This window comes from Molothrus aeneus, chromosome 9, assembly GCF_037042795.1.
Source record: "Molothrus aeneus isolate 106 chromosome 9, BPBGC_Maene_1.0, whole genome shotgun sequence".
NCBI lineage: Eukaryota > Metazoa > Chordata > Aves > Passeriformes > Icteridae > Molothrus > Molothrus aeneus.
In genome coordinates, this window is record NC_089654.1 from 12,421,171 (window position 1) to 12,565,349 (window position 144,179).

General features: G+C 38.9%; 1 protein-coding gene across 1 annotated transcript; it reads right to left on the reverse strand.

Annotated features, from left to right (window-relative positions):
* Positions 1-28,590: 28,590 nt before the first annotated feature.
* ADGRL4 (adhesion G protein-coupled receptor L4) lies at positions 28,591-101,253 on the reverse strand. The gene is made up of 16 exons (XM_066555570.1): positions 100,855-101,253; positions 99,272-99,421; positions 64,187-64,339; positions 58,054-58,209; positions 57,467-57,537; positions 55,594-55,767; positions 55,321-55,504; positions 52,955-53,071; positions 51,669-51,862; positions 50,235-50,402; positions 48,526-48,729; positions 47,308-47,528; positions 47,147-47,213; positions 32,452-32,543; positions 30,736-30,904; positions 28,591-30,304 (listed from the first exon to the last, which is right to left on the reverse strand). The coding sequence occupies exons 1-16, from the start codon at positions 100,874-100,876 to the stop codon at positions 30,242-30,244; spliced, it is 2,205 nt and encodes a 734-aa protein (XP_066411667.1). The 5' UTR covers positions 100,877-101,253; the 3' UTR covers positions 28,591-30,241.
* Positions 101,254-144,179: the final 42,926 nt, after the last annotated feature.

Here is a 144,179-nt window from a genome sequence, read left to right on the forward strand (position 1 = left end):
CATTTCAAAAGATTTTTAAAAGGAAGCTTCACACCTATTTCATATTTAACATTCCCTCCTTGAATTTTTTGCTCAAAACATTCAGCATTTGTAAGAGTGGCACAGCCTCCAAGATAATGTTTGATACTCTCTCCGGAGACATCGTCTAATGAATGAGAATGTGTTCAAGGTTGGGCTAAATTGCCATATGCTTATTCTAGTACATTCACAAAGGCATTTTTTTTCCATTAGATTGCTTTAAAAGGAGTTTTGTTTTACTTTTTTTTTGACTGTTTTTCCAGTTTGATGCTGGCACACCACCACTGGAGTGATAACTGTGGGAATTGGATACAAAGTTTAAAAATTAAAACCCGCAGAAAAGCTATTTATATGTTGTCTAGCTTCTGATGTATGCATGGTTTGAAAGATACTGTTGGTCTAGATTAATAGAATAGCTGTAGAATTTTATTTTGATAATTTTTCTTTTTGCTAATATACGCTGCTAAGACAAAGACACATTTTGGTGCATTTTGTGAAGTAGTTGTTGGGACTGTTCCTAAGGCCAAGTGTGCATTGCCTGTCATTTCCAGATAAAAGAATGAAAGTACAAAGAGGAGTGGGGAATCTGACTCTGACATCCTCAATCTGAAAACAGATTGTTTTGATACGACTTAGTTTTACTAAGAAGCTCAAAGGTGTTTATTTGTATTCAAATATGGAAAACACATTCTGAAGCCTGACAGTCCACGACCGTGGCTACCATCATTGGCTCATCAGCCAGCATACAGATTCGGTGCCTTCAGGGTTTCCCCTCCCGTTTCAGGATATACTATTTCCCAAGTCATTCAGCAGGGTTAAATGTTAGACAGCTTGCATCTGAGGTTTGAGTCACATCATGTTTGAGGACTGGTGTTTGCTGTGTAATTCCATTGCACTAGAAGATAACTAATAAGTTTATCTTAACCCTTAGGCTTCATGGTCATGGGGTGATTGGCTCCTGTGGGGTTGGTGCTGACAGGAAAGCAGGTAGCCCTGAAGTTTAGCCATGTCAGTAGTCCAGCTCAGTCACTTTGGGGATGAAATGGTGATGGCACAGACAGGACACAGAGCTCTGTGCCCTGCACTGCCCTGGTCAGCAGGCTGAGGTGCTGCTTGGGACTGCATGCCTGGCTCAAAGTGTCACGGCTGGTACCTCACCCGAAGGGAAGGATACTCGTGTCAGGTTTATTGTGGTGAGCTATGACTGGGAAAAGTGTGAGCACTGCTGCAGGGAGATGAGGAGAGCCCACACCACCCTGTGTGCCTCAGGATGAAAGCAGGATGAGGGAGAAACATCCGGTTAAGCCAACTCAGCATCACAACCCTTTTTCAGAGGGCACTGTGAACACACAAAACAGCTGCTGCCACTTCAGAAAACAACCCATGACCCTCTGCTGCACTGCATGAGGATGCCTTTCTATCTCTGGAAGAACAATGCCCAAGTCAGTGGTGGAAGAATTTTAAAAAGAAGGAAATTCTCAAGGCTTTATTTTTCTTTACAACAGTCCAAGTGTATTACACTGCAAAACTTCAGATTCGCCTAAGAAAGGAATTTGGCTTATTTTTTAATTTATTTTCAAAGTGTGGGGTGGTAAAAATATATAATGATTTCTCAAAATTGTTACTTATTGTGGTCCCACCCAAAATGTGCAAAATTTTTTAAGAATGAAGGAGAAAGCACTGATTTTTTTCTTAGAAATCAATATTCTAAGGTATAATGATGATTTTTTTTTTGTTGTTTCATGGACCTTCATCTTAGTAACATATTCCTTTATATCACAGTACCACTGCAAGAACAGGATGGGTCTGGATCATCCCTTTCTAGTGCCAGAGTAATAGACAGGTTCATGGTGTCAGGAGGAAGCTCACCATTAATTTGCTCTCAGTACAGAATATGTGAGGTGAGTGATACCTTAGTTTCACAGCACTGGGTCACTGTGACATTGGGTCATGGGTCAGATAAGATAAGCTGTGTATTATTCCTAAAGAAGGAGCAGATAATACCCAGCCAGTTCAAACAACAGGCATTGACTTTACCCTCACAAAATAGGTAAAAAAGGCAACATCACCCAGCAGTATTTAATGAATGACTATGACTTCCAAACTATAAAAGGTCTAATCATATACAAATAAGAACACATTTTGTTTTTAAGTTAGTATGAAAGTTTGTTCAGTAATAAATTGAGCACCATGTCTCACCAGTTTAAAGGAAAATTGCTACAAGGTTATTCCCACAACAGTATGTATTAATCATCATAATATTTTCTGAATAAGACAGATAAATGGAGCACTGATATTCATACCTGCTTATCAAGGACTTCAGCACTGGGGTTCAGCATTGCCCATAAAAATCAGAGAGCAAACTAACTCTTGAACACACTTGTGGCTAAGACCATGAAGATTTAATTTAATCCCCGTAGTATAAAGAATTAAGGCTGAACACATTTGTATATCCGGGAGAGGTTGGATCTGGATGCAGATCCAGGCCCACTGTCTTGCACACTTACACAACTGCATTTTCTCCCACCTTGCAGAAAATCTCTTTAGCATTTGACTGGGACCAATTCTAATACTTATGATAAAGACTGTCTTTTCCTGCAAGAAGAGCATATATCACTAAAATTCTGTTCTCCAGTGTGGTATGTGCAGCCTTGATGTGTAACTGCTCAAATTCTATTGTCAAGACTTTTAAATATAAATATAGGAAAAAGTTAAAGGCAGGCCCCTGCTCTCTACTCTCTGTACCCTGCACTGAAGTTAATGGTATCTGTTCATGGAGTCTAACTGGAGCTATATCTAGGTTATGCTGACACTAATTTGCTCTTTGAGAATTCACTGTAACTTCAGTGCAAACACTCAAGGAATAAAACAGTTCTCAGTATGAATAGAGTTTGAAAATCTGCTCTAGCATGAAAATCATACTTCTCAGAACAGTAAAAATGCTATATGAGAACTCTATTTCAGAAGCCGGCCATTTTTTAAAATATTCAATTAAAAAAAAAACCCCAAAAACCTAAATTAATTTAATTTTGCTCACCTTTGGAGAAAACACTAGTAAGATTGTTATTTTCTTGGTTTTCAAAGGCAAATAACTGGAAAAGAAATTTCTAAATTTAATTTTTAATGAATGCCTCCACTGATCAACAAATAATGTCAATCTTGAAACTTAAATTGGACATAATCATCCATTTTTTAATTCTTCAGAGAAGGCAATGGAATGAAGACAGCCAGATTCCATGGATATTTTCTGCAGTTTCATCTTGTTGGCTTTCCTTTCCCCTCTGAAAATTTATTTGTAATTCATTCACTGGCTGAATATCTTCTGGAATAAACTGATGTAGCTCCAATTAAATGGAATTGGGTCACTTTACTCCAGCTGTGTATTTAGTATTTTACAGTTTTTAACATAGGAAGGTGTTGGTTGATGCTAACTTAGTTGCCTGTTAGAAAATCTCTAGAAAAACAAGTTCCCTTGAACTGATTATTAGTAAACCCTCTAATTGAGGACTTCTACTACAAACCACAAAGAACCATAAGTACAAACTAGTAAATTATTCAAGCACTCCTATTCATTTTCCCAGACTTTCTGGACACTGTGACACAAGTAAATGAAAATTTGTATTCCTCTTGATTTAAAGATTGATTTAAGATCTTTCCTACAGCAAATAAAACTACTTAAATTCATATATCTGTGAGTTTTCTGAAGTGAATGTTAACTTTACCACTCCATTCTTTACTTGTGCACTTCTAGATATATGCAGCATATACCACAACCAGGTGTAATAAATATGTGCATTTAAGCATATATATATTTTAACTCCTAATTAACTGTACAAACATTTTATACCACTTGTGTTCTTGGTCCAACTATCACAGGCTGTGATCACTTCAATGCAGGTGCCAGTGGCTGCCACACCCCACAGAGTCACAGCAGAAGAGCCTATTAACACAGCCAAGACTCTTAAAACAAGATTTTCACATTTATAAAGCTCAACTATCTTTCTTAGTGTAATTATTATTTATAGGCATTAAAGATTTTTTTCAAATCTGCCTATGTTTAGCCTCTCCAGACAGCTTCTGGGCTTTCTGTAGCAGCAGAGTGCTTGAGCAGATCATGGCAGTGCCACTGTTGAACTTGGACTTCAATGATGCTATCATTTTAGGTAGAAGTGGTGATACTAAATAATTCAGTGTCTTTCTGGAAGGTAGCAGCCCTGTAACCTTTCAGCTCTCCTCACCAACCAATCTACAAAGAAATGTTGCTAGGAAAAACTATGGAGGAATGTGGGAACAGCTCATCTTCCAGGCATAAAAGTAACTGCTGGTATCAGCAAAGGAAAATTAAAATATGAGACATACAACTGTAAAAGAAAATATGCTCTACATGAAAGCACATCAGCAGTTCCATCTGTAAGTTTCTACTCACTCAACATGTTGGAAAAAGTATAGAAAAAGATAAAAGTGCATGTACAAAGACTTAGGCAATGTCTGAAGAGAGGGTAACAAATGTTCTCTCTTAATGAAGCATGGAAAAGAAACCAATCTCACAGTAAGTTTGAAAAGCCAGGCCAGTCACCTGGGAAACAAGAAAAAGAGGCAAACCAAGAAAATAGGCTATCAGCCTGAGCCTCACGAAGCATTCACAAAATATAAGTACCATAGACTTGTAAGTTGGTGGTTAATGGGCTCTAAAATTATAGAACTGCCTATAGTGCACATGGAACCACAGGTATGTGAGCCAGCCTTGTGACTGAAGATTACTGGGGCAGCAGGTTCAAAGCACATTGAAATGAAGACCATTACAGGAGTTTCTAGATACCTTTCTCTGCCTCCAAGGAGCAGTTTAGCAATGAGTTTGAAACAGCCTTTCCATCTTGAAGTTACAACAAGTAAGATTTCATTGCCATTTAATGGGTAGAATTCCTCATGCAGGAACAGTTAGACCTGTGGACAGTTCTTTAAAATGGACCTGGACTGTGATGAACCTCCAGCTATAAACAATAAGGTGCAAGGACCACAACTGAAGGCAAGAGGAGGATTGTGAACCAAGGAGTGTGATTCCTCAGAAACAGTAGGAAGAATATCCCTGAATCAGGCTTGGGGCTGCCTGCCACAAAAGGTGGCAGAAGGTGTGAGGAGAAGATTTGTGACAGCTGTATGGAAGAGTAGGTTCAGAGAAGCAGCCAGGTTTTTCATGAGGGTATTCCCTTACCCTAAGAGTTCAGGGGAGTCTATTTTGCTAAAAAGCAAGAGACACAAGATGCTGACAACAGCTTCAGATTGATCTGGAGAGCGGGAAGGGATGATGGACTTCTCAGGGAAAGAGTTGTTCGATTTCTCATCAGAGCACTTTGCCCTCACTGCCACTCATTTCGCTCTAGAGCCTTGTAAGATCTTTAACCCAAAACAGGTGGTTTTGTCCTACTAATGAGACTTAATTGGAAACCCATTGTTTTTACAGGGAGACTCTTAGGTCTTCTCAATAGGCAGATCGAAATAACATGAGGGAAAAAGGGATTTAAACTGAAAGACACGAGTGACATTTTGTCCATGTTATTACCTCAGTATTAAGTAGTTTATTTTTGTCTCTCTGTCTTGGGGAAAAATGGTTTGGATTTGCCTTTGAATATGAAAGGCGATAGAGAGGTTTTAAACAGTTTAGATAAATAAATGGCAAAAAATTACTCTGGAAACAAATGAGAATAATTTGAAGCTACACAATAAAAAAGATAGAGATATATAGAAAATTCTACTTTTCTATTTTGAAGTCCATTTAATATAGTTCAGATTAGAAGGCTGGAAAAAGGTTTCTACTCCAGTCTCTTATCTGAAGCCAGGAGCAAGTGTACAATGCAGAAAAAAAGGAACCAAGAAAACTTTTTATTTTTCTCTTTGATGCCTTCACAGATCCTTCAGAATTGAAGAGAGCTTCAGATACTTTATTTTTTTAGTCTCGAAGAACTTCTGGAATAACTCTGAATTTTATGTATTCTGTTTTTTTCCTGTTAGCTTTTCTTTTTTATCTAGAAAATTTATTTTAACATCTCCCACCATCTTTAGCTTGTCTCTTGCTTTGTCGCATTGTAGACACAGTGACTGTCTCAATGTCAAATGAGGGCAACAATATTCCTCAGATGGCTATTTACTCTCTGAAAAAGCCCATGCTGCAGTTCTCTAAACCTTTCATTAATATACATTACTTTATAGGGGTTTCAGTCGTCCTTTGGGTGCTGCTGCCTCCTCCTGTGGTACTCTGACTATTCCACTGTGACAGAGATTTGGACACTGGCCTTGCTCTTCCCCCCTCCCTCATTTGGGACCTCACACAAGTTATGGGAAGCTCTGTCTTCCCAGGCTGCTCACAAAACTGGTCTTGTGTTCACCACAGGCATCGCTAACAAATGAATAAGCAAAAAAAACCCAACCAAAGAACTCCAGAAAGACCAAAGCAGAGTTGCCTCCTGTGAGTGTGTGCTGTGTTGATCACCAGGGATGTAAATAGTTGCCACAGAGATGCCAAAAGGCAAAAAACCCCCAACCTCACCTCAGCCTTATAGCACAAGGGATAAATGGAAAGTGAGTAATAACAAATATATGAGAAGAGAGTGCAAAGACCTTATTTATATGCTAGTGGTAATTCATGTGCTGTGGTGGGAGGAAGGTGCTCTAAGCAGGGGTGTGAGGAGAGAGAGAGTAGAATGCTGACTTATGAGCTCCACTCCTACAAATAGATTACTGCTGGACTGTAAAGTACCAGAGACAGCACTGCTTGAGGTGTATCTGCTTGAAGGAGGTTAACAGGAATGCCATCTCTCCTCACATTTCTGTTTCTCCTTCTATTTCATCAGGTAAGATCTCTCTAGCAACAATTTATCATAATCTCATTAGCAATCTCTGACAACTGGGTTCTCTCCAGCTTTGTTTTCTCTCTTATGAGTTCTTATGATCAAGAAATACACAGTTTTCTCTTCCCTGATTTCCTTCAGTTTTTTTTTTTTTTTAATGAAAGCCTGCAGTATGTCATGAACGATTGCTGCCAGGAGCACATTGCACAGTGTCTATGTGATGATTATGTGAGTGGTTCACAGTCTTTCACGTTCCATAGTATAGAAGTGAGCCTTTGGGGCAACTCAAAAAGTTTTAAAACACTTGATTTCATTCAGGGAAGAATCAAAGAGTTTCACTAGAAGAAATTGTCTTTACACATATAAAAATTGAAGGTTTCTAAAGGGATCTTTTGGTTAGATGACAGAAAACCTGCATTTTGTAATACCGCAGGGGTTCTTTTAATAAGTCACTGAAAAGTTCCATTTGACAAGTCAAACCTTGAATTTTTTTTTCATACTTATTATAGCCAAGGAGGTGCTAACCTAATACAATGGGCAAAGGAGTGTCATCACAATACAATAGACCAGACAGAGTTAGTACAATGCTGGGCAATAAGGGATCTCACTATAATGAGTTGGAGAAGCAGTGTCTGCAGCATAAGAAGCATGCTTCAGAAAAGAGAAAAAAATGTGTTTGGTTTGTTACTGGTGATTTTATAGCTGCAATTGTAACCCAATGCAATGACCTCTAGATGCTTAAGAGTCTTTAAAAAGCAGAATGATCATTTCAAAGGTTCACAGGCCAAAAGAAACCATTATGGTACCTAACTGGGGACCTCAGTAACAGAGGCTTGTAGATTTCTGCACAATGTTGTCTCTATCTGACTTGATAATTCAGAGTTACATCAGTGGTGGTAGGCTGAGGCTCAGTTTGGCCCTCTTTATTGCTCTCATTGATGCACTGTGAGAGCTACAGAAGTATTAGAGGATGAGATGAGAGTGTTTCCTCTTGACTTCCATTTAATTTAAAAAAACTTTGCATAAATTAAGTCAGAACTCTCTTATTTTCCTGTACTTTTCTGGTATCGGTTTCCAAAATCTTTATTATATTTTTGTCCCTTAAATCACTTCATTCCATTTATACTCACTTCCCAGCTCATGTTCAAATTTCAAGGTGCACTAGCTCTGGCATCAGGACAATCCTACAGCAAGTATGAAGGGTCTTTGGCTAGAAAAACATTCCCACTCACCACATCTTTCTAAAGCACAACATGGGCAAAGGATGCTCAGAACAAATCCATACAATATGCTATATGTAAATCTCCACAGGTTTTCAGCAAACTACACTCTGCAAATTTATGTGACCTACTTTTTCAGATTGCTTGGTGCATAATAGCATCCTTGCTGTCAATCACATGGCAACTGCAAGTATAATATATGCCCTTGATGTGGAAAGAAGAGAATGAGGCATAACTTGAATAAAACTCGGGCAAGATGTAGAATAAAATGACGTAAGTATGAGTTCAAATTTACAGCACAACAATACAAATGCTTGGTGGGAGAAAAAGTGCTGCTCATTCTCTGGAGAGCAGAATGAAATATATGGGGTAGAATGGAGTAATTGTACTATACAGAGACACAGTTTGGATCACTTGGATATGCATGTGACAGACATCTGAAAGTCCAAGCAGCACCTTTCCTGATTACCCAGAAGCTCCAATGCAAAGCTTCATAAAAAAGAGTGACATTACAGAATCACAGAATAAGCTGAGTTGGAAGTATGCCCAGGAGTGTTGTCCAAAAGCTCCTTGTACTCTGTCAGGCTGGTGCTGGGACCACTTCCCTGGGGAGCTTGCTCCAGTGCCCAACCACCCTCCGGGTGAGGAACCTTTCCCTGATATCCAGTCTAAACTTTTCTGATGCAGATTTGAAGAGGGAGAACTCCAACAATATGTTGGAGTTACTTGGTGCAGTACAGTTTAAGGAGGAGTGCATTTCTGGACCTAGTTTTTTAAACATTTTTTAATAGTTTAGTACTAATGAAAAATGGCATTCTTATTTAGCACAGAAAAGCTGAAGTGGTGTATAAGCTTTAATTCAAACATGGCAAAACACAGCTATCTGCAAACATCACTAGAACATTTTTGACTTCAGTAAGACCCAATTTACAGCTACTAAGAAAAAGAAACTATGAAATATTTCTGAGTTCCAATTGCTAAATGGCCTTCAGGAGTCAGAAAACTTGGTTTTGTGGTTCAGGCAGTAGATAAAGCCTGAGGAGAACTGGTTTCAATTTATGGATCCGTGTTGGTCTTGGAGCAAATCACACTTAATACAAAATGTGGATAGTATGTCATGCCTGTTGCACTATAAACGTTTTAAGGCAGGGAAAATCTCTCACTAGGTGAAGACTCTGCATCTACCTCAAAGAAATATCTATCTTGACTAAGAGGATGAGGTATTCCTATATTAGAAATACTGATCAATAACAAAAACAACTATTGCTGTCTTTTCCCAACCTACCCTGGTTGCTGAAGCTTATCTCAGATGTGAGATTGGGTACACAGATTTTCTTCTGCACTTAGCTTTGTTGGGGGCAGACAGCTCCTGCCTGCTGATAAAGATCAAGAAGTCTGGCAAAGAAGAAAATGAACAAGAATTGTGAGGGAAAACAGAAATAAGGAGGACCTGATGGAGGAAAATATACTGGTGGAGATATTCTGGTCTGCAGATGGTGAAGGACTTATCCCAAGTGCTTTCCACTTCACCATCTGGCACTAGCTAGAACAGAACATTCTCAGAGAATTTGAAAAGGTTGCTTTCACCTAAAAAATAACCCAAATATAGGGCTAATGATTAAGGGGGAAAAAATGGTTATGTAGCCAAGTATCCAGAGTTCAGAAAGTGGGGGGAAAGCATAAGCAAGCACGGATGAGAGCTCTAAACCTAATTTTTTTTTTTTTCCCTAGCCAACATTCAGGGCAAGAACTAACCCTTGCTCTGAATTCTCTTCACCTTGTTCCTGTGTTTGATGTTTCATGCAGTCCTCACCATCCTACTTCTCTCATCCTTTCCTTTCAAAAATCCCTGCATCTGCAATATCACTGTGACTTGCTTCTAGGCCATAACCTGGCATGTGGGATGAGGGTTAATGGTTTCAGTAGATATATATGCTTTTTGTTCTCAAGGGAGATGGCATAGGTTAGAAAATGAACTGCCCCTTTTCTATCAGTGCTATATTCTCGCTTCTCTAAGGGACATTTGGGGTATAATGTGGTGGGAAGACATGTTACAGATGGATAAAATGTGGTGAGAAGTTGGTTTTATCTGCCTCCAATTAGACATGGAGACAGAAAGGACAGCAGTTTCTGGACATTAGGAGGAAAGTTTGTTTGGCAGGGTTTTTGAAACTCGGTCACATATTTTTTGTTTAACAGCTTACAAGATAGTGTATTATAAGACTGAGTGAGTGTTTATGACCTGTGTTAGAAAAGGACTATGGGATGTAAGTTGCTGGTGAATGGTTTCAGCTTGTCTGAAAGGCTGGCAAGGATGAAGGAGGCACTGTTTAGGGCCCTGAACCCTGGAGAAATGGAAGCTGACCACCCCACATCTGCTCCAAGGCTCCTCCTGGGCTGGGGAGGAACAGCAGTTGCTACCATTCCATGGGGGGATTTCAGCACACAGTGATTACTTTGGTGTTTTTGGAGGAGGATAGCAAGTTTATACTAAAGTGTAGGTATAAACATCCTTCAGTTTATACCTACACTTGCATTTATTGCTAAGGGAATCTAATTTCCCATTAAGTGCCTCTGAACTCAAATAGCTCCAAATTGGGCCTTTGTTTTTGTGAAAGTATGTAAGGAAAGACCTATACTACCAAAGACAGCTCTGCTTCTTATTCTTTAAAGGCTTTGCCAAATGTTCTTATTTAATAACAGTTATCTTTATGTAGTAGCTGTATCTTTTCATAAGCTAATAGTTGTAAAGCACTGTCTACTTTGCTTAATGATACTACTTTCCCAATATAAAACAGGTCTAATGGGTGTCAAATGTGAAAGCATTATTCCTGCAATTTATCACTTAAGCCTTCTTTCACTCTTTTGGGGTGAATTGTTGTATTTTTAAAAGGAAATTGATTGCCTTGAGTGAATTCTTTTGTTCTTCTACATTAACAATTCATGAATGAAGCCAATAGCTGCAACACAATCTTCTGTTCCTTGTCCCACCAATAACCTCAGCTGTATCCTGGAGGGTAAACTCACACTGCATCAATCAGCTGTCCCATGCTCTGCAGCACAGCCATGTGAACTGTGCCTTACTCTATGTTCTCGTTTGCTCCATTGACTTTTGGCAGTAGGGAACTCCACAAAAATGAATTAACTGCTACAAAGTTTTCTGGTGTGCTGTACTTTACATGATTGGAAAGTTGCCTTACTAGGAAGAATACAGACATTTACTCTGAATTTCAGAACCAACTGCCAATGGTCAAATGATCCTGTGCACCTTTCTTCTCTGCCCTGCTCTTTTCACTATCATTGTTAAGAATTGGGCCAGTCCAGTTAAAAAGATTCTGGGAGATTAGAGAAGTTTCTGTTAGGGAACATTTTGGACTACTTTTTTTTTTTTTTTTTTTTTTTTAAATAACCCAATGACAGAAAAATAATCCCAAACCAGCCCTATAAAAATGAGCTGGGAAAGGCAAAGAGGGTAGCAGTTTAAGAATACATTAAGATTGCACCTGCAAATGAGTTCATTCAGTTTTTTCCATGAGCAAACCCTGTGCTTCTATTCCCAAATGAGAAATAAACACCCAGGCTGGTCAGGCAGACATCCAAATGCCCAGACTCAGTGTAGCTGTGTGCCCACAAAACTCATATGGAGAAAATGGAAGCTGTGAATGTGGACTTCTGCCTAACTTGCAAAGCTGGAGCTCTTGTGCAGGAAAACTCATCAAAGTCTGCTGTCCTGGCTGGCCTTCAGTAGCTAATAAAGTTTCTCTCCTGTGTGTCCCTTTTCTTACTGCTGCTGACTCCTCCCTTGAAAGACACCTGCTCTTAAGCACATTTTCCTCCTTTACCTCCTCCTTATTTTGGCTCCGAGTCTCCACATAAGCATGGGTATGCATGTGCCTTTTGCTGTTTTAGCTCCTCTCCAGCCACATTTGCTGTCTCTATGCAGCAACCTGTACCCACCCACAGCTCTGCACACCCCAGGTTGGACAAGAGCAGGTTTCACCCAGGAGTAACACCTTGGGCTCCCTGGACACACTTAGTCCCATCTCAGTTTTATCATGGTACTTGGTACCAAAAAACCACTGCTGGTTTACAAAAACCCAACCAACCAACCAACCAACCAACCAACCAACCAACCAACCAACCAACCAACCAACCAAAACTATATTGACGAAAGCCATATTTTGTGACCAAAACCCAATGAAACCTAGCAAACAGTTACTTTATTTCCTCAGGAAAACAATAAATTAAGATGCAAATAAGTAGATCCCCCTTTGTAATTGAAACTATATTTAAGAGAAGCTCCTCTGGCCTAGTTACTTCAGCATTTGACATCAGTGAGATAGAGGAGATACAAAAGATTATTTGTTTGCAGATTGCAAGATAACAAGCAAGTACATCTGAAAATGTAAACCTAAGATAACTCTTCTTACAGATGATCCTGGGAGCAGATGAACAGATACAAGAAAGAAAAAAAAAAAGAGGCTGAGAAAGGAATGACAGACCTACTGTAGGTAATATGAATAAAGATTTAAGAAAAGACCAGTGAAAATAATTAATTTTTCTGATTCACCACTTAAATTTCTTGGAAGTCCCCAAGAAATCTGATGTCAACCTGAACCTAATTTTTTTTCCTATAATTATCCACATTTGAAACAAATATTGCCTGGGATTAAATAAAAATGTTTATTTTAGCTGATTTTTTTTAAACTTTGATTTGATGTCTTCTCAGAGAATTTAGAAAATAAAATAAGTACTTGAAAATAAAGGGATTGACTCATAGAGATCACTGCTAAAATAGAAGGAAGAGAAGAACAAGTAATGATGGCACCTTTCACAAAATGGAGCAGAAACAAAATCTGGGTTGTGGAAAACCCAGGCTTAGATTTCACCTCCACCAAAGCTGCAGTGCAGACAGGAACCCACCTTTCCTCTCCTATGCTCATGCCATTCATTCAGACAAACATTCAATAAGAGTTTGTTTGTGTGTTCATTATTCAACATGATATAGAATTATACCTATAGACCCAAGTTCCAGTCGTGGTCCCATGCACACGAGGAAGAATTAATGAGGTGACCTCACAGAGTGGAGAGAGAACATCAGCATCCTGAACATAAGCTGTGGCAAGACACACAAAGGCTAAAGTTTTCTTGTTGTCCAAAGCAATCTTTGGAAAATGGGATCAGAAATTCCAAGTCCTGGTACAGTGATTTTTCTGAAAAGTGTTCCACAAGACACACTATAAAGACTGTCTCTAATGTCCCTCCACCCCTGTGCTCCCTGAACTGGTTGGGCTGAGACTCCAGGAGAGCTCTGACCAGATAACCTTGGTCAACAAAATATTTTACAAAGACAAGGGCAAGGTAAACTTCCCTGGACTAGTCTGCAGTGTCATAAATGTTTGCAGAATTGACTGTTCCCTCCAGAGGCAGCCCCATGCTTCACTGTCCTTGCTGCATACAAATGAAGTCACTGCACAGCACAACCAAGTGCATATGCTATGGTGTGACCTTCTGTTTGGTGACATCCATCAGTGAATTGCTCTGTGCTAGTGGCTGTCTGAAAATCAGCTGGTACATGAATTTCTCCTCTGATTTCACTAAAACCCAATCAATAAGGGCACATGGCTTTAGTGTCCTCATATACCTGCTCTGTGAATAAAGTAAATGAAATATTTGCACAGACTTTTGTGATTCTTTTTAAAGGGCCTGACCAGAAATTGGAAGATGTCAGGAGCTCTGAGGAGGGGACTGCAGACAAGCAGCATTGTATGCACAGGAACTGCAAAGTCCTCTCTTCTAGGTGGAGGAAAAAGAAAATCAAACCAAACATCAATGAACACTTATGCTAAATTAATCTTTCAGGATTTTTTATAAGTTTGTATTGCTAACTCTGATGCTGGGCCCTTGTGAGCAAGTAATCCTGATGCAGCTAAAGAAGCATTATAGATAACTGCTCAAATGCAAGCACATATCCCAGCTATATCTATATTTGCATAGAAATTTGTAAAATAAAGTTCTCTTGGCATGATAATTGTAAGGACATTATGGGGGAATTTTGTTTTTCTGGTAAAAAAAACCTCCAAACATTAACCAACCCAATTATTTTGTAATTATGGAAAGATTAGGTAGGAAGTAGAAACAATGGCTCACCTTGTATTCTATTAAGAAAACTGGGGCAAAACAAACAAAAGTGCAAACAGCAGTTTCAGAACAAAAGGAGATTCCTCTGTTCTGAGTGTGCCACTAAGCACAACATGCCCCAGCTATTGAAAAATATCCATGACTAATTGGAAATCTTCTGAAACAAATTGCAGCTAAGGCTCATACAGAGCTATCCCACTTGGACCAAAAAGGACTCAATGCCCCTGGTGGCAACACTGAGAAAATATAAATACTTGTTATTTTCTGAAGTTCATTCTTAGGTATTGTCTTTTGGTTGCAGACAGTACGTGTGGCTCTGTGAGTGAGAACAGCAGAGCCAGCATGAGACAAGGGGGTTATTATTCCTAAATGTTATGTTATTGTTCTTAAAACATTCTTCTGCTAAGAAACAGTGCAGCAAGATAAAAACAATGGTATTATACTCAGGAGAAAAAAAAACAATGGCTTTGGAAAAAAACCAACTCTGGGAAATGGAGAGGAGGTTTTGCAAAAGAGCTCTTGTTTTGCTTTTCAAGGCTTTAGATGGGACTGAGCACACATAATGGCTAAGAGCAGAGACCAGAGCATTTAAATGAGCTTTTCAGAAGTTTACTTAATAGATACATGTTTTACATCAGGGACAGATGATAGCAACTTTTCTTGCTCTGGGTTTTTGATTCTGATAAAGGCGTGGAAAAGAGATAAACATATCTGCTCATGTTTATTACTGTTCTAGTGAGAGAAAGAAATTTGATTAAAACTGTCATTTACTTTACAGCTACAGAAGTTATATGCTAGTCTTTGGTGTTCAATAAGTGTTTGTTATGTCATCTCAAGCATTTAAACTGGTTGGTGCCCTGTCTTAAAATCCTTCACCTTCTTGCCAGTCCTCTTAGTTTTTGTTCTTATTCCCTAACCCCTTTTCCAGCTGTCCACAATTATAAAAGTAAATGATTTCAATATGATGCAAAAGAGTAAACAAACCCTTACCCTGCAATTGTTCTAGGCACTGTGAAAGAACAAATAATCATTTTCACAGGTAGACAGGAGACAGGTCAAAGTGATCTGCTGAAAGTTTGCCTTCAAGAAAGGGCAGCAATGCAAAGCTTCTTTCCTTTTCTTCTGTCTTTGTTTTCTTTCCTTCTCCTCACTCTCCTAAATTTCAGGGTGACCCAACAGCATTCATAGATAAATATAGTGACTTTGTTCACAGCAAACTACAAGGCAGACACAGCAGAAATACGTGATCTTTTCTGCATTTTTAAAGTAGTAGTATGAGATCCCTTTGCTTTTGCATAATGATATAGAGCCATTGCCATTTTCTCAATCTATTACAATAAAATAGACTCTGAACATTCACTACTTAGAGATATGGTAATGAGAAACTTTCTTTCAAGAGGAAAAGTTTGGACACAGGAACGGGAAAGGTACAGCTCAGAAACTTTTAATTTCTACTTGTCACTGCAGGAAGAAGAATTCCCATCCAGTTAAAACAAGCCGGGTTTGAAATAATAATTTGGAGCCCTGAATTATGGACCTTCAAAAAATCATGCAAATTCTGCAAAATATTTCTAGAGACATCTATATATATATATATTGCACATCTATCTTTATGTGAGTAATACATTTTAAAACTCTTTTTAAGGACCTCCTGTGTCTTTTTCTGAAAATCCATTCATGTTCTCAAGCTTTGGCTATCCCCCAGGCTATGGAGCTTAGATTTTTCTCCCCCTAATGGCAGCTAGCACCAATTATCACTTTCCAGCAGCTACCCTGGCAGGATGTGGGCAGCCTTATCCTGATCTGGGGACAAAGGGCAGCTGGGACACCTGCCCTGGCACTGTGGCCTGCTGTGGCTCAGGGGACTGCAGCTGGAGCTGGGGAGGAGGCAGATCCTGGCCACGGTGTGCTGGCAGCAGGGTGGGGGCTGGAGGTGCTGGTGGCCCTGTGAGCAGGGCTGCCCCTGTGGAGGTGACAGGGTGCAGTGGTGGCCCAGGGCTGGTGACAGACCTGGGCTGCTCCTGCCTGTGCAGGGACACGGGCTCCAGGAGGCACCACCAGCCCACACTGGAGGCCTTTGTATCCTGGTAGCTCTCCACTACACATTTGCTTGTGTTATTACTTCTCATGCTGGCAGGCTTAAACCACCAAGGGTAATCCTGGGACAAGCTACAATTACAACTTCTTTCTGTTGTGGAGACATGACCTTTGACTGTTTGATTGCAGCTGGCTTTGGCTCAGGGCCTGCAGCCAAAGCTGTGTCGCTAGCATAACATGCAACACTCTCTGCAGAGCCCCTGAGTGTAAGCCATCACTTCTCTGATCTAAAATACACATAATTGCAATGAGCTGTGAGATCCTCCAGCATTTCACAGCATATATAAGAGATTTATTAACAAAGATTTTCTGGTTCCAGATAGAGAATTATGCAGAAAGCCAAATTTTTAGCTTTCATGAAAAAATGAAGCCCAGAGTGTGAAGATGGGGTGAATTCTGGGGGATGTATGTGTCCCCATGGAAAAAGGGACACACCTTTTCCATGTGCCACTTGGTAGTTCTATGAGAACAGATCTTCAAAGGAGACAGAAAAATGTGACAAAATTGTTGCAGCTTTACAGTGTTTAGGTTAAAATACAACTACTAAAATAATTTGGGTCATGCCATTTACATACAGTGATGGTAAATTCTTATTAGTAATCCATATACACAACAGAATTATACTCATGAAAGAACTGTGGTTAAGACTAGTTCAGCAGTCAGACTGCTGCAAAGGTTATGTGACCATCCCAGCTTTAGGCACAAGACAGGGCTGTCTGGAGCAGGGGGACTCTGCCTGCAGCTCCTCTATGCTGTGCAGGCTGGCACCAGCCTACTCTGACTCTGACAGCAAAGCAGGCCTGTGAGAGAAGCACTGCAGCTACCAGTGCACTGAACTTCACTGAAGCTTCCAGCATCAAAAAACAAGCCTAAAAAACTCCCTCAAAAGCAACTGCCCCGTCAACCTCTACATAATCCAGTTTATCTGTCACACATGCTTTGTAAAAACATCAGCCTATTAAATTCAACAGAGTCGACTTCAAACTTGCTAAAAAGAGAACAGGACACCATGGATATATTTTGGTCAGGCACAGTACAATATTTATGGCCTTTCTTCCCCACTACAGTTATGCTACAGACACATTTTATGTGAGTAGACCTTGTTAGACAAACAGGCGTTTCCAAAGCATTACAAATGCAACGAACTATAATGAGTACACACATAACAAGAGGATATTCTGCTGTGCTGCTGGCCTTGATTGGGCAGCTTGTTTAAACATCAGGTTAAATCCTTTTTAAAGTGAAGTGCCTTGTAGAGGTTTTGCAGCAGTGCTCTTAATGACTGCAAAAAAAAAAAAAAAAGAAGAAAAAAACAGAAAAAGAAAAAAATAGAAAAAACCAGAAAAAATAGAAAAAAAAGAAGAAATAAAAAGAAAAAAAGAAGAAAAAATAGGAAAAAAAAGAAAAAAAGGAAAAAAGAAAAAGAAGAAAAAAGTAAAAAAAAGAAAAAAAGAAAAAAAAAGTCAGAATAAGGTCAGGTCGCATTTTCTTTCAGCTAACTACTCCAACAAACCTATCCCTAATTTTTTCCACACACATGAATTCTGCATGGAATTGGAAGGAATATGCATTTTCTTCTTCCTCCCCAGCCAAGCATCGTCCCGATGCTACCCCACCTCCCTTGCTCCGGCCCTAAGCCTCTCGCCCCTCGTTCTCGGGCTGTGTTTTGTGCCGGGCGGTGCCGGCGGTTCCAGCTGTGCGGTTCCAGCTGTGCGGTCCCGGCAGGTGGCACTCGGGCTCCGCGCCTCGGGGCTGCGGCCGCTCTCGGCTGCGCGGCACCGGCCGGAGCGGAGCGGCGCTTTCTGGCCTCAAATCGCGACAGCAGCGTCTGTCGGGAGTGTGGCCCGGCTTGCCGGGGACACGATTTCCCGCGGATGAGGCGGCCGTGTCGCGGGGAGGTCGCTCCGCGCTGCGGGACAGCCCGCGGCGGGCGCGCCCTTGGTGCGGGGAGCGGCGGCTCGCGGCTGAGCATCGCTGCAAACCATCGTGGCAGGAGAATTTAAAGCACAGTTATTATCCCCAAGGGAAATGCCTGCATCGAGAGGGGAATGTATGTATGCATACTGTAACTCCTACTAGTGTTAATGGGAATTATGCGTGTAAATCCCCGAATTCCAGCGCACAAAGATGAGAGTGTCCCTGTAAGGGTATGAATTTATGTATTTGAATTAAATCTGGCTGTTGGGAAACTCATAATGCTGTGGCTCTTATTATAAATTTATATTTAGTAGGACTAAATTTCACCTGAAACAACAGAGCCTGAAGTGTTATTTGTTCCAGCACATTATTTTGTTAGATGTGATAATCAGCTCACAGCAGGACTGTGAGAGGCTACTCAGCTTGTTGACAATTCTGGGTCCCATCCAGCTTCAAGCAGCTTCTGAAGCAGCTCTGAAGGCTCCAGAGGGGGATCCCAAACCTGGCTCTTCAGTGAGACATGGCCTGGGCATTCCTGACTAGCCACAATCCCTTCCCAGGACATCCTTTTCCCTGGTGCAGTTACCTGTTCTGCTTTGTGTGCACTCCCACCCCAAAGCAAAGACTACAGGTGAGACTCAGCAGAGCTGCTGCTGTTTCCAGCCCCCTGTATTTTGCCAGGTGGATGAGATTTTTTTCTTATGAGCTAAGTGCCTAAAAAAGCAGTCTGAGGTGGAGGAAGAGCTTCAAATCAGTTCTTCTTGATTTACTGGGCTACTTTGTAGATTATTTCAGAAATTATGTGACCTAAGGGTATGACTTCCATTGGCATTACCTTTGAATTAGGAAGGTGCCTTTCACAGGAGCTTTTGTCCCACATTTATCATCTCAGCCTCAGATCTCTTTTAATCCCAAGGCATCCCTTCTCTCAAGGCTGCACGTTTTCTGTCTGGTCTGAAAGGAAGGAAATCCTGTTCTGACCCTCATGTGTCAGCAGCTGGATTTGATGAGTAGCCATGGTGCTGCAGGAGGGATGCCATGGAGTTGGGGGAGTTCCTAATAGGGAAACATGCCTAAAGAAGCCATGTCCTTCAGCCTGCCCTGTCTTACCTTCATCACCTTATTATATGGGCCAGCACCTACAGGGAGGAAAACAGAGAAACACACAGGACAGCTGTGGAGGGCCTGAGACAGCAGTGCATGTGTGGCAGGGAGGGTCCCCTTTCCAGGGCTGTGCAGCTTGTCTGCCTCAGGGATGCAACAGTGCTGGGTGCCAGCATGAGCTCCAGGGCCACTGCATACAGGGATGGCCACAACCATGGTGCAAAACAGCTGCCAAACTGCCCCTCACCCCCTCCCATGTGGTCATATTTTCTCCTCCTGCCTGTCTCTTTTTTGTTCAGTGCTCACACACTTCATTCCTCTCAGCTACCCCATGCGAGAGCAGCCGTGTGTGACCTCTAATCCTGTGCAGTCTCAAGCTTAGGCTGCAGCAGACCAGCACTTAATGCCACCCTAGATTTAAATACCAATCATAGAGGCAAGGAATTGCTTTATTGTGAATGAATCCTTAATCTATCAAGTTATTTGGAACAGCACAGTTAATTATTTTTAAACCTTCCTCTTCTACCTTAAGCCTGGGTGTGTCTCCAACAAATTCACTTTCAAATCTTGTAATGGAATAGAGGCATTGCCAGTCCTCATTAGAAACACCGCAAAAGCCTCAACAGCAGTGCTGTGCTCCTTGTAATTGTTTGTTTTACTGATAGATCAAGCAGCCTGTTGAAAATGGTTGACTGCAACTGACAGCCTCTTCTAATAAGATAAAGAAGATGTACATTTTATTGATTATAAAACAAATTGGGTTTTTGCCTCTTTAAATTTTTTATTGGATAAAATTGGAGAACTTCGGCCTTTGAAAGTGCAGCTTGCCATGGCATTACAATGAATTATAATCCTAACCTATTCCTGCTTCCTCAAAGGCCTGACCCGTTTGCCTGCCTTGCAAGCATGTTGTAAAACGCCCCACATTTACGTACATATTTTCAGGAGCTTTCTATTCAAGAACTGCGGCAGACTGGAGAAAGAGAAAGAAGCTGAATGGGCAAGAGTTCTCAAGATCCTGGAATTTTAAGACTCTTGCAATATTTTGTCACAAGCTGAGAGCTCAAGGCAGACATTTTTGGATAAGGTCCTTAGTTTTTCATTACATAGGAGTGGAAATTTTTAATCCTTTCTGGCTCTGAAGATCTATGTTCCTGAACATCCTGGGGATGGAGCCCCTATTGCTGAAGTAAATCTAACATTTTCTAGAACAATTTTTAGCTTCAGATATTACCAAAGCTTAAAGGTAAATCAAGACTTTTAAAGACCAACTCCCAATATCGGGGCCCCCAAATCTGCTCTCAGCACTTTCTTGCAACCCCAGATGTCTCCCTGCCTGAATCCAGGCTGTGCAGGCACCTTCAGCTCTGCCTGTGCATTTGCTCAGAGAGGAGCAGGTAGGTGGGGATGTGTTACTTATTGGCACCCAAGTCCCCTGCCTGGCACAGTTTGAGGGGGGAGGCCAGTGAACACCTGTGACCATCAGCACAGAGTGCCTCAAAAACATCATAGTGTCAACTTCACTCTACTAGCAGAAAGAGAAAGGGAGGGAGAAGAATTGCTTGTGCCTTCCCTGACACATCTTCGTGGGTAAGAAGGCTGGAGCACCTGGCTGTCAGTAAAGCTGCACAGCTGAGACAGCAGCAAGAAGCAGCCCTGACTCCTGGTCTCCAGTCTCAGGGCTGTTTTTGTTCTGTCGCTCTTCCTGCTCTTTTCCTGCTCACCCGTAGCAGTGATAAATGAGGAGGTGGGGATGGGGTGGGGGAAGTTTGGGAAGAAGCTGTCAGAGCACAGGCTTCCACCTACTGTCTCAGGCACTTCCAAAGGGAGAGACATTTGGGCATCTCTTGGGCCCATGGTTTCTTGCTTCAGCAGCTGAGATTTGTCAGGAAAGCACACCCCTACTGTGCTGAGTAGCAGCTCATGGGCAGGTTTCTGGCAAACACTCCCAAAAAGTCAGAGATTTAGATTTGAATCCTTACAGGAGCTGGAGAACATGCTACCTGGACCCACTGCTCTGGGTTAGGAGGCACTTCAGGATAAGTGGATCAGTGTCACCATTGCAGTGTGCTATGAATCAAGAGTGCAAAAAACAACCCTTGCTCTGTTATTATGCAACTGGATGTAGGTTACCTCTCTCAGAAATGCTGAATCTAACACACAATGATAGCAATTGCATTCCTCATCACATCTTTTTCAAAGGATTGAGTATTCCTGTGCTCCTCTTTTTCTAAACTAGTTCATATGTATGAGAAAAAAATACAACATGTCAGGTACCATGCCACCCTAAAAAACACACTCTGGACTGAGCATTTTGACCATATGACCCTTTCCATGTTCTCAGCCTCAACCTCTTTCAGTAAGGAGGAAACAGACAGACAGACAGAGACACACACAGGGTCCACAGCAAGCGACAAGGGAAAAGTAAACTCAGTTTCCATTTGCTTTATGGTGGGCAACTTTGTGGTGCTGCCCACAAAGTGATGAGGCACCTCAAACCCCTGCAACCAGCATGGCACCAGTGGTCTGCAACCAGCATGGCACTTTCACCTCTGCTGGAGCTCTGCCTCTGTGTAAGGACCAGCTCCTAGGTCTGCACACCTGCTCTGCCAGCCTGGAAGCTGGATCTGAACCGCAGCTCTTCCAGCTGGCAGTGCATCCACAAATGGTGACCTACTGATTACACCCACACTTTGGCGCTTTTTTTTTTTTTTTAATTATTATCTGAAGTGACTCCATCATAGATTTCAGTGGGGTGCTTGGGCTTAGGAGACTGGTTTGAAAATTTTGACCCAAGTGTTACTTGACCCAGATGTTACTTCCAGGTAACATCCATTCACTCACAAGGAGGATCAGTTAAAAGCAGCTTGCAGTGCAGCAGTTTGTGCTACTTCTGTCCTACAGGGATGAAAAGTACTTTGGTTTCCTGTTTGTTGATCGGGTGCTTTCTCCAGTGCTCAAGTCAGTCAAAGGAAGAAAAAAAAAATTAACAGAGCTTTATAAAAATATTACATTCTTTCCCGGAGTGGAGGCAAAACAAACAGAAGTTTAAAGTAAACAATCTCTACCAGCAGATCTTTTCCCCTTTTATTGCATGAATTACAATGCCCTTCAGCCAGCAGAAGGCAGAGAAAGTTCTGCCAGGAAAAAGACTTATTTGAAAAAGTTTACTTTAAACTTTTGTTTTCTTTGCTGCACACACACACACACACACATAAAAAAAAAAAGAAGAAAAGAAAAGAGAACCTTTCTTTTTCCACTTTAGTGCTAGGTAGAAAGAAAATGGATTTCTCTTTATCGACTGGCATGTGATTGGCAGAAGTAAAGGCAAGTTTCCTCATGGTCATGCCTCTGTGCTCAACCATGACCTGGAAGAACACTGTGAGAGATAAAGCAGGACTGTCCTGTTCAACAAGGAGATGCAGAGCAGTGGAAAAAACAAAATATGAGTGTCTCTGATCAATCCACTGATATAAACAAGCACAAAGCTACCAAAGCCAAACAGCACAATTTTATTCTAATGTAACTGCTCAATGAATCTTTTTCTTCTAAATCTCTGTCCCTTTTGTAATGAGGACAAAAACTACAGTCTGTTTTCATTCCCACTATTGTAAATCTGGAGTAACTGGGAAAAAGATAAAAAAGCTCTTTGTTGGCTAGGACAAAAATTCTGACTAAAAAGTAAAGTGGTCTCAAAACAAAAACCATCACCTTTTGTGAAAAACGTTCCCATTTCTGATCGGTTCTAATATTTTCATTTGAAACAGACTTCTTGACCAGAAGTTAATAAAACTGTGTTGTGAAATACTCAGAGCATTTTATAAAATGTACAAAAAAAAATAGGTGGTTTTGTGAAGACTTTATAATAGACAGAATAAGAAAAAGAGACTAAGATAAAAGGAGATTTCTAGCAATATATAAGCAGAGGGGGATAAAGCTGAATAGCAGTTGGATTAGTGCAGCATGAGTTTGTTTTTAAAGTACATCCCTTTTCTGCACTTCCACCCTCTCCTGTTTGCCCCACAACCCTGACCTTGTTCCTCCCCATTTCAAAAGAGCCGTCCCTTCTTATTTCCCTTCTGACCTGCATTCCTCCCTGCTGGCTGTAATGTGGCGATAAAGGCACCAGTAAACCCCGCCAGCTTGCCTAAGATCAGAAGATATGGAGGGTGATGTTAGCAAATTAACTGATTGGTATAAAACAAAGGGGGGAAAAAAAGTCGTCAGGAAGCTGAGAACTTTTGAACCCATTTAAACAAATACGTGGCAGAGGAGCAGGCTTGTCTGTTACAGGAATAGCGTCTGCAAGAGCCAAGCCAGAGCTCAGAAACCACAATCAGATGCAGCTCAGAGAGCAGCCCCTGGTAGGGGAACAAAGGTGTTTAAGAAAGGGGAGTTGCTGAAGGCGGGACACAATGGGATGCTCCTTTCTGTCCTTGCAGACCTGTGCTCCAGCCCCTCCACTCTGCAGCACCTGCAGAGACAGCCAAGCCTCTTTGTGCACTCCCCTTGTGACTGTATGTTCAAGGGCCTGGGCTGGCAAAGAAGGCATGCTGAGCTAAAAAGAATTGCAGTTAAGGCTTTGAGACACACAGAGGCTCATTTATTTAGTACTTTGGGCTTTCCTGCTTCTCCACCAGCACTAAGAGGGTTAATACCTTCCTCCTGGGCTGGCCTCTAGAGATTCTGCTCTCTGTGGCTCCAGTTGGCTTTCAGAGGTTCTTGAGAGGATAGCTCTCAACTATCTCTTTTGTAGCAGAATTTATTCATTTGTCTTCCCCCCCCCCCCCCCCCCCTTTAAAAATGTTACATATTAGGGTTAGGAGGCATTCATGCCTCTGTTTTTCTACTCACCAAGTATAACTGTTTCTACCTTTGTTTCCCTGTTGCAGCACTGCTATCCCTTGCTCACTCCAAAGCCAAATGTTGCACTCCAGCCTTCTCCACTTTACTGGGGGCTGGAAGATCTCAACTCAACTCTCAGCTGTACTGGGAACTGCAGGTCAGCTGTGGGAGCTGGGTGCACACAGAGGGAGGGTCTCTGGGTAGGTGTGTGCTCAGCAGTACCTGCCAGGGAAGGGTGGACACCTGGTCCTGCCCCATCCACTGAGAGAGGGAGTAAATGCAGTACTGCTTCTGAGAGCGAGGAATCAAACCCCAGAGTCTTTAGGAGTTGTATTATAGGTATTAAGTGTCAATCATAATGAAGACAAAGCAGAGCTGAGCATCAGAAGGGAGATTATCCTTCAGTAGGACATGCACTGTAATTTCAGTGAGGATATACTTTACTTTTTTCTGCTTCAATGCGACCCACCTGCCAGAGAGGACTACAAGCTGCCTCTCCCTTAGCTGGCATCTGCACTAAATGGGTTATAGCTGCTACTCACTTCATTTAGGGCCTAACCCCTTGACGACAGAAACCATGACTTGTGCACAGGATTTTGATGAGTCCTAGCTGGGTATTTGCAATTGGTACTTCTGCAGATCTCTTACACAGCATGGAGCATATTTTCAGCTTAAGAAGTGTGACCTGATCTTTTATCTTGAGCAAAAATGAGCTCATACTAACATGGTTAAGGTGGGCTTCTTGGAAATGGAGGGAAAAACCCCACGTATGTTAAGTGACAGGGACGAAATCAAAAATGGCTGAGGACTGGTAATCAAAACAACTTGAAGTTCACAAAATAAAAAAAAAGAAAAGGTTCATAAACATAATGGAATGAAAAACAGCTAAATTAATTCCACTACTGATAATGAGCAGGAAGCCCAGTGCTTGGGATCATGAGTTTATGCAAATCTGTTATTACTGCAAATTGGCATCCTAAGACCCTGATCATACAACACTTGCACATATGCTTAACTTTATGCACATGAGCAGCCTCATTAACGCCAAAGACTTAGTCGTGCATAAAACTGAGCAAATACATGAGTGTTTGTAAGATTGGGATTTAAACACAAGGGAGAGAAAACAAATTTACTGTATCATCAACAATTATTTCTGAAACCCAGCAGAAGCCAAGGTGATGCCAAGAAGTCTGCATAGTGCAGAAACATTCAAAGAGAGAGAGGAATGGGATTTTGAAGATTGTTGCCTTTAACTCAATCCATTAGACCAAATAATGGTGGGCCAGACACAGGAGGAAAACATCCCTGCCGAGATTAAAATATAACTTATTTTAACAAAGTAAACTGGATTGTCTCTTAGAAACATAGATTTCAAACTTAGTTATTATAAAGAAGAACAGTTTATAATCAACTTGGATTTGACTAAGTTAGCACTGTCTCACAAAAGTCTTACAAAATTAATATAAATGGTGTTAGGTTTATGTGGATACAGAGCTGACTGCAGCGTTTATATAAATAGTTACAATAAATACAAAGGCTTACATTGCAGGGAGGTGCCTATTGCACTGCAGTGAAGGCTGATGGTCAGTCTTGGAGCTAGTTTTAATTAGAATAATCAGCAATGGTTTGGGAAACAGAGGAGCTTCCCCTATGTTTGATGAAAATACACTTTTTCCTTGGAAATCCAGAGGAGAAAATACAACAAAATATGAGCACTTACCAGCAATGCAAGAAAAAACCCAAGGACCTGCAAAACAACAGCTGTAGAAGTAAAGCTTCTGCCAAATTTAAAGGCATAGTTCTGGAAAAGGAATTCTGGGAAAAATGCAACTCTGCATCAGGAAGATTTAAAAAAAGGCCTCTACAAAACATAATTGTTATTATAAATAGAATCAGTAATAATTTACATTTCAGGATAATTTCAGTGTGCTTTTTAAGCATTTTTTTGTTCCACTTGGAAAAACAAAAGTACATTCTCAAAAGTCAGTTTTACTGTTACTTTTTGGTGTGTATGGAATTTTTTTCATACTTTCTGTTCTTCTGAGCCAGTAGGACTGGACTGCTGCTGTCAATATTGCAGTGCAGCAGTAAAGTTGGTGGAATTGCTGTATCTCATATTAGTCACATCTTGCAGCGTGTTTTGAAGCCGCAGTTCCAGGGCCTCCCGGTTCCATGCCTGGCCATGGACCTGACTCCTGGCAAAGTCTGGATGTGTCAAGGGCTCTTGGTTCTCCATAAGGCTGGTTCAGGAGCGTTGTCATGGAGATGCAGAGCCTGAAGGCAGCAGTCCTGTCCTTCTGTGACTGCAGCTCCGTGGACAGGCTGCCCACAGCGCCGGCCGGCCGCGGGGGCTGAGCTGGCAGGGAGCCAGGCAACTCGTGAAAATGCTTTAGCACATTCGCACTTGACAGTTTGGTTGTTTTTAAGTGGACTGTCAGTGCATTGCTGATCAGTTGTTTTCAAGTCTGCATCCATCTTAAAGGCTTAATTTTATATAAAAATTGCATGGAGGATGACTTTAGTGAGGTGGCACAGTCCCTTCCACAGTCTCAGAGCACTCAGCACTGGATGTATGAGAACCAAGGGAAAAGAGTAGCACAGGCTGCAGGAAGCTGTTGGCCAGTGGCCCTCCTCCCACCACCTCTTTTTCCAGAGGAAAGAGAATTTTAACTTCATGGGTTTTGACTTTTTTTTCTAATCTATACAGATTTCAAAGAAGGAGGTAGAGCTTCTCCTGGGGTTAACTGGCACATGGCAAGAGCGTGATTATGAACAGGCCTTTAAGGAACTATGATGAAAAAGATATAAAAAGTGAAATTATTGATGAGAAAAGTGACACTGGAAGTGTAGCAGCTGGAGGAGTCAGCCCTGAAAATATTTGTTTTGCTTCACATAATCATGTGCAGCATTGCTTTATCTGTGTGGTCAACAAGGGGCCCAAGTCCTGGCTTCAGAGCATCCCCATATTCTGAGCTGAAGGTCTGTGACAGCTGGGGAGTGGAGAAAAGTCTGAAATAAATTTGCACTGTATTTATCTTGTTTTGAATGACTACCTGCTTCATTGCAATTGGTAAAGAGCACAGAAGTTCTGTTTATTAGCACAGCTCCAGCAGACTGAATCTCCCAATGGCTATGGTGATAATATTGCAGTTTCTTTGAAACACTATTCTAATTCTTTGAGGGAATATTTATTTCAGAATAGATGAGTCTTTACCTTATTTATTGTGTTCTGAAGCACACCTTGAAATGCAACACTGAACACAGATTTCTGTTTGGTTTAAGGGAAAAAATTTCTTCATCAAGCATTTACTTTCAGAGTGAAACCTTAGCATTTTATTTTTTATATATCTGGTCAATCACTGATTTGTTTTTACTTTTTTATTTTTCCTGTTCGTCCCACTGGACATATCACAGGCCTCTAAAAAGTGTGTAATCTTATAAAGTGTTAAACAGAATTCTTAGTTTTCAAACCAGTCAGCTAGTTGATCTGATAAATAGATTACATGAATTTACTTCTGGAAAAACAGTTTGCTTAGCACTTGAGTGCCAGTTTGCATAACAAAATTGTAACTAATGCCTGATTATTATTTTTTCTGATTTGATACCATAGACTAATAGAACAATCCAGGCTGAAAGGGATCTCAGAGGGTCATCTCACCCACCCCCCTGCTCAGAGCAGGGTCAGGTTGGGATCAGGTTGCTGGAACTTTATGCAGTCTTAAAAACCTCCAAAGATTTTAACACAATTGTATGAACTCTATGGGCAATCCTTTCCAACACTTGACTGTCCTCATGGTGAAAAGAATTTTCCTCATATCTTGTTGAAACCTCTCTTTTTTCAGTTTATGTCCAATATCAGCCCTCCTCTCTCTGCTGGATTGGGGTTCATGTAACTAAGGGCTGTGACAAATAAACCTTTTAATTGTCAGTACATCTGCATGTGCTAGGAAGGACAACTGCAATATCCTTCAGGGTCTGAGGCAGGGAATCTAAAAAAATGTATTTGCTCTTTATGTGCTGTATTAAAAGATGAAAACTCATCCTTGTATGTAAGGAAAACAGAGTTTCAATGAAGATCTGACCGAGAGACAGGAGAGCAGTTTTCCTATAAAAGCTGTTCTTTCATTACAAAGACTATTGTAAGCTAAACATTTATGATATATTTTCTTTCCAAGGAACTTTTTCAATCTCCCTGAGCATACTGAAGTCATTATATAGTTACTAGAGATGCTTTGTACAGATCAGCTTACTACAGGTTACAGTTCTGCAGGAGATTAAAAATGATGGGCTGGTAGATATCCTTCTAAAAATACTCTTTTAAGTAATATGTATCTGCATTTCCCAACCTTAGAAGAACATAGACAACAGCAAAGGAAGTACAGCAAATAATTGAGGGCAAATGATATGTAACAATGTGAACTTTTACCACTGTATTTATTTAAATGAATGGAAATGTCAAAATGTGAAAGCAAAGCACTCCAGTTTATTCACATATTTTACATTCAAAGGACCAGGAGATTTCTTTAGGTTTTTTTTTGAAAAATAGACTACTCTTTTTTCAAAAACTTGACACAGGCATGGAACATACCTAATGAAGCCTATCACTGCAGTGCATAAAATGAAAACCTTGTGCATAAGGAAAAAAGATAAAAACCAAAGTTGACCACTAATAAAAAAAAGATTTCCTTTAATATAAATAAAATTCAGACTAGTGCTTTATTTTAACAGACAACACAACAGTGGGATTTATTAACAACTACATATTTACAGTGCCTCACTGGCAAAAATACTGGGCTTCATCTGAGATCCTAGGACACTTCCTGAGAAGGCAATGTGGACAGGAAATTGCTCAGCACTTCCCATAATTTGGGTGCTAAAAGGGTGAAATTAAAGCATATTTTTCAAATAAGTCAGATGCCATGGTGGAAGAACGGTTGATGCATTGTGTTTATGCTCTGATCTGCCAAACTTGCGCCTTGGTACTCCCTTTGATTTTAGTGGTTCTATTCATACTCTTAAGGTTAAGTGCAGGATTGATTCAAACCCGGGAGCCTCAGAGGAAGACAACTGCTTGACTCAAAGATGCTGTGAGAAAACTGCTGTAGTTGGAATTTTACATGGTACAGAGCCACATTACCTTGAATTCAAATCCGTCTTCTTCTGCATGGGTGATTTCTACCACTTTAATTTGATCCTACAAAGTCTGGGTTCCAACCATCTATGAAGTGACAAACCTGTGAAAGCATCTTCTTCCCACAGCCTCCAAAATCATAGTGCCAGTTAAGCAGATCTCAGTCTTTTTGGCAATTAAATAAAACGAGAACCAGACCTTTTTCAAAGTATTCACAAAATAATCTTTCAGTTATAAAATGACTGTCCCACCATTCTTGTATCAGATCTGACCTCAGCTCTTTAGATCTAAACAGTTCTTTAGAAGTTATAAAAATAAAGGATTGATTAATATACAAATATATATTTCAGAGTGATAAGAGAATAATATTAAACAAATTCCTTTTTTAATCTACTTTAAATTAAAAGAAATGTTTTCAAAAGTCTAGGCTGAAACAGATCTTTATCTATTGACTCTTTAATGGAACCCATTCCCCACAGATGGTCACATACAACTTAATCTATGAAGTTTTTTACTACAAAAGAATGGTGAATATGTTTCCACTAGCAAAGCACTTCATAAAATCTGCTGTGCCAGTTGGTTTTTGGTATCTTGCTTTCAAGAATTGCAGATATTTTTTAATATTAGAAACAAAACCTCAGTCATGAGGTCTTGAGATTCTTTAGAAATTTCTTTCCCTTTTCTTTATTAATATTTGTTTTGTAATGATCCAGTTTGTTTTGTATACTGTTAGTATACAGAATAATATAGATGTTCTGCACGAATGCACATGTATGTACAAAACCAGCAATTCAGTTAAGAGATATGCCTGCTCACTGGGTCATTTCAAACTTTCAAAATACCATATTTTGCAGTAATATCCATAACACCATGTAAGTTTCTTCTTTCTTCTGCTGAGATGCTTTTGGGTGTTTTCCTTCCCTTTATCTCAAACAGCCGAAACAGCAAGGAACATTTTTGAACAATCTATAATACTCCTCCTGAATCTGAAATAAAAATATTGAATTCAATTATGAAATAGATTTATTAATAGGTCTATATGTCTTTGAACTCATTTTGTACTGCTCTTGCCACTAGATATTTTAAGGTGGGACTGACATTTACTTTTGGACAGACCACTGAAGAAAGTATCATCTCAGGCTAGTGTGGGTGTATCTTGCTGCTAATTGAAAATACTGGAAGTTTTATTGCACACATTATTATTTCATCAGGTTAATGACACTGTAACCAGTTTTACAGTTAAAATCCCCATTTCCCCATGTTTCATACTTCAGTTTTAAAACTGGACAAAATGTGTGAGAACATAAAAACTGGGCAGAGGTTCTGCCTCCACTGAAGACAGAAGCTCAGCTTCAGGGAGGTGGACAGTGCAGGGACATGGGACTGAGTCACTTCCCACAAGGAGTACAATACTTACCTTCCTAGACAGCACACAAAGAAATATGAAGATGAACATCCCCTGGAATGCATTGAAGATTGTAAAGAGATAGGCAGTAACCACAGACCCTTGGACCACATGGAGGACCCCAAAAATCCAGGTAGCCCCAAGGAGGAACAGGAGAGCAAGGGCACCACGGGCACAGGATCTGGACAGGAAGAAAACATTGTGAACAACACACAGGCACATGCTACTGTCCTTTCCCTCCACTTTGGGTGGGGAGTGCTGCCTTGGAAATTCTTTCACAGCTGCCAAGGCGTGAGAAGTGCAAGTGCAGGGGCTGCTCTTCAGGGTGTGCTGTAGCACTGTAGCATGAACAAAGTCACACAATCACTTCGGAAGAGCAGAGGAGTAAAACTAGAGGGCCTCAAAACACTGGCTTCTTTAATCTTCAGCTATGTTTTCTCTGGTGTACTGCAGCACCATATGATTTGATTTAAATCTACTGTTAGTGTAATTCCCCAAGGAAAAACATATGTCTGTTATGAAGCATTCCCCCACTTTTCCTCCTCCCCCCTATCTTCCTCAAAAAAATAACCCAGAAAAATGTTCAGTATGCTCTTAGGTCAGTGCATGTGCATGACATCAAAGGATTCCCAGGCTGCCTCTCAGGTTCACTGCAGAGGACGGTGCCAGTTATAAAACCAGGCTCTTTTAAAAATTCTGTCTCTTGAAAAAAAAAAAGGAAATTGTTTTTAGAACACAAGTATTCTCAAATAGTTCCTGGGTCAGCATATTGATGCCTTAAAATTGTAGGAACTGATTGGCTACAATTTTTTTCCAAGATGCTGTAGAGCCCTGCTCACAGACTTGCACAAATTACAGCATGTTGTCTTGGAAATGAAACCACTGATTACTTTCTTATTCATTCTCAGCTCAGTCATTGCAGGACTTCCTTTGAACAGCAGAAATTTTTAGCACTGTTCCCCTGAAAATTAATAAGTTTCAACTTCATTAGAAACAGGTCACCACATGAAGCTATGAAAGGTGAGGAATAAGAGAAAGTAATCAATAAAACAATTGCTAAATCTTAACTATAAATCTAGTGCAATGCATTGAAACTGCAGGAGTGTTCCTAAGCAACACAAACAATAAGTTGTTTTCAATGTTCCCTGTAGTACACTTCAGCTTTTCCTGCACAAACGGTTTTCAAGGTCCCTATAAATCAGTTTTAAAGAGAGTGAGTTGACGGAAAAATCATAGCAGCATGCAAAGTAATGAATCTGCTCCATCCCCCCAGTGCCACAGAAGCATAATGTCCTACTGCAGACTTTTCCCAAGTAATGTGAATGGCTCCAATCTCTTATCACTTGCTACTTCAAGGCAAATATTTTGGTCCCATTTCAGACATAGATTTGAATTCTGCTTTGGCTTGCATAGAAGCTGTGGAAAATACTTAAGAAAAAAGGACAATTACATTAACTTTGCCATCAGCCTTTACCCTCTGGTTGATATGGGCCACTTGTTTTCTTTGTGCATCTTTCACACACACCCTATCAAACAAGGTATGACTCAGTGGGAATAATGACTGCAAAACTGATGCCCAAATATATATAAGGGTAATAACAGAAAAAAAAATTCTTTTTCTACAAATCTCAGGATATTAAACTGTTACTTTTGAATACTCATTATCATCTCTGTCTGTATTTAAACCTACAGAAACAAGGTAGAATTTGTACTGAATGGCAAACTTACCTTATATTTTCATAACAGCTGACTTCTGGCTTTAACATTGCAGTGTGTCGAAATACTTTATAAATAATCACTCCAAAAGCCAACAAATTAACCTGGGGGGAGCGAAGAACAAAACTTTTCGTTCAAACCAGGATACCTTTAAATGCCAATAACTGTTAAATGTTTAAATGAAACAAGTCAGATAAAATTTCTGTGTATCTGAAATCCACAGAATCCCATGCCAGGAGGGGAAAAAACCCACCCAGTTCTGATTCACTTCTATTAAAAAAATATTAGCCCTGAAATAAATATTGATCAAACAGGGATGTAACCCTACCTTATCTCAACAGTATCATTACCAACAGTCTGCAAATGTTTATTGATTCTATTGGTAAATCTCTTCGATTTCCTGCTGAGATTATTTTTCCTGAGTGGAGATGAAGGAAAGGAAAGGAAAGGAAAGGAAAGGAAAGGAAAGGAAAGGAAAGGAAAGGAAAGGAAAGGAAAGGAAAGGAAAGGAAAGGAAAGGAAAGGAAAGGAAAGGAAAGGAAAGGAAAGGAAAGGAAAGGAATTTAAAAAAAGGAAAGAGAAATTTAGAAACTCCTAAAAAACCCTCTCCCCTATGGGTTTTCTATTGTTCTGTATCGTACTGATCTCAAAATGTGTGTCTTTTGTTGCTAAATAACATTAATAACATCATACATTTTGAGGTCTTTGGGGTGTGGAAACTTTCAAGTGAGAGAAAAGTCTTAGAGGCTTACACAAATAATTTTAAACATCTAGCTTTTACTGAAAGGCATCTTGCTGTGTATCTTTTATGGTTTTTTTCATAGATGAATAGTTTTGGTATTTTTTCCTTAATTTTTTACAATGGCATCGCTTGATTTGAGTTTGAAACAAAGAAAAACAACTAAAATAAGCAATTTTGCAAATGATGCTCAGTTGTGATTCTGATGCTTTCTTGCCTCGGCTAGGTTTCACTGATCTTTCAGTTAAATTTATACTGCATTCCTTTAAAAAGGTGGAAGGTTGCCTTCTTAATTTGCAGCATTTAACATCAGAATATATTAAAAATATTAGTAAATAAACCAGATTTTAGCTGTGTTTTATTCAGGTACTATTTGTAAGTCTTTGGTTGCAATCCCTTGGTCAGTTCCTGTGGGCTTCCAGCTGTAGAATGAATAGAATTAATGCCTTCCCTAAGCTGTTTCTCCAGAAAGACTGTATGGTTTTTCCCTGCTTCTTATTCTTTAAAAGAAAAAAACAAACCAAACCAAAAACCCAACCCTCCCCAAAAAAAGTCTCTGGAATAAAAACAAAAAGCTGTTGGAGCACAGCTCCACTTGAAAAGGAATCACTTTCATTTGTTAACACTCATAAGGTATGTCTTTAGAACATTTTTCTTGTGTCAAGGCAGGAGTATCTAATATTAAAGCAGTCTCTGCTTTAATTAGCTGCATGCTCATAGTTTAATGCAGCATAATATATTTACAATTTCATAAGACAGGAGATAGAGCTGATGAGCAGTTTTGGGAATTAATCCTTCATTGAATACCTTGTACTAGTGCTGATCATGAGAGATATTCTGAAGCTCCTTATATTTAAAATTGTAATCTATGATATCTCCTAAACCAGCAATTTTTCAAAGTTAATTATGAGTCAGTCAGCAGTTGTGGATAATTATATGCAGACTTACTTTTTATTTTATATTTGTTGGTGAATAATATATCAAATAACTTCATGCATACACTGTAATCTGCATAACTCACCTAATGTACTTATTAATTTGAAAAAAGTAGCGGGAAATGTGATCAAAGTACCAGAAGTATGGAGAACACACTGCAACTTCTTTAGAAACTGCCAGAAATAGTTTCTGTGAGAAGCTCCATGGGCCAACCCCCCTTTCTCACAAAAGCAGATGCAGAAGTGGCAAGGTTTTGCTGAGCAAGGATGGGGTGGGCAGCAGGCTCCATTTCTCCTTGTCCCAGTGGGGCTCCTTTGCACAAATACTATTTGCACTGTCCGTTTCACAGGATAATAGGATTTGGCCTCCTGCATTAAAGTAATACCCATTAACTGTGATCTTTTCATTCACCAACCCATTGGAATGGGAATAATCTGTTTGTATCAGGGGAACAGGAGAGGTTAACACCAGCTTCTTGGAGTCAGCTGCCAGAACACAATTATTGTACAATATGTCTCAGGTAGCCTCACAGGAGGTAGTGTTACAGGATAATGAGGGTGAACTTAACTTCTGAAACACTTGGTCGTTTCCAAGATTTATTAAAGTCTTAAGTCAGTCTTTGCCCCATTTTTAAGCACTCCATTAATAAAAAATTTCTATAGCAAAGTGAAAGCACATAGACTGGCTGTATACAATGCTTCAACCTAAGTTAGAAACCTCTGGAACTGCATTTTGTCCTTTGAGGGGGGATGCAATGGATAACAGCAAAGTTGTAGCAACTACTCTGTGACACAGAAATGAAGCAAAACAAGAGGGAGAACAATAGCATGAACTCATGGGTAAATCCAGGAGGAAAAAAACTAGCTAATGTAAACAATGTGTCAAGTGTGGCCTTTGGAGAAAACTGGTAATCCAATAGATATCCCAAAAGGTATCCTAAACTTAATGCATCCTGCTTCAATCTGATACTCTGCATGTTCTTTTCTATGAACATACCAATGGCCTCTATTTCTGGGAAATGTAAAGTAAAAAGTTCATATTGGATGGCAGGACTGAGTATGAACACTAATAAGTTGAACTCATTAGGACTAAAGGGGAAATAGAACTGATATCCCCAAAGAGCCTTATGTGCTCCAACAAATGGAATGAGAAGTCAAATACCTTAAAATGCCTAGCCAAAGGTACAAGCACTTAAGACATTTGAATTTGTATCCAAAACTGAGTTTCAAACAAGCAGAAATTGAAGTAATAGGCTGCAGAAGTAATCTAAAATACAGATGTACACAAGAAGTCCTGTGTACACCTCAGATTTTCTGTCTGAGAGAGAGGGGCTTCTGGATGAGAGACACTAAAACATCTAAAAAGTTTCGATTGCTCCTTACAGCCAAATATTGTTTTATACTTACTTTGGTTGTAATCATGTGTTTTCATTTTAGTAATTAAACCGCAGTGTTAAGATCTTGTTGACTAAAGCTTCACTGGCACTATAATTAAGACTGCCTTGAGGTGACAGGCAAGGTGAATGAGAAGGAAGTGGCAAACATAAGGCATGCTGTCCCCGGAGAGGGAGAGGCTGGAGCGGAGCAGGATGTGCAGGCAGCTGTGACACCGAGCTCAGGACAGGCTCTGCACAGGGCCAGCCTGGGGACAGGTTCCCTGAATAATGAGCACAGTTAGTCTGCAGCTCGGGGCAGAGCCGGGGCGTGAGGGGCTGTGGCACGGCCGCAGCTTTATCGAGTGAATAACGATGTTACAGCGTGACACGGCTCTGCTGCCTTTGTTTGCAGCGCTATTACATGGCTGAGCAGGCACAGAAACTGCTGTGTCCTGAGAGGGGCTGCTCGGCCAGTCTGATAGACTAGAGGGGAATTGCATTGATTCCAAGCCCTGAACGGAATAATTTTTTTGTATTTTATTTATTTAACAAACCACCCCAGACTGCTATTGGGCAAACAGTGCACTCAGTCCTTATCATTTTACAAAGAAAACCTCTGACTTTCTCCCTACCAGGGCAATTCTCTGAAGTGCTGAGCATCCTCAGCTCTGCCTCCTCTGCAATTCAGTGAGAATCATGATTCACTCATCATTGCTCAGGTGCACTACAGGACTAATTTTAATAATTAATCTATTCCTTTTTTTTTTTTTTAAGTGGTTAATCAAAGTCAAGGACTGATACAGAAAAAGCCTCCACTCACAGCATCTTCAGGGAATCAAGTCTCCCTAAAGATATTTGTAAAAGTATTTTTAGCATTCTTAAATTCTAGAAATGTTGTGGTATATTTATGAACAAATGAAAAACTTAAAATATATTTGTGAGAAATAGACAATGAACAAGAGCTATTATTAGGATGTCCATGAAATCAGGATTCTGTAGATATAGGCAACTACATTTATATAGCTGTATAACCCTGGATAATCTCTAAGGAGATACAAACCCAGGAGCTGGGTTGTATTGTACACCTGAGATGGAGTTTAAAGGAAGGATGGTAAGTGTTATATCTCTCTCTGGGACATCACATATGAAAAGAGTCAGAAGGATTTAGGGTTTTGGAGTGAATTCTGGCCCCATTAAGCTAATATGCAGAATGCCAGTTAAATAGTAAAACTCCTATTGCCACCAGCATTGTCAAGGCTTTCTCACTGCACACCACAGAGAATGGCAGCCCCAAGACATTCACAGGCAACAGTGGACACTGCTGCAGGTTTTAGCACTTAGTGTGTCATGGATGCACACTGTGGTAAAGAGCAGGACAGTGATATTTTCCTGCTGCTGTTTTGGGATCTCCATGTTACAGTTCCCATGTTCAGAACTGTGATGTTGCTGGGTTAGGTCCAGCAGGCACACAAGGGAGAGTTCAGAGCAATCTGGAGTGGTACAACTCCTAGAATCAGATCTGACCCACAGCACTGATCTGGATAATGTCCTCTTGCAGGAGAGAAAAAGCAATTTAGAATTCAAAGAAATTTACTGGTGCTCTCCTAATCCTCTGGTCAACAACAGGGAGGCCTTGCCAAAGGAATTAGCCCAGGGAGCTCTGTTCAATCAATCATATGTATTTTAGAATAGGATGGGAAAAGCAGTGTATGGAGCTAACCTACCTCCACCTACATCTAGGATATCCCTGAAAGTCTGCTTGCAGATTAGCATCCCTCCCTCTGTCTCCTTGCTACCTGAGCAGGTGCTTCTGCAAGGAAGGAAAGCTGGGCATGGACAGAGCAAGATGCTGCTGCTCTGGCTGCCACTCCTATCAGGTCTGGGACTGCCCCAGCAGAGAGAACTGAGGAACAATCTCATCTATTGTCTAAGCAAATTACCGACTTCTCTGTGGATAGCTAGTATTTTAGAAACTAAATAATAATAGAAGAACGAGCATGTAGGTCCTAAAATCCTAAATGTTCCAGGCTGCTGGAGTTCTGCTAATAGCACATTGCCTAGCAACAGCTACATTTAAAATAGGTCCTTAATTCCACTCTGAAATGTAGCTATTTTACATATTGGAAGAGTATTGTTGTGTTCTGTCCTCAAGTAAATATGATGTTAGTGCATCACACTGCGTGAGACTCTCCCTGTGTAGATACAGAATGGTATTTATTGTTAGTTGAACACTGAATAGGATGAGCTACACAAAATTTAATAAAACTTGCAAATAAAAATATTTGCACTCATGTTGAAGAGCTGTAATTTCTTTCATAATTAATTACAATTAAATTGTAAGAAACTGAGTGAAGTGATCTATCATCATTTTGCCCCATCAAGGTAGCTGAAAGCTGTCAAATTTGACAACTAAGACATCTTTTTTCCTTCTTCCCCCCCCTTCCTTTTTTAAAGGAAGACAAAGAGCACTTGAAAGCTCAGAGGGGAATGGTCTGTCTTTCATGGCAGTAGCTCAGTTAGCACCTGGACTTGTGGAGAAATTAAATGGATCAGGACAGGGCATTCAAAAAAATTTCATCCAATACTTTTTTTCTTGAAAAATGTCAGTTCATTAGCACTAAAAGACATTTACTGTTTCAGACTGTGTTTTCACCAGGAAACGCTTCCTGACTAGGACAGCTTTTCTGAATAAAACCAGAAAGGACACTCCTGAACAATGAAAATCCCTGTGGACAGCATATTTATACAGGATGTTGGAGACATGGGGCACAATTTTCTGTTTTACTTAATATTCAGACTTGGCTATGACCCTTGGTTTCTTCAGCTCTGTATAGTTATTCACTGCTACTGGTACTGCTGGATCTATTCCATGCCATATAAATAATTAAATATTCACTGGAGCAGAAAGACCTGGATTTCCCTCACCCCCCAGTTCCTCGTCCAGGATTGTCTAAAGGCAGTTTTGTTTTTTAAACACTGCTGCAATTTTTTTATATGAGGCTGAGGGTTTGAGAGTATTTCCAATGCACATTATTTATAGAATGAAAAAGGAATTAGTAATTTCATGTATGATATCTTTGTGTAAAAAGATACACCCCAGCCTTTCAAAAGTTATTAAAACATTTCAAATACCAGCCTTTAAAGGCTCTCTAGTGTTACAAAGAAGAGAAGGTATAAGAAAGAAGCAGCTAATTCTAAAGACTCAGACATACTAGTTCTGATTCAGTCTGAGCACTTTACATTCAAACTTCAAAAATGAAACCCCCAAATCATTCCCTTTTCCTTTCTTAGTCTCTGTCTCAATAATTGATGAAACCATCTATATGCTGATGTCAGATCTCACAAAAAAAGAATGAGAAAATTTCTCCTGCTGCTCTCTTAGGCATATACTTGAATTTTTTACATATATCATATTGAATTTGGCTCTTTCAAAAAATGTCTGAAGTTCAGAGCAGCTGTATCTGTATCAGTCTGTACAATGACCCTCATTACGAGTGTTTGAATTAATGAGCTTGTGATGGTCTGGGTTCTGCCAGGGAGAGCAATCCATTTCTGCCTCTCTGGCTGGATGGCTGATGGCTGGGCGAAAGCGGCGGCGTTCAGTGGGTCATCGTTACTGCAGCCCGGGAGAACGGAATTAAGTTATTAACAATACAACCGTTTAAGCTTCAAAATGAAAATGTATGCTGTATTAATTGCATAAAATTGGACACAAGCTGGCAGTCAAACAGTCAGGGTTTGTCTCCTGACTGATTTATCTCATTACCATGTCCCCAGTGAATATATCTTCTTGAAAGCTTTAAGTATACAACAGCAGTCTTATCTGGGAGTAGGAAATGGAACAAAAACATTAATGAACCTCCTTTAGGCTGTATTTTTGGGAAATATTTTCAATTATTCAGGGGTAGAATTTTATGCTTCTAAGATTTTAATGATTTCACTTGTTTTAAAAGTTAAAACATAGCCAAATGAGTTTATTACAAATCCTGACTTGGGGAAAAAAAAAGTTCACATAGGATTGCTTTTTATTTATGAATACTTCAAAGTTTTCTTTTACATACTTCAAGCTATAGATTTAGACTCAATTAGCTGTTTCCTTTATATTTTTAGAACACTTAAAAGAAGACATAAATAAATAAATAAATGGCGTTTCCATGCTTTTCATCAGGGTAAACAGCTTTGCAGACTTGTGGATTCAATGTTATTTCTTATTGGATTGCAAAACCAAACACATTATTTACTGTCAGCTCTGCAGCCAAGGGCAGGAGGGATGGAACAACAGAGTTGTACCTGACCTCAGCCATAAATGTTACTCCAGTTAGATCCAGTGGTAGGACTGGGGTCTATTTGCTCACAGTGTAAATAATCCCTAGGTTTACTCTTCTTTTCCAAGAAGCTTTTGAGAAGGTGCATTGTCTTCTGAGTTGGGAGTGACACAAGCCAGGCTGTTTAATGAACTGATTCAAGGTGCATCAAAAAACTCAGACTACACATTGCTCCTATCCCTATGGTTTCCTTGCATACACAGAAACCTTTCCTAGGCTGCATCTGGAGCCTCGTGCAGGAACCCTGCAGGAGTTTTACACAGCAAAGAGGAGTGAAATAGTTGTATATAATCTTTTAGTACAACTAACTTCAGTGACTGGATGAGCTACCAGGAAGGAGAAAGCATCAGGAGCATGACTGAGATGTGAAGTCTGAGAACAAGCTGTATTTTCAGTTTTGGAGGTGTGAATATTTGTCAGAAAGCTATCCATACCTTCCACAATTTGCCAAATCCTCTTGAGGATTTGGCCTTTTGCTCTTTCAGAACTATCTGTGATTCTGTTGTGGATATGGTCCCAAAATCCCATGGTGGGATTTATTCAAAACCACAAAAACTTATTTTAGTGTCCAAGTGAGATTTCCAAGCACAGTGCTCCTATGCAATTACTGTTGTGAATTAAATTCAGCTCTCTAAATGCCTGTCAGGGTTGAATCAAAGGGGCAGTAGGATAGTGGAAGAAAATCTGATTCAAGTGAGATGTCATGTGGATGAAGTCATTATGTAATTGCTAAGAAAGTCCAAAAGACATCATCAGTCTATGGTAACCATCTAAAGCAAACCAATGGTGTCCTTTCAGTGAACAATTTAGGGTAAGCATATATGTTTATAGTAATTGTGCTTAGAACAAGGCATATAACAGAACCACCAAGAAGATATGAAAGAACTAAAAAACCCTAAAATACAAAACAACAAAACCAAGCTATTTCAGTCAGTTGTGTGGCTTTCCTGAAAAAAAACCAAAAAACCACAAAAGCTGATTATACATGGATCCATTAAAATAGTGGTCACAGTATGTCTTTCTAGAACTGAAGGAGGATGTGTGCGACATTAATCTGCTCTGAGCTGTGGAACATCTCAGGAAATCTGCAGCCAGCTGGCACATGCAGGTGCTCTTCCCCTTTCCCTTGACATCCACCTGTGCTCCCTCCCCTGCTGTGTCTGCTTGGCTCACTCTGGGTGACAGGGGACACGCTTGAGTTTTGAGTCTAGTGTCCTTCCAGGGACTGCAAGGGAGAACTTCATATACTTCTTTCTTATAGAACTACTAAGTTGATTTTTTTAAAAAACAAACACTTTTGTTTGGAGCATCCTTCATGGACCCTTCAGCCTTATGTAATGAATTTGTTACTATGCAATAACATAGGATCAAGTAATTTTTCTAATTACATTACTCTAAAATGACTAATGGACATACCCTCTTTTTTCTAAGTATTTCCAGGGACCATAGAATTGGGGCTTTAATGGCAGAGAGAAGGAAGATAAAACCTTGATTCATGAGAAAGCTCTGGTCTTGCTGAGAAATTGCATCCATTGGGTTTGGCAATATGAATGCTGTTGATCCTGTCCACTGAACAGGGCAAGTATTTTCTGACTCAGTTGTTATTTAGCACAGCAGGTATTGTTGCTGAACAGCACTGTGGTTTAAACTAATCTGTTTCAAGCAAAGTTGCAGACTCGGTCTTTAATGCCACTATATAATTAATTCTCTCCACTTTATCCACAATGGCATAAGAAATGCCATGGAGACACCTTTAACTGAAGCCACTGAGAGGCTAATGAAAAGGGGACTATTACTCTTTAAGAAGAATAATAAAGGCATTGCTAGTCCCAGTAGGAATTTATTTCCACTAAAAAGGCAGGCTGAGAAATAACAGTAGATATAAAAAAATGTTTTAAACAGCTATTTTCTGAAAAAACACACAGTTACCGGTGGAGTATATCTTTCACATCTATCTAAGAAACATAACTAAGCATTTATCACAAAAAAACCCATTGCATTTTTCAGAGCATAAATATTCACTGAAAAATATGAGATGGTGCTATGTTTTGTTGTGGAAGTCAGAGGTCAAGCAACATTTTTGATAATAATTCTTAGAATATCAAGAAATGTCAGGAATACTTATTGTGCAATGTTTCACTAAAGAACAGGGATAATAAAGTGAGGACACCCAAAGAGAGAGCGGACTTGACATCACTGTGATGTGACTCACCTCAGAGGGGCTGCTTTTTGCTTTTCTTTTCTTTTTTTTTTTAATGGTAACAATGGTCTGTCAGACCATGTTCTTTATTGAAGCTTGGGAAAATGTAATATCTCAGATTCTTTGAATATTTATTTTTTAGAAAAAATATGTTCAGTTTGAATAGTCTAGATTAAGTACATGAAATTTGTGAGTATATGGGAAAACAGCACAGTAATGGATTTGCCAGGAATTCTTCTGCATTGATTGCAGCAGTATTACTAATCCTGAATCAACCTAAGTGTACAGAACTGAATAAGTATTAGAGCTGTCCTTTAAGATTTGATAAATGCACTAATCCATTAATTTTACCTTTTTTTGTTGAATAAATTATTTGAAAAATAATGGTAAAATTCATCAAATAAATTATCTGATGAATGTATTTTTTAAGTAATCGACTAGCTCTAATGAATATGCAGGCAGTTCCTTAATGAAAAGCATTACTCTACTGCTAGCCTGCTTTCATCACTCATATGTCACTTTTTTGCATTTTGCAACTGCAATCTGTATATTTTATTCATTTACCCATTCATTTATATAGGAAAGGTTCAAACCAGTATGGTTAATCAATCACTGAAGTTCTTAGAATACTTTTGCTTTACAGTTGATTATTCACTATATTTATTAAAAAAGAGCTTGGATTTTCTGGGGACACCACTCCCAAGAATTATTCTTGGCTTGTACGTTCTAAGTCAAGTGCGCAAGAATGCTCTGAAAATTGCAGGGTTCATGTATAAGCCATTTTTATAGTTGTAAACACTACAATTACCAATTGTTTCAAGAACCTGGAACTTGAAGCCAAGCCAGACCCTTCAAAGTCCCTAAAAACACTCATTAGAGGGGTAAAACAAGGAATAGTGTGCAGGAGCTACCTCCTCACTGCACAGCTCTGGGATGTTTGGATAAAAGCCACAGAGAGGATTATTTGGATGATGTTCAATTTTGGAAATGTTCCAACTTCAAAGAGCAAGTCTGTATTTTTTATTACAGAGGTGATCTCAACAAATGATAGTGATAGATTTATACTGTCAAATGGCAAATTGTACCTATTAATGTTACAACACGTCACACTTCTGAGTCCTGGTTCCTCACAGAGGTGTGCCAATTTATTGTGACAGTGACAGTAGGTACAACAGTCAAGTCTGCATGACTCTGTCGATACTGTAAAGGCACAAATCATGTTTTCATGGGTGACTTTGAACTTGCTGCACAAAGCTCAGATGAACATATTTGATGGGAGAACATTGTGGGAGACAGGTATATTAGAAGGGTTGGCTAGAGCTGCACTTGGAATAGCAGCGATTCTTTTCCAAATTTTCCTTTTAATGTCTCATAGACTTTCATAACTGCAGTGTTAATAGCCCTTGGCCAACCCTTCCAGACATCATTTCTACTCCCAAATGGATAACTAATATATAACTGAACCTCAAAATAGGTACAAGTAGAAGAACTTATGCTGTGTCTATAGAGTTTAAAAGATGGAGATTCCAAAACCACCAGGGGTACAGAATAAAGCCCTTACACAGGTCTACTCCCACTCAAAAAGCTATGATGCCAGAGGTGGGGAAAGCCACCTTGAAATGCTCCAAAATGGGAAGGAGTTTGTTGCTGACAGAAATTACATGCTAATCAAAACTGCAGCCACGTCACCCTGGCGACAAATACTCATTTCCATTCTACACACTTATTACAGGGAGATTATTACTCTAAGAGTGTATTACAATAGAAAAGAAAGTCTTCTAGGGCTTCTTTTTATTCTCTGTTTTTTTTTTCCTCCCCCATTTTCATATCTTTTATCTCTGGGGTTTATATTTGTCTTTGCCTCAATCAGTCTTTGGCTGCCATGTGTGTGAATGTTTGTCCCTTAAAGCTTGAGATAAACTCACGTTCCTATTAAAAAGTTTAAATACTTGTTATAAATAATTTCTCCATACTTGTATGCTTTGATCTAATCTACTGCATAGTTTTAGTTAAAATGGTTGTGGTTCTAAAGATTACAAATATTAGGAGGAAGGAATAAATTGTAGAAATTATCTTCAGTTTGCAGCTTGTTTTCTAACGGTTTAAAATGCTCTTTCTTTGCTAAGTCCATCTAAAGAGTTTCTGACCCACTTCTTTTCATGTACAGTCACCAATCTAATAATAATAATAATTTTGAGATGGGATCAATAAGGCCATTACTTTGCACTTAGTACTTCTAATAGACCTTAGTATTAATAAGCAAACACCTTCAGAAGTAGTGTTTCTGCTTAGGCAATCAGAGAAGAACTTAATTTGTACTCCTGATAAACACTTGAGCTCCCTATGCTTCATTTTTACTACAGATTTACAGCCCAAGGACATGTCTGAAACAAGGTGCCCTGAGACAGCTAACCATTGGTACAGGAGGGGTTCTGTTCATCATTTACATGCTGTCTCAGAAGCGTATTACACTATAATCCAAACCACAAATCTCCTGGGTCCCACTCTCAGAAAGGAAAACCACCATTTGGGTACATGGGCATTTGTCCTGACAATGATTTTAATGGTTTTGTGCAATAATTTTGTGGTGAATAGCCCTCCAGAGAATTGGTATCCATGGTCTCCTAACTGTCTTGGAAAATCTGCAAATTCAATGCTATTAGTAGATGAAGTTTAGGATTAAAGGTAAACTTGAAGCTGCTAGATTTTTCAGCTTTGAATATGATGATTGTAGTGCCCTATCTGGTTATTCTAGAAAAAAAATGATATTTTCTTGTCAGACTTCTTAATTAATATTTTTTTTATTCTTTCTCTTTAGTTAGCTGTGGGCAGAATGGAAATACTGGGAAAAGATTGGCTCCTGCAATTAAAAGGACTGCCTGAGTGGCACTACTTTGGAAAGAGTAATCTTTGTCATGTTGAAGCCCATGCAGTGTACTCAACAGGAAGGCTGGACAATGGAAACAGAATTGCTACCAAAAATGTGCTTTCCACAGAGAAGACATCTGACACCAACTTCTTCTTCCAGTGTCAATGCCTATTTTCATAGGGTTTTCCATATTTTCATTTACTACCTGGATAGAGCATGAGCGAAATACCTAGGTACCTACACCCTTAGAAAATATCCCTCTTGAAGTTCAGGCTTCATTTTGCTGTCAAAATAAGCTGTCAAAACCCTCAAAAAACCCCTGGAGCTGCTGAAGCACCTTGCTGAAAGCAGATTGCCTTTCCCCCCATGATCTAGGAGCACATTGTTATGAAGAGACGCTAAATGAAAGTATGCAAATGCTGTGAAACAAATTAGCACAAAATACTTCTATAACACACAAAAAGTATCTGAACAACCACAGGGCTCTTTGCTGTTCTGCTACAGGTCTTAGGCAAAGGAGTGAGAGAAAAAGCAACTATCTGGCTGCTCTCCTCATCCATAGGAGGCCTGCACTGGCACACAGGCCTGGATCAGCTTCTAACACCTCCCTTTTTCCTTTTAATTTGCAGGGACTGCTGGAAGATCTGGAGCGCTCAAAGAATGTCTACAGGCCTCAGAGTCCAGCTTGCAGGATTTGCTTCTGCAGCCAGCCAGATTTACAGCAAAGCCACTGCAGACCTGCTCTGCCTCTGTGCTGTGTACCTGAGATCCCCACTGGGCACAGCTCAGCTGGAGCTGAAAACAAGGTTACAGATGCCTGCTCTTGGGGCATTTTGTATGTTTTGATAATGCGATTTTCGTGTGCTAACCCTACAGAGATACATCACTGTGCATAAATCTTTTCTTGAAGGCAGATGAGGAACAGCAATGAGAGGAATAACAGCAAAACCCCAGCCCTTCTGCCTCCATGGAAGAAAAGATAAGGTTCAAAGAGGAAATAGGAAATTGTAAACATAAATCTAAGAATTGTAAGAATTTCCTAGTAAAGGATGATGTCTTGCCCTGATTTTATTCATCTTATTAACCTGCTGGATACCAGGGCTATCTGACCCAGAAGCCCTGACCCAAGGGAGGTCAGGGTGCTTTGCCTCTCAAAATCTGATGTACTCACCAGAAGGGTGAGATGGGGAGGCATAGCCTTGCAGCTATATTGGCAGGTTGTTTCCAGCTGTATCCAATATGCAGTGGAAATTTGGTGTGAAATTTGACCAGAATTATACCTGATACTTTATTGAGCTTTGAAACGGATAATGCCTTGAAATAAAACTGTTTCACTGGCAAGTTATACGCGTTAGGATCTTCCACTTCTTTTTTTTAACAAATCCTCACATTATACCAAATAGCTTAAAAAGGAACACAGCTGTAACTGACTTGACCGTAGGTGCTGTGAGGCCTCGCTATTGCACCTTCTCCTTCTGTTAGCTCAGCTATCACTGTCAACACAGTCATACAGAATAAAGCCCCATTACAGCCAGAATGGTTCCTTAAACTTTATAGCACTTAGGAATGCTCCTGAGACACCAAAAACATCTCGATTCAGAATTGAACATGTAATACCTGCCAAATTTGCGGGTTTGAAACCACTTCCAATAGGAATTAAAAAGACCCTCTTCACAGCTGAAATAGGGCTATCAATACTTGACTTGTCTGCCCATGTGAAATAGCAGGTTCTTTTCTCTGACGTCGCAATTTAGTTTAAAATGGCTTTGATGATGACAGGGTACATGCGAATGATAAAACCACAAAGATGACAGTCTAATCTTACAAAGATGACCGATCACTGATAAGAGATTAAGTCACACAACGTTTGAAAAACCAGATTATCTGTCTGCCAGGATGGTGTCTGTGTAACACCTCCTGCTGAGCCATGCTGAGATGCCAGTGACACACAAAGATGCTTCTCTGTAAAAACCAGAAATGCTTCACAGAATTTCACAAACCATTGGGATAAAAGAATGAGAGTAAGAAAAAACTCCTCTGATATTATATTGAACTTTTTTTGTCAAACATTCATTTTTCAGACTAGTAAAGTATTTAGATGTACAGCATATAAATAATTTAGAGGTACTATAAAAAGGTCTAAATTAGTCAATTCTGCCCTATAATTAGCACTCACAGCTATGCTGGCAGTGGGTGGGTGATTATTAAACACCTTTTATTGTTGGCTTTATGTACTACAATAAAAAATTAAAATTATACTTACAAGAATTATTAGACATGCTGGTCCTATAAAACTCCATATAAAGTTATTCTTAGTGCTGAGCCAACATCTGAAAATTAAACAGCAGAAAATGCCTTGAAATGTGCTTTTGTGATTATTGTGTCTGTCTGTACCATGACTTGGACACAGAAACAGTGACTTACACTTCTGTGGTGCCATAGTACTTGTATCCCAGTGCAGCAGAGATTCCAACGACCACGGCTGGGCTGACATAGCCAAAGACATAGAAATTCTTGTGCAAGAAACCCTTGTTGTAGATGACTCCCACAACTATAAGGTAGAGGTGAATACCTTCAATGCACATCCATGCAAAAGCAGCCAAAAGGAAATAATGGAGTAGTCCAGCAGTAATTGAACAGAAGAGCTAGAAATTCAATCAGAGAAAGCAGGAGTCACAATCCTATTAACAGGCTTTCGACAATATATATTATAATATAAGAGTACATACACAGCAACTGAGTGACCTTAAAGTGGGGATTCAGCCCAGTTGTAATGCTGGTTAACAAGAACTTGGCCTACACCCATTTGTACATTTGCTCATTAGTGTTTTCTGTAGGAAATGGTAAAATAAACCAATTCCACTTTTAAGATTATTTTCTGTCTTCCCATAGGTGGTTTGACTAGGTTGATCCTATTGTTATAGCTGAGTAGTCTATTGGCTTGTTCTAAAGAAAGTTAATTTTTATTATTTTGATAACATTGTAATTAGGCATCACAAGGAATTATTTCTGAAATAACTTTTGTTATACAAAGTGTTTGTAAAATGATATTTTTCAATCCATCAATACTGGAGTGCTATCTCAGGAATAGCAGCTCATATTTTTTCAAGTGATTTTAAATCCTATTCAGCTACTTACAGTAGGATATTTTGATAATTTATGCATAATTTTATTTCTTAAAACTAATCAGAGTTGCAAAAATCAACGCCCTAGCTTTCTGAAAAGCAAAAGGGACAGGTCAAGACCTCACATGTGGTCCTCCAGCCTACAGCTCAATATCTCAGAAGTCAGCTTGGGATTGCAGCTCTGGCCTGATTTTAGAGAAAACTGTTAACCTTGGGGCCACCAGTGTGGCTTTATACAGCATCCTAAGTGAAGTGAAAATGCTAAACACATTGAGATCACAGTCTCAGTAAAGGTGACAAATTTTAAGTGAAATCCATGGAGCAAAGTCAATACACACCAGCTACACATCAGATGAAGGCCCTGCCTCTTTAAATGACCATTTTGTATTTCCTGTTACTGTACTGGGAAGGCAGGGTCACTATTGTAGGTAGGAAGTGTGGGGAGTAGAAAGATCATATCTTACACTGTATATTTATTTTGCAATACAAAATCAAGGCACAAGTGAATACTACCCACCTTATTATTGTTCATATTAATTCCAATCAGAAAAATAAGTTCTGCCAGGAAAAGGCTGCAGCAGAGGTTTTTGTGAATTGTTGTTCTAGTGCTTTGAATTTCACTGAAGAACCAGAAGGTGAAAATGCACATGGAGAGGCAAATCAACGAAATAATTATTCCTAGCTGAGTGATTCTTGTAAGAATGCTATAATTTGTAACACCCTGGGGGAAAATTATAATATAGTATTTAAAAGAACAGCTTTGTAACATCTCAAGAAAGACCTCATTCTATAATACAGCTCTTTTCTACAAAATATTAATCAAAACTGTTTGTAGAGTTTCACTGGAAATGTACACTTTGGATAATCTAAAAAGTATTGGGTTTTTGTGAGACAGATATAATTCTAGGGGAAATTAGTAATAAACTGTATATATTCCTGCTCTTGCATTTTCTGATATTTCTTAAGGAAACTTTTTATTAACATCAGTATCTCCTAATAAGATTTTCAAAATCAGATCATTTCAGTGAATGACAAATACACTGGCAGTAGGACATCTATTAATATGACACAAATATTTTCTAATATAAAAGGACTTATCACAGCAGTGACTTAGATAAGCAAAACTGAATAACTGTCTTACTGAATTTGCAACATGATCAAAACAAGACTCTGAAATAACAATCACTTCAAGCAAATGCTATTCCAGATATTTAACATGAACTTTCTCCTGAGAAACACAAGATACTTCAACACTGGACGTGAATATTTTCTGTATAAGAATACAATTTCTTTTGCTGTTTGCTATTTGAACAAAGAAACTGAAATACATGACTGTACATCAGCAAAAGGCTGGTATTCAGCTGACCATAAAATGTATCCCAGTATTTTTTACTAAATAAAGGATGAGAGATTCTTCACCTCCCAGCCTTTCTTTTCAAAATAACTATATAGGTACCTGCAAAGGTTTTAAATTTCAACTGAAGACTTAGGATGCTATTTAGCAACCAGGAAACAGCCTCTATCAGCATGAAATTCACAGTGTGAGAGAACTGTCTCAATACAGTATATTCATGCTAATATTCTGCTTGCTGTCAGTTCTGATACCTTATAAAGCTGCCTCCTGAGGCAGGACCTGAGCTCCTGCAGATCCCCACTGAGACCCTAGAAATCTATGGAGCTTCTTAATAAAAGAAAGACATAAATTGAATGGCCATCCTCCCAATTTTGTGCTGGTCGGGAGTGCCCATGTTTAATAGCCATAAACTTCAGAATGATTATGCTGCTGCAAACTCTCCAGAGAGAATTTAAAGCAGATTTTTAGATGCCAAGGTTAGACAAATGGGTGGCAAAGTTTTGAGAGATAGAAATTCAGGGCCATATGGTTACTGACCACCAATGAATGGCAGATAAATCCCACAGCAGTATTAAAGTGAGATGTAAAATGAAATGCAATGCTCCAAAAATAAGCACAACAGACTGTGTTTTTGGAACAAGATACTTTGCTGCATCACTGCTCTGTAATACTGCAGAAAGGACATAAGGAAATTCAAACACATATGGGAGGAATTTTGTTTGCTTTGTGCACAATAAATTGTGTGTTTGCTGAACAAAACCGAGAGACAACCTAAAGGGGGGGTGAGTATTCAGGTTGCACTAAAATAAAAACATAAGGAATGAAAACAGAAGAAAGTATCAGGTAAAACACTAAATTAAAATAGCACTTACAACGGAGCCACCTGAGGACATCAAAACAGCAAAATGAGTCAGATGATTACATTTGCATGAGATATGAGTGGAGTTGGAATGTGTCAGCTCACAGCCTTCTGTAGCCCAGTTGCCATTCATTGTGTCTGAGTAGTTCCAAAATGCACATTTAATGTCTTTATCTGCAGTCTGGAACAGAAACAAGATGTTCTGCTGATGGCAAAAGGCAGGATATTTCCCATCAAGAGACCTTTCTTACGCTAGACCGCACAATTCATTAAAAAATGCTTGTTATCATTGGAAGGTTGGGAAACAAAAAACACATTCTGCAAGGCCTATTCCAAGCAATTAAAATGTGGCTGGGGATGGAAGCAATTTATTCACACAGCTAAAACCCCACCAACATGTAGTCTAATCAGATTACTGAACCCTGCTGGCATCTGCAAAGATGTTGGAATTTTTACCTATTGAAAACATTGTTATATATACACTTGCACCTGCTGAACATGGAGTAGACTCCAAGGTTACAGCCACATTGCTTACCCATTCCAAATGAGCAGTTCAAAAACTGAGACTTATTCCATGCATTTTACAAAGCAATCTGGGATAAAGCCAGGGTCATATCACACCTGGTATATCACCTGCTACACAACAGTGATGAGTAAGACCATTAGTATTATTTAGTACAGTGAGTGCTTACTAAATCTAGTCAAAGACTAAGTCTCCACTGTAATATAGGCTTTCTAAATATATGCAAATTTATATAAAGGTGATTTCTAACTCAGAAGGGAAGTAACAAATTTAAAAGCTGTGTAACCAAGGTTAGCACCTTGTTCCATTGCTCACCTCTCTACAGAATTGCTTTCTTGTTATGTTTCTGATGATTCTTTGTGTTGTGTAAGGTGATTTTTCACATTTGATTCAAGCCAGCAAAAATCTGTATTTGCTGGAAGTAAACCTCTCAGTTTTAAATAAAGGTGTTCAGATTTCAGAAATAACAAAGCTCCAAAACTATAGGTTCTGCTATTACCCCCTAATTCCAGGTTACCTTTTTTGCATTAACCTTGAAGCATTACTTTCCTTTTTTTAGTATACATGTTTAACTGTCTGATAAACTTTCAGAAAGAAAACCCACCTAAATACAGAACAATCAAGATCCTGTAATATTCTCTGGTTCAGACATCTACATTTTATTCATACTACAACCCAGCAAAGATGGCATCATTGCCCTTGCTTAAGTCCCATAGCAATTTCCCTCTGTACCATATTTAGTATATTGCACTTAGGATGTCACATTTGAGATTAATCTTATTAGAGTAATAAACTGTAACTTCACAACAGCAAACAACAGAATTATGTCTTAGTTCATCATATGCTGCAGGTATGCTTACATCACATAAAATGATTAGCTAATGCTTTGTTTTACTTGAAGCTGATAATAAAAAACCCCCTTACCTTGGCATACTTTAAGGTAAATGTTATTTTCTCGAGCTCATAGAGTGTGGGTGGATTTGAGCTAATTGCAACAGCTATAACTGCAGAGCTTACTGTCTGTCTCTGCTCGGAAGGGTCCTTGGAGGAGAGGTTTTTGGGTGAGGAAAGCAGAGAGCCGATGTTGCTGTACCGTAGAAAGACAACTGCTACAGTGCCTATCAATCAAACACACCATGGTTAGGAGTTTGTGGGGTTTTATGGAAGAACAAAATTGAAGGCATTAAGGAAACAATAAACAATAGACATTATTGCTGCTATTGCATAAAATATGCAAAGCAGATGGAGTCTTTGTGGAATACTTATAAAAATGTTTTAGAGACAATGAAATATAGCTTTATTTAAAACAATGTAACTGGCATTGGAAATAAAAATGTGTGTTCGCACTGGTAATACTAATTAGATATATGCATATGTATTTTTCCTAGAGTAATGTATGCTTGCTGCTGTTCTGCAACTGGTTACACATGTGGTGTCAACTCTTATAAACTGAAATGTCTCTGACCTAAAGTAATTACTGGACTTTACTGAAATACCTGGCTTGCTTTGACTTCCATTGGACCCAGGATGGGAAAAAGAAAAAGGTATTTTAGGATTCAGGGATGATCTTAAAAAATGTAGAGATTTTCTCCGTCTCCATATTTTTAGATACTGATATGAGTCAAGATACAGATTAGATGGAAGATGAAGGTTTAAAAAATCTTTTCCATGTTTATTAAATTATGTGGTATAAGTCCAGAGCTGTTTAAACACATGTATTTATATTTAGTGGCATTTATTTATATTTAGTGACTACAGTAGTTGTAAGCCCTTTCTGTAGCACTCTGACGTACAAGCCAGATCTGAATCCTGCTGGTTTTGGTACTAAAGATTACACATTCTTGCCCCAGTGAGCTACACTCTGAAAAGAAAAATGCACCAAATTTTGAAGGAGAAGTAGCACAGAGAGTTGAAGGAGCCAGTCCAAAGTCACACAGCAGATCTATGCAGAGAAAAGGATAAACTCAGGTCTGTAGTACCAATGCCCAGGGTGAAAACTCATTGGACACTCACTGGGCCACTGGATATATTAGAAATATCAGTCTTGAGACAATCAAGGAGAAAGGGTGATAAAAATTCCTTATCTTCTTTGTAATTAGCAGTGAGGAAGTTCAGCCTTGGAAAACGGCACATTTGGCTGTTTTCTGGTGGGTAAAAGTCTATCTAAGGTGTTTTATTAACCCACCTACTCTCCAAACTTTGTTTCTTACCATTTGGATGAGGTTCCTTTCTCTTCTTTGGAGAGATCTTTATGTAATCTCCTCCTGTGTATACATGAGGGTGGATGTGTTTCATGTGGTGTGAATCAAAAGCAAAAACCTTGAGTGCTGTAAAACAAGAAAAATACTGTACAAATCATGACTCCATTATGGCCTGCCAAAATTTAGAGTTGGGTTAGTAAGCGTGCTACGGGATTGCATAATTACTATGAATTTTAAGACTCTATCCTTGTGCAAAATATTTCAAGAAAAATGTCATTAATATAACACGTTTGTTTAAACATCTATTTTTTTTTATTTTCATGCATACATTTTGCTTGCATACTTTTTACTTTTTCTATGAAAAATATAGTCTCTTATTTACCTTGCCTTAAATTAGGTACTGGAAAAAACAATGTAGGTTACTTTAGGAAGAGCTATTGCTTTATTAAAAATGTATTTCTGAAAGGGGCTACAAATCACAATTATAAAAAGGAAAGCACAAAATTCTCCACTGAATAATAACGTTTGATAAAAGCCAACTTTTGAAAAGTATATATTTTATGGTTATCTATCCATGCTACCAAATACACATTGCACCATGAACTAATGATGTGTCTTGTCAAAAAGCAAACAAACAAGCATCACCCCTTAGGACAAAAACTACATTAGAGACTATTGAGCTCTTTACTTGCTTCATTACGGTGCTGAGTTTCAATCACCCAGGATGGGAAAAAAAAGAAGTCAATAGGGCTTCTTTTAAAAACAAAACAAAACAAAACAAAGCAAAACAAAATGAAACAAAACAAATCTAAAAGTTGACTGACGGAGGAATACCACTCAGCTAGACCATCTGCATTGCTTATAGCACAGCACACAAAAATAATATGAGCTATTCAATAGACCAGATGTCAGAAAATGTTTGTAAGGGCATAAGAAATTGTTTTCTTTGGCTGGAGTTTTGTAAAACTCATAGTTCAAGAGCTTGCACCAAAAGAGCAGTGGAAAGAGAGGGGTCATGTTGTAGCTCTTAGCCTAAAATAGTTGTGTCTGGCACATATGAGACCTGTGAAAATTTTATTCATGCTGAAAAACAATAACAAAAAATTTTTGTGTTTAGGTCCAGTTTGGAAATGGGCTCATTCAGTTTACCATTTTAGAACAAAACCAAGGAATACAATCATTAACCTTTCAACACAGGAATTCCTCTCCATTCTCTTTATCAGCTTTTTCTGTCACCTTGTTGACTGATATCTACAGTTCCACTGGAGACTGCACCTGAATCCTCTCTTGCTGAGTTTCATGGCCTCAGTCCTGTGCTCATGAGAGCCTCTGCTTTCAAGCAAAGGAGGTGTGGGGAGGGGGGCACAGGGGCTTTAGAGCCAGCACCTGGCACTGCCCTGCACCTGCTGCAGGCCCAGAGGTGCTCTGCAATGACATGAGTCTCATTCTACAGAGTCTATGTCGAGGAACAAATCCCTCCCTTCTTTTTCATCACTCTAATTTATTTTTGGAAAGGTGAGGGAAGAACAGATGGTTTGACCTGCCTTGAGACCACAGTAGGAATCTTACTCATCAAGTCATCATATAAAACAGCAAGCTGGTGAGAGACAGTGAAGGACTGTACAAAATCTAAAATAAGAAATCAGATCACATACAGTTTGGGGACATTCAGAAAAATAAAGATGAAGGAGTGTCCATTGGCAAAGGAATCAGCCATGCTTTATAAGGATTTGCAAAGTGGCTGGTCAGCCTTACTCTGCTCTCAGTGGAAGGAATGGTAAAACTATTATTACCACAGCAAAATCAGCAGGTATTGGTGGGAAGACAGCAGCACACAGGGAGAAGGGAGGTGAACATAATGGTGCAGTTGAGACTAACCAATTCTCCTCCTGGGGAATTTCTCTTAAAATGAGAAATTCCTGTTGAGATTAGGTCACTCAAGATTAAACTCACTAGGTAAAATCTTTATTCCGAGTTCATTTATGAGAACTGCACTGAACAAGAAAGAGTAAAAAAAAAAATCTGTAGAAAGTAAGTCCAAATTTTGTTCCACTGGCATTTTATATACACATAAGATGCATAGGATAATTTTGTGCTTATAAAATGAATCTAGACTGTGTGAATGTGGCCATAATGAGAGATGTAAGGAGAATATCAAAACAAGTTCCTACAGACTCAATTTATTTTTTTGCTCTGGACTCAAAGGTTTGGTCTTTGAAAATTATGATACCTACACTGAAAGTCAGGTGTTAGTTACAAAATTAACACCTGTTTCTTTCACATAACACCATTTCTAATCTTTATAATTGTGCTGAAAAACTCCTCAGTTTAATCCACACCTAAAGTATACCTTACAATAATTTTCTTTATCTTACCTATGTCACTTGCATTAGCATCCAGCTGGGCTGTCCTTTTGAAGCTCTGTGACATGAGAAGTGTGGCCTGCTCTGCAGTGTGCAGCAGCTTAGTCAGGCTCCTCCTTTGCTTATCTACAGGCAGAGCTTCCCAGGCTGTAATTTTGTCTTTTTGTAAAAAATTGTTCACTGTGTTGACCAAAACCTGTAAGTAAAAGCATGTGTTTGAGAAGAGTCATAGGCTGCCTTTGGAATAAGGACAAACCCCACAGCTCCAAGGCTTGATCCACTCACGGTAATGGTGGTGTTCTGGAGGGCTTCATTGTCAGAGACAGGGTCACGCATGGTGTTCCACGGTGAATAGGACAGTGCTTCAACATATGAAATCACTTCTACAGGTAAAAGGGGTCCTAAAGTATTTTTATTAATTTCTTGCAGCTTCTCCAGAGGTGTTTTTAAATGACTAATCTGAAAAATGCCAGAATTCATATCTTAATGAAACAATTAAAGCCATATTTCTGCACATGAAAAGGAACCCAATAGACTGATTTCTCTTAATTAACATACTGGTTTATAAGACACTTGTGAATAAACACTCCTACCCAATCAACAGGTTGACCTATAAATTATTGATATTACACATCTAGTATAACCCTCACAAACAGCCACAATTAAAACATGGTGTGCTATCATTACATATTTTTTTCCCGACAGCAGCTAAGTTTTATTTATCCTGATGATCCAAAGTGAACTAGTAAATGTTCTGCAAAAAAATACATTAAATATCAATTATATGATTATTCTGCTTCTGTATTAATCTATTGACTTTTCTTTTAAATTTAGCTGAAGAAAAGGTGGGAACAGATGGGAAGTATTTGTATTTTTTAGTTGTTTTTTATCAAATGCAAATTATAAAGCATGTAGTTGAGTGAACTGTACTGCCTATTTCTCCTTCAGTGCTTCAGCTTATAAACTGCTAAATGCACTTACATAAAACAGCTAGTTTAAAATATAGGCAGGAGAGTGTGAGATGAAGATTAACCTTCCACATTTCAGTCTCATGGCTGAATAAGAGAAGAATTCTTAGTTCACAATACTGGAATCTAATTAATAAAACACCCAACATCTGATTTTGTATGATCTCCACTCTCTGTTGTTGAACATCTTTTACGGGGCTTGCTTTGTCTTTGACTGTAACTCACCAGAACTAGAAAAACAGGCTAAAAATCTGACAGTTATTTACAAGAAAGGATTTTTAATTATTAATTTAAGTTTAGTTTGAGTATATCTTTAAAAAAAATCTCACTCTAAGATTCTGCAGTAACATTTACCATGCCTTTGCACCTAAGGTATTATATTTGATATGATGCATTACATTGCAGGTAAAGATAAAAACTATATTAATACTACATATTTATATGTAATACTAGGTTAATAAAATACTTTAAAATAATATCTTTTTGAATCCAGTAACTGAATCAAATTGCTTAATATCAAATGTAAACATATACAATTGCTTTAAATTTATTTATGCTTAGCGTCATTTATCCTTTAAAATTAGACAATACTGTAGCTGTAGAATAGTGGATAGTGCATTCATTAATATATTTTTTATTGGTTTCAGGAATCTCTTTTTCTGGTGAAAAAAAATATTTTCTGGTGAAAAGTACTCTGGCCACAGAGTATTTGTTTTTATAAATCCTGTATCACTTTACACACTTGTCTTAGAGGAGTAAATAAAGCAGCATACCAAGATGCTATGGCTCCCTTTTCTATTTAGTCACTTGTTGACATCACTTTTGTAAGCTATCTTGCCTTCCTTCTGAGCAAGCAAATAATTGCACATCAGTAAATGCAGCAGTGTGTAACTCCAGAAATTACAGAAACAGCTGAGTGATTACCACACTTCTGAATTTTTCATGCATCATGACTCACTTTGGAAAGAGAACACGCAGATTCCCAGCAAGTTATTATCATGACTAGAACATACAACCCAGTTCAAATAATTTGAAATTATTAAAAAGCCTTCTGTCAACATGCTTAAGTTCAATTGTATGCTTCAAGCCTTTGTTAAAAACTGTTTAAGAACTATTATATTTGAAATAGCAGTTTCAAACAGAAACAATTAAAGGATTTGAAAATTAATCTACAAACCAGTGCTACTTACTCTGGCTAAAGTTCTATTAATATGTTCAGCTATACAGTCTTTGAATAACTCACACTTGGCCTTTGGATTTTCTGTGAAAACAAAAGGGGAAACTAATTATACATTGCAGTTCAGTCAATATTCAATACATACTAATTGCAAAAGCTCTTGTCTAGGTCATTCCCCAAACCACCAGCATTCTGAATTTATGCACATAAAACAGAGCATTCCATTCTCAAACTACAATTACAGACTTTATCTTGGCTAAAATTATAGCACTGGATTGGAATAAGCGGTTTTATTCAGGTAGAGAATTTGGTCCCTTTTATGGGACTTCCACAGGTGGGGCAGAGAGAGCTCAAATTTACAGAGAGCAGTCCAGATCTGACAACTGTGAGGAGGTAACCATTATTTCAGATGGATCTCATCACACTGTTTAGCAAAAATACATTTACAAAATTATTCTATTCTCAGGAATTGTAGATGCCACAGCCTTGCCTCTTTTTCATGTCTTGCTGATTAATCTAACTGAAGATAAATAGGCACTGGTGGGTTTCTCAGAAGATGTATCTCTATAATAACACAGAAACCTTTATAATATCATGTACCTTGGCAGGAAGTGCCATCATTTGGCTTAAACTGCAATTTTCCTGTGGATGGTTGATAACCTTCCTTACAGGAGCAGCTAAACCCTCCATCCATGTTTTCACATTTTGCATGATCTCCACAGGCAACACTTCCTTCATTGCTGCACTCATCTACATCTGCAAATATTGTGAGAAATTGAATTTTTATTAAGTATGTACAGAATAACACCTTGCTGCTTTGTTGATAATAGCCCTGCACACTACAAGCAGTTTCATAATAAAATTTCATGTAATAAAAAAAGCAACAACTAAACCCACAATCTCAATGGCAAAACCCCTGCCAATTATGATAGTTAAGGATTAGAAGGATAAATCATAATTGATCATATTTTTATACCACCACTTTTATTGCTCTATAATACTACACTGCTCGTGTTTTAAAACCATATTAATTCTATCATAACAAAATGGTTGGCATGATGCAAATCATCTGAAATCCATTTTTCAGAGATTAGACTAAATAGATTTTCTCTGCTCAGTTAGAAGAAGAAAAAAAGCCCTACAGACTTGTCTTTTAAGTTGCAGCTTTAAAAAGACACTGCAAAAGCTCAATCTGTCCATCTTGTTAATCTAAGAATTAAACTCTGTGCCCTTCAAAGTGCTTGGCATATCCTTTTCTTTCTTTTTTTTTTTTAATCCACATTTAAATTACATTTGCCTAAAATGTCTTTTTTGCTTCTAAATAAATTGCCATTAGGTAGACAAGTTCAGTAACTGGGTGGGGCATAGTCCAAGAGTAAAACCAATGAATTCCAGTAAGGGAATCTATGAATTGATCAGTTTAGGAGAGCTGGGTACTAAATCCCTGGCTGGAGTACTGATTATTTTGCATTATTTGGCTGGCTAAGGATAAAGATCAAATAACTCAATGGAGAAAGCAAACTGGGAACTTTACCAAATAATTCTGGAGAATGAAGTAATGGACCGTGAAGTGCTGTGCTGGAAAGGAGAAAAACATGAAGAGCTTTGGGACAGGTATATCTGAAAGATGAAGTGGTACATGAGTGGGTTTAAAGTAACAGCCTGAGAACTGAACTGAAGGAAAGGGAGGGCAGTGCAGGGAATGGAGGAGAGAGGATGGGAGCTCCAGTCAAGAACTGGTATGATGCTTAGTTTTGGGAAGAAATTGCTGAAAAAGGAGAAGTGGTTAATTGATTAGTGGAGGAGAAGAGCTGTCTGAATTGATAGGCAGCCTCTGCTGAGCCAGAGGGTGTGTTAAAAACAGACAAGCAGAAAGCAGATTATGAGGTGGCTGGACATACACTATCAGCATATAGAAACTAGTTTCACACTCTGCTTTTGATACAAGAATCTTGGTGGTTGTCAAAAAGGAGCACAAAATAGAGCAACAATGCATGTAAAATAAGGTTATTATTGAAAAATGGAAAGATATACTGCATGCATATGGATATATAGAGGGAATGCAAAAAAATACATGAAGAATACTTGAGGGCCATCTGTCTATTTGGACAGAGGTCTCCCTGTGATTTAAGGTTGAAGTCCCACTTCACTTTCATATATCTCTTTTTCTCAATGAGCCAATGCTCTGTTTTGAACCTGAAATGCTGTGTTTTAAGCCTGAAGCTCAGAAGGTGCCATGGAAAAGCCATTCAGACTCCTGCACAGACAGGAAGGAGATGTGGGACTGGAGGTGCATTTGCCCTCCCCAGCACAGCCACCACTGCTCTGCAGGGAGAGCCACCAGAAAACTATGTGCTTAAATGGCTTGGTGCCAGCATGGAAGTTTAAAGCAGGAAGTTAAATTATGATTTTCTGCATTAGGGCAATAGTTTATTTCCATATTTAATGTCCCAAACTGCTAATGTTTCTCTTTAAGGAGTTGAGGTTTGCATTATTCGTATGTGTATGGTTTCTGTGACCTCAGTATTCATAGTTATGGAGCTAACCACATTATACATGAACCAATCTGGCAAAAGGGAAGGAAAATAACATGATGTAGTGCTACACACAGGATACCTCATAATTAAATGCTGTCATTTAAAGACACAAGGCTAAAGTTCTTACTCTTGGCATTTAAATAACCTCTCACATCAGTAAATTATAAAGCTCTGCTTGAAACAAGTGAGTGTCTGTCAGTGCCTTGTTGTGTGACTCTGTAAGACAGAGAGACTTTGAATGAAGTGGCGGGGTGAAAATCATGACAAAGCCAGTTAGTCTAACTAGAAAACACCATCACCCTCACACCAAAGATTTCGTTGGCCTTGTCAGCTACATGGAGGGCATGTACATCTGAACAAGCCATTCATCATGTAATGCAGTGCTAAAACACCAGCAATTGACAACAATCTTTGCCAAAAGTTACAATAAAAAAGTAATATTTTAATGCTTTTGAGAATACTAAGGATCAGGTTGCCATATGATTTACTGATACAAATGTTTTAAAATTGTCATGACACTTCTTTTTATAAACTTTTAGATCAGTAAATGATTGATTTCTTATTATTGGGCAGTCATGCAAATTCTTTTTGTAATTATATAGGATATAAAGTGTAATGGAGATTTTAATGAGAAGAGAGGATTATCAAAAAAAAGCAGAAATTCAAGTATTTTGGCACATCTCTGGCAACAGGGCTGCTATTTAAAATCTGATAGAGACACCCTGTTGAGTATATGCAAATAGACTTTCTGCAGTTGAGTTGTCCATATGGAATGGGTCCATATCATGCCTATTTAATTTACTGTTTTCAGAAGAAAAAACAACTCCTGGATGACAAAATTAAAAGGCAATATGTCTGAACTTGCAAGGTACTAATCAGCTTCGTATCCCTTTTAAATCAATGAGATTGTCAGGAGCAGCCAACAGTTTGTGGCAGTTGCAAGAATGCAGCTTTTAAGTTACTGCTTTGAAATGCTGTGTGCAGTAGCTGTAGGCTTTTGTTTCTTTATAGTTTGTAGTTATGCCTTTTTAACCAAATATGCAATGGTTGGACCACACATGGACAACAGCTTGTCAGTGCTTTCAGCAATCCAGTTTTAGTGGGGCTTTGGGGTGAGGATCCCAAACTCTCCTCCTGATGTGCTGTGGGAGCAGTAGTGGGCTGCCAAGGCTGCATGAGCATTCCTCACAGACAGCATTCCTGAGCAAAGGTTGAAGAACAACAGCTTTTTAAACAGAAGAGCATTTGCCATAGATCTGTAAAAAGCCCTGGCCTTTCAGTAAATATTCAAAACAAATCCTGCAGCTGAACTTTGAAGCTTTTATAGCTGCGATCAGAAAAATAATATCACCCACACCACTTAGGCTAGTGTGAAAATAGATTTATAACCTTTTATTTTATTTCTTTGCTTTGTCACTCCTCATCTATTGCAGCAGGCAAGGAAATTCCAATTAAATTAAAAGTACGGAGAACAGTTATTATGTTCAGTCTTGCCAATTACAGGATTGTACCTACAACGCTTTGATTCCTCACCAGCCAGTCAAGACAGCTTGATGTCTACATTATACCTTCTGCTTATTAGTAGCTTGCAAGTGATTGAAAACTCCAATTGCAAAGGACTAGATGTTCCCTCCCCGTGTCTCCACACTGTGGAAGGCAGCAGCACACACAAAGTAGAAATGTAAAAGGCTATGAATGGCAAAGCTAAAAGAAAAGTTAGCAACGCGGCCCAACGCCAGACTCCATCCACTGTACAGCTCCCTTGTCACAGCAAAGGATGGGATGGAGAATGGGTGCCTTCCCAGTGCTCTCAGAAATACCTGAAGGGAGCTAATAGCATGTTCCCAGAAAAAGCAGAGTGGCGTGGATGTCACTTTCATCTCACAGATGGCCATTTTCATGTTTTTACTCTGTTGACTGGGGTGAAAAAAGTAGGTTTCTATTTCACTTTTTTATCTGCACCTGAACATTCAATAAATTGTGAAGTCTAAGAAAAGTATGGCTTTTGCACAAATCAAAAAATAGATTTTAATAGCTCACTTTCAGGACAGCAGAAAAATGTCTTCAGAAATGTCACATCCCTGCATTCTTATTTTTTTTCTTCTCCATTTCCTTTATCCTTTTCTTCTTCTCTCTTTCCCTTCCTACTGTCCAGTTTTTCCTCTATCTGTATCTTTCTTTGTCATCTCTTCAGCAATTCTACCTGATAAAATGGGTGAAATACTTTTGACCCTCAACTCAAAACCCAGCATTCTGACTGGATTAAGGGTGAACCAACATTTCTCAAAGCCATTTTCCCAAGATTTCTTTTGATCTACTACCCTGGGAAACATTAGCACGTTTTACTAGGAAGCTTACTGTGGTTTCCAAAGAGGGAACACACAGGTATGTGCATGGACTTTGAAAGAGACTTGCACACACAAGGTTATGTGCCACACTTGCACTACTGGAAACTCAGGTAGGTTTGAGGGCATAAACAAATAGGGTTCATAATGGCATACTCTCCAAAATTCAAACACAGTTTTAAAGTTACTGCCATGTACATATATACATATATTAAAAAGAAGATTTAAGACTTTGTAGAATCTAAAAATATATTGTGGGGCCCCATAAACTTGTGTAGGATGGATACCTGGTAGTTCTGTTCTATGATTTGTACTAAATAACTTGCACTCTATTTAGAATGAAATGTTGATATTTGCTTCAGCTGTCACCCTGAATACACAAATGTCAGCTGCCTGTGTGCAAATCATATCTGCTACCTGTAGCAGCAGAACCATTGGGTACAAAGTATCCTATTATGGTTTTCTTGATGGATAAGGAAAAAAATTAATTGTGGATCAAAAGGTTGTGTTTAGGACTCACATCTTGGTAAAGTAATTGGTACACTTGTTTAATGAAAAAAGGTGCCCACAGGTAATTCTTTTCATTTCAGTGAGCATTTTAAAAGCTCTTGGCTCCTCCATGTGGATATTTAAAAAGAAGAAGTACTCTAGTAGAGGATAAAAAAACCATCAATCTGCCCAGTAAAGAGGGAAAAAAAGGAAGAAATTATCAAGCTAAGGGTAAGAAGTTAAAGTGACACAAAGTCAGAGAAATAAGTTTGAAGACAAACTCCCGAAGCTGAGGAAATATCATAATGTAAAAATCAAAACCTGGAGCAGAAATGGTGAGAATATTTACAGCTCAATGTGCTAACTGTCTCCATTCCAGCTAATTTAAGAATGATTCATAGCAGCTGGATAAAGCAGAGCACTTTTAGATGGATGTGAGCAATGGGCAAGAAATGTCGATTAGATCACTTTCTGGCTTAATATGCAACCACTCTGCTGATATTAAGAGCAGTGAGAAGAGAGGTTGTCAGCACTCACAAGCTCACAGGAGACATACCTAGAATGAGACACAGTCAGCATAAAGGTGTAAAGGGCAATAGATTTATTTCTCATTTTCCCATTCCCTGAGGACTTTTGCAACATACAGAGAAAATTACCAGGAGTTTGAAAAAGAGAAATAGTTGCAGTTCTTTCATTCAGAGGAAATCCTAAAGGATTGCATGGTTGTTCAGAAATAACATTTTTCCAGAGAACTTTTCCTCCCCTGTAATCTTGAACATGTTCCATTCAACTGCTACAGAACCAGAGGCTAATGAATGGCACAGGAGGTAGGATAACCACTGATCTTGCTTGTTGCTTTTGATTAGACTTGAAAAATAACAAAAGTATCGTAACCAAGTTTCCAAATAAAAGATATTTGAAGTATACTAGTTCAAACTTATAGAGAATTTTGTTGATCCAGATCTGAATGCAGAATATTTTGTCACTTTTTCTCCTGAGAATGTGACCACCCTGCTCAGAGATCAGTGAAACAGTGGCATAAATGGGTGAATTAGTGATTTCTGGGTAGCCTTAACTATATATTTATTGTATAAATCTGTGACATGTGGATTTAAATATATTGCAAGCAGAGTCAAGGTGCAAGTGTCACTGAAAGCAATGGCAGATGCTCTGCTGTCAGGGAGAAGTGTGGGCCTGAGCTGGAATATTAAGCAAACCTGTTCCAGTCCAAAATATAGGAATTTTATATGCAAACTCCAAGCTTCACAAACATGAGAGCATTTTGCTAGATTTCTATAATTAAGAGAAGCAATAAGAGAAGAGTGACAGTGTGAAGCTCTCTGGTAGACAGTAATAACTTACCCACACAGGAGGTTCCATCATTAGGAACAAAAATTTGTTGACCATTGCTGGGTTTGAAACCAGACATACATGTGCAGTAATAACTTCCCTCTGTGTTTGTGCAATTGGCATGCTCTCCACACGGCTGAGTAGCATTTTCACACTCATTATCATCTGCAAGACAAATGATGGAAAAATATATTTACATTTGATGATTGAAGAAAGCAGTATTCTATAAGCTTAATTTGGCTCTGGTAATTCACTTGCATAAGCCTTGAATGCTGAGCTGGCAATCTTGGTATCTGTCTATAGAGTTTTCCCATTGCCAAGGAAGCAATCAGGTGTTCAGCAGCACTCATCTGCCCTCATCATGTGTGAATCAACAAGTGAGAGATCAGTGAGATGCTGAAATGAATGGTTTAATTGGATATACACTTGGAATAAAGGATTGAGACAAGTGCGCGTTCTGCCATGGTTGTAATTGATAACATTTTTTTTCTATCCAAAACTCTACAGGTAGAAGCTCACTCTGAGGATGTGTCTGGGAATTCTGAATCATAAAAAAACAGAGGTCAAAAGGCTATAAAGAAATCACCCCCTTGATTCTCTGACATCAAAGCAAAACCACTATAGTTAAATGCACATTTTTTATGGCCTGTTTTAAAAGACTTTCTACAGTATTTCTCAGCATTACTGTAAAAACAGACTTACAAATTCATCCTGCTGACTGGCCTGAGTATTCAAGTATATTGTTTTTTCTTAGCTCTCCCAAATGTCTCAACAAAGGGATCAGCAAGATTCATGTCTTGAGCCTTACCTCTTAGCAATTGCTCTGCAAGTCATAATTTTTGTACCTGAAAATTCACATGAACAATTTTACAGGACTAACCCCAGGCCTCCAATGACACAGTGAAAAGGAATGATATACACAAGTTTGAGACTGTCATTATGAGCATGGGGATGATGCTCACAATGATAAGCAATCTTAATCAAAGGTCAAACAAAATCATAAACTCGTGCTTTGAACTGCATAGTTGATCTCCTGCAATGACTCAATAAAACCATTTCCTATCCAAAATCTTCAAAGTTTTCTGTTGTCTATTGAATAATTTTCAGACCAAACTTGAAAAAAATTTCAAAAGCTTTCTTATTCAGGCCCACTATTTATCAAACTGAGAAAAACACTCTCAATACTGATAAATCCATCTTTCCAACAACCCAATTTTTTTAAGTACCCCAAAGCTTTGAAACAAAAAATCAATTAAAGTCTCCCAAAGAAGGTGGCACTCTTGAGTGGAATTCTCTATTTTCTACACCATGAGAAAGGAAAAGAGTTAAAGACTTCCTGAAATGTACTGGGATTTTGTTCCTGTTCTCAAGCAAAAGGTACTCATAACATGATGAATGACAGGAAAGAATTCTAACAGGGAGAGAAATAACAATTTATTGCAGAAGAGAAATGATTTAGGAGCATGACAGGGAGAAGAAATATGATTTCAGAAAAGACACCCAAGGATGAGCTTTAGAAAGGTGCTCCTGCTTCCTGATGGTCAGTGTTCTCATAAGCTGTTTACAGAGATAGGATGCAGATAAGGAAAGTGGCATGCAAGCTGGGGCAGTGACAATATTAAAGTACAGCAAGAGCCACAAAGCCTTGCAGGAATATATTTCTGGAATAAAACTTCGTCACGACCCCCAGCATAACTCAAAGAGGACACATTTCGATATTTCAAGTCTGACATGATTTTCAGTGTGACTCAGTTGACTCAGACATGCAAATATCAATTCAGAGCTGCAGTTTTCCTCAGGGGAATTTGGGTCAACAGTATCAAATGGATTATGCTCATTAAAACCAAAATGTAATGTAATTTAATGAGGAATCCAAGTATAAAAGCACTGTGCCAACACACGTCAACAATATTTATTCCACAGCCTTGGTATTCATGAGAATACAGCAGAGGATGTGTATCATTTGGATCTTAAAGAATGCCAAAATAAAACCTAATTAGTATAAGTGGAATTATGATAGGGAGGAAAAAGTGTGATGTTGATCCCAGTTAAAAAAAAAAAAAGCATGAGAATATGAAAAAATCTGGTTTGTCATGTAGCATTGCAGAGACTAGGTCCCAGAAAACTTTGCAAACCTTAATTACAGGGTCCAATTCTAATGTATTTTGTGTGTGTCTGACTCCTTTGCAACTCAAATTTGCCTAGCATTTAGTGACAACAAAACAAGAGTGGACTACCCTATTCCAGTTAGTTGTAAAATTAATTTGGTCTTGGGAAAATATTACAGATTCTAGAAAAGAGTATGTGTTGACTTAGCAAAGCTCATGGGATTGTAGTCTTGGAAAATGAGAAGTAGAAGGTCACTGATAGTGGCAGGACTAGATTTAAAGTAGAGAAACAACAGAGCTAAGGAGTCTAAAGGCTACATGCAAGAACATTTATTTTTGATTTTTTTACTAGGAGTTCAACTGCAGTCCTTGATATCCAGCAATATTGCCTTTTTTCGGTGGTCCAAAGGATTTATAAGCAATATTAAAATGACTCATACAGTGGTTATCAACAAATTCTCTAGAATTATACCTAAATAACTTCACTGGATTATTGGTGTTTTTCCTCAATATTTATGATGTCTGCAAGGGATTTAATGGTGACTATATGGCCTTGGTAAGCTTTCTTATTGAGAGATCTTTCAGATCATTACAGGAACATTTTGAACATTGAAGAACAGCAGTAACTTACATTGCAAACAGAAGAATGAATATTTTAAAGAGTTAAATTCACATGGAGCTTTCATTTCACTGTTCCCATGATCTAAAGTAATACTGAGCAGACTGTGCAGGGGGATAATTTACTGGACCACATCCTGCTTGCATTGAAATTAATGACATAAAAGTTACTGATGGAAGTAGGCTATGGAAAACTACTAGGTTAATGAGGAAGGCAAGAGAAGAAGTTTGAAAAAAAAAGAAAGGATTTTCATATACAGTCTATCTAAGCATTTCTTTTTACACAAAATATTCTACAAGATAAAAAATGATGGCAAAAATAATATCGAGTTCTCTGTGTAAACAACCTGAATTTTTTATTCAGACAGCACTCCAATGAGGAGCCCAGGGGCTTAAAGTAATATTGCAAATTTTACATGATTTATAATGTCATTGGATTTGTGATTTAAAGGATGTCAGGAAAAAACAATGGGATTTATAGATGAAAAAAATGTTTTCCTAACAAAATTTCCTGCCTACGCAGAAAGGATACTATAAGTGACAGCACTCATAGAGTCCACCTGCTTTGTTGTTACCTAATTTAATTACAGCACATGCATTTAATGCTGCACAGCTACTCACTGAACACTGCAAGCAGTATTTCGGGAAATATACATTACTTTAAAGATTTTTTGTCTCCAGTAAATTATGAAAAATTTGGAGACTTTAGAGGCACGACCAGCCAAATGACAAGGTTAATTATCATGGCTAAATGGTAATGCTACATTCAAGTCTGTTAGATACAGAAGGCATTTCCTGAATAGCTGCACTTGAGAAATGACAGTGGGGGCATGGACCTGGTTGTTGGGATTGGTTGGTTTTTTTAGGTTGCTTTCCATTTTTGGCTAGTTATTTTTTTACATGGCAGTTCTATGATTTGGATTGCTCTAAAATCTCATCATTACCAATGAAAATGTAAGGAAGATTATCAATAACTTCCAAGGGAATTTGTGTTGAGTAACTCAAAGATATGTGGGAGATATAGCAATGTGTACCTGAATACTGGTAGGATGTTTACATGGTAGAGTTGTATAATAAAATCCATTTTCCATTTTTACCTTAAAATTACAGCGAGCATGTATTTTATTGTACATAAATGTCATAGTTAGATAGAATCAACTACTGTTATAGTAATCAATGTAATGTAATCATACCTCTGCTAGTCTCTTGAGAAAGTATTATAGATTTTTAACAGCAAAAAACAAAGCAAAAAAAAAAAAGAAAAACTGATACACCCCTCTAGAGCTCCATTTTGATTTGAGCTAGTAATTCTGTTGTCAAACACTTGTGCTCATTAATATGAGTACATTTTTGCATAGAGAGAGCATTAAATTATTTTAGAAACTTTAAAGCATACCAATACAAAAAAGAAGAATGATTGTGGATTTTAGGGGCATGATGCACTTGGAAACTAGAGGAATCTGCTAAGATTTTAGGAGGAGAAAAACGAACCTGGAACATTTCCTTTGTTGTATTCCATGTCCCTTTTAAAGTGCAAGATTTACCATGTCATATATGATAAATATATGGTATTTTAATAATGCGTGGTTATGAAATTATAACCTACAATTGGAAAGCAGCGACAAAAGTATATAATCTGCTTTTTTTTTGTGACAAGCATTGGAAAATTCTTTGAGTTATCAATTTTGGATAGACGATTTTTGTAATACTGCTTGTGTATTTACATGAAAAATGTCATGAGGAAAAATCTTTTAGTAATGGATTTATCAAACAGCTATGAAGGATTTTCATTGCACTGGGCACATCTCTGTGATAGACTTTTTGATGATATGATGTCATATAATATGAAGAGTTAGTTGTGGGGTGAAACTTGTCATATTGATTCACAATCACACAGTTTTTCTTGTTTTACTTTTATAGATTTCTAAATAAATTGTTCCTCCCTTCAAGTAACAAAAAAGGTGGAAATCCAAAGTTATACAGAACGATTTGTGCATTTTCAGTCCTCCCCAATCCATGCAAAATGAGATTTTTGTAGAAATTAAGAGAATATTAAAGACACCTGACCAGAGCTTGAGTTTGTTAACCTGAGCCTCACTGGAACGAGCATAGGCCCAGTGCTGTGATTTTCAGGAGTTTAGCCTGATGTTACTGTGGACTACAAGCAGCTCTTACACCACAATATGTGCACCTTCTATTTAGTGCGTTCCCCACGTGACAAAGTTAATGCAATTAAAACATCAACAATTAATTTTCCCCTCATCCACGCAAACCTATCTGTGGAAAGCAGGGCTGTAGGCCTCTGGGGCACACCCATCTATCAAGATGGACCCAGTATCTCTGGGACACAGCAGTCTGAGCGCTGGGCAGCAGTGGGAAGGAAGGAAATGCAGCCAGGCTGGCTGGGGAATACATTGATTCATTGCATCCGCTGCTTTCTGACAGTAGCCTCTGCTGCCAGAGCTGCTATGGAGCCCCTGGGGGAAACGAAAACTACCCTTCCCTAGTGTAACCCTCATGGGAGAACAGGGCTTGAAGTGCCTCACTTAACCCCTCAAAAGCAAGGAAATGAAAGCTTCCTGTAAAACAAATTCCAGTGCTACTCCCCCCGCTGTGCTCAGCCTGTCTGGAGGTCTCAGAACAGTGGGTGATTTTACATACATTACTTCTGTGCTGCAGGACTGCATCTACTGCCATCAAAGCCCGAGTTAAGAACAGCAATACCATTAACAACCTTGCCTTTCCTTTTTGTGATTTGTTTCCATTAATGGCAATTTAACACAATTTGTTTATGATTCTCCAAAGATTCAGCATTCGAGCTTGGTCTAAATCAGCATGAAAGAGCAGATGCTTAGAATAACCACTAGAGACTGTAGAAACTGGGTTGGAAATCTCATTTAAATATGAATTGCTTTCATAATGGGCCTGATTCATCTTTGTCCTACACCTGGGCAGGGAAGCATGCAGTTGCTGCATAGGAAATCTTACTGCTGCAAGCTCTGCCTTGTTCAGATTTCACATTTCTCTGCCACCTTCAAGAGCTTTTCACAATGCCTTCTTGGGATGTTTTTGTAGCTTGTTGGGAGTTTTTCACCAGTTTTGACTTGGTGGCTCTAAAACTAGCTCCTATAAGGTCTTAGTGCAGCAAACAAATATTTTCTCTCACACAGGCTACGTGTGTATGAAGGGATGATTTCAGATCAGCAGTTCTTTCATGTCTGGATGAACTAAAGGCCCTCACAACAGAAAATTTGCTTAGTCCTAGTTTAAGGAACAGAACAGAACAGTCTAAAAGAAGGAGGAAAGGAAAGTTTCCTACATATTAAAGTCACACTCAGGTTGAGTTTCAGAGAATGGACAAGGTTTGGAGGGGTTAATATATTATCCAAACTGTTTCTCTCATCTCTTGCTGATATTTCCAGACATTATAAATTAAACATGAACAGCATTTATTATCAGGTAAATGCCAGAGATGAAATTGTCATTTTGTTTAGCCACACAGAACATCCTGCCTTTTCAACACTTGTGAAATACCAGAAAAAGGCAATGTATAATTTGTGATCACTCCTATGTGAAGCATGGGGTTGTGCTGGGGTATATATCATTAAAGGTACTAGTCCTTGACTGGAAACAAACCATTTGCTCAGAGAGGCATCTGCAAGAATTTGAGAAGGAACAACGTGCTTAAATTAGTGAAACTGAAGTAAAAAATTAAATAATTGGAGGAGGGAATAAATATTGCATGGTCCTGTCACAGTTTTTCCCCAACACTTCCTCCCCTGCACCTCTGGAGAGCAGAGGCCCACATGGAGTGTATCAACACCCTCTCATCACTCTCCCAGGAGAGACCTCATTGCTGTACTGACCAACAGAGATTCAGCAAGAAAATTCAGAGCTGCAACTGCAGAGCATCAGTTTGGGTGTCCAAACCGCAAATTAGTTATTTATTGTCTGACTGACCCCTTCCTGACTGGGTCGTGAGGGTAAGACTCGCAGTGCTATGAAGATTTTCTCCTGCAGGCAAAACTTGGAGCTGGTCAAGCATCCCCTGCTTGTGGAGAACAGGGTCTCAGGAGCCTGTCAGGGGTGTGGGTGTTGAGCACAGCCCAAGAGGCAGCTCAGGCACAAGGGACAAGGAGCTGCCACTCACTCTTCAGGGTAGCAGAGCACAACCTCCTTGTATCTGGAGTACTCCAGGATCCCCTTCTGTCTTTCTCCCAAGACAAGAGCACAGCATTAATTTACCAGCTAAGAAGCTGGTCTGATGGTTAAAATGCAACGCTAAAGAAGGAGAGAGATTTTAGCAGAGTAATGTCAGAGGCAGTACAGTGGGAAAAAGGCCCTGAACAGGCTGAAGATGGTCTGCTGGGGTTCCAAGGCTGGTTTTTGAGGTGAGAAGTTGTGACTAGGTGAATTATTTGGAAAACTGGTTAATAGATACTGAATAGGAGTGGATAAAAAATTATCCCAATTCCAGTTCCAGTCACATGCTGCTCCTGGTTGGTTATATTGTGAACTCAGACAACACAATGCTCCCATCTGACAGGATGTGAATAAGTGAGATGTCACTCAAATCCAAACATTTTGGTCCCACGCAAGAGATTAGACAGAAGGAAAACAGCTTAGGAAACAGTCTGATTAAGGGGGAATAAAAACATCCAGGCAACACTGTCCTAAATTTCAAAACAAAAAAGTATATTTAGTCAGAAAACACAGCCAGGAAATGCATCAGCACTTTAGGCTTGTAGATGAAATTCAGAGTGGGGCCGTCATGGTGTGGGTGAGCAAGATGTGAAGAAGGTGTAACTGAGAGAAAACACAGCTTGACTGAGGCAGTGGAACATTGAGCATTATCTGATGAGCTTTATCAGACTTGTTACAAACATGCAGCAAAGGCTATGAGAAGAAATGGTGCTGTTCTATGTCAGGATATGGGCTTATCCTTCAGTCACTCAGGACTGCATCCTGGGGTCTGGAATGTCACATGGCAACAGCAGCACTGTGTTCCCACTGTGCCAGGCATCTGGGGCTGGAAGCACACAAAAGCACCTGTGCTGTTCCGGGAGCCTCTGCAAAGCACAAAGGGCAGTATCAAATATTTAACATCAGTGACACTGTGAGGTGTGTGAGCTCGTGGCACAGGTGGCACACAGTGATGGGCACAAATGAGCAAATACATGGGGCTCTGCAATGATTCATAAAATAACTGCTCAGGCACAGAGCTAGCTGGTAAGGGCAGTTTTAATTGGAGTTGATGGGATCCATTTGTTTGGGGTGGTTCATATTACACATTTGGGAGCCAGAAATTACTACCAGGCTGCTGAGTTCCTCCCTGGAGTGGGCAGACAGGTGTGTTTGAGCTAAAGGACGAGCTCAGGTTGATATCTAATTCTGAAGCATGCTTTCCCCTAGCTGACTTGCTCCATTGCTCCTTGTGGCAGGCTCAGAAATACCAGGACTGTTTTTGCATTTCTTTCCAAGTGAATATGCTCGTTTGGTTTAAGTGTGTGAAAAGTCTGTTTCCACAAAAGAGCCTGACCTCAAAGTCACAAATGCCCAAGGAGTGGCTCCCATTAACCTACACCATTGCTACTACAGGAGCAAAGGGGCAAAACCTGCCAAGAGCAGAAGTCAAGAATCAAGATCACGTTGCTCTTCATCACCCACACTGATTTAATTACAAAACCCAACCTCAATATCCTGGCAGACACCCACAAATGTCAAGCTTGCTACTCCAGGATTAGACAGAATGCAATTGAGACATATCATTAGTTTCTTGGTTCACCTCCTACAAAAACAAGGAATTAACACAAAGTGGAGTGCAGCTGAATGGGGATATGCTGGATTTGAACTGCTGGCAGTGTTCAGGTATCAGGGTTTTTCTGAATGCTACCAGCAGAAATGTTTTAGAAACTTTGCTTATTAAATTACCAAATTTCCCATTTAGCTTTCATTTTTGTTGCTAACTTGCTTGTTTTCACTGAAAAACATCCTTTAACTGAAAAGTAAAACAGGACATGCACAATCAGAATATTTTTGTTTAAAGGAAAGTAAGCAGCACAGCAGTCCCCTACTGAAAGGGATTGCCAGTAGATAACCATGCCCCCTCCTGCAGAACTGAATGGGAACCCAAGTAGAAGTTCTGTTTCAGCACTGCAAATACAACTGCATTAAAAAAAAAAAAAAAAAAACAACAAAGAAAACCAGAAATACAACCAAACCCAAACCAAACTACAGAAATACAATATTGGCATTCTAATTTCTTGCAGATTTCCCAATGCATTTTCCATCATTCTGGTATAGAATCAGCACCATCCATGAAAGTAGATTTATCACAATGTGAGAGTGAAGTCTTGATTACATTAACTCTTTTTTCAGAGTATTTACTTATTCTGTGTACACATATCTGTCCAATACTCCAATAGCCACTGTATAATAATATTAAGGAAAATAAGACTCAAAGTATTTCAATTATCAATGCACCTGGTTCTTGTTATTTCCAGCACTAATTTCTCAAAACTCTGCTTGCAGAACACATAAACTCAGTATGACAGAATTTTTTGCATGTTACATCAGAACCAGAAACACTCTTGTCGAGGACAAATTCTTCAGTAGCTGCAAAGAGGTTGTACATTACCATGCACCAAATCTTGTGATCTATCTGATCTGCATGCAACAGATGCTAAATGCATCTAAAGAAAGACAGTAGAACCACAAGAGGATTACTCTGTTAACAACTAAATCCCAGAAGCTACCAGGTGGATGTCTCCTACAGGCAGTTCCAGAGGGTATCACTCAGAGGCAGTGATCTCTCTGGCTCCCCCAACAATGACCCATCAAACAGCAAGTTTGAAACACTAAGCTAGAGGTAATGGTGAACATGAATTCCTACATCTCACATTTCCAGACTACCTTCCTGGTCCATGAGAGGTAAACTCTGTCTGTTTACATTTCCCATTTTACCAGCATTTTTGCAAGAGAAAAGGGAAACTGAATTTTACTTAGAAAGTTTTTGCTAAATCCTAAATTTAGAATCATAGCATTAAGACTTTCTTTGGGCAGCAAGGACAGTTAGACATGTAGAAATGACAACTGTGCTTCTCAGTCTTCAGCATTTGAATCTGCTGCTTAATAACAGGTTGCACCTTATGAAGCCCAGGTATCACTGTGTTACATTTTTTTTCCAAAGGACAAATTTATTGCAAATAATTTCTTGTAACATATCTGAAACAGTATTAAGAACATTTCCTTGCTTTTGAGATGTGTATTATGTTCTATTTTGGATTTAAAAAGCAGAATACAATAAAACGTGGTAAAATTTCATTGAGAGAAGTAGTAACTCAAATAACATGGAAGTCACATATAAAACAGTGACTACAAAAGCTATTTTTTTCCCATTGTGGAAGAGTGCTCATTGATTTCTGAAAGCACAGGCTAATTATGCTCTGAGTGTATGGAGTACCTTAAGCAGTCTGGTCTGGCCATCACTAGAGATCACTATTTGCTTTTGTCAAACCCAACTTGCAGTACTAAAGGCAGGAGTATCTTGACAAAATTTGATTGCCATCTAACATTTGGGAGGTTAGATGAGGTGACCTAATCCTGCTCTATGAAACACTTGGACCTATATTGCTCTAAGCTAATATTAGGGTTCGGCCATTATAAGACGATTTTAAAATAGTGAATAATGGTTTTATTTATTTTATTTTTAAAGTAAAAAATTACATGTGAAATAGTCATTTCTACAGTGGCCCACAAAGCTTTCATGTGGCTTGATGACTGTCCTTTTTATATTAGTCCTATTTGTGAGTTATCCCATTTAAATGTTCTGGAATTCAATAGCTTCACTTCTGGATAATAGACTAAATCACAAAAGGAAATAATTTCAATCTATAACTGAGAAAGGCCATTAATTGCTGGAATCCATCCAGTCTCCAAACCTGAAGATATCAAATATGGTCTGGCAAGGAGGAGACAATTAGGCTGAGGAATTCTACCCAGAGGGAAAACATGCCAGCATTATTTCAGCTGGACTAATGACTACAACAATAACCACTGAAGTATTTCCAGCTACTGTCAATGCTGCAAGTATTTAACTCCATGGTCAAAACATCTTAACTACTGACAGTGATATTCTCAGAGACTGACCCTAGTGGATGATTTTGGGAAAAAAAATCACTATAAAATCATGCAGGTTTTGGTGATGTGTACTCCCCACAGCCTCCTCCCTTTTTTTTTCTTGTGATGTGAATTAAAGCTAAATGTAATGATAGAAGTGGAACAGGAGATTATAAAACTTAGGAGGAGTTAGGTCTGTGGTACTGCTTGGCTCAGTTGAAAGGTTGCAGGTATTTGGATGATTATAATCGTTTTCCCATATAACAGCCAAATATCATCTTAGTGGAATTTGCTCCTTTGAAAAGCATCTAGCTCTCCTCCTTTCTGTAGCAACCTCTTCCAAAAACCAGACTTGGTCTTAAGGCCAAATTTCCTCTTTCATCTCTCCCTCCTGAAACATACAGCTTTGAAGTGATGGAACTCATGGTCTCCTCATGCTAAATGGTCTGGGTAGCACTTTCTGGACCTTTTTTCTAAGGCATAAAATCTGGAAAATTTTAGCTTCATGTCAAACAGCAGAATGAGTTAACCTACTCAGATCTCTTAATGAATTTTGAGTGTGAGGGGAGTACATGGCATCCTAAATCAATCTAGAGAGACTTTTCCCTTGCTGACTATACTAACAACTTTACTCTTCATCAGTTAATACATCCTATGTTGAAATAGTCTGTTTATTCATAATCACTGTTGTCTACATGAATTTGTAATTTTCTCGTGAAGGTTTTTATTCTTAGAAACAGGGGCTAAGGACTCTATTATCCCAATGATACAAAACAGTAGGCAAAAAACAAAAGTCCATTAAAAGCATATCTCAGTTTGGACAGAAGTAATACTTATACCATCGGTATTAAAGTTGAAATGCCATAAGGAATAAAGTTGAAATGTGGCACAAGTCAGAGATAAAAACACTTTTAAGTTTGTTCACCATAATACAACCTTCCACACAAAGTGTTATTATGGCCATTTTATCCTGGGAGTACTGACAGGCAGGAGGGTGTGGATGTGTTGTAAAAATGCTGTGTATCTTTTGGCAGTGGGAGACAGGCTGTGTGCCACCCTGTGGGGCTGCATGAGCTCAGAGGTGTGTCCCATCGCAGGCAGTGGTGCTGCAGCAGTGCAGCTCTCAGGCCAGGTTAATTTGCCCTTTAAATCCAGTCTCTATTAGCCTGGCCCTGGCAGCACAGCACAGCTCTGCTCGCTGTGCCTGCCCTGGCTCATCCAGCACTGCCCTCCCTCAGCTCAGCAGACACCTGGAGGAAAAGTCCCAGTTACACAGCACAGAGAAAACACTGCTGCCACTGGTTAAAGTGAGGGGTATAATTTACATACTGAGATGAGAGAAAAGGAGGATTATCATAAGGTACCGAATAAATGCACATAAAACACAACAGATTTCCACAGACTGCCATGCTGAGGTTCCATCTCTGAGGGGGAGGCACTGCAGAAACTTTCACCAGTATTGTTCCCTGAGTATTACTCAGCTTCAAAGTTCTCAGTTGGAAAGGCTGAAAACTTGCTTCCCAAGAAAATCACTCAAAAATATAAAAAGAACCTTCCCTACATATATTGAAATAAACCCCTCAAAGTAAGTGCCTAGACCTAAGTTCAAGCAAAAATAATCAAGATAAATATTACGATTACTGAATCAACTGAACACGTAGAAGAATTGGGTAGATTTCTGCAGCATGTTAAGTATCCCTGAAAATTGAGCTGTTTAATTGGAAATGTGGTGAAGTGCTGCAAGTTGCAGTAGAGATGGTTACTTTGTTTTCAATCTAGGAAAACCATTATATCATGTATCAAATGTTTTATTCATCAAAAGAAGTCATTGCCTTTTGTCCTCTGCACCTGCCTGTGAATGCATCACTACAGGCAGTTCTATAGAAGAGTCTCAATTTTGCTCCAAAAGTCCTAACACAATCAACATACTGAAAATCCCAGTTTCAGTTTGTTGGGAAATGTTCTCTGTGCTTGAAATTGTTGCAAATTTTACATTATTCTAAGCATAAAACATTTCACTTAGAGTAGGTTTACACCTCAAATCTAAATTCCCACTATGGACACAAAAATAGTGTTTAAAAAGACATTTATTTTCAAATGTTCAAGCTGTTATATACGAAAATAATATATAAGAGCTCAAATTCTTACACCAGCTGCCTTGGCTCCAGATCAGGCACTGTAAAGTTAACCTCCAGGACCTCCTCCAGAGACTCACTGAAAGATCTGGGATGCAGCACAGCTGGAGCCAGGGAAAAGGGCATGCTGGGGATGGGACAGCATGCCATGCTTTGGGAAGGCTGATATTTCACAGAGGGCTGACTGTGGTTCAGAGGAGTGTTTTACCAGTCCTAAAATCTACACAGGGATTTGAGTAAAGAAAGGGCATGCCTTTCCTCTTAGCTGGTGACATCCATGTTACAGCTGCTAGAGACAACTGGCAGAGTCACCCTGTGACTTAAGGCTCAGGCAAGAAGGAAAAATTGTTTTCTAAGCAGGCTTCACTTTTAGGCCATTAAACTGCAAGATAATGATCGGTTTTTTGAGGAGCAAGAAATTCTTTAGAACTTCATTTGGTGCCTGTTCTAGCCAAAGGCTGCTGTGTTGTGATATTTTATGTTTAAACGTACCCTACTCTGACAAGCCACCAAAGTCTTTAAAGTCTTCTCATCTTTATTGCAGACAGTGCTTTGATCTCAATGCCAGAAAAGGTCAACACAAGAACTTCAGAATTAGACTTGTTTACATCCAACGTAAAACACAAATAAATGAATGTGGCAAGGACATCTCAGGCAGATTAAATAAGGCCACATTTTCCTAGTTCCACTCAAAATGTTTTTGTTTTTGCCAACCATTGTGCAAGCAATATCTTCATCAAATCCAATGAAATTCACTTATTGAGGCACTTTCCCCCTCAAAATGTTTCATCAATCATAGCCCAGAAGGGCTCTGTCATAGGATAATTGCAACTTGGCATACCAACAAAGAGCATCCCAACATCCTCAGCTTCCTTATCTATACAATAGGCAGGGATGACAGCCATTTTATTAGCTGAGATATTGTTACCCCCATCAGATAAAATAGCATGTTTGTTGCTTTGATGTTTTCTGTCAGCAGAGCAGAGCTGTTGTTTCCAACTGCATGTTTAGAGAACGGCTGTGGTAGCAGCTTATGTTCCCCCACAACACCCCTGCCCAAAACACCTCACAGAGTGAGTCAAGGGATGTACTAATTGCACTTTATCAGAAAGGAATGGGAAGACCAAACAGAGCTTCTGCCACAGTAATTTCTAGCCAAGACATAATTGTGGAGTCATTTCTTGTCTGAATACTTTTCTTTGAGGGAGAAAAAAATCACCAGAGAGTGAATTCCCTCTGAAAGCAGCCAGCTGAGAAGCCACACAGAAATGATGTCAGCCATTCCTATTCCACTGTCTCCATATACAGTATTATTAATCCACAGAATATTTAGTGAATTAAAATAACATTTGGGGTAACTACTTACCTTTAACAATTTTCCACAATAACAAAAATTATAGCATTTGAAATTATAGCACTAAAAATTTGTATCTTGCTTCCACATGCTTGGTTAGATCATGCAGACTTTGAAGGCTAACAAAAAATCTGTCATGCAGAGCAATATGCAAACCCATTTAATTTTCTATTTAAATTCTTCCTGAGAGAGTGGACTTTTCTTGAATTTCAAAATAGCAAGCCTGTTAACCAAACTCCAAAGGTGGAAAATTCTGCTTGTCGACACCAGGCTTATCTCGCTGCACCATCACTTGGGCAATAATTATATGAAGTGCTGTAGACATAATTTAATAATTCAACATTTGCCTACTGCTACTGAAGACTTCCCATCTATACTAAGCACAGGGAAGTGCTCTGGACTGTCCAGTGGACTGCATGACAAATACTGTCCACATCTTTTATGACAGCAGGGCTATAGCACACCACTTTGTGATGAGGGTGTTTTTGGAATGATTACAGGAACAGCACAATTAAAAGTCATTAACCCAGCAGGAAATTTCATCTTTGGTGGATTCTCAGCAAGGGGTTGCCCCTGATAACAAAGAGCAAAGTAAGCAAGTGTAAACTGTTCTGACAAATACCAGCATCTCTGTTGACCTTCACAGTTGCACACATGCCATGTGCCTCTAGAGAGTCAGGCATTTCCATTGATGCTCTACCCAACAGCCCTGACATAATGACACCTCTCTCTGCCACATCTCCACCCACCCAGCCCCCAGCTCCTAAGTAATTCCCAAATGCAAAAGGTGTGTTGCTTCCTTTACACAGCAGTCTCCTTTCCCAATTTTCCATCTCCACACATGCTCCTGAAGCCACCTCCACAACCAAAGGTTGTGAGCTGGATGCACCCTCGATTATATGACCTTGAGAGACTCACAGATTTCATTTTCTTTTATTGACTGTCCTATAGACTCTGGGTGGAAGCCTGTGGAATCACTTAGCCTGCCTTTGTCTCAGTTCCCCATCTACCAAATCCTTTCATTTACCTTGTCTGTTTTGATTTAAACAAAATGAGCTCAAACCCTTAAAGGTCACATTTGCTTTGATAGCAATATGAACTCATTTGGTACCTTGATCTTGTTTGGGTAAGCTTAAACCACATAATGAATCTTAAGAAATGAAACAAACTGAAACTTCCTTTCAAACACTGCTCTCCAGAATGTTTTTACTTCGAGCGAAGGACGGTGCAAGATTAAGTTGCACAGTTAGAAAGGTACCTTATTACCCCATTAAAAAGCAGAGCTAAAAAGGAAATTCTGCCATGGATTTGAGTGGTTGGGAGGTTTAACCCTGAATACCCTTTTGGTATTACAGAGAAGTTACAAGTTCCTCATGCTTGTCTTTAAGCCCTGTGAGCCCATTCCACAGATGCCCTCCTTGCAGCAACCTTCTCAAGCAGACTAAACCATGCTCTAAAGAAAAGTTCCTTCTATTGGAAAAAAGTGTTCTAATGTAGAATCTAAGGTCAAAATTGCAGACAAAAAGAGGGTTGTGATAGTCTATTTTGAGCAGAATTACTTGTTATTACTTGTTATTTTTATGCATCAATGGGCACCTAAATGTTCAAGTGCTCAGTCTTTAGAAATGCCCCCAGTATATGAAATGAATACTTCTACAACATTCAGTATTTTTTCTGCTTAAAGCTTTAGCTCCTCAAATCACATTAACAACTCCAAAACTGAAAACTTAAACAAAAACCCCCAAAACCCAAGTACCAGCAGCTCCTAGCAACAGAAATTTTAATCTATTTTAAATGAAAGAAAGTCAAATATTTTCACGGTTCCACTTTCCTGGTTTGTAGGACAATGCATACATGAGGTCTGATCCACAGACACATAACTTGGCAAAAAGGTTCTACAAATCCAGTGATCCTACTATTCATTATATGAAATTCTTTGTTTTTTCAACTTTTCAGACACACCCTGGGCACAATGCCTATTAAATCTCTTGAAAATTTATAAAATATCGAGTTACATAATTGTGCCTCCTTGTTTTGTTGATGCATTTCTGAAAACCTCTTCACAAGAATGTGACAGATGATAAACTAACAATAAAGAAGAAAGAGACCAGCAAATAATCAAGGCAAAGTCAACGACAGGGAATCACTCATTTCATTACCAGTACATATTTCTTCAAACAGAAGCTTCTGACACACTTCAGTCTTGCAGCTCTGACTAACACCTGCTGACAGACTTAGCTCATATCTGTCTACCTGCTTCACAGAGAAAATAACTGTATAAGGATCCCACTTTGCTTTCAATATGTTTCATTTGTTCTCCTGCCAATTGCTGATCTCTTGTCAATTTACTTTCAGACTTGGAAGAAAATTAAATGGTTTGATGACATATTGGTATTTTATCTTTGAAATGCAAAATATGTATTTCAATGATCTTAGAAATGTTTCACTTCTTTGAAATGTTTGCAATTGTATGATGTTGGACTTGATCTCCATCTGGAACAAAAGAGTATAACTCCATCTAATTAATTGAATCTAGGCAGTTTATCACAGCTGGTGATCTTGTCTGTGGTTTTTTCATTGATTAACAAAGAATATATCATATACTTATTTAGAAATACGCAGTGTGAAAGGTGATGACACCCTATATGCTTTAGGCATGCTTGAAAATACCTGTTCTAGGTGATTATCCAAAAATGCTTCCTAATAGCCTTAAATAGTCAAAATGAAATGACAGAACTGTCATCACAGCAAATCACATAGGGAAAGAAAAATGATGCCAGCATTAACTGCATCAGCCACCTGCTCTATATAGGTTATTAAAATGATGGAAACAGTATGTTGGCTGTTCCATATATGCAGGCTAAAACCCCCCGTAGGTCCAATGTTTCATAATACTAGCTGTAATTTACATGCCTGTAATTTATACAGCATTTCTCAAAATGCTGGCTGGAAAAGACTGGCTACTGACTGGGGTACTCTATTTCCTTTCTCTGTGATTACTTCCTTCTTTAATCACAACTCAAAAAAAGAATTTTGGCACCAAAAGCACTTTGACAAATGCCGCGTTGTGATTCCTGATATCAGGACTGTCTTGACCCTGTCAACAATAAGTGGGGCAGTCTTTATTTTGTAATGATGCCTCAATTCCACTGAAAACTCATTTCCAAAGGGTTGGGGTCCTATAAACACCTATGGGAGCTTGTGCTATGATCAGCACAGTAGGAGTCACTTTTATTCAAACACAGGAAGAAGAAAAGGAGAAAGACATGAAGGTAATGGCAATGTCCTCTTCATTAGCAGTGTTTTAGCAGGAAGGAGTTTGGAGGCAGTCTTAAACAAACCTGCCCTCCCCTCGTCCTGAAAAACACACCAATCACCCAGCTGGAGGCAGTGCCTGAGCAGAGCTTCACCCCGCCCCTCCTACCGAGGCTGCTTCAGGTGGCGAGAGCAGCTCAATCTCCCCGAGCCCAGGAGTGCATCTCTGCAGCTGGGCAGGTAATGCCTCATGTGCCAGTCTTGATTTCAGGTTCCTGCCCTAGGGACACCTAATATATTTTATCCAAGAATTGTTTAAAGTAAAATAATCTGTCATATAAATGAGTGGAAAGAAGCTCATTTTAGGAGCCACTGCCACTGTGACTGACCAATATAGATGAAAGTGCTCACATTTAGGCTTTCTTAACACAAAGCAGTGGCTTTCCTCTCTTTATGCTAAGTTTACCCATCTGTAAAGCAGACACATTACAGTTTACCTAACTCAGAGAAATGAGATAATACAACTTTGGCAAAAGAAAGGCTCCATCACATTGCTTTACTAGACATAAAATGGTAATATGAATATATGATTTTAAATCAACATTAAGATAGTGTAGACTGTGGGACATTTCTGATATTGCTTTGGCTGGATAATGTAATTTATTTTCAAACAGGTTTCTAGAAGTGCTTGATATTCCACAAAGTCAGCCTGTGTTACAAGATGTACATAGCTAATCTGCTGAGAAAAGAAATCATAAACAACACTTTATTCCATATTATTTTATTCATGAGAGCATTTTCCAATTGGTGCAATCTTGAAGTATAGATTGGATCTTGGGATCACATAGCCATGCCAACACACCCCTAAGTTAGTCTGCTTTAAACATTCTTAATTTCCAGAGGAGGAAGGGGGTGCAAAATATTTAAGGCTGGCATATCTGATTTAAAACACCCATATATTTTCTTTTCTTTCTTCTTTTGTTTTTGCATATTTTCATAGGGGAAAAAAAATCTCATTACACTATTACCCATACTTTCCTATGTGAGTATTCTGTGCAGGGTATTAACTGTATTAGCAGTTAGTTTCCAGGGTGGAAATGACAGCATTTGCCTCTGATTGTCCCAGCACAGGAAGTATGACTCTTGGGAGCTCTCAGAGCAGGCACCCACCACTGCCAGAAACAGAGCAAGATTATATTGCTTCTTGCAAGAGGAAGAGCTTCTTGCTCTTGAGTGAGATTATATTGCTTCTTTTTCTTCTTTTTGTTTCCCCAGGAGCTGGACAGAAATTTTTGTAATATGCATTAAGTGCCCGCACATAACTTACAAATTAGCCATCACATATCTTCAGTAGTATTGTTTTCACAGAATAATCCTTGGTGATGTTCAAAACTAAGTCTGTTATCTCTTTGATGAATGCATTTTAAAGTCCAAGGAAGAACATGGGTAAGTGACACAAAGAAGAGAGTGAAGATTTGCAAGCAGTGACAAGAGTAGACAGGAAGGCAAACTAGTATGTTTATAAGTGGCTTCTCAGAAGTCATCTCCCTCAAAAATGTAACTCTTCTTATCCACACTTGTGCAATACATACAAATTAATACAAAAGCTTCATTAGATATTATCCCTATAAATTATTTAAGAGAGGTAGATCCCAAGGTCTTGAAGACATTAGCCAGAAGATCCTGCTAGATTGGATGCTGAGAACTGTCTCCCATGACAGTCCTGGATACTAAGCCACTGTTAAACGTCTGTCTTGACGGAGATTTATTTTGTATGTGCTTGAAACTGAACCATGTCACATATTTGGCAGGAAATGTAATCCCTTCAGAAAGAGGATTTGATCCTCAGTGTGATCTTGCCATTCTCAGGCAGGAATAGCTCTTGGTGAAGCCAGTGCAAGATCTGTCCATGTATTTCTGTTTTGAGTAAGGGACAAGTCCCAAACATGAGAGCAAAAGCTCCTGTCCCCACCAATCCACACAGCTCTGATGGCATGAGAAGAGATGTCCTATGGATACAAACTGCACAGTGCACACACAAGATGCCTCCATCTGAATTCATCCAGAGAATTGCTGAATATTTTTGAAATTGTTTCCTAAACCTCCAAGTAGCATGTGATGCAAACAGCAAGGGTTGAAAGTACAACGTATCTGGGATGTAGCATAGCATTTGATACAGTGGCTCACAAAATCTTATTAAAAAATATCTTATGATGTCTTGGGTAAGAGTGCTGTCATGGGGATTGTAAACTGGCTGCAGGAATGTAAACAAAGGACAATGGGTGATGACAAACGGCTCTGCACTGAGCTGTAAAGGGCTACCCAGTGGGCTTCCCCAGGAGCTGGTGTTAAGCCCAGTCTCATTTTACGTATTTCTTAATGCTCTGGAAAAAGAGATGAACATTCTGAGAAATAAATTCATGGATGATACTAAATTACTAGATGCTTTTAATATCAATCAGGACAGAATTATTCTTTAGAGGGAAAGCAGAGAGGATGGGAATGGGAAGAGTCTGTGACCACACTCAGCTATACAAATATGTGAGGAAAGGTTTTATGTCCCAGCTGATAATAATGGGAGGCCACTGTAAGTCCAGCCAAAAGCAGCGTACATCTGGTCTGTCAAAGGCAGGAGCAGAGAAATAACAACAAAATCAGCTAGGAGGCAATTATTAGTTATAACAATTCTCCCAAAGATGCCAGATATTAATTCTCATTTTCTAGTCTCAATAAATTTCAATGTTTGCAGTTTTCTAAGATTTTGTGTGGATTAGCATGTAGCAATGTAATACAGAGCCATGTGTCTTCATATAACATCTAACACATATATATATAACATCTCTTTTCTGAAGAGAAACCAGTGGTAAAAATCTTACCATTTTCTTTGTATGACTTCTTTGCATATACTATCAACATGATAACAGAAGTAGTGAAAATTGACACAGAGGCCTTTTTAGGAATTTCACTCTCCACAAGCAAAACAATGCACCCAAATGGAATCTGCCAAGAGGTGTAAAAAAATTAATTCTGCATGTTCCAATAGGTCCTATGTTACAGAATCATAGAATCACCAGAGAATGGTTTGTGTTGGAAGGGACCATAAAGACCTAGTTCTAACCCCTCAGCTATGAGCAGGCTTTCACTAGACCAGAATCCTCATGAAAAATAAGATTTTTTCCAAGCACTGTTCTCTGTGTGCTATGGAAACACCCATGAAAATATGCCACTGTCCTTATCTATCTTAGTGACAATATGTGCAGAGTGCTTAACTATATGACACCATTCCTTAACAGATTGTGTCATGCTCAGCATGCATAGCTGGAGGAAGAAGGTGGAAGGGGGGCACATTCAGAGGGATGGCTTTTGTTTTTCTAAGTTACAGATGAAGGAGCCCTGCTGTCCTGGAATGACTGAACACCTGCCTGCTCATGGGAGTGGTGAATGAAAGCCCTCTTTTGCTTTTCTTGTGTGCACGACCCTTGCTGTACTTGTAAAACTGTCTTTTTTTCAACCCACAAGTTTTCTTACTTTTATTTTGCTGATTCTCCCCCCTGCCCCACTGGGGAAAGCAAAGCAGCTGCTGTGTGGGGCTGAGTCGCTGGCTGGAGTTAGACCATGACACACCAAAAACCTGAACATGTCAGCTAAAACAAAGGTATCCATCAAAGATTATACTATTCCCTACTTTCCTTCCTGACTGGTAAACACTGATATGGAAAACTAGAGCAAAATCAACCTAAGAAAGTGTATGTAACACACACAAAAGTCTCTTCAGGCTGCTTTAAGTCATGGCAGAGGATGACTTCAGCAGAGGAACGAAAACCATGCCTGGCTCCAAGCACAAATCCCAAATGTTTGAGGAGCTGATAAGAGATGATTTTAATCCACCTTTTGAAATACCTATCACTGCTAGTGGCTTCTATTTTTTTCATGTAAGTATTGCCAAAGAGACTACTTAGGGAGCAAAGTTAAAAATTTCCAGAAGGAGTTTAGTTGTAGTACTTTCCAAGTAAATATAAATTATGCTTTTATACAATGCAATTATTTGCATGACATAAAACACTAATGTGTGGATGCTTTATTTTTAAGCAAATGTTACACCTAAAAATTCTTAGGACTGGTAAGGACCTAGGTCTGAATCTCATTTGATGAAAACTTGTATAGTGACTAAATTTAGAGAATGCCTTTCAAATATGATAAAAAGTGTTTTTAATGGGTTATCTTATAATTTTCTCTCTTTTCTCAAGAATTTAACACATCTTTTTAGTTGAATATTTGTAGAGACTCTTCCTTTCTCCAAAGTTTCTGCAGAAGTTAAACACAAATTTGCCTAGAAAAGTTATGTTGAGCTAGTTTCTGGCAGCAATCTGGCAGAATCTTTATGTCTGCACAGAATTGTGATTATCTAACAAATTCACAATACTTTAATTCTGAACCCTACTATTTTCCATAGAGGCAATATCTTCAGTGCTAGTCTGAATGCTCTGAATGTTAAGTGTCTGGCTCTGGCTGGATTCCCTACATTTTTTGTCTGTGAACACGTAGCACATGGCTCTTGATTACTACTTTTAAATTGATCTGTGTCTGCCATGAAAATATATTGCTTCATAAAAGTCTTTCAGGGTATCAGCTTCCAAATTAATGATTTTTCTCTCAAGCTCTGACTTTGAGAGCTTACAGTACAGAATCATGCAGTCCAGCTACTTGAATCAAATTGAAATCCGTCCATCTGCAATTCAGATCCAAATTCTTTCAGTGCTCTTGGCTCATCTCTAGGTAAAGAGCAGCTGTTGTCCTGTTAAAGTGACTGTAAATAATTCTAACTTCAAGCTTCAACAGTGAAACGCCCTGGGGACCACTTCATTCCCAGGATGTTCCTGGGTTTGGTCTCCAGCTGGTGGAAGCTGCACCCTGGTACTGCAGAGGTGCTGCTCTGCAGGGTCTGGCCGGGGCAGAGCCAGTGCCCAGCAGTGCCAGGAGGTGTGGCAGCCCTGCAGGGCCGTGTCCCCTCCCTGGGACACAACGCTGAGCCAGAAACCCTGACCTGGGCTAATGTCACAGGGTGCTTGCGCCCATACAGCACAGGTGAGGAGGGGAAAAAAGCCAGGGTTTCTTTCTCTTGCTGCTTTCTCCTTTTCATGCCAAAAAGCCTGTCACCATGCTTTTTAGGGGCTACATGTGTTTTGCAGCACAAACAGTACAGCACCAGGGAAAGAAAGGCTTGTTTACAGCAGAGGTTCAGTAAAGTGTTTAAAGGAAAAATTTTCCAGTAAAAAGAGATGGGCCCTAACCAAGAAGGAAGGTACTTGTTAAAGCAACTCTATCAGAATGGCAGATGAATCACAATGTGATATAGCACTATTTGAAAGGATGTTTTGAATGGAGCTGTCAGTAAGTATTTTAATAGCAAGTCTTCAATTTCTGCTTTATGGGGTTTTTAACCACCAAGAAGAAATCATAAGTAACAAGGAGGGATTTAGGACTTGTTTAGTGTTTGGCTGTTCAAAGAAAGAAAAGAGCCCTCCACATGCATTGGAACTAATGAAAATTGCCATTATGGGGCTTTTTACTCCATTTGTGAATGCTAAACACCGTAATAATGCAAAGTCCTTATGATTTTCTAAATCTCCTCAATAAGGAGGATATTATCTACTTATTTAATGACCCAATCTCTAATGGCAAGGAGCTGCTACCACCAGCAGCTCCAGCTCATTCACATAGTTCCTCTCCCTAATTAAAAGGTCTTTACAGTTAAAAATAAAGAAATAAATCAATCAAAAACCCAAACTGCCATCAGATGGTAGGAAAATAAAAGGCACTTCAGGGACAGATTTTCAATTGCTTGGCATCCACAACTGGGAGTATTCTTTTGAAACAACTCAGTCCTCCTTTAGGCACCTCAGGTAGAGCCAGACAGTTCAAAAATCCTGAACATATCTTTCTTTGGAAAATCCATCCCTAACTGTGGCTTTGTGTCCAAGAGCCATTGTGGCTAGCGAGACTCAATCATAAGCCACCTACCTCCCTGCTGGAGGAATGTCACCAGCATCACCCCTTCTGCAGGAAACCCTGATAAAACACCTGACTGTACTCATCCGTGCTCCTGCCACTGCTTGCTGCTGCAGGAACAGAGGCAGCAGGTCTATTTTTACCACACTGCAGTGAAGGCAGCAACAGCCCTGCTCTAGGATTTCCCTCACAGCTCTCAAAGCCAGCTGTCCACATTGCAGCACAGACTCCTTACTGGCATGAATATCAAGCTCAAAATGGGATGTGGCTGTCTGCATGGCATTCCTTGAGGGTAATGTGCCATTGCCAGGTTAAAAGTTTCCTGTAGGGTGATCAGTCTAATGCCAAAACTTGAGTAATAATTCAAGAGCTGTTTACAGGTAATGAAAACTGCAGTAGCTTTCTCTAAGAACAGAGAATAAAGCTCAGAGGTTTTATAGCACATCCCTCTGCTCAAACAAAAAACATTTGGTGGTATTAACATACTACCTGTTTATTCAATAGGAAATACAAAAAGTTAGTTAACAGTTCTTTTTTTCTTCAGCCTACAGCTGTCTAAATATTATCCCAGCCTCTCCTTTGACATCCACCTGAACTCCAGACCTTGTGCGTGCAAAGTGATATAAATGGAGCTCCACACTTGTGTAACCCACTGCTGTGTCCCAACACACCTGGGATTGAGTATTTGACTACTGGGAGACCAGTGGTGCTGTATGATGCATCCCTGAAGTGGCCTCATTTTCTAAAGGCAGCTTTACTATGAGTTTCCAAGGTTTTAACCATAAAGCTGAGTATGATGAAAGAGTTGTGGAATCACCATAGCAAGATTTGCATGACAACACTGAAAAAGAAGCCAAATTGTAGTTCTGCATAGTTTAAAACTGCTGCCCTGCACAGTTTCTATTTTGATCTGCTCAGATGAAAATCTGTGTAAAGTTTTAGAAACTTCTCCTCATCTATGCTTTTGAGTCACTTTTGAAGGCTGTTTGCCTTTCCCATTTTCTCTGTGGTAGCTAAGGAGATGAAAGTCTTTCTGTATGCACCAGATATCCCTGACACAATGGGAGAGAAATATTGATATTTTTTATATTGCACAGTGGGTCATATTTATGAATTGATGCATGCTTCATCGTAGCTCTAAATAATGGAACATTTTGGATAGGAACAAAGGGCCTGAAACTGTCTGTCTGAGTACCTCCAGTTTCCTCTCCCTTCTGAACTCCTTACAGGCTGATTTTGGAAAGGTAGAGCTTCCTCAGGATCAATGTTCCCCATGAAAATGATTTATTCAAGAGAAAAAGTAAGGCAAAGTCTTCATTGTAATACAATTTTTCACCTATTCCTTTCTCATCATCACAAGCTAAAAATGCAGGACTCAGAGCTCCTATTCAGGCCTGCAGAGCTTAACTGAATTTCTCTTTCAGACCATGACAACACCCTGAAGCTTCTCTGGAGTTTCTTTAGGGCCTCTGGTGTTACAGGGATCAGTGATGAAGACTGTCATGGGATACAGAGATTACTGCTGCAATATCTCCCTGCCTGCCATCACTCTCTGATGCAAACTGTGAGCCAAGGCTGGGTTACCCTCAGACCCTTTGAGCTTTGGGGACACCCAAAACTCACTAGAACGTCAGGAGGGCAGTGAAGATGGCTGTACTCTGTCCCAGCTGGGACTGAGCATGACAAGACAGGACAATGGCTGTGGGAACAGACCCACAGCTCATGTGCACAGATGGGGCAGAGAGAAGCACTGGTCTCCCAGCACAGAATGAGTTCACCTTTTCTCTTCATCTCCCACTGGTAAAATTCTGGAGATAAAATCTGCAATACCTCAGGCTAATTTCACATTTTTTAAAAATTGAGATGCAGGCACTTTGCAACAAATAGAAAGTAAATATATAAACATGCAAGTCACCATCCAAGCTCATGTTCTCCCTCAATGTAACTTATGTAGATTGCTGCCTATGTGCCTAGCTTTCATTACAAATAAAACATGAAAGCCAGTGCATATCCTGCAGAACTGTTTTTCTTTATTGCAACACCATTACATGAAGCCTAGTAACATAAACAAAGATTAGACTTGGCTGTTTTGAACAAATAACCATTTATTGTCAAGGCTTTTCAGGATCTTTCATTTTCCTTTTTGAAAAACAAGATCCTGTGCCAACCTAGCAAATGTGTAACATTAAATAATAAGCGAAATAATGGGACACACTACCACACCATTATTTAGACAATCTCAGAGTGTCCCAGTTGTACGTGTCCAAGCTAAGGCAGAAACCCAGTTAAATTAAGCATATTCAACCAAAACCCCACCAGCAGTCCCTTGTGACATGGCTGCTGTTCCTCAGCGCTGCAACCAGCCTTTAGAGCAGGAGGAACCATCCAGGGGCAGAGTGCCCCATGCCACTGGAACAGCGCACACAGAACACAGCCAGAGAACCTTTTCCCTGCTTCCTGTCCCAGCACAGTCCCAGAGAGCACAGGACAGAGGTGTCTCACCCCAAAGGAGCAGCCAGGTTTGTGGTGGGCAGGTGGAAGGAGACCCCCCTGCACCTCACTGTGTCTGCTCCAGCTGTGGCACCACCGCTGCTGAGGCTCTGGCCTCTGGCGCTCCCTGAACGTCAATTGCACCAGAATTCTCCATTTTAAAGTAATTGTGAACCTCCTAAGCCCAGCCAGAGGTAATCACACAAGCAGCTATCCCTTAGACAATGAGCAGAGATTATTCAGCTTCCTTGTACCCCAGTGAAACAGCAGCTTCCTTCCTGCCCCTGATTGGGGCTGTGATTAACCACGCAGTTCAAGGTGAAAGGAGAATGCGGCTCCAGGCATATATGGCTTCCTTTAACCTCAGCAAAACACCGTGCCAGATATTTCAATTAGTGTGCACCAAGGTCACAAAATCAATTTCTTATCGCCGAAAAACACACATACTGTAAATTTCATTTTCAAGCCATAATCTCTAAATTAAATCTGTGTACCTAAAAAATATACAGTGCAAAATTGCAGTCCTTCAGCCCCCTCCCTCTCCTGCAGCCCAGCAGCATTTTCACAAACATCACCTGGCTTTGTGCTCTATATTTAGAGCACAATGTTTGGTTAGATTCTAATCTTCTTGGAGAACGTCATTATCTCTTTCTTTGGCAAATAGAGGTCCAAAGTGTCAATTACCTTCTTAAACTCTTTCATACACACAGGGCTGAGCTGGGTTTGATATTCGCTCTGCCAACAGCTCAGTCGGCAATTTTTCACAGTCATACACAGAAAAATTGTGCACCAGCATATCATCCTAGATAAATTACACATTTCAAATGTGGTTACATACAACTTCACCACTCCTGGCCAGCATGTTTTGGCAGAAAAAAATAAAAAACAACAATTAAAAAAAAGGCAAAAAGAAAAAATCCCAAAGAAAACACTTTTCTGTAATTGAACTCTATGAGTTCAATATAGAGCTACAGAGAGAAAAGTAAAATGAGTATAGGAGATTAGTGGGCTATTATTATATGTAAATCAGTGGAGCTGGGCAGAACTGACATCATCTCATGTGTGTAATTCCCGATGATGCATCCCTTGTTCTGTGGGTGACACTGACTTCACAGCCCAAAGGCAGCAGCACAGTCTGATGGCTGCAGCAGCCTCTACCATGGGCAAGTCTAAGCTGAGAAGTCTCAAGGAAGTGGAATTTATGGAAGAAATTTCTTTACAATAAATCCTGTTCTTTCCTAAACAAAAACTAATTTTGACTATACAGTCACAGAATGAGTAAAACAGAATTTTGACATACCTTGCCTTTTTTTTTCATAGAAAATTCTACTTTTATTCACATGCCTACTTATATACAGGTTCCTGTGTACATGGTTGTGTGCATTTAATATACATGTATGAGTATACATGTTAAGGAAATACTTTTCATCCTTTTACTTGAAAACAGCAAGTGAGAAGAACATATTGTTACCGCTGGACCTCCTGGGACTACTTCAGATGTTAGAGACACAGGAAGGGAATCATATCTCTGGTAAACACAAAGTAAGCAAACTCTGAAATAACAAGTTTATAGCTGCTTAAATGAATTTTCCCACATCCTCTGAACATGTAACATATTGATTCTTAGTACCATAAAGCAGGATGAAAGGAGTATTTTCTCAAGAAAGGAAATTAGCATTATTTGGCAAGGGTTAAAACACATTTTGAATTAAACAAGTAAGAAACCATCCAAGTGCAGATAATCAGCCTAAAAGTTTGGGTAAATTTTTGAGAGAGACAAATAACTCTTTTCTACCTCATCATCTACACACATTTTAAAAACTTCTTTTAGATGCAAACAGGACTAATTTAAAAGAGAGTCTGGTTATGATTAAAGATATAACAAGAGGAAGTTTGTTTCTTTCTGGTTCTTTCAAAAATGCATTACTGTATTTTAGTCATGCTCAAAGTACCATTTCAAGAAAATGTAAACATAACACATAAAAAAATAGAGAGGTTTTTTTTTTTCCTTTTTTGGCTCAAATCTGAGAATGTAATGAATCTATCTAAAAAGTCCCTAAAATGGACTTTGTCCAAGGCTTCTAAAAGTTAGCATCAATCTTAAAAATAGTTATTGTGGGCTGTGTCTTTGGCCCAGGTGAACTGTGTTTTCTGGCAGTAGGAAGAAGAGCTAACTCTCTGAAGATCTTCTGTCTCTCATTTGAGTGGGAAACTGGGAGTGATTTCTTCATTTTTGGATTTGACATTTTGGATGTATAAAATGCTTTGTGTCAAAATTTTATGGACTCAGCTATCACCAAAGGGGTATCGGGGAGAGCCAAAGGTGATACAGGGACTCCATCATGAGAAGGCATGAAAAGACACTTTATTATTAGAAATCTACAGTTCTTATAGAAACAATGGTGGACCTAAGGCCTGATTGGCCTTTAGGAATATTCTCTTACACTATTGGTGAACTATGAATAGCACACTCTGCAGAACCATAGCTATAAACAATGGTCACAGAAAGACAGATAATAATTGTTTGAATTCTTTCCTCTAAGTTTCGCACAGCTTCTACACAGCTTCACAGGATTTTCCTAGGAGAGCCATGTCTCTCTCTGTGATTCCACACTCAGCCATTTACAGAGGTAAGACAATTGGAGTAAGACAGCCTCCACCATGCCTTATTCAGCAGGGTTGTTTGTTACTCCAGACGTCCTGCACTGCTTTCTTCCTGACTCACATTCTCATGCATCACCAGGCACTGCTGCTCCCCTTTCAAATTCCTGACCTACTCTTAAAAAATTCAACTAAAACATAATTTGAATATAGCTATAAAAAATAAATTCAAGGCTTCAGAAGCTGTTTTGAATAATACTGTTAGCCAAGGGTATGGCTATTTTCAGGAACATAAACATAACTCCATCCTTTGTGGCTGGAAGGCAACCATACAACAGCTGGTTAGTCCCCGGCAGCCGATGGACATCACAGCCATGAAAGCCTTCCCAAATTCACAGAAAGTGTGACATCTTGCACATGAAAAGGCAAAAGACACACATAAAGCCATAGGTCCCCAAATGGCCAGGAGCCTGCTATGTTAACATTAACACCAGCACTTTCCTAGGCAATTGGACTGTTATGCACCAGAAAATCAAATCCTCCCAGTTAATTTATCCAGACTTTTCAATTCCATGATCTGCCTACAGGTTTAATCTGGAATGTGAAACCAAGATACCTCAGCTGGGTAACATCTCACAGCTCAGCAGTCAATCTCTGCACTTCATGAAAAGTAAAAAACCATTCAGCTGTATCATTACCAAAGAGGACACAAGGGAAGAAGACTTTCTGTCCCCTGAAGAGGTACCCTGAAGCCATGGGCTAAGTTAAATATTATCCCTAAATATGTAACAAACAGAATGGTGCCTCCCAACAAATCTTGGCATCACCAAAATGCCCAACACCTAAATCTGCAGTAGGAATTCTGAATTAGAAGGTGACTCCTGCTTCTTCCCTGAAACCACATAAAAGCTCCAGCAGAATATAGAGGCAAAGAAGAAGAGATTGGGAGGTGCAGGAAGAGAAGGGGAAAGGAAAAAGAGTAAGGAGCATGTCAAAAGGGCTGGGAATTCGTGATCCTCTTTGGCCCCCTGTATAGCACATCCCAAGTTTTCCAAGCTGTCACACGCTGAGTTGAGCCCTGTTAGTGTTTGGCTAAGGCATATCTTTGTCCTGCTGTGCTATGTTAGAGCAGCTGCAATTTGCCTTTTTATAGCTTGTGGTAACTGATAGCAGTGAAATGAATTTAGGAAATGTGTGGATTGGATCTTCCATATCAGTGATTTCAGACTATTTGGTAAATACAGAAGTGACATCCAGTGATGTATGCCTGCTGTTAAAAAAAAAAATCTCCTTTGATGAATCAACATTTGAATTAAATAATTTTCTATTGAAGAACAATTTTGGATAGAATAAAATGATTATACACAGTGGTTTTACAGGGTCATTTTAATTTGAAAGCAAAAATTCCATCCATAAAAAAACATACACAAATTGGGTGCTGCAGAATGGCAACAATGACACCAGTGAATCCAAATAAATTCAGCTATTGCAATAAAAGTCAATGGTGGGACTCAGCAGCATCATGGTAGAACAAGGAACTGAGGTCTCACAGGAAAACTTCTTTTTATAGACAGCAAAAGCCAGAGAGTTGGTATTTTGACTCTCCATAAAGCAAGAAAATATATTTCTGCTCAGATATTGAACATGCTTTCAATTTGATTCAGCTGGATTTACACAAATTGCCCCGTGTTCTAACAGGGATTCTGTATTTTGATACAAAATATCACTTTGCATAGATGAACTTTTTACCCCTGTAAAATGATAAATCCTCCTACAGTACACTTCAGAAACAGAGTTACTGCCTTACCCCAATTGAAAGTTCCTCCGACAGCCTAAGTCCTTGCTCAATATTTCTGGAAGAGCTGTAACTATTTTACAAGTAACACTGATTAATCTTGCAGTATAATTTGCAAGTGACATTTACAAGGGAATATTGTGTAGGGATATCTGGGAGGGATATTGTGTTCAGGCTTTTCCTGCTTGCCTGCCTACCCTCCTGGAACAAACAGCACTGCTTCATTTTCCTTCCGTATTTTACAAAGTTAAAGTAAACACTGTGATCACACTGTTTACTTTAATTTCCTGCAGTGTGCCAGCAAAGCAGCAAATTGGCAGTCAGCAATCAAGAAGCAGCCAGCATTTGAAACAGCAGAGCTGCTTAGGAAAGCATCACTGATGCCAATTCATTTTCCCCTTTGTTTTAAAAATAAAATATTGGCTTCTATGAAGTTTTACTTCTACCCTTATCTTTTCAAAAGGATCAAAAATTTTGTTAGTTTCCTTTAATTTTCTTTCAGAAGAAAGCTGGAATTATGAACAACACCTAATTTATATGTCCAACTCTTCTTACATAAATGGCAAATATGTACTATTTATCTGTAAAAAATCCGTGGCATTTTTGCATGAGAGGAAGTTAACTTGTCTATAAATCAGTTGTTTCTGGGTATATCTTTATTTTTCTTTTGCCAAGAGCTTTAGCCCATGTTATTTCAATTATGTGTATGATATTGTGAAGCTAAAGCCTTGTGCATTACAAGCAGAATACACATCTGCCCAAGAACAGTCCTAAAAAGCAAATAGATGTACTATCAGAGGTCATTCTCTCTTATTTAATACTACATAAAGCAAGGAATATAAATACAAAAGAAAAGGTAAGGAGACTGGGATAGTATTTTGTACCTCAGAGGTGTAAAACTTGACAAGGTGACTCATTTATGGCTTTCTGGAAGATACTGTACAGAGGGAATTTATTGCTCTGTAAGTTATAATTCCGATACATAAAAGAGGCCAGATACCACAATCAGTTATTCTCCTGACTATGTACATTCCTGCATATATTCTTGCTGAAGACAATGAGATTATGAAGAGGATTAGCTTTTTGTTAGAGTGGCCAAAGTATGCCTTCAGAAAGTCCAAAACATGACCTAATTTAAAGTGGTTGAAACCTTATGGGAAAGATTGTAAAAGGATAATTATTTTAAAAGCCATGACTTTGACACCAGGAAATTAAATTCATATCTATGTGTCTTTATCTATACACAGCAAATCCAATAATCTTGAGCTCTCTGCAGTCACTTAGCCAGCTGGCAAAGGGAGCAAAGTCAAAACTAACAAACCCCATTCCTAAGGTATGTTGACATCAGTGATTCATGATTCATCAATAATGGTGCTAGGAAATAAATGTAAGAGGACATTATTGCCTTTTGCAGCACAGAAAACTCAAGGGAAAATGTCTAAGTGTGACACAGTGAAAAGACAGGGCCAGCAAAGAAATAACTTTTACAAGTATTTAAGAGGTGTTACAAGCAAGTGGAAGTAGAGAAACAAATGTAAACCTTTCACTGTAAGAATGTACCTATAAATAAAAATGAAGAGTTTCTCAGCCATGAAAGCTTAAGAGGACTAACCTGGAAACTAAGATTTTCTGTTCAACTTGTTTATAAGGAGAAAGAATTTGAATTGCTTGTTTCAGAATAACGTCTCAAAACAATGACTGTTCTGGTTTAATTGACTACCAAGATAACCACAATGAAGAAGTTGGTTCTACATTATGCAAAATTACTAATGTTGTTGACAGTAATTATGACTCTCACAGCCTATCTAAATAACAAAAAGGGCAAATATGTAAACATAATGTACTACATAGGCTCTTTCGAAAATGCCTGTATTAGCACATAATTGATGATCTCCTTTGAAGGTGACTGCACTATCATTGAGAAAGCCTAAGATTATTAACTGAATAAAAATGGGTAGCTTTCTCTAGAACAGCATACACACCTGCTGCTTTTGCCACACAGAACAGCAAGATCTCATACATCATTTAACAACTGAGGCTTTGCTTTACGTCTTCACAGCTTTAAACTATTCATGATAGGGTGTAGCCTACATTTCTAGTCCTTTATAGAACCTACCCAATTAAAATTCTGGTTAATTTTTTATGCTATTAGAGGACTACTGCACAATATTAGTAATGCACTGTGTTTCATACTGCCCTAGAGAAACATTGTCTCTCTTTCAGGGCCAGCAGCCACACCGTTCTGATATAAGCTTTGCTGGAGGGTAAGTGACTTTGGTGGCTGTTGAGGTATTTTACCAGAGAAAATGTTGGTCTCCAGACATGAGACTTGCTTCAAACCATTGCCACTTGACTGCAATGCACCACAAGTACATCTAGTATCTTGTTTGCCTGGAACGACTTTGGAAATTTTATTTAAAAGACCGAGTTTTCAAACACTGAGTATAATTCTTAATAAACAATTAATGGATTTACAAGATTTGTGAATGCATATTTCACTACAATGAATTTTCTTTAAGTACTCAATTAATGTTTTTTATGAAATTTGAATGTAGATTTCTCTAAGAAAATGCAGGTAAAAGGGAAAGTAATAAAAAGGTATTTTATGAGAAAAAAAAAAAAAAGAGCATGGAAAGCAAGATAACCCTGTCCTCACAAATTTAGATTTAATAACATTATAATAGGTGCATATATAATGGATGGGTTTAAGAACATCAATCATGGCAGTGAGAACAACAGGTATCCTTACTGCAAATTTAATTGATTATTCATAATTGCAGTCTTTCTAGACCAGTACAGACAATGTAGTGGGTACCAGATGATGCCAGGTAAGTAAATGCTAGCTTGATTTATAACAGGCAGTTATAAAGTTAATGTGGAATGGACTTGTTTTAACAAGTCCAGTTAAAATGGACTTGTTTTTCTTCCTTCTCTGCATTATTCACAAGTTTAGGCCCTTGACTCTGCAAACATGATGTGCACTTATTATTCAAACCAGCTGACTTTCATGGTGCTACAATTGAACTAGTGCAAGAACAAAACCAGTTTTGTGAAGGCCATTTCTTACTTTCCTTTGTCCGGCTTGATAGACAAATAATGATTTACCTATCACAGCAAGGTTAGCATTAAATTCAAGCAATTTATTTAGAAACTACATGAAACTTGATGCAAAAGAGACTGACAGAACAATGTTTGTTCAGACTTTAGAAGGGAAGGCAAAGGGCAAATAATAATGCTGCCTACTCTACTCTACCATGGGAGGTCATGAGGGCTTATGGAGGAGATGAAGCTAAACTATTATTAGACATGTACAGTGGTAAGTGCACATGGGAAGGAAAACTTACAAGCTGCAACCATAGAAACCTCAACCAGCTATCAGAAAAAAACATTTCCACAATTGGTCAGACACTGAAACAAGGGCCCAGAGAGGTGCAGGTTTCATCCTTGGAGATACTCAAAACTCAGCTGGCTGAAGCCCTAAACTACCTGGTCTAAGTTGAACCTGCTCTGAGTGGGGAGCTGGACCAGATGACCTACAGAAGTCTCTTCCAAACGAAATTATTCTATGATTTTGTGATTCCTCATTTTTTGTTATTTTATACATCTATATTTCTCTTTAAACGTTCCCACCTTATAAACAAAAAGTGGAGGCCTTAGAAAAAAGGCTTTTGCATTCTAAATCTTCTTAAACAAACATACTTCCAAGCACAGCACGGCAAATAAGCAACAAAACTCCAAAATACCCATGGGCTGCTTTCCTACACATACCAAACCAAAGAGTTACTGCTAAGTAGTAACTGCTAAATTTCCCAAGATGCTTGAAACACAAAATGTGACCTGGTAAATGGCAACTTCTCCTAACTACTTCTCAGGATACTGAAAACTGACAAGATTCATTTCAGCCTGTCTGCAGCTGGACATAGCCATACCTAACAGTGAAAATAAATATTAGAGCTATTCATAGTGGAAGAAAACTCAAATATGAAGGTGGAAGGGAAAATATCCTTTTCTTTAGATGAAAGACAGAGCCATCCTAAAGTAGATTAAGCAATCTACTTTAATATAATATTTATATTAATAATTTATAATAATATATAATCCTAATATAATAGGATTTCTGGCGTTTTTCTCCGTAGTAGAGAAACCAGCACCGGCGTGCCTCTGTGGCATACACACCTCCTTGTTTACCCAGAGCAGCCCAGGAGCTGTTACCTGATGGAGATCAGCTGCTGGGAGGAGTGGGCAAGTGCTGTGTGTGTGAGGCAGGGAGCTGAGGGCAGTGCAGTAGCCACCACACCAGCCCTAACTTCAGAAATCCTGAGCCACAAGGGAAATTACTGAAGGTAAATCAGCAAAGATTAGTTAGCAGCTCTCATGGAAAAGAAAAGCTGGAAAACAGGTTCATACTCAACTGAGACACAGGGCAAGCTATATCAAAACACCAAGCTGAGCATAATTTGTACAATGTCTCAGAAAATAATAAAATTTTTGGCTTTGAAGACATCTTAGTGTAGGATACTGCTGTGACATAAAGTTTAATCCGTGAGCTAGTGGGCTCTTGAGTAAGTTTTTCAAGTGAGCACATAAAGAAATGTATAGGTAAAATCTGTTTACCTTTACAGACTGTTATGCCATTTCCTGTGTATCCTTGGGAGCAGTAGCAGCCTGTTGTCCCACCCTGAACTTCACACCTGGCATCTTTGTGGCATGTCATGTTGCAGCTTGGAGAGGTGCAGCCATAGTCCAGCAGACTGGAAATCAAAACTGGAGCAAAGGAAAATCAGATTTGTTTCATTATCTAAAACCTTTATTCTGAGCACTAAAATGAGATCTGGGCCAAAGGTTTCCACAAAATGGGTGTATTCTAGTAAACATCATCACAGACTCTGTTGTACTGCAGGATAGGGCAAGGGCCACCAGCTACAGGGGCATTTTTGGTAGAACAGCAGACACCACAGATAAACAACTCAAATGTGTTCTCAACCAGCATAAAATTGGTAAACAGCATAGAAGTCACTCAGTGATAGGGGGAAAACATTTCAATGGCTTTCAAAGCTCTCTAGTAGTTTCCAGTAAAGCCCAGGCATTTATTTGCACTCTGAATTATGTATGGAGTGAAATCCAAACTGCCCTACATGTCTGAGGGAAAAATACCAAAGAGGGTTCCCCTGATTACACCTTTTATTCTTATAAGCACTCCCATACTTCTGAAGCTAACACATAGGCATGGTTTGGTAGATTAAGATGAAATATCACATATTTACGTCATTATGCTAGCAGGGTTTAAAAGTTATTTACGGTGTGGCAAATTATTTAAATTTAATCTCTCAGAACGCCATAACTACTTTCCCATTGTATGAATGCATATGGTTTTCAACACAAAGAAAAAAAGGAATCTCTTATTTTGAGAAAACTTACAGATCACTATCACACACACCCTATAATAGGTAGGTATAAGGCATTTAGCTCAGAAAGGAAAGGAAGTTTTTTTACTTTATAGTTTACAAATTATTAGCGGGACATAGTGAAAGTTGCAGAACACAAAGATCCTTCTGGGTGCTGTCTTTCCCTGTAGTTCTGCTTTTCCCTACCTAAATGTCATTCTGGATATTTGCTAGCCTAGTGTCACAGTTTCATTGCTGCATGAAATCTCACGGAGATGCTGTTTTCTTCGAAAAATTAAGACTTCACGAAAAATTCAAAAGACTTAAAATTACACACAATTTTAAAATATTTACTTATATAATCCAAGTCAATTTAGATATCAACAAATTTCACATTTTCTCTGTGTTTCTGAGAGGAGAGACTATCTTCCACAGGGATTAAAACAGAAACCTGTTGATTCTGTTGTCATTTCACTGTTTTCAGCATGTGAGATCTAAAAATTTCCCAAACAGATGGAGAGAGAGAGAAGGAAAAAAATGTACAAAAAATGCACAGAAACTCACAATATTTATGGTTTTTTTTTCAGTACCAAAACCACAGTGAGATAAGGACTGGTGTTTTGGGTTTGGTTGTGGGATGATCCTAACCATGCAATTACCAAATCCAATAGCAGCACTGACCAAAGCTACAGGGATTTCCAGTCCTGTGTACCCAGCAGGTTTCAACCATCCCCAATATAATAATTTCTCCTTGTCAGGTCCCACTCCCTTCTCGCCTGGCACACACTCCCCAGAGACAGAGGTTTCACCTACCTAGGAATGGAAGCAGTTTCATTGGTGATGCTGTTGCTGTGCAGTGCCTGTTGCAGAGCCCCTGTGTCAGAGAAGAAAACTCCCTGCTTTAAAGTATATGACCATGTGCAAAATACGCACATATGACTGAGGGGAGAGCGATGTCCCAGTACAGGCACAGCCCTGACTCTGCCCTTTGTCCCAAGCCTCACGCTTCCAAAAGCTCCTGAGGCTCTCAGGCAGGACAGGAAGGGTCAGGAGGGGCTGAGGAGCTGGTCTTCTGGCAAGTAGGAAAGCAGTGAGAAAGCAAAAGGGAAACAAGAGGCTGCGTCTGGCAGAGGATATCAGAGAGGATTCCGGGGTGAGGAGGTTAGAGGAGCATGGAGCTGTTTGGGAGAGTGGCAGGGGCAGGGTGAAGCTGGAAGGGGTGACTGCAGCCTGCTGGCAGTACAGGAGCAGCAGGTGGAGCAGATGAGGGAGGGTGAGGAAGAGGTGGGGGAGAATAGTGACTTGCTTGGTGTTTACGAGCTCAGAGGTAATGGTCTACATGCTTCCTTCCACCTCTTCCTGCTGACATGAGTACATGTGAGCCCTGAGATTCTTTCTGTTTGGAATCAATCTTAGCTGACTGCTGTGGGGTTCTTACTGCTTTCTTCAGTTTTGAGATGGATCTTTACTGCAGTCAAGCAATGTTGCTTTAAGGGTAATGGGATGTAAGGGAGGTACAGGAAATCGCTGAACTCTGCTTTGTGAGGAAAACAAAGACATAGGCAGGGAGGAAAGAGGCAGGAAACTCAGGAACTGAAGGAGACCAAATTTCTAAGAGTTCATGGGTTGTGTAATAAGATATGTTCAATACAGCATTTGGCATGTCTTTGTGTTTAACTCCAGAGCAGCTCTATTCTCATTATAGCATCCTGAAGAGACTTCAGCATGTACTTGTATCATGCATTGATATGCCAGTATTTTCTCTAATCTTGCCAGGGACAATGTCCCTACAGTCATTTCCCAGCTTTCTGGAGATGATGACTCTCATGTTGAAGCACTGTAAAACTGAAGCAATGATGTGTGCCTGTCCTTATAGATGCAACCGGAGGGATGTGCACAAACAGCCATGCTGCTGGGAAAATGGAGAATCTCTCTGAGGTGAATAAAACACAAGAGGCTGGGGAAGGTCACTGTGACAAAATATATCATGTCTGACTAGAGGCTGGCACTTTGGTAGGTACCTGATGGGAGAGCATCAGTCTGCTCTTGGGAATTATCTCTAGATCTGGCAATATTTTTTTCAAAAATTTTGGGAACTATTTGCTCACCCCCATTTTCCAGCCTCATGATCACTGCTGGCTGGAGTTCAGTGGGTAAAGCTCTACTCAGGCCAGGGAGGTGTGAGGCATGTAGGAATAGCACGTAGGTGTCTGCTTGGCACAAAATACTTCTGGAGCACCTTGGTAAATAGAGAGGAAGCTCCAGGAACCGGATGTTAATTTCTGATGAACTGCAGAATAATGAACAAAGGGTCCAGGTGTAGGAAGACTTTTTCCCTCCTGTTTGACCTTGTGATGGGGGAAGGACTTAAAGGGCATGAGAGGAAGGGACTAGGAATTTGTTTGTTTTCTTAAGTTTTCCCATAATCTAATGCATAGAGCCACAGAGGAACACAAAATCAGATGACCTGAGGAGAGCTTTGATCTGTACGTCCTGTCCTGTTCCTTGTGCTGGCATGTACTGTAAGCTCAGCTGGTCTGTACTAACTTACAATTATAAACCTATAATGCAGAAAATAAATGTTATTGTTCTGTGTCTTATTACTCCCCAAAATCAAGCTAAAAGATTTTGACAGGAAGCGAGAGAATAAGAAGTTACAACCTAAGATTCAGGCCTTAAGAGCTGGAAACATATTTTTACCACTCAGGGATGTACATTTCAATTTTGTCTAGACACCAGCATTCTGCAAGGAGTGTCCAGATGGACTGATTGGAGAGCAATATCATAACCCCAGTGATAGTAAATTTATAGTAAAAAACTTTAACTCCTTTTCTAATTAAAGGTCTAAGGATACAGGAGAAATTGTGGATGACTCAGAAAGATACCCCATAATCTTACTACTGGGAGATGAATGCCTCTTTTTCTTCTTGCTAAAAAGGCACGTGATAGCACCTTTTCACTGATTTCAAGGGGGACTGTGCCAAGCAGGTGAGGATGTTTCCATCTGGAATGGGGCTGCTGAGCAGCTCAGTGCACTCACAGGTACCTGGGTGACGTGGAAGACAGGGCACAGGTCCAGCTGGCCAGGGCTGACACTGTGGCTGGCACTGGGTGAGCAGGCAGCTCATAAAGAAGAAAGATGAGGAAGAACAGAGCAAGGACAGGAGAAGGTAGGCTAGGTCAAGAGCAACTCAGTGATAAAAGGAGCTTCGATCAGATTTAGAAGGCAATAGGGAGACAGTGAAGAAGAGGGATTTAGGAATATCTTAATGAGATCTCAATACTGGGAGCAGTGGATTACTTTTGCATTACACTGCTTTAAAAACTGGCTAATGTGAGTGTCATTTAGAGGCTGAAGACAGCAAGGTCACAATAGGAATGGATGTGGAGAAGGATGGACTTGACAAAGATTTTATGGGGAGAATGAGGAGGAAAGAAGAGATTTCTGAGACATTTTGGAGATTAAACCAGAAGGATTTACTGATAATATCTATTGGCATACAGGGACAGGAGTTAAACAAGTGGAGATGAGCAAGTGAACACATGAAAAGGAGACACTTTCAAATTTGTGCTGTCAAAAATTTCAAAAAATGCAGAGAAAAAAATATTGAGGTGTCACAAATCTGAAGTATTGATGGGTACCTGTCTTTATAGGCAGGGAAGAGGGACATGCACAAATGTGCACATTCCTGAAAGAGTGGAGAACAGGTCTAAGCTAAATAAAACGGGTACAAGAATGTGGAATGCCAGTAGTGCAGAATCCATCATTAAGAAACATTAGAAATAAATGGTTTGTGGAAATATTTCACAAGTAAGTCTTTCCATTCTTATCCGTGGAGAGCAAAGCCTCAGTTCTATACTTAACTGTGTTGCTCATTTTATAAATGGGCTCATTTATCTTTGCAAGACTGAGTTAGGAAGGCATAAGTAAATGAATATACACAGGTTAACATGCTTGACTTTAAACCACACATTTCTGATTACTGATCGCTGTGTTTATAACATCCTACATGTGACTGTAGAATTCTCAAGCTGTTGTTTTTTTGCTGGTGAACTGATGGGAAGACATCAGCCTGCTTTTATAAATTATTGGGTACTTTCCAAGCTTTGTATCATGAAAAAACCTATTTATTCTTACCCTTGTTTTAAAGGTAATTGGAATGCTGATTTTGCAGACAATGCTGTGAAAATAACATGCACAGCTGATGGCTTTCTGAAGCTCAATCGTATGTAGCTTTCAAAAGATAAATGTAGATAAATACAGACCACTGCCTTCATTCCAGAAACTGCCTGTAGTGCCAACAAAGGAGCAAAAACTGAACAGAGCTAGCATTAGGTGTGGCTTTTAAAACGAGCAGAAGCATGATCTGCTGTATTAAAGATTTTGTTTGGTGTGATCAAATTTGGACTACTAGCTGAATATACAAGAAAGAATCTCACCAAACTTGCAGTTTGCCATAGGTTGCAGACCCCAATTTTCAGACCACAACAGGTCATGCTCAAAGGAGATGGTGTGAGGGTGTATTAGATTGAGAGACCCTGAATGTCCCAGGTATTGTTTATAAATCCTCACCCTCCTTGGTGTTGAGATCTGTGCATTTTCAGCACCCTCAAATGCCAGTCTCTAACCCATCACAGTCTGCTCCATCATAACCCACCCTGTATGTGCAGAACAGCCAAAGGCATGTGCATGCAACACAAGCATTTATCTCTATCACATAAGTACATGCGTGTATCAGTTAATGAATTGGTATAATAAATATTTAAAGCAAATAATAAAATTATGATAATTATGATCATGATCTTTCATGCTTTGCTTTTTATTTTTTTGACTAATGACTGTTGAGTCACCCTGTTTCCTGCCAAAAAGAAAATATGATGTAAAACAGACAGAGGATGAACAAATGCACTGTATCTCTGATGCTTACTGTGGTTTTTTTTATATCAAATTTATTTATCGGTTTCAAATCACTATCCTATCACTTCAAAAATTTAGATGGTCTTTATAATACTTCAGAAATGTTTCATTTATCCTTGTCACTAGGACAATTATAGGATTTTTTCTTCTAGTCATGGAAATCTGGATACAATTGAAAATGTACTTAAATGTCAGCTAAAAATAATGAATTTTCATTATTGGTTAAAATTATTTTCAAATAAAAAAATCCGTGGAAAGTATTTTTCAAACACAGGCCACTCAATCACAGGGCAGCCTGTCTCACAGGGCTCTAGCTCAAAAGTAGTGTCAGCATCTGTTTTATAACTGTCTCACCTCACCTTCCTGTCTGAGTGCTTTACAAATCCTTATCATTTTATGTGCAAACATCATATTCCATCCGAGCATACAGGGCTGAATAGATCTCTTGGGATGATGTAACTCTAGGCAATTCTGAAGCAATAAACACACAAACTCACATAAACATATGCATGCACACATCCTCCTAAATCTGCGTAGCTATGTCCATCTGAAGGAAATGGCACATTTCAGTGCTCAGAGCCAGTTCCTTTCTTCTCTTTGTTTTACCTTGGATGAAGTCATGAAATAAAGGAATTTAAAGTGAATGCAATGTTTCTGAAAGCCAGATTAACTGCCCTGAAGTTGGGCTCTGTTTCTGCATCTGCTATAATACAGCAGAGATGTACAGATTGAGTATAAAGTTTCCCACAGCTAAAAGGGATAAAGTAATTCAGTTTCCATGTCTGTTTGTGTTCTCCTGGTCATGCTACAGTGAAATTGTAACAATAGTCTCATTTCTGCAGGAGAAATAGAGCGAACTCCATGAATAATTACACCAATGAAATGCCAGACTACCAGTTTCTTTTAATACACTCATTTTATCCCAGAGCAGCAGAAGCAAAGAGCTCTTACATGTGACCCACCAGGTGACCAGACTGGGTCCTACAGGCCCATGATTCCTTCTTTGTGTTTTTCACATGGGAGAAGAGTTCTGGCACTTCTTGTTTGCCTACCACAGAGTCCCAGAGTGGCAGTCCCTGTCCTGGCCTGTCTGGGCGTTTACCCTCCCAGTGCTACAGTCAATCTATCAGCAGAGCAATGTCCCACAAAAGCCATCTTGAATTTTTTGTCTTCAGGTAGCACGCTGAAAACTGGTTGAATTATGATGTAGGTTTGGGGTCTTACCAATTAACTTCAATGTCTATTAAAGAGTGACATGATCCTAAGCAAGGATATTGGGATTTGGTCCTGCATTCCCAGGAGCCTTGATGTGCCATGGGGGTGTATCTTGCAGAAATGAAGGTCAAAGGGAGCAGAGGAGGAGGTGTGACCAGCTACATATGGCCACAGGAATGGACAGAACTGTGCGAAGAATGAAATATGCGCAATACTGTAAAAGAAGATGCTCTTTTCCATCCTCTCAGTCCCTCACAAATCCAGATGCCCTGGATAACAGTTCATAAGAGTTCTGGCTCTCTGCTGCTGCCGTGTTCTGCCTCACTCCTCACAGTCCTGCCAAGGCCAGAGCCCTCTTCCCCCTGCCCTCTTTCCTTCCTTACCCCTTCATCCTTTCTCCCAGTGACTCCTCAAGAATTTGTGCATTTCCTATCTGAGAACTCTAGCAGAAGGAAAAATACTTGAGGACCATGACAGGAAACAAAACAATACTCAGAGGAGGAAAATAATGAATGATCATTTAAGATCGAGAGTGGAAAGTTCATCGTATGAACTGCCAAGAGTGCTTTAAGTCAAACCCAAACATCTGCATTACAAACAACAATCATATAATCACTGATTTCTTGCATTATCCCTTCCCAGGCAGAGAGTACTCTGTGGTGAATGGGCCAACAAACAATTATTCTGTAATATTCCTTCTCTGTGATATCATCTCCTTCCTTGAAGATTTCAGGAACATGAGAATTTGCTGGGAAGTTGAAATGTTTGGAGAAAAGTTGGCTGTAGCACACAGAGTGTAAGTGAAGCCCCTCCATTCAATGACAGATGCATAATGCTTTGGGAGAGAGCACGGACAGGAGGGACAGGACCTCAGGCAACCCTGCTATTATCCAATATTATCCAATTGCTTTTCTACCACACCAGTCAATTGGTAAAGCATGTTCTTCATGTGCACTGACTCCAGAAAGGGCTTTCTCTGGACCCCAGTGCTACAAAGAAGAGAGTTCATAGCAACTACAGAAAAATTCAGATTTATTTTTTTGGGCCAGTGACTTAGATCCATATTCTCCCTTACTCATGCTACAGGGTAGTGTTTCTCTGGTGTTGGGGCACTAGTGGCAGAGTGCTGACAAGTTCCGTTGGAGCAGTTTAAAATTAAAACCTGAAGTTTGCTGAAATGGTTAGCATCCTTATACAAGCCTATAAACTCATTGCTAAAACTTTCTGTCTGTTCTCTCATGCTAGGCATTGGATTGTGGCGTGTCTTGAAGAAACTCAAAATATGCCCCTCACAGAGCTGCATATTTTGTATGGTGCTGGTGCTTTTGATGATCTCTTGATTTTGAAAGTAAACTTGCAAGTTTAACTTGCATCCTTCAGACACCTTCTCACATGCACTGGCCATTTCACCTGAAATTGTTTGACTCTGTCCTTTCAGAGTTGCTTTTTAGCTCAAATTAATGTAATTTTATCCCATAAAAGAGAAATTAATTATAAATAAATAAATAAATAAATAGCTCTAGTAATTTTTGTTTCCTAGCTTGGACTCCTTATGGGTCTAGGGGTCACTATTTCTATCTTACTTTAGCCCTGCTCATGGCTGGAGTAGGACTGAAAAGATATTTCTGGTGTCGACTCACCCTCCCCCCTGGCTTACAGCACTTTTCCTTCCTCTCTGCTGCTGGATAGTACATCCATCCTAACCCAGAGGTTAGGGCTAATTCACACCCCATCAATAGGCACAAGAAGTTTAAATGATTTCTTACAGTGTTCATTATCTTGTACCTGTCTGCAGTGAGCTTCATCTGGTATCTTGTCAGTCACTCAGGTTTTATTAGCTTCTCCTGAAATTCCTTGCTTTGCTCCTTGGTTTATATTAACTTAAATAATTGTGTATTGTCAGCAAATTTCAGCACCTTGTTATTCATTCCATTTCCCATATCATTAAATATGAGCGGTGAGCAAATAGCGGAGGAAATTATTCATGAATATTCATTTAAAGTTAAAAGCAAATTCCATTTTCACAGCATTCGTGACCAGCCCTTGTTCACTTTCTGCAAACAACTGAGTGCTAAAGATTTACTCATGTAAGTGCATGCAGAAGATTCACATTTTGTTCCCGTATACAAATAATCCCTCCAAAAATTTCCTCCTGCATGTTTCTAGACAAAGTTCACATTTTGTGAGTAGAGGAGATATCTCTAGAAAGGGGACAGAATCCCAGAAGCTAAGAGTGAATTTGAAAGGCCTACTCCTTTCTCATGCAGAGACAACTTGACACAAGACAAGTGAGGAGAGAACTGCATTTCTGACACATCCCATTCAACATCTGCACCTGCATTCACCCAACGCCAAGCAGAGACCTGCAGCCTTCTGTTGCCATCTGCATGGGCTCCTGACCATATTTCCAGCTGGTCTGGCTTATGGATTGGCTATTCCATGCATCCTGGCACTCTGGTCCAAGCCTGTCTGGCATCATGGGCTCCCTGCCAGAGTTGGTACTGCCTGGCTGTGGTCAGCTGAGCCATTCACAGGCTGCTGGCCCTGGCCCTGCTCTGCTCTGCAGCTGCACACCCAGACCAAGCTTTGTCCAGGTCCCTGCACCTCATGGGTCCCTGGCCACCTTCACCATTCCCAGAAGCAAGAGCCTCCCTCACCTGTACAGCAGAGGTTGCACTGCTTGGTTACACCAAGTACAGCTCCTTTTTAAACATCACCCTGTGCATTTCTGAAACAACATAATGAGATGTGTCATAAATGAAGACCATAAAAGAATGAGCTGTTTTTATAATAGCAGTTATGAACCCATCCAGTCTGTTAGCAATTGTGTTATGAGTTGCACAGCAGCGCTAACCTAAATGAAGGTTATCTTTGGAATCCATGAAAATGCTGAAAAGAGAGAAAGAGAAGCAGGGCTTGAGAATGAGGCGAACAATCTGCAATACTGTGACACTGTGCATGAGAAACATCATTGTAGCCAAGTGACTAAATTGATTTGTCTTCCAAATGGCAAGAAGAGGTTGAATGGAGGTGGCTGGTGAGCAGTTTAATTTGATTTCCCCCAACCTTTATTCCTTATTTTTTTAAAATGGTATCAATACTCTGTTAAGTGTGCATATAAGGAAAAGAACCCCTTCAGTTGCTTCAGTAAATTCAAATCTGTGCTCCACATTTAGCTTCACGTGAACACAATGTCACACACACATACTCAGAGTGGACAATTTGGCCTCTTGGGTGATTAGCCAAAATTGTTTTAAGGTCTGCTCCATGCATTAGTATAATGACAAAAACAGGTCAGAATGGTTTGCAGAACTTACAAAGCAGCAAGAAATATGTGCTTGCCTCGGTTGTAGGTAGTTCTGTCTGTGAACACCCAGGTGTGGCAGGCATTTCCTGAAGAAACTCCTGCCTGCAAACTGAATTTAGTGGAAATTTTGCTCATGCATAGCTATAGGACTTGTTCTTTAAAAGAACTGGCATACAATAAGTCTGTTCATGAGCTGCTTTCACTAGTACACTGAAGTCTTCACTTACTAAATCAGATATTTTCAGATTAAATATTTAAAACATTTTCAAAACACACTGCTGCTGTATTTATGTGGTCCAGTGAGTGCTGATTATACCATATGATACAGCTTTTTTCATAAGATTGCAGGAAAGGTGACGTGCAGATAGTCATATGCAACTTCCTTCACAGAACTGCCTGTATTTAAAGTGGAAAAAGAAAGGAAATTAAAATGAGATTCCATTGTTTAGATGAAAAAGTGCAAAGGTTCACAACTAAATTAATGTAATTCTGACTTTGACCTTTGGACAAAGCATTTAAGAGCTTTCCAATAATGACATCATATTTACTTGGTGCCTATGCCTTAGTTTGCATTTTAACTACTTAAAGAATAAACCAACTACAGATTTATAGTATATGCATTATATAGTAGATATGTTATAACTCTTACATTCATCACAGTTGCTTTAATTAATTCAAGTGATGATATGCTGGATTTCAGCTCACAAAGCCCTTCCCTATAGCCTCATTGCCATGATCCTAGAAACATCTGGGTGCACAAATGGATGCTTGTGAGAAACTCCACTGTGTTTCAGGGAACTACAGGGATGCAGAAGATGAATGTATACATTTGCTATTCTATATTTCACACTGTTTGTCAATCTTCATTTTTAAAAATTCTCCCCTAGGTATCTTGAATTATCTTTTATTTCCATATTTTTGAACCTCTCTATCAAGAAGAGGGTTTCCTTGGAGATTTTGAGATTCTGAGTTCACTGAAGTCAAGGGAACTATGCTGCTTTATGCAAGCTGGGGATTTAGTCTGATAGTCTCATCTTAGTGAATACAGAGCAGATTGAGTTTATCCAAACTTAAGAAAGCCACATGAATAAGTTTGTTTGAACAATTCTGTTGTATCCCCTCTGTATTTACAGTGCAATTTAGCAGGCTGAAATTAATTTTTCCTCTGATTATGTTTTCTACAGACGCTGGAAAGGTTGATGAGTACAATATAGTTCTAAATGATGTGCCTTATTCATGCTTTTTTCTTTATGTTCCATTACTGTAGGATTTGAGTGGAACCATATGATTATAGTCTTAAGCTGTCATGCAAATGGACTAATTTTGTTCCATTTCCCATTCCCCTCACTGTCCTTGTCAATGCAACGGATAAATCTTGCTCTGTGTTCTGTTCCTCATAGACTTGCAGGGCTGTCATCAGAGTGGATTAATCTACTGCCTGTGTTATCACAAAATTCTCTGTCCTAACAATGACTTATCACCGAATTTAAAGCTTGATATACTTTATATTCAATCTGTAGACTTAGTCTTGCAACAAAAATTGTAATGAGAGCTAAAAATGGTACAAAAATAATCCATTCTTATCACAGTCTTTGAATTGTAATTTCATGGATTTCCTTGAATACAGTATTTTACTGAACAATAGCAAGAGAGAACATGACAGAATAAAATACTTGAAATTTCAATTTTAAATGTCACCTAAATTAAGTTTCCAAATTGTTTAATTAAGTGACCATAGCTCCATTAGAAGTTATTGTCAGCACAATCTCTGTGCAAGCAGTTCCTCCGATAAAAGCCAGGGTGTGGTCAAACTATTACTCAACAGCATATAAAAACACCACTAAAAACAATTACAATGGTGGGACTTAAACATAAAATAATACAAATTTTAGACTTATTTCTTCCACATATAATCCTTTAACTCCCTCCTTCATGCTTGGCTATTGCATGGTTTTTAAACTGACATGTGGTTGTTATACATGCTTGTTATTTATTCTTTTCTCAGGGTTCTCACACTGGTCTAAATTACAAGAAAAAAATGTTTTAAGCATTTCTTTAAAATATGTATTTATCTGTGTGCTCAAGATACTAGATGAAATAACAATTTTTTTATTATTCTTCCCTCTGATGTTAGGTATGAAAGGCCAAAATAAACTGACTTAAGATACTCTACATAAAAAAAAATGCCTTCTAAACTTTAAGCTATCTTGTTAATTTTTTTTAGCATATTAGGTTTGTCTACATGGGAATTTTAGAATGAGGCAAAGAAGTCGGTCCTAGATTATGTTAAATGGAAGAAGGAGCTTCCACTCCACTACCTAGAGCCGATTTACAGAAATTCCTATGTTAACCATTTCATTTACAGATTCTGAGTTTTTTACTTCATAGTTGGCAATTTTGGCAAGGAGCCCAGTGCAAACTTTTGCGTGTCAGCTTTGTGATTTTTCCCACCGCGCTTTATGAGATGCCTCCTACAACTGGCAGTAGGCCTGAGACTGGCTGTGTTAAACTGCCACGATGCTTTTCCCATAACTCAGCTGTGTTTTGCCAGCTCCATTTCTAAACTGCCATGAGAGCAGCCTGGAAGACACACTGCTCACTTCCAGCAGTCTTTAAAATAAACAGGATAATGCCTTGCATTGGCACTCATGCAGTCAGATGGATTTTCCCATGTAGCTTTGGAGGAGCAACATTATGATTTCAGAAGAAAGAAATCTGGAGGATGAAGTAAAAAGCAGTGTGTGGTTTGTAGTGTTTTTGGTAATTTTGATTTTGTGTGTTTTTTCTTTTTTTTAATTTGTTTTTTTTGTTTGTTTGTTTGTTTTGTTAGTTTTGTTTTGTTTTTCTTTGAAGGCCTTTCTTTGCAAGTGCATTCAGAAAGTGCAACATTGATGATTTCCTTGGCAAGCTGTCAATGTCTGGTAGGAGGAATTCCTGGGAGGAAAAGCACTGCTGAAGAATTTTATCCCAGAGAAGGTGATGATCCTACCAAGATTTTTGGTGCTCATTTGAAGGTGCAGAATATCCATATGAAAACCTTTTTCTCCCTATAATTTAATACCCTTCATGCCTTAAATACTGAAGAAGTAAAAACTTGAAAAGCTGCAGCAACAAGTGGGGAATGCACTGGGTATTATGGATGTCCCCTACAGACATTAAGGACATTTGGCTAGGTCTGTAACATACTGTGCTGCCCCTGGGTGAGAAATGACTGCCTCAGAAATGGAAGAAGACCTGGACAATTCACAAGATAAAGCCTGTCTTGAAATGAGCATGCTAAAACAGACTGTCTGTTTTACCATGAGCTGTCCTTTATCACACCCACTCCCACATATCTTGCTTTGCACCCACAGTATAAAGAATGCTTTAAAATTATTAAAATTTCTTAAGAAGTTCTCCTACTTTCAACATTAGCCCATCAATGCAGCATTTCAGATCCATTGCTCTCTGTCTGCACTATAGCCCAGATGCACAGGTCAGTCTTGGGAGTGAAATTCCAGCCCTGACTTTTACAAATTCCACAACACACACAGAGAAATGATGTGCACAGAAATGATTTGCATGAAGAGCTCTCATTGTCTGCAAGGTCATATAGTTTATGAGCACTGTTAAAAGTCTCCTGGTAAGATCTCAGCATTTATGTAGAAAGGTTGTTTTTCTCTCATTATGGTATCATGGGAATTTTTCACCTTTTCTTGGGTTCCTGTTTGGCTTCAACAATTTTTGAGAAACTTCCCAGCATGTTGGTAAGCATACTGGAAGTGTGCAGTGATAGAACATCTTGCCAAAGTGCTCTCTGTTTTCCAAGAAGACAGGAAGGTATTGGGAGCACTGGCTGAGGCTTGATCCTCTCTTGTCTTCAGCCACTACCACAGAATATTTTTTCCCTTGACTTGGCATAGGGAGTAGGAGCAGGAATTACCATCTCAGTTTTATTTATTCCAACAACATCTTGCAGACATTTGCTTTTGTGACACCCTTCCAGATGGGACTGAGCATGCAGCTATTTGAGTCCCAGAGCTCCACAGATGTCCAGATGGAAGAGTAGAGTGCACAGCAATCAGTGAGTAATTGGTTAAGTGATAGACCGGCTGCAAAGCAGCATTACCTCAGCCTTAAGGAGGATTAATTACAAAAGACCTATGATGCCAATGGATTCTCTTTAAAAAGTTGTGTGTGGATTCAAGGCACTTTAAGTCAAAGAAGCTGTACTTAATTCAACATAATATGCCTACATAAATAAGCAAGTGTTGAAAGATATTAAGCACTTTATATAGCACACTAGCAAAAGTATCTGAGTTTTTTGGGTTTTTTTTGTAAAAGTATTCTGGAAATAGTAATAAACTGATCTCCCTGTCACCAGAGGTGGTCTTCCTAAAGCATAGTGTAACCTCTAGTTTTGTCTCACACATAGCACCCAGTACTGAATACTGAACATGAAGTTTGATCCCAAAGTGCTGATAAAATACAGCTGATTTCTCAGCTTAGGCTGACAAGATTTGTTCATGCTTAAAAAAATAATGCCTCAAGTGACAAGCCCTCAAGATTTCAAAGGAATCCTAAGAGAGCTTTGTTCAATCAGAAGGTAACAGAGATGCTCTTCCTGACACATCGCTGCAGTCTCAATGGAATAAGACAGACACCAAGGAGGGGCAAATACTACAGATCAGGTTAACATGAAAACTTTTTTGCAAGCACTAATTGGAATGCAAATCTTTGTACCATAAAAAACTCGAGCTATGAATAGAGCATTGGAGTTTAATTGATTAAATCTGTCAGTTTCTAAAAAAGCCAGAGACACACATTCTGATGTACTTGACTCCCAACAGTTTTATTAATAGCTATATGGTGCTTCAGCTTGCATAGAGATTCAGGTATAAAACACTGTATATTTTTACACTTAAGCAGATTTCCTATGGAAGGCACACAACAGAGTGTGACTCACAAGGTGAGCAGGAGTGTGCCTGTCACTGGGGCTGGCTCTGCCGGCACAGCTGAACTGCCGAGGCTGCAGAGCTCTGCAGCAGCAGGAGTGAGGCTGACAGTCACTGAACACCAGGCACAGGTAGAGGTTTGCCATTGCTCCATGAAAGAAATTACAATAAATTGTAACAAACACAGGCTGTAAAATACCAGGAAATCAAAGAGAAAGAATAGGAGAAAAAAAATTAAGGCTGGCAAATTGCTGTTTAAATTTCATTGCCATTTTTTCCAAATTTCTGCTCTAAGCTAACAAATTTATGAATCCTGCAGTGAGAGATGTGCTCCCCTTTAGATAAGTATGACAGAGTGCATGGGTGTATTTGTGTGAGGAGGGTATCAGCCCCTCTGCTTATCAGTATGCTCAAGCTTAATGCTTAACGTGACAACATCCCCCACAGCTGCTTTCTCATTATAACTCAAGTAGGTTAGTTTCAAAATTGTATATCCAGTAAATCACTCTACAGATGTTCACTGTCACCCTATGAATCCTCTGTCTTATTTCCTCAATGTGAATTATATTTTCTCAAATCCTGGACCAATATTTATCAGAACATATATCAGAACTTTTTAAAATTACTGTAATTAATTGAGAGTCTGTGAATTCCTTACCTGTTCAAGGGCAAGGATAAAACCCTAAAATTAAATGCCACTAAAAATTATGGTATAAATTAAAGCCAAAATAGAATGCTTTTGTTGATCTTCCATCCTGCCCCCAAACCTTAAAAAATAAAAAAGTCTTCATGATCCTATGATCCAAAATAACAATACCCATATATACAGCATGACACATAGTATCATGCTGTTTCATTAGTAAGACTGCTATATATGGCTTGTGTTTTATTACTGGAATAGTATTTAATGGATAGTTCTTGCACTTTGCATTGCATACCTGGTCTCACATTGTGGCTCAAATATTTAGTCTTTAAAGAAGAGAGTATGAAAAGAGGAAATAAAAAAATTAATTCAATAGACTTATATTTCTACTCTGTGTAGAACCACATGAACCTTTTTTGATTTTCCAGCAATTCCAAAAAGTCTGAACCAGTTCCAAACCACCTGAGTAAGAATGAGAAAGCATGAACTACCTGAAAACATAAGATAGCAGTTTAAAAATTAAAATAGTAAAGAAAAAAGACCTTCAAGTAGAAAAATCCTTTCAATTTGGAATACTGGAATATCAAGATATTGAATCAGAGCAAGGCACTTTGACTTCTATTTCAGTTTTTATTAAATTTCCATCAATCTCTTCTTGACCCAAATAATTCAGAAAAATTGAAATGGAGACAAGGAAAAATTCATTACCACCACCCAATCAGTGTTTTCCAACAAATTTGACCTACCCCTACTTTCTCCTGATACTGGGCAAGGAGATTATTTATGAATTTTTCAACTTTACTTTTTTATGCTTTTCTATAGAGAAAAATAAACACAACTGGGGAAGAGGTTCCAGCATAAATATATTTGACAGCTCATGGAGAGATAACTTGCTGCTTTTAATCCTGCTGGCTAATAACAACATAAACACACCCTGCACAGAGTCCTCCTTCTGAGGTATGAGCACTCCAGTTGGGAGGTATTAAATGAGAAGTGAGTGACTTGTCAGGGTGCATTGGGGCTGGCTGGGCGTGGGCTGGGTGTGGCAGCAGCACAGGAGCAAATCCCAAAGCCATGGAGGGGCTGTGGCACCTGGGGCTGGGCATGTGGAGAGGCTCCAGCCAAGGCTTCATGGCTGGAGCAACAGCAGCAAGAGAAATTTGGCATGGCCACACCCCCAAGAGCCATCAATGACCTGACCCAAACAAACCCTGAGGGGTCGGGGAAAAGGAGTCCCCGGGGAGGTGGAGGGCAGCAAACAGGGCTGTCTCCTGTCCTTGCTCAGTGCAGCAGAGCAGACACAGGACGTGCAAACCTCTCCTCCCATGCAGAGGAGCTGGGCCAGAGACATGCAGAGTGTGGCTTTGGTCAAGATGTCCTAGCAGCCAGTTTCAGGGTTCAGGGTATTTCAGTGGAGAAGCAGAGATCACAAATAGTGTCCTTTAATTAACACTGAACAATGTGTTTCCTATACAGGCCGACATAATTGCCTATATTTCAAGTGGTAGGTTTATACAGGAATGGTTGGAAATGAGCGGATTTACTGCAAATACCGCCATAAATAAACTTTCCTGAACCAACATCGGTAACACAAACAAATGATTATGTGTGTTTTCTGAAATGCAGCAAAAAGCAAAATTGTGGCAGGTGTGACACCTGATAGCTAAATTGAAATTTATAGAATGCATATGGCAGAACTTCATTTTTCTTTTTCATTTAGTGATCAAAAACTAGATGACAGACAGTGCAAAATGAAAACAGATGAAATGAATTTCCAAATGGATCCTGCCAAGTTTCATTTTCTCCACAAGTTCCTGGAAAGCCCAGAACCTATTCCCATGTGCACAGCCAGAATTTGCAGATTCTGCTCTTTACCTCTTCATCCTGCCATCTGACAGTTTGCCAAGTCCTGTGTGCTGCAGAATGATTGTGAAGAGAGGTCTGTTTGTTATGGTACCAAGATCATTCTGTCAGACTTGATAGCCTAATTTTTATATGGAGTATAAATAAAATATAATAATATATAAATATATATGTACACATGCACACATTAATTATAAAAGTTTTCAAAGTCACAGTCATTATAATGCTTCCTCTGATGAAAGTAGAAAGACTGGATAATAAACGAAGTGTAATGGAAATTTGATATGAGTTTTTAAATGTGGGCTAAGGTAAAAGGTGAACATAAGCAACAGATCCTTTTACTCCTCTGATATGAAACAAGATTCTCTGTGGAATAAGTTTCAGACAGGCATGGAGAATTTATTTTTAATCAGCTTTAAAGTACAGTCTATAATAAGCATGCCCTTAGGCAGTTATACTGTGCATGCCATCATAAAAGAAGAAAAAAAAGAAGAAATCTTACAATGAGGCTTAAGAAAAATGGTCAACTGGATGCTGGATTTTTTAATCTATGATTGTCTTTGCCCCTGCTGAGGATTCCTATATCATCTTTTCATCAGGAGAGTTTGGCAAAGCCACTCAGCGGGTGCTGTATGTTGGGAGCCACAAAAATCAATATAGGGAATATGAAGGCAATTTTTAAAAGCTAATGTGTGAAACATTAAAAATCCATGCAGTATAAACCATGTATAAACTTAGCTACTCCCTGGCTCAAATGGATCAAACAGCAGAAATTGTGCTATATTGCGCACTAAAGTGAAATAACCTTTAAGGCTGAAGATTGATTCTTTTGGGAAAGTATTTACAATATGGTATATTAAGCACTTTGGATAGAAATAACATGCCTTCTCATAACAGGGATATACACTTGTGAAAGAAAACAACTGGACAGTGATCTCATGAGCTAAAGGAAAGGATCCAAGCTTACAGGGGAAAAGCTCAAAATTTATGCCTTTTCATAAGAAAATTATTGGATAGTTTTCATTTCAGAGCGTAACATCATTCAATTACAGCTTTTAATTAGGACATACTAGTTGCAAATTTACATAATGTTTTCTTGGAGACAACATATGTCATATTGCACTAAAATTATTTTGGCTAAAGCTTTAAAAATGTCTTAAGCATCTAATGAGGTCCAGTGCTAGGAAAAAAAAAAAAAATTGCCTTTGGCAGAGTTTCCATGTATCAAAGGTATCCCACTAAAATCAAAGTGATTGTTCTGGGGAAAAAATTGTGCAAAACACCAAAGCATGCTGCAGTCTACCCCAAAGAGATGAGAGATGGGGAGTATTTCTGTCTTGGCTGGGTAGCTGGAAACATGAAGAACAGAGAGAGAGGAGGGGACATGCCAAGGTTATGTACAAAGTCTTTGTCAAGGCAGGATCTAAATATACATCTTGAGAGTCCTAGAGGGCACAATATTGTCTCATTTTGAATCGAAGTACTCTTTCTAATTCAGTGCAATCTTCCAAAACAATTATAGCCTACAGCATATGCACAATATCATTGAAAAAAATTTGCATGTGTTTTGTATAAAATTCCCAGCACAATTATCGTCCTAGCACACTAGTATGAAATCAAGAGTAAAGAGGTAGGTAAAAGAAAACAGCAATATACAGAAAACATTGAGAAATGGAAAAAATGGAAAATCTCCACCAAAACCCCAAACAGAGAGCTGAAGCAGATATTTTTACCCTAAAACCTACTTGTCCCTATACTGGCTGACCAGATTAAGAGGGCAAAGGAATCAATACGTGAACCTAATTGGAATTTGTCTCAATTTCTGTGCAAATACCTACAAAATGTCTCCAAAGTGCTGTACTTTGCTACTTTGCCATAGGAATAACATATTCCATGGCTCCTTAATTATTTCATTGAGACCTATGGAAGTCCCTTGTTAAAACTTTTGCTGTGATGCAAAGTCACGCTTTTTATTATTTAACATTTTTGTATTGTGAGTTTTGTATTTGAAGAATTTTAACTGGAACATTAAAAACCTTCTTCAGAACAGAAGCGTATTAAATACAGAACAGATTTGCATAAGGCTTCTTAAGAGAGGGAGTGTGATTAAAAATGCCCCTACAACATCTAAAATACCTGCTAGCAGTCAAGAACTGAAGGAGAAAAATGAAATTCTTCAAAATATTATCAACTTCTGTGCTGTAATATTAAAGAAAAAGAACAGAATTTTTGAAAATGTCCAGGGGAAAGAAAAACAAAAGACTGAGTAAAGTTTTTGAATAACATAGAAGGACACACAATCACCAAGGACTTAGGCATGACAAAACTACTGTGTAAACACTTTTCATACTTACAGTAGGAATTTATCAGTAGCAAAAATGTATTGGATACAAAATACAAGAAACAAAGGGAAGATGTTGAACTGATCTTCAGTGAAGGGAATGTAAACATGTACTTAAGTTAACAAAGAATGCTTCAGGATCTGAAGGGTTTTGCTACTTGGGGACGAGGAATTAGCAGACAAGGAACTAGCAGGGGGCATCTGACTAATTTTGCAGATCAGTCTCCACCACCCAAATATTAAACAAAATGTAGTGCTCGAGTTTAAACAGAGAGGAAAGAATGAGTGACCAGGATATGTAAACTTTTAACCTGGCTTTTGTTCCAGGTGAAGAACCTGAAAGGATCACAGAGGAATTAATTTATGAGAACTGATGGAGTGGAAAGCATCTCAGCAGAGTCAGCTTGCGTTTGCTGAACTCAGGCTAACATCACCGATCGACTTTTTCCACATACTGAACTGGGCAAAAAGGGATGAGGTAAAATTAATCTGGACTGCAGCAAGATGTTTTGATCTAGTTGCAATCAGAAGAGCCACTGAGATAATGGAGATGAATTGCTGGCTCAAGATGATGATATGGAGGGTGGTGATTAGTTTTCAGATAGAGTATTATCAGGCTGAGTCATGGTTCAGCTCAGCCAGCACTGTACTACATAATCTCTAGTGATTTTAAGGCAGTGATTAATTCAGTCTTGGCCAGATCTATTGTTGGAATTGGGAGCAGCAATAAATATTTTCTTAGAGTTACTGTTATATACATTAAAAGCATCTGAGGGGGACTCTGGGTATTGATGGAGCAGCAGTTATGAGCTCTTATGTCAAGGAATGGAAGAGATAGTGAGTCACAATTTATAAAACAATTTTTAAGTGTTACTTAGAAAATGATTACAAATATAGTGATAGGGGAACAGTAGTGAGTAAAGAAGGGGAAGAATACACATAAAATGGCCATTGAAAAAGCAGTTTTCTCCTGGGATGAATACAGGGAGACATAAGCTATGCTTATTGCATAGTAATGAGTGGTCAGCTTGAGCTGAGTACAAAGGACCACCAAGCAGAAGCACTTGCAGTTTCTCACTGCTTCCAGGAGTGTGACAGGCTGTGTGTGGCGCTGAGTGGAGAATTCAGGTCAGCAGCATTCTCCGTTCAGAGAGAAGCTTCAAAGCAATGCTAAATGCCTAAATTACATTTAGAATACCACAAAATATGCATTTTATGTCCAGTGGATTTTTTGTAAATGACATCACAAAGGGAAAAGTGGTTCCTGAAATGGAAATTTAGCATGAAATGCAGATTTCCCTAGTCAAGATGCCATTGAGCCTCCATCTCCACAACAGTCATACAAAGGCTCTACTTTCCCTGCCAGCAGCACCATTCCACATAGACCTATTCTTTGTCCTCCACTTTAATGCCCAGAAATCCCATGCTCATGGGATTTAGAGAGAAGCAAAGTACATTATTTTGGAGATTGAAATAATTAATTTGCACTTGGGTAGGGGAAACATTCAACAGCCCTGACATTTTTACTTCTGCACTGAGCCTCAGCTGCTTCTCCCCAGGTAGGGAAGAGACTCTGGACTCTTTGTCTTACTATTTCCCATGCTGGCCACCATTCTGGTGTTCAGGATACTTGTAGAAGGACACATACCAGCTCATAAGAGAACTGACCACCTTATGAATACTCTGTACCAGCCCTACTTTCTTACAACTGGATTGGTTTGATGTGGGAAGAAAGATTTCAAAGCGAGAAATGCTGGCAGTAGCAAAGCTATGCTGATTTGCCAAAGCATGTTCATTCAGAAATCAGTCACTCGAGTTCCAGTCCAGATCTGCTGGGATTGGAATAACAGTCTTTGTTGTTCAATGTTTTCTTGATTTTTCCTTTCTACATACAAAATTTTGTATTCCCATACCTCTAACAGGATGTGTTTTTACTTTTTCCTGGCTCCTCTTCCTGGCAGGAAACTGGATCAGCCTCTCTGTATTTAGTGTAAAAAGAGATAAAAGAGTCAAGACGGTGACTTCAGACAATATTTTGCCATTATTTATTTCACAGAATTTTCTTCTCAACAGTAGGTACTATTTCCAGAGTATTTCCCCTGCTTTTTTAGTGTCTATTCTCTGGGAAAATGAATGAAAAGAATAACATTTTTTGGGGGGATGTCAGCCATCCTGACAAAAAAAGACAAAGAAACCAAGTTGGCTTTATTTTAGCAAATTAACCATATGCCTTATATCGGTGGGAGATGTGCCCCACGGAGCACACCCACAATAATCACCCCTGATTTTATGGAGATCAATGCCAGGTTGTGGGCTTGGCTTCTGGTCTGCACACACAACATTTCTTGATGCTTACAGGTTTGTTGGAATTGTTCCTCTATGCTTATGCTGATAGAGACCAAAGTAGATGGGAAAAAGAAGAAATATTGGTTTAGCCTTATTTCAACAGAAGGGACTTATAGCATAGCATACCACAATGTGAATGCAATAATATAAACACAGAATTACAAAACTGGGGTCCAAACACAGTGGTGTTCATGCATCTTGATAAGTTTAAAGAGGAACTTCTCCTTTTCCTACCCATTGGACTAGAGAGCACAAAGATTCTGACCGATAAAAATTTGTGCAAAGGTTCAATTTTTACTACTAATAGTAATCAAACCTTCCCACTGGCCTCATCACGTATTTAAAGTTGAGTATAGACCTAAGAACTCACAGGGACAGAAATATGAGTCAGGGTTTACATGGAGAGAATTGAGGTCCAGAGGGATGCAGTTGCCAGGAAGTGACAATATATGAGAAGAAAAATTGAATTCAGACCTCTGAGATCCAACTAAATCACAAGAGCACATTTCCTCTATTTAATCATTAGATAAAAAGTGAGGTTGAAGAAAAACTTCAATTTGTTTGGAAACATTTTTCCTCCATTTTGGGACCAGATTTCAAAAACAGTAACTTTATCAAATTCAGAAGGGTAAGTGCCCACAGAAAGTGCCAGTAGGAGATTGTGATTTCCCATTTGCTTGTTGTTTTTTTTTCTCCCCTAACAAGAATTCCTAAAATAATCTAAAATATCTGGTTTTTATATCTGAAGAAGACAACAGTTTAAAATATGCATACCTGTTTCTAGTGAGTTGAAACCACAATGCAACTACGATTTTATTGCCATATTTTTTGTTCACTGGGTTTCTATTTCAAGGGTTTGATCAAAATTAATGTGGTCTCTCTACCCAATGGCATTTATTTTGGTTATAAGATTAGAAATGTAAATTTGCAATAAAAGAAGAAAATAGGAAGCTGTTTTTAATGAATATTTTACACATGACTAATTAACAGAATCCCCTACAGGAATTTGGAAGTAATAAGGAATTGACTGAAAATAAATTAAAAATTAATAAAGGGGTCTCCAAACAACTTTGTTTATGAGCATTACCAGTTGCATTCTTAGTTATGAATATTTCAAGCTGCTTTACTATTCAGGATGCTTTATTCTTGGAGTGTTCATAATTTTAGAGGTGATTAGGCAAAAAAAGAAGAACAACACAAAACAAAATGTCTGGAAATGATAAAGCCTACCTGGGGAAAACTTGCTAATGCACAAATAATGGCTTAATATCCATTGTTTTTGTCTGATAATACCTGTGGTATGATGTTCCCCTTAATCCTCATCTTCTAAATGGACGGAACAGAACTGCTCACTAATTCATTGAGAAAAATGAGAATCTTCTCCCAGATATTGTCTTAAGAGCTGCAGTGCTGCAGCTGTGCACAGTCATTAATGAATGTTGGCTGAGCCTGGAGAGGGCTTTGCCCTGGGCTTGGGCTGCTGCAGCGCTTGGAGCTGTGGTGGGGATGGGGCTGCAGCCCTGAGCTGAGCTGGGTGTCCGGCAGAGTGTGACCTGCTCAGAAGGACTCTGCTCATGGCAGAAACATGAGCAACACCCAGCAATTCCGCTCCCATTTTCTCTGCTAAACCCACGCGTTAAAGAACATTGCAAGATAATGGTGCAAAAAATATACCTTTATATGTTTACAGTGTGCCTTCACTTATATCAGTATGACAGAACTATTACCTGGGGAGGGTGGAGGGGAGGGAGAAACACACAAATGCCATGTGTTCTCATATGCCTACTGTAATGTTTTAGCTAGGTTAAAAGTCTTTGAAATAAAAGTGATTTAAATTCTCTGGCCTTGTCTTTGATACAGACACTGATATAAAAAATTCCTCAGAGGACCTATGCTAAACCATACAACACCATTAGCTGAGGAAGGTCAGAACATTAACCTGAAGAATAGAAAAGGAAATAAATGACCACTTCAATATAAATAAATAGATTCCCTTCCCTGTTAGATGATCTGAGATGATCCAATCAATCTAGGTATCCTAATATCAAAGATAAATTACAGCAAAACAAGAATAAAACAGTAAACACTGACTGAGGGTTTCTTTTTTTTTTAATTAATTTTTTTAATTTTTATTTAAACCAATGAAACCATGGCAGGTTTTACTCCATTTACTTCATTTTCTTCTCTCTGAACTTTAAAAGCTGAAGCCTCTTCTTGGGTCATGTACATCAGGAACAGAGTTCCAAAAATGTGACACAGTGGATTTCATTATTTTTTTTTTAGCAGTAGTGCTTCCTGCTGATACCAAATATTCACAGAGAAGACACTTGGTATGCATATTCAGCAGTAAAGAACCAGTACATTCAGTGTAATCAGTGAAGACTGTTTGATGGTTCCCTCAACAAGAGCTTGATGCCCAGAATGAAGTGAACAGCACAATATTTTTGTAAACTTGTCCTGTACAAATAAGAACATAATACTGCTGCTACTACTAGTAATAAAAAATAATACATTTGGTCACATATGGAAAGAGAAGTCACACACATTAATATAGGAAATTCTAACTCTTCACTTCAGTGGCACATTTTCTCTGTCCAACAGAGTAAAAAGCTCTTTCCTAGCTGAGTGTTTGGGCAAGTATCATTCCATTTTGCTTCAGTTTCAAGGAATATATGTCTGACAGAGGGGCGCATGTCACCAGTGTTCGATGGCTCTCTTCAAAGGCTGCATCAGACAAGATGTATGTGTCTTATTCTTCTCCCCCTTGCCCAGGGAGACAGAAGAATAACAAGAGAATTTTGCTACCTCCCATGATAAAATTACTCATAGAAAAATGAGATTAAAAAAATATGAAAATGCAATCCCACCTTTTAATTTATTAATTGCTTTTACACTGTCACTGCCACCTGAGAAGTTTAAGGCATCTTAAATAATGAACTAACATTTAGGGTGCAACCTCCTCCCTTGGAAAAAATCTGCAGATCTCTTGGGAATAAAGAAAATGATTACTCCACCATCATCAAACACAAAATCCCTTAAAGAAGAAGTAAGTACCCATTACACTTCAGGCCTGGCAGTTCTCATCATAAAATTACAAGTTTCTGTTCCAATGCATGGAGAAACCAGAACTTCTCCATCACATAGAGGAAGACCACAGGAAGGCCACGTATTTCTCTGATCAACAGCACAGACTAATTAATTTTGTTTAAGTTTTCTTAAACAGAAATACTCCCCTGTGTCTTGCAGGGCCCTAAAAAATTAATGGTCGGATTTGATCTTAGGCAGACTCCAATGAGATCTAGAAAAGCAACTAAGCCTCTGAATTCCTGTCTGAACATGACAGTCTTCAGATATCCTGTGCTAGTAATTTAAAACAACAATAGGTACTCTTGAAAAGTCAAGGAATTCTCTCTGAGTGTGAAGTCACTCCCACATTTTCAACTCTGATCATTTTTTCCATTGCCCTTGTCTAACAAATAACCAACTAAATAAAGCTTCAAACAGTTTTTACCAATTTGTAAATGTGATGTGTTTCTTAGAAATAAGTAACTGATTACTATGATTTAGTTATCAGTAAAAGCTTTTAAATAAAACCTAAAATATATCCACATTGTAAAAAGAAATTGTAACTTCTGAGTTTTATTGATAAGGCCATTTGTTAAGGACTTTGGAGCTGATTTGCTCATTTGAAGATAAGCTTCGAACAATATTTGTTGGATATTCATTCAATTCTCCACAGCCTTTGTTCATTCCCCTCTTCCTAATGGAAACACTTTTTTTTTTTTTCTTCTTCTTTTTTTTTAAGGTAGAAAATCACCTTGTGTGCTTCAGAGTGGCCTGCAAAGACTACACTGAGACAATGGCTGACACTGAAACATCAACAGCTGCCAGCAGACACTGGCAAGGAGCCAAACCATGGGCAGGAGTTTTTTCTGGGAGCAATGAGACTGTCCTTCCCATTGGGAAGGATTGGATCCGTGCCTGGGAGCGCTCCAGGAGCGCGGCGCCACCGCCAGCCTTGGCCACGGCAGAGCCGGAGCGGCCGCGGGTGCGCGACCAACACCTGGAACAGCTGGGCTCGCAGGTGCTCCAGGGCTGCTAGAAAGGCTTGTGGTGAAATTCGTGGATGTTTTACAAATAACAAACCTATTGTGAATAGGCAAGCTGTAAATAATAGCGTGAGGTTCCAGGCCCATTCTCCCCAGTGCGACAAGGCAGGGTGGTGGATTGCTGAGTGACTGCGGTGCTTCTTGCCCACAGGAGTGGTGGAAGGAAGGAGGTGCAGCCTCTCCTCCCCTCCCTGTAGCACTACAGACCATGCACAAAATTCAGCACCAAATTCAGCTGTGTCTTTACACAACCAGCTGCCAGACTGTAAAAATTTTGAACATCAAACCTTTCAAACCATTCTACCAAAGAAGAAAACCGTGCCTTCAGAAAAATAGAAAGATCAAATACAGACCCTGATTGACACTCTGCAAGAGTTTTGCTACAAAAGGAGCCCCAGAAACCAAAAGAGCAATTTGCATATATTTTTAAAGGTTTTGTTGCGCTAAATCTTTAGAAAACTCTGGCAAATCTTCCTCACATGTAACAAGTAGACATAAACCAGACTTCTCAGGTCATACTGCTTAGTTGAAGAAAACTGGGAACAAAGAGAACAAGAAGTGAAAAGTGAATGAAAATTTTGAAGTCTCTTATGTGTAATTTCTTTAGGTTCTCATCTTAAAATGAGTCTTCAGAGCAACTATTACAGGGTCTAACTCTATAATTCATATTTATAATACAGTAGCAAGCAAGTGAGCAGTAGAGGTAGAAGTAATTTGCACTAGCCATCGTGGAAATACTTACAAATGATGGCTCTAATGGACACATATGATTAATAAAAAGAAATTATCCAATGCTGGAAAACAACATGCAAAAGAATCTTGTGAGGGTATACTAATTGTGTATAAACTGAGTCATGCTCCATGGCAGAAACAAAATTCCTTTACTTAAAAAATAAAAATAAAATTGAAAAGACTAGTAATGATTTGAAAGCAGAAGTCTGTCCATGTATAAAGAGCTAAAACTATAAAAAACAGATTGAAAAATGTGTTTAACTGACATTTCTAGCATCTGTTTAATTTTCATCTTCAATAAGAAGCCAAATCCAAAGACAAGGAGTGTTTTGGCTCTGAGTCAGGTTAAATTTTTCTGGATTTTGTTCATTTTTATCAAGTGCAGTTTCAATGCCTTTTATTTATTTATCTTTTTTAATGGCTCAGTCTTTTATGGCACATCTTGCATATCTGGATGAGTTTTAGATCAGGAATAAAACAACATACATTGACATCTCCAGTAAAAGCTATAGAAATGTTATGCAACTGACATGCCTTCCTATCCTCCTCACTTCTCCCTTCCACAAACAACAGTAATTTCCAGCAGTTATTTGGACCCATTGTCTCTCCAATGCATGAAGAATTTTGAGTTCTGGGAAAAGCAATGATCAGATATAATTTAGTCTTTATTTCAGTCTCCCAGCAGAACTCTTCCTACAACAAATTGAACATAATTTCCTTTCCTGTAATGAACCTAAACCAAGGTGAGATTATGTCTTTGCAGACACCACCCTGGCTTCTGTCCTTTCCCCAGATTTCCTAGTTGCGTGCTGTCAAGACCAACAACTCAGGCTATTTTTGACCTGGTGGATGCTTTGCCTTCTTGTCTCCTTCTCTGAAATCTGGTCACTCTTGTGGACTCAAAATTTCTGGGAGTGCAGGTGGTGCACTGTCTCTGACCATTGCTGTTGTGTATCATATATCCCATTGGAATTATTCCAAACTCTCATGGAGCCCTACATGTCAAAATTCACACCCAAAACAAATTGGGGGGCCCAATAAGAAACCACTACCTGTAATCTACTTGCTACCTGAAAGCCTTGCTAATAAATCTTTAAATAAGATTTAGCTAAGATGCAGCTTTGTAGGATCCTTACTTGAAAAGAAAAGGTTGTAAGATGTGAGGAAGTCCCAAGAAGCTTTTGTCTTTAATGACAGTACACTGACAGGGACAGAGCTTTTTAAACCAAACCCAACTATTGGCTGTAGCTGTGAGCTTGAATAAGGTGTATTTTATTGCTTGCTTTCCTTGTTGCATTACCCAGGGACTATAATGTAATTTGCTGGTGCCACCTGCCCTATTCAAATACATTAAAATAAAGATTCTTTGCTGTATTCTGAAGAACATAGCCACTTTGTCCTTTGATCTCAAGCTTGTATTAAAAATCATGTTTGGATGTTTGATTTGTTTTTACAATGAGTAAGCAGGCAGTGTTTTGCAGTGGGTTTCCATAATCAGATATTCACTTCTGTCAGGCACTTTTAAATAAAGTATAAAGTGTTGGCATGGAGGAAAAGTACAAAGCTATTCTAAAAGGAAGCACACTGATTAAAAATGAATAAATAAGTTCAAATAATGAAAGACTATAAAAAAAGCCCAAATCCACATTCCAATGCAGGCAATGTATGAGGATGACAACATGTTTACCTTAAGTTTCTATTTAACTCTACTGACAGCTATTCCCAGTAACACTGGGTAACACACCTTTCATTCTCTTTCCCTTACATATGTGCATATTTAAATATATGTATGTGTGTGTTATGACACATAGATACTAGTACTAGCATTCCTTCTATAAATTTAACTTGGATTAGGGCCTCAGCCCTGCAGCCTGGGAGATTGAATTACATCATCCCAGAGTTTTCAATGAATGGTATTTCTGTGCTCACAAGGGCTGAATCCCAGGTATTAAACTGAGAGAGAGGTTAAGTGCTTACATCTGTCTTGCCTGAGACCCTCCTGCTTTGATACCATTTTTATCTCCTTGTAAGAGATAATTAAGCCCCAAAAACACTTTCATGGAAGACCTTTGAGCATTCATGTACATCAGATCAGGGCTGGAATCTGTAGATTGCTGATCAAGACCCTTTCTCTTAGAACATCAAAGTATTTCTTTTTTATTTCATGAACAGTCCTTGAAACTGCTTCTCTATCCACTAAAAACCATACTAGAGCCAATTAAGGTGTCATATGAAATTGATTGGGCATTAAACTGAAAAATCTATGTTTAAAGCCTTGCCTTCATGCAAGCTGGCTTTATAACTGGACTGACCTATAGCAAATAGTCAAGGCCATCAGAAATGGCATGAGGGACCATTGTATAAATGGAAACTTGCAGTCAGTCAGAAGAGTTTGCACTTCATTGATCAGCTAAGACAAGAAAAAAGATCTGTAAGTGCAAGTCTGAAAGCAAGGGAAGTTCTAACAGATCTTATTTACCTGGACCAGAAACTAAAATGCCTGGATTCTTCAATACCGTGGAGCTGAATTTAAAGGTTCAGCTAACCAAAATACTACCCTAAACAATCTGTAGCCAAAACCTCAGACAAAAGAAAAGGCTCAGCATCTGTCATGAGCATTTCTGAATTAATATGTTGTAGCAAAACTTGCATATTTCTTACACGCACTCAAAAAAGTGAATTACTTTTTGCATGAATATCAGCCATTCCAAAGGTACACAGGTGGTATAAATGTTACACACTTTTCAACATAAATTATGTTATCAGTCCTATATAGCAGTTACAAATGTATCTGGAAGAAACAGGAGAATTGAATGTAAAACCTTTACAAACAGGAGGGTTGGATTTTGGCCAGTAACATCTCTTATCCAATGCCTTATCAGGTAGAAAACTCTCCTTCCTGGTGAATGATACCCTGAGGGAGGGAGGGAGGATGGCATGAAAACTGAACACTGTAAATACACTGAATGATTTCTTTTATAATGGTGTATTACTAATGACTCCCTAGTTAAGATTGGGTTGAGATTTGCATTTAAATCAAGGCTGAAACAGCCTTATTTCACACTTTAATGGTTGAGTAGTCTCTAAATTTGGCACAGTAAACTTCAGAGTAGAATTTTGCTAGTTACTTCCTTTAATAAATATTTACTACGCACTTATTAAATATTTGCAAATGAAAGTTGCAAAGGAAACAACTTTCTTTTTTTGTCTCATTTTCTTGGATTTAACAGTCCTCAAGTCCAGGAAACTTCACAAACACCTAAGTGCATATACGTGTATGTGCACACCTTACAGTCCTTCAGGTATTTTTTACTTGGTAAATTACTGCCAACACAGACACTCTGGAAATTCTGAATGGAGCACAAACTGCTGTTTTGCCAGGGCAGCCAACCAGCCTACTGGGGCTGCATGTAGAGGAGACCCTTCATCCAGGCTCTTGTTTTGTTTAAAATAAGTCTTTTGTCTTTGAATAAGTCTATGAATTCCTTGAGTTCATTTGTCCTTCTTTCCTGTGTGGAGCTTGGCAGCTCATCACATATATAATATCATCATTACTGTATTAATGCTTGTTACAATCATGGACCTTTATGATTGTATACTTTGATCCATAAAAAGGACACAATCATAACTGTAATGGGAAAATAACACTGTTTTTTTACAGAGACGCATAACAAGGCGATAGAATTAGAGAATTTACCCAAAGCTAATAATAAGGACTGGAAAAGTGGGTTGTGAAATTGGATAGGATCTGAGTGAATAATATAGTTCTTTACTCCTGCTTTGAATCTTTTAGTTGCAAGCCTCCTGTTAGCCACATAACTCCTCCACTTCTGCACCTTTTTTATTCCAACAGCTAAAATCCCCTCTGCAGGACAACCTCGACCCAAGGTGCTTCACCACTCGGATATGAGATGTTTCTTTTGTACTAAGCCAGAAGAAATTCACCAGACTGAAGACAGGCAAGAGGTGAGGATTTGAATTAGCCTAAGTTTAAGGTGGGTAGGGTTAAGGAAGAGACCAAGGAGAGAAATAATAAATCAAATGCCAGCAAAATATCAGGTAACTTCAGAGCTTATTTGCCTTTCATAGCTGGTATTACTGGGATGTACAATCCAGTAACCCCATACATGGAAAAGAAAGCAAACAACAAACCTGTATGGACTTCATACTGTGTAGCAAATATCAGGTTTAATGTATAATATTACAATTGGCTTATGAATAATGGGTTGAATTTCTCTTTGATTAAGTAGTGCTGGATTAGGAAACGAATAGCCTCAGATCAAACAGCTTGTGGAAAGAATTAGCACAGTGCTTGAGAAGCCTAGCAACTAGCAAAAAAGGAAAAAAGAGAGAGAGAAGAATGTTAAAAGAGTGCAACAAAAAGTTCCCAGCTTCAGAAGGGCAGTGAGACTAAAGAGCAGTGAACCCTGGGTGCAAGTGAGAGGTTGCCACATCCCGCCCCATGAGAAGCACTGAAAAGCTGCCACAGGGATTTTCTCCTCTGTCCATCGTGTTTCCTCCAGTTCTTCTGCTGTTTGTCTGTGTGAAAGACCCCTTTTTTTTCAATTACATAAAAGGACAAGAAGGGATAAAAGATGGGTCCGGGAAGTTATGCTGCCCAGATAATGACCCTTTCTTTGTTAAAATTCCTAAATGTGAAATCCCAAAGAGAACAAATTCAGCCTCTCATCTTCTATTTCCCTTCCTCCTTTTGTCCACGTTGCTGTCAGTCTCTTTGACACATTATTCTTCAAACACTCCCTATCAACTCTAATATTTCCCGAGAAGGAGACTCTTTTATGTTCTTCATCATCATGAAGACACCATACATTTCTTTGGGTCAATGAACAACTTTCTCTCTGACCATTCAACCTGACAAGTAAATTACACTCAGACTTCAGAAGAAAATAATACATCTATGACCAAGATCAAACAAAACCCATACTAACAGTGTGTGATTCACTATGGGTCCTCTACTCATTTCAGTGTTACTGGAAATATAGCTTATCAATGTTTACTAACCTTAATATTTTCATGCTTTTAAAAGCAAATGGAAATTTTAAGATTTCCGTTATCCCTTATGTAGAAAGCCTTTGATTATTTCTTCCAGCTTCCACTGACGCAGCAGCATTTAAAGAGAAAAGCTGCCAGGCCAAGCATAGACCAAAGAAACACATAAATTATCTATTCAGAAGCCCTAACTGGCTGCAAAAGAGACACCACTGGTGCACTTTAAGTGGGTGCAAATGACAATAAAGTGCTGCAGGTCATGGAAGGGAAAGCAAGTGACTGTCAGAAAGAAGCCTGGTGATGCAGTATAGGCAAAGTAGGAGACAACTGAAGTGATGAATATTTAGATACAGGACTGAAAACAAAGATTTCCATGGTAGCTTAATTGAAAATTTTTTTTTGGTGAAAACACTTGAAAATTATTATGGCTGCAACAGAAATTGAACTATAGGTTCTTCTTAAAGCCTTTGTTTAGGCTGGGGTTCACAATTTAATTCCTGTCCAGCATCATATAACAAAGAGACAGCTAAAATGAGTAAGTATTTCATGGCTGTCTTAATATTTGAAGAATTAGGTACATAAAGGGTGTGGTATACACAAGTATGTACATACACAAGTAGGTAAGTAATACAAATCTAAGATGTCAAGGTGCTATCTGTGGGATTTTAAGTTTGAAGTACATTTCCCTGAGATATGCATGGCTTCTACTGCATGGTATATACAGCAAAAAAGCAGAAGGGAAGAGAAAATTTCCTATGAAAAACAGGATTGTCAATGACTTTTCTAAACTACTTAAAAACTTATAAATTTTTTAGACATGGTTTATTGTAGTTTTATACAATATTACTGATGAATACATTTTTATTTGTTTTATGAGAACAACTGTGCTATGCTGTAAGCTGAAAAAGTTAGTATTAAACATTCTGTTACTGCATTATACAATTCCTTAGTTGAATCAAAATAACAGCTCAATACAGGCATTTCACACAGCTAAAAACAGGTAACTGGAACACAAAAATAATAGAAAGGTCTTATCATCAGATACTGTGTGTTCCTGCTATAAGAACAATTACAATAGTGATTCATAGTTCAGAGAGATACTTAGCTGCTGAAACATCCTTTACTGGTATTTTTGGTCCCATAAAGATGTTGAAGATGTAAGTCTCCATTAATTTTTTTAACTATTGGAGATCTTTAAGTAATTTGTACTTTAGGGAGATTTTTTTTTCATTTTTTAAGATTTTTCAGATTCTGGAATTTCTATTTTTTTTATTTTCTGTACACAGAAATAATAGCATGGTTTACAATCTGTGAGCAGATATAGTATACAGAATACACATCCCTTTTCTGGGCAAACTTTGAAATACTGAGGTATGGAAATTCAAACTCTTCAGAGTTTGTTACCTGTCAGAGTATGTAAGATGCTTTCTGCTCATACTTTAATAATCAAATCATTCTGTTGGTCCATCTCACTCATTTTCTTTTTCACATCAAGCTTTCTTCCTTACTTTAGAGTGTGATAGTGTACTTTTCCTTAACTAAAACAATATTTTCCATATTAAAAAAACTGTATACATGGAATCAAGGGTGGAGCTGAAAAGAAAATTATGAATAACAAATTTTGCTGAAAAACTCAGCAAAATAAACAACCCCCCCTTCCTTTTAAAATGGGAGGAGAAGACTTATTACCAAATTCAAGCTGACTTATGAAAATATTTTTACTCAAAAAGGAAACAATTTGTTTTGACATCTTTTGAAATTGAAATATTCCTTTATGGAAATACCAAAAATCTTCGACATTTTCTAAGAGAACATTTCTGAATTTTTATTTTGAAATTAATTTTTCGTCTGAAACAGGCTCAAAAAATTTAAATCTGCTTTAAATGAGGAAGATACTCTGCTCAAGGTAAAAGCAAAAAAAAAATCCTTATCTTGAAGAAAACACATAAAAGGAACAATTTCCAGTTTTCATTATTTGTGACCTATATTTTTTCTCTAATTTTTGGTTTGTTTAAATCTATTGCTTTTAATCAGAACCTATAACAAATACTATGGTTCATCCACTTTCATTAGTCTCTAACACTTGACTTCAGCTTGATCACAGTGTTTATTAAATGAACAAAATTTTATGTTCTCCATTTAGAAAGGAGAAGACCACAGGAAGAGAAAGGGATTGCTGTCATCAGCAGTGTGCCTGTGTGTCCCTGACTGTCCATTCCTCCCTCCCTCTCTCACAGCTGATTCCCCATTTTCCATCTGTTTAATTTGCTTAAGCAGTTAATTAATTTATAGGCAACTTGTGTCAATATGTTTAGTTAGCAAGTAGCTGCCACAGGAGTATCCCATCTCACTAGTGGGAAGATGATTTTAGTTGTCATATGAGAATTTAATGAGGTAAATGTTGGTATTTTGTCAAAAATCCTGCTTTACATCAGGGGAATAGACACAACATCTTATCTATCTTTTGTTTATAGTGGAAGGTTACAGCCCTGTCCTCATGGGAGCTGCCCACCAGGGAGGGAAGGCCAATTTACCCCAGCATTTACAGGACCAGCTCAAAACAGGCATACCAGGGCAGGATTTTTGTTGTTTATACTTTTTAGAGAAAAGTTCTAGAAACTGTCAGGGCCCCTCTGAACTATGAGCTGTTTTCTTTATGTTTTTACAGGCAGAGAAGAAATTCCCTCATTGATTCTCTTAAGATCTTTCCTCTCCCTGAACTCTGCTTCCATTTCATATTCGGTCATTTCCTATTTCACAGGTACTCTGGGTTCTCTCACTGGAGTGGGCCATTCACGCATGGACACGTTTCTTGTCAAATCAGGCTTGAAATGCCACTGCACTTTTGCTTTTATTAACCACCTTTACATGATAATCATCACCTTGCTTGCTGTGACTCAGCACTGAGCATTAGTGATCTATGTGCAGCAGATCACAGCAGCTGGTGAAAAAAGTGGGTTTTTCCTTCTCCTCCCTGATAATTGAGGCTTCGCTTAGATGGCGGGAGTGAAAATATTAACACCTGGAAATGAGGGAAAAACAAACAGCATTGTTGAGCTTCATTATAACTAAGAGCTTTACTAAAAGGAACATCAGTGCAATTAGAGTGTAATCTAAAGCCCATTAAAGTCGTTGGGAATCAGTCCACTGAATTAAACAGGCTTTAGATCAGGCCCACACCGCATATCAGAAGGCAGTGCTATCTGAAGGAGATTGCATTTCTAAGTGTGAATAACACTGCTGCACACACAGAAATTCCAGCTCTGTCACATTTTCTGTTGCTGGCATCCTCTTTTCATCAACATTTGTCTTGTAGCAGATTGTGGTTATTATTCCAAATCCAAAGTGCTTTTTGAAAAAGCATCATCATCATCTGGGCAGATCTGCTGAATAGTTCTATAACATAGTGGGCATCGTTATGGCCTACACAGAGCAATAATAAAAAAGACACCTTGGAAACATGTAATTTTAATGTCCTATCCTATTTTATAGCCATTTTAAATGTTTTGTAGTTATGACCAAAACTGTCTCAGTAAGTGGAAAAAAAGCATGATCGGGGTCAGTTGCTCAGAATGCTTGAATGTCTTACAGATCCCTATGTCAAAAGGCCTTGAAATAACCATGCATTTCTCCCTGTGATGCTGCCAAGAGAGAGGAGGTGGCAGAAAGTATTCTAATCATTAGTAACAACTTTGTCTCTAAATTCATTGCTGGAATCCATTGCTGGCCCAGCTAATTTTGGTGAGTCAGGACAGAACAGATTGTTGCATTTACTGAATTGAAATTGAAGAAAAGGATGTGCTAAGGGAACTGGCATTAAACAAAATTCCTTCACCAACATGTAGCACACACCAGAGTACTGGCTCTCCTCTTGCTTTTGCATGGATGAACTTTTCTGTAGGGGTCATGCATCATCTCTACCAGCTACACCTCTGATCACCCATGGGCAGGGGATTTGTGCAGAACCATTAGATGCAGGAGAAGCTCAAGGCACCCCTGCCATGCTGTGCTCAAGAACTCTGCCTCCAACCTCTATGGCTAATCCTGCTTTCAACATGGGAGTCATTGTGGGAAAGAAAACACAAGTCTAGATAGGCTAGAAGGAAGGGATTTTACTGACTAGGCCCCTTTTTCTCACTAGACACATTTCCAGGACTTTTACAGAAGCTGTGTTTCTAGAAGTGCCAGGAAGGTGAAACAGTCATGTTTACTATGTGCATTACCATGGGTGGGGGGATGAAGGGGAAAAGTTATGAAGGAGATGCAAAACACCCAAGTAAAACAGTTAATTAACTTGATGTTGGAAAGTGAGACCACATGTCTGCTCTGTATCACTCAGTCTGACAGGCAAGAGAGAAAGTGGTGGCTCTCTGGGGTTGAAGGAGGCAATGAGTGGAAGAGCCCATCCATCTCTAACCCAAAGGCAACCGCTGCAGCTCACAAGAAGACAATCTTTCGTGGGGGAGATTGTAAAAAGCGTTGAACAAAATTCTTTTTGTATCTCAGGCCAAATGAGGCAGTATTAATACTGTCAACTAATTTTTAGTGTTGTCTTTTTCCATTAGTAGCCTTCAAAGAGATTTAAAAGTGAATTCTGTGTCAATATCTGACATACAGATATTGCAAAGAAACAGTACATGAACTACACTTGAAGAGCCAGGCAGGGAGAACAGATAGAAATAATGGGGAAGAGAAGCCACATTTCTTTTTCACTCATCTATGACAAAATTCAAGACAAAGATTAAATTAATTAATAAAAGCAGAAGAATATTCCTTTATCAAATTCTGGGATGGAACTATTAATTCTTAGATATGAGAGTTCACAAAACCCCCAAAGAAGCTACTAGAAATGCCATTGCTGAGAGCATTGAAGTTTTGCTACCGGTGGCAAGTAATAAAATATGGGAAACCAAGATGTAGAGTTTGCTATTCCTGTTATAAATATGCATCCTCCTTCACCCAGAAGAGAAGAGAAATTTAAATTTTCACTTCTTCAATTCAGCTGCATCATTTGGAATTAATTTCCCTAAAGAAAAAGCAAGGGATCAAACAAGGTTGATCTCTGTTACAGTCACCAAATAAAATTGAACTTGACACCAGATATTAATAATCCTTGGGCATAACCAGTGGTAGAAACAGCAAATTTCTGACTGAAGGCGGAATAAGTTAGCTCTAATAAAAAAGGCTTGGATTAAATTTATCATTTGCAGATGAAGCATCTAACACAATTATATTCTGATAAACTCACATGTCAGAAACAGGCTAGAATATTTTGTCATGATGCCCAGTGTCTGTCTTGGATGAGGTAAGTAAGAGTTTGTACTTCTGTAGCTGCTTTTTCTGAAGAAACCAGAATGACTTAAAACCATCACTTCACTTATGCAAACAGTAGAGAATGAATAATTACAAACTGAAATAAAGCTGCCCTGGTGTGAAACTCAAAAACAATCCACAAAAGTTTAATCAGGTGGGAAGACTATTAAGACTATTCCCCCCTGGAAGCACCAATAGCATGCCAGAGGTGCAGTATGGACATTTATGCAACGTGGTCAAGACCTCAATTTCACATTTTGAATTTTCACATTCAGTAGCTTATTACCCCATATACTTTTCTTCATCTTTAATTTAATTACAACTGGATGCTGAAATGATGTGCATTGAAGAACTGGTGCCCCTTCCTACAGCCTATTGTTCTGCCCATTTAAAATTCTGATAGACTTACAGTAGAAAGTGGTGCAACAAAGCGTTATCATATTGTGAAGTGAAGGAAATAAAATCAAATTAATACTAATTTAATTTTGAATACAAGTGTCCACAATAAGGTCTTAAAGTGATTTAGCTCCACTATTTAAATGGCCAATTCAGATTAATTTTCTGGTAATGATGCAGATAAGGTTTTATTCAATAGTGACTGACTTTTCACTTCTGGGGAAGCATTTCATTGACAATGTAAAAACCAGGAAAGGTGTTCATTACAAAAGTGATACAGGAAGAAACCTATTAGCTGTTGACAGGATAATTTAACCAGGAAGTGACAGCAAGAGAATTAATCCAGGTTACATAAAACCAATACTAAGTTCAACAGTCATCGTCAATATAAGAGGAAGTGGATGAATTATCACAAAATTCTTGAACTTTGAATAAATATAAAGGCAGGGACTAAATGTATCAACATGCAAAACTTTGATACATGGTCAAATCAGAGTGCAATCATTTTGCTTTTTAAGCAATTTTGATTTCCATTAAAGGCAACTTCCATCTTCTGTTTTATCCACTCTGAAATAAGGTGCTTGTACCATGGTGTCAGACCTTGCCCTTTTAGAAATGAAATTTTGATTGTCACATATTAGTGGAAAATTAGTGGAGTATGTGCCCACATTCTCACACACGAGCATCTTAAAATGATTTTGTGAAGAAGATATTTTAAGTCATGCTTAAACAGAACAAAATAAAATCAGCTCACATATATTCTCTGTATAACAGAAATTGATTTTAATATTACTTTGAAGCACATACATCACTTCTGCACATTGCTTCCTTTGTATTTTCTGCAAACTCCATCTCCCCTCCAGCAAAATCAACAAATATAAAATATTGCTGCTTAAAAGCACATTATAAAATGTGTCTGATGGACATAAGTATCATGTGCTGAATAGACATTCAGGAAGTATGTGCTGAATTGCCATACTTCCAGATGCTGGTTTGGGTAGATCTTTTCATTCACTGTGCTTTGCTATTAGCATCTTTGAGTTTTCTGTTTTTCAAGCATTTTGCTTTTAATTTTAAGAAATTGTACTCATGCTTATCTACACAAAAGCATTGCAAAGGGACTAAGATGGAGGTAGAGAAAACAAACAAAGCAGAAACCTTTTATTTTCTGTTCACCAACATTTCTATGTGAGAGGTCTTTGCTGCATTTCCAAAAAGCAGTACACTTGCAAAAACATAGAGAGACAACTTCATCTCTCTGCTTTCCTAAAATGTTTTCCTGAGGCAGCCCAAGGAAAGCAGTAAAGATACACATATAATTGTTTTGATTCCAATAAAAGCAACCAGTTTCACCTCTCAGGTCAGGTGTTGTGGCGTGATAATGCCGTTTAGATGCAGAGTCATTTCTAGAGCAACAAGCATTTTCACAGCCCAAGGAACAGTGGCCCAGCTCTTTAGCTGGCATAAATCAGCACAGTTGCACTGAACTAAATGGAGCGACTCTGATTTACATAAACCAAAAACATGGTCCTCTGTTTCTAGAACCACATTTTGTAATATCCTGAGGATATGTTTTGAAATAAATAAATAATTCAGGGCTGCGTTATTCACCTGGCAAGCTTGACTTGCTGTGCTGAGCCAAGACTGGAGCACAGCCCTTATGGCTGACAGGCGCTGTTAGCTCACAGTTTCACAGCAATATCCACAAATACCCAGTTTGACTCAAGAATATTATGGAAACCACTTTCCCACCCAGATCTCTATCATGAAGGAATATCAAATTGCTATTTAGCACAAGAGTTTCTTTTGAAGAAATTGGCCTTAGATAGACTTCTCGTTCTTGCAGAGAGCATGAGACTCAAAATCCTACTTTAATTAGGGTTTGATGAAGGTGGAACAGCCAAAGCAGGGCACAAGGAAAATAGAAGAGCAGTGTTATAAATAAAACTGGTTTATGTTGGTTATCAAGTGATGTAATTTAACAATATGAGAATTTTCTATACTGAACATCAGGAAGTATGTGGGAGCCCTTGGTAATTCCCCTCAGGCCCACCTGTATCCCATACTTTAAATTAAGGAGAGAGAAAAATACACTGGTTTAAATTTTAGAACAATTTTGGCCTGAAGCAAACCTCACATTTTCCCCAACACAAATCAGCTGCATTTAATTCCCCAGACAGCTGGCATGAACACAGCCTCTCCACAGGACACCTGAATTACAAAATTAGCACATTCAGAACTCTAAATCACATTCCATTACATTAAGCCCTAAGGTCCAACGTTATGGAGAAGGAGAATAAATTGCAGAACTTCTCCTGAATTAACCCTCTTAGCACACTCTCAAAGTTAAATTGCCCTTTCCTCCCCTTTATGGAGTCATGGAAACTTAAACACTCCCTCCTGCCCTTTCTCATCTGTTTCTCTTCTTGCCTAATGGCAGGCACAGCTTATGGGACAGACATTGAATACCTTGTCAAAAGTCACATTTGTAAATTAGCACATCACAAGCTATTTTTTCTCACTTAGGAAACGTGTGGGTTAATTTCTATGCCTGGTCCTTCAAGACAGTACTGACCCATCCAATTCTCCTCAGCAGCACACTGTTGAAGCATGATGGCACAGCTGCTTAAAACAAGCACACAACCAGCAGGTTTTCTTGTATGCAAGTTGCTGCAAACAAAGTAGTAATTCCTGGGAGAGGAGATGCAAGTTTGTGAAACAGTGTTGTGTGCAGCTATGCAGAACTGACTTGATTTGATTGTTGCAAATTTACTGCTTCTTGCTATGATATGATTATATTATTTTTCTGTTGCAATTAGTATGAATTTTCATGTTAGGTATGGCACACTAAAGACCAGTGTTTTACAGGCTCAGCTTTTGACTCAATAGATGAAGACAATTAAAAAAGTAATGAAAAAGTAACACAGACCTTCAAGGAGGAAGAATAGGATCAGAGAAAATGACAGCCATGTGCTTAAGAAAAAGAAGTATTATGTTTAAAAAAGCACCCTGTTCCCAAATTTTAGATTCTTCTTAATATTAAGTACAGAATATCAATGTAATGTTAAGATATCTCAAATCAGTATAAAAATTTTTACATTAATAGAGTGCCAAGATGTGTGGAATTTAGTCCTTCCCCCATCCATGTCACAGAAGCTCCTGGGCATTAGTTCTGCATGTGTCTGCTGCAAGGACTTGCTCCATTCACAGGTTCAGCTGTGCTATGAGATGAAAGTGCAATCAAGGTTCACTGGTGTTTGCAGGGAAGTTCTGTCATTTGCTCATTCCTTGTCACATTTTTTTCGGTGTGATAGGAAAAGGACTGGGTTGAATCATTACAAGCATACCCAGGACCTGTTGCTCGATATTACCTCTCATCCAAACATTAGTAATTTCTGCCTCTAAATGCCTCTCTGCTGCTGAATCTGCTCTCTTCTCTCTTTTCTTTTGTACTTTGTTGACTGTCACAGAAAATAATTCTTTAACAGTGACATTCATTATTTATAAACCTGAGATGACTTGTGCTGTGCTAAGCCCAGCCAGTCAATATTGCCTCTGCTCTAAAGCCAGGTAAAGCTATGCACTTCTATTGTACACTTTCAACTTCTTTAATCACTTAAATCAATTATTTCTAAGGTGTTTTTGACTACATGTTCATTCAGTGCATCTTTGGCTCTTATTTCTTGTTACAGATATTAAATTAAATTGTATGGGATACCAGAAATCCATGACAAATGTGGCAGTGAGTTTTGTACTTTACAGAAAATTTCAGTGCTTGGAGAATGAGAATAAGCAATGATTCAGTATTTATCTCCAAAACCTTACTGGATCCATCTTTGCAAAATGTATTTTATAAGCAAATAACCTATGTAGTTAAAATTCTCTTGTAAATAGTAGATGTAAAACTTGTGATAAAACAGACTGAAACAAATTGATTGTGCTGAGAAAAAACCCTGCCAGCTAAGCTAGGAATCTTGATCTTTTATAAGATGTGCAGGAGAGCTCTGCACAGAGCTAGCAGAGAAATTTGTGTACAGATATTTGATTTCAGGAACTGATTCTCATGTGAATGCAGCCTGGTCTGGAGAGACTCCTCCTTGGGCTGTGAGTTATGCCTGCATCCCACAATGCATGGATTCAGCACCCTTGTCCTGAAATAGTTCAACAAGGTGGGACACCAGGCTCTGGAAATCAAAGTTTGCTGGGACAGAGACCTCCAGGAGCAGCTGGAGGCTGCAGAGGCAGAGCCACTGGGCTGCCAGAGCTCAGAATGCAGTCACCTCCAGGAGGAGGAGGATAGTCACCCCCAGGAGGAGGACAGTCTCGACAGCCACGGAGGTTTGTGTATCTCACACACCTGGGAAAAGGTGGAATATCCATGGCTTTTTTACATTTTTTGTTGGACATGCCATGTGGTGTGCTCAGAAGGGGTATTACTTTGCTTGAGGGTCCTCTGTTGCCTTTCTGTTGCCTTTGGCTGAGTCTCACATGTACTTTTCCCTGCTGGGAAAACCAAATAAATATCCTGTGGGTCACTCCACATTGTAAGAAGGAGATAGGTAATACCTACATAAACTTTGCACCAGGAGGTTGAAAGGGAAGACATCTCTTCCAATACTGAGAAATCCTGTTTTAGCAGAGGAGAAGAGAAAAATAATTATGGTGGAACAGTTCCATGAGGAAGGAAAGCGACTCTCTGCCCCCAGGGATACTGGGGGTTAGATTTTAGAACAGAGGAATTAGACCATATTGCGATTTGATTTCTGGATTTTTTGCAGTGAAAACTAAAAGCATAAAATAATTTCTGAAAACAGATTTAGATTAAATATGTGTGTTGCTGGGTGTTTCAAGAAAGGATTTGAAGAATTCAAAGAACTTAATGAAAAATAATAACAGCCAAAGAGAACAATTTGCAGTAAGTGGAACAAATAGAAAATAATGAAAGCAAACTGATTCAGTCTAATTTACTGAAACTAAACTCTTAGCTGAGTACATGATAATGGAAATAATTAAAATTACTGATTGGATGGGGGACAAGAAAATAGCAATAAAGAATATTGAGCTAAAGTATGGGAGAAACAGATGTTTTTGCAAATATTGTGCATGGTAGGCTTAGTGAGAGTACAAAAGTGGTTGCATATTTGAATATAAATAAAATATTTCTCATAAACAATGTTTCCAGCTTCTTTTTCCCATGGCTTTTGCTATCCTTTAGTCAATTTAGTAAGAAATTTATCCTTGGGCATACTTTTTGCCTTCTCTGTCACAATGCATCAATTATACTTCACACCATACAGTGACATTGCCTTGCAACATTGTTTTATGCTCTATTCTGTTATTATTTATGAAAAAAATCCTATAAAAGCTATTTTAGAGAAAAAAAGCTTCAACACATTCAACCATGCACTCTCATCCATGGTGAATTTTAATGTCCTATATTAGTCCCTGCTAAAGAGAATGTTAGGTTATAGAATTCAAATGTCTTTTCCCTCCACTCTGCACAGATTCAATCATTGTATCTTCAAAGTCCATGGTGTGTGTCAGCTCATGCTCAAGAAGCCAGCAGTGACAGAGAATTGAGATGCACTGCCTTTTTGCATTCTTTATCATCCTTGCCTGGGAGAAAGAATATTCTTTCCTGCAGTCCAGTAGCTGTGAAAACACACTTGAGTATTCAGTAAGCATCTACCTAACATTATTTATGAAAAAATAACTCAAAGAATGTTTACAAGAGGACAGTGTCCATCTGGAAGACTAAGGGTCAGAAAACTTGGGCTGTGTAAGTGATTCTGTCACCTCCTGTTCTCCTCATACCTTCTCTTTCTGAGTTAGGTTCTGACATCTGAATGAGTAGGGGGAAAATGACTGTGAAGATATATGTTTTGACAGATCGTTATTGCCATCAGTATATGATTTAGATAGGAACACTGCAAACCAACTCTTTTGTCAGCTGAATCATATTTTAACCCAGCAAGCTGACTTTACCACCCATCTCTTATTCTTACAGTGTTTGGAGGAAAAACTATTTATGCTTTTCTAAAGCACAATCAAATAAGGTACTCATAAAAATACCACCTAAAGAGGCCCAGGCTTACTCTGAGGAAAACACAGGTAAATTCAATTATCAGGTTATAGACCATAGTTTTCTAAGAACAGCATTTACATGGAAGTTTCTAGGAGAAAAAACTTATCTATTCCAATTTAGAAATTACATCCTGTGCAATGTAAAAAGCTCCAGGGATACCCCTTTCTCTCCAGAGAAGACATGAGCTTGTCTGGGATGTGATCTTAACTGGTATCTAATTTGGTGTCACATAGATCCCTAACAATAATAAATATTAGCAAGGAGCCATGAAGATGACAGATGAAATGGAGCATCCACTATGTAAAGAGACACTTGAAATCTTCAGCCTGGAGAACAAATGGATCTCGCCAGTGTGGAAAAATACCTGATGGGAGGGAGTAAAGGAGGTGTAGTCAGAGTCTTCTTCACTGTGCCCACAGGACAAATGAGTTAAATACTGGAAATTCCTTTCAAATATAAGAAAAAATATTATTTTTTCCTGTGCAGATGATCAAAAGTAGGAGCAGGTCAAACAGAGAAGGTTAAGAGTGTCTATCTGTGCAGATATTTAAAATCCCCCTGACCGTGACCAGAGCAACATGCTCTCCCTGACCCTGCTTTGGGCAGGTATTTGCAGTAGATGATCTCCAGAGGGGCATCTCTGCCCACCTCAGCTATTCTGTGGTCAAGGAGCCAGAGCTTACCATGCATTTTAAAAACCTCACAAAAATTTCTTAGGTGACAAGAAAAGATTTATTGCAGCTCTGATGTTTGATGATCTTTACCCTTATCAGGTTCTCAGCTTCATAATGAGTGACAAAGACAGCACATTAATATCTTTTCTAAGAGATAATACCATCTACTAAAAGAACAGACTTATCAAATACTATTTGGAAATAGCAGCTGTGTTCAGTGAAAAGACACACAAAGTCTGGATGAAATCAATG

Excerpts from the sequence above, each read along its gene's own strand:
- ADGRL4 (XM_066555570.1), bottom strand. The coding sequence starts at position 100,876 with ATGAAACTGCTTCCATTCCTAG. Across the intron at positions 55,768-57,466 it reads TTAATAGAACTTTAGCCAGA|ATTAGTCATTTAAAAACACC; the intron begins GTAAGTAGCACT and ends GGCATTTTTCAG. Across the intron at positions 55,505-55,593 it reads TCCAGAACACCACCATTACC|GTTTTGGTCAACACAGTGAA; the intron begins GTGAGTGGATCA and ends TTTTACTTACAG.